Raw genomic sequence first — 144179 nt, 5'->3', positions numbered from 1 at the left:
CAATATATTAAGCTGATCTGCAAAATGTTCCTCTTTTACTGCATTAATCACATTTTGTTTTCACTTTCCAATTCTTGAAGAAGAAATTTGATATGGGTTCTGTTTCATCTCCAGTGTCTGCCTCCTGGGAATAAAAGTTCTAGCTATTATTACTAAGTATCAATAGATAAAAAATATTTAAATATTTTATTGGTGGACTGTAAGAAGGGATTAAATTATCATAATGAGGTATTACTTGTATAACTTGACCATTAATTTTTATGGTAGTATATTAGCTGAGCTGGAACGCTTGCCCAGTGGGTGGGGCATTTGCCTTGCATGTGGCCAACCCAGGTTCTATTGCTCTGTCCCTCTCGGAGAGGCCGGCAAGCTACTGAGAATATCCCGCCCACATGGCAGAACCTAACAAGCTCCCCGTGGCATATTTGATATGCCAAAAACAGTAACAAGTCTTACAGATGTTATTGGTGCCCACTTGAGCAAATCGATGAATAACTAGAGGACAGTGCTACAGTGCAGTGCTATATTAGCTGACTGATGCCATTCATACACTTATTTTCACTGTTTGAACAAACACTTATTATCTGCTGCCCTGTAGTATTTTAAGTGTTATTTTAGGTGTTAGAACAGAAAGATTTCTCTAAAATGAACTCTTCTATCAAAGTAGTTACCACAATTTTGTGGAGCATTAATGCAAGACAATAGAGATGATAGAGTTATCTGTGTGTAGCTCTCTTTCATGGATAATTGTTCCTAGCATTGTAGGAAATTCTGAAAGAAAAAAAATTCCAAGGGGACAGTGGGGTGTGGTCCCACCTTCATAATTATTTCATGGACAATTTACATTCAGTCCTGGAATCTTCTTTTCCTCAGCTAAGATATGCCAACATCTGCTTCTGATCTTGACCTTCTGTGATTCTGCATTACTTTACTGATTTATCTGTACTCTTGGAAGCAATTCCCCATCACTCTTCCTAACTGCCTCAACTCTTACATCACTTGGAGAGCTTGTGGGTAAATCTTGAAAGAGTTGCTCCCAACAGTTGTCAAGTTGTCAAATTTTAAGAAATGGTTACATGGAAAATGGGATATGCACCATATTGAACATCAATGTGGCTCAGACAATGGTGCATATACCATACATTTGATATTACAAAGACAGTTTCAATATTACAGTTATCAATAGAACAAAGAATACCCCAGTATTCAACATAGATAATATTTACTTTCCAATTAGCCCTACTGTGTTCTAGACAGTTGAAATTGCAATGGAGTAGAACAGCTCAGAAAAATAATTCCATTTCAGTTTTAATAGGTGATATAAATAATAGAAATATCTATATACAGTAATGATATGATGTAAATATAAATGATATGTATCATTTATATATATGCCTCTTGGAGAACTTGGCAAGATGCCAAGAGTATCCTGCCCGCATGGCAAGTTCCCCGTGGAGTATTCTATATGCAAAAACCAGTAACAATAATGGGTCTCATTCCCCTGGCCGTGAAAGAGCCTCCAAAACAGCAGCATTGGGAAAGACGAGTAAGGAGAGCCTACTGAAATCTCAGGGCTAGGATGAATGGAGATATTACTGGCACCCGCTCGAATAAATCCATGAACAATGGGATTACGGTGACAGTGACAGTGATATATCACTTATAGAAACAGAGGGACTTCTATTTTACATTGTAAATGGTTAAGAGGCTTTGGAGCTAAGATGTCTTTCTTTCAATTTGGTTCCATCCTTTACTCACAGGGTAACATAGGGTAAGTCACTTTTCTCTTCGAATTTCTCTAGATGAGAAAAGTTGTGGGGAATCATGAGAATTAAAGAAATAATTCAGTTAGCATGTTTCAGGTAATTAAATCAGGCAAATTTTTACAGTTGTCTGTCGTTCAAAAGCATCTCATGTTTGGTTCCCATTTCTCTAGGTTGCACCATTCTGGAAAAATATGAGCATATCTCATTTGATAAAGTTAAAAAGTATCTTAGTCTCGAAACCCAGCGGCTGTTGGCAGAAATGCGTACTCCAGACCCTGCAGTAGGTTACTGTCACTGGGCCACCCCAGGGGGTAAGGGTGTTGTCCCTCCGCCTGCTTCCCCTTGGTGGTTTGGTGGCTGTCATCCTCCAGAGGCCATTGGACAGTCAGGTCTGGGTCCACAGTGACGAAACTTGTTGGATAGGATGGGGGTGGAGCCGGTCCTGGTCTCCCCGTCCCAACGAGACCCCAAGTCATCGCCCACGAATGGCCTCTCTGGGTCCTGATCAAGCTGCTCAATGGCCATGATCCCAGAGACTCAGGAGAAAATCTCAAAACCCAGTGGCTTTTGGCAGAAATCCCTTCAGATTTAAGTGTTAAAATTTCAGAATTTCAAAATCACGTGGCCCTATGGCAGTCATGCAACATCATATGTTATTCAAAACCAGCAATAGAACACAAATTGTCTACTGTTGCCTTTTCAGCAGATCTGAGTGTTGGGATAAAATCTCAAATGATAATGGTGGGTCTGGTGATGAAATATTGAATGTGATCAAAGTAGAGAGAGAGAGTAATGTGGAAATCATCTGCCCCACAGGTAGAAGGAGGGTGTGGAATGGGGGTATACTGGGGTTTTTGGTGGTGGAGAACGGGCACTGGTGAAGGTACAGGTGTTTCATTATATGACCGAGACTTAGACCTGAAAGCTTTGTAACTACTCTCATGGTGATTCGATAAATAAAAAATCTCAGTTTGTTTGGTTTTATTGCATTTGGTGGCAATTCCTGGCTCTGTGCTCATGAGTGACCCTTTGTGTTCTTGGGGGAAAAATATGTGGTGCTGGAGATTGAACTGAGGTCAAATGAATGCAAGCTCTTTAACCCCATACTATCTCTCTAGTATTTGGATGATTGTTACTAATATTACTGAAACATTTGCCCAATCTGTATACATGTAGTCCCCGACTGGCTAGAGTAGTACTTACATATGTATGTGTGTGTGTTATGTGTGCTTGTATGTGTATATATAGATATATCTATATATATCTATATGTGTTATGTGTGCTTATATGTGTATATATATAGATATATCTACATATATCTATATATACACACACACATATATATATGCATACATATATATGGCAGCTGGCAAAGTAGATTTCCTTTTTATATATATATACTGATATATATATTCTGATATATTCCAATATGTGTGTATGTGTGTGGAGGCAGCTGGAAAATTAGATTTCCTTTATATATATAAAAATATATACTGATATATATATATATTCTGATATATTTTTATATGTGGGGGGGAGCAGCTGGAAAAGGAGGTTTCTTTTCACTACATTCCATCACACTTGTTGTTTTCAATCTTTTTGACATATGCTATTCTGACTGCTATGACTGATATCTCATTGCTGTTTTGATTTGCACATCCTAGCTAATAAGTGAAGAAGAGCATTTTGATTCATATACCCACTGGCCTTCCTCACGTCTTCTTCAGGGAAGCCATCTGTTCATCTCCTCTCCCCATTTCATGATGGGGTTGTGGTTTTATTGTTGTTAAGTTTTGTGAGTGCTCTATATATTTGGGGTATTAATCCTTTATTTCTGAGGCCAGAACAATTCAAGAGGGGGAGGAGAACCTCACAGAGGTCAGAGAATACTAGAATATTTCCTATTCTATCGGGGCCTCATAGAAATCTAAGCGACATTTAAGTGAGTGGTGCAAAGGAGGACAGCTGTGACTTTAGTATTCATGATCATATGCTCCTGTTCTTGGCTTCTCCCATCCCCAGGACCTTCCCTGAGCCACCTGCAGTCTCTGGGAAGTGTGGACAGGAGGTCTTGCTTAGACTCTAAATGGGGTTTCTGGAGGCCCAGGGACTTGCTCTTAATGATTTCCTTTTTCAGATGGGTAACTCATTCACGTGGTCCAAACAGGAACAGAAATAGAAGTGTCATGGGAATTTCTTTCCTCCCACCCTCCTCCTTCTTCCATAGGTAAACCTCTGATTTATGTCTTCGTTCACTTTTCCCACGGTTGCCTTCCAGGGCTCTTTTCGCAGCGTGCGGAATGAATGCACAGTCATGCAGGCAGTGTCTCAGGGGCTCTGCAGGATGTGCTTTAACCCTCTGTCATGTGGTCTTGAAATTCTTGATTTTTGAACTCTCATGTTTTATTCTTCATGGGGCCCTGCAAATGCTATTATCTGTTCTTTTTCCCCCCTTTTTTTTCATGTAACCATATGACACAGAGATAGTTTTATATTTATGCACAAAGAACTTTCTCATCATCATTATTATTGTATTATTATTCTTATTTGGGAGTCTGGGGCCACTCTCAGAGGTGCTCAAGGGCTATTCCACGCTAAGTGTTTGCTCCTGACAGTGTTTAGAGATCTGTGTAGTGCTGGGGATCCAAACTGGGTCTCCTGTATGCAAACAATGAGGTTCATCCTATTGAAATCTTTTGTTGGACTTCAGTTTTGGTGTTTTTTTTTTTTTGAGTGGGGGGTAATACCCAGTTGTGCTCAGGATTTATTCCTGACTCTTCTCAGGGATTATTCCTGGAAGTGAGTAGGGGACTGTATGGAGTGACAGGTGTGCAACACAAGCACCTACATCTGTGTTCTATTTATCCAGCCCCCGATATCATTATTATTGTAAACTACTGCTCAGATATCTATGCCGAACGGTCTAAAAACAATAGCTACAATAATAAAACAAACTAGCTATGTGGTTACTTTAGGAGTCCTAATTTTAAGGACCCCTGCATTCCAATGTTCCAGTCTTTTGATGCTCTGACACCTGAGAGAGAAAGAGAAAGACTGAGTATGAGAGGCTCCAGGAAGTGTGAGCTCAGACAGAGGAAACCCGCCTGCATGGTTTTAAAAATCTTCAGTAGTGACTCTCATGTTCTTTTCCAGCTCCCTGGAGGGTAGGGCACCCCCTCTTTGCCACTGCACTGCTCATCACCTCTCTACTGAAGGGCTTGACAGCGAACCTCCTGGGCTTGCCAGAAACAGCAAAAGCCTTGGTGCTATGTGGAGCCAACCCTGTGGCTGAGGCACACAGTGATCCAGAGCCCCACTACAACCTGCTTTCAGTTTTTATTTCCTACCAATCAGCATTTCTATCTTATATATAGATGCTTTGGGCTTTATTGGAGGGGGTAGTGCACCTGGCTGTGCCCAGGGCTTACTCTTAGTTCTGTGTTCAGGGATCACTCTGGGAGGGGCTCAGGGGAGCATATTGTGGTGCTGGGGATTGAATTCAGGTGGGTAATGAGCAAGTCAAGCGCCTTAACCTAATATTATCTCATTGTCCCCTGTCTAAATATTTTAATTTAATTTTTATTTTTCACTTTAGTCATTTATATTGAGGGACCTGAATTTACAAGACTGTTAATTATGCTTTTCATGCATGCATCATTCCAACACCACATCCATCACCAGTGTGCTTGCTTTTCTCCACCTTTGTCCCAAGGGCCTTTCTCGGCCACCCCTTTCAATGTGAGTTCTGATTACTTTGGCCTTAATATATATTTATGATATGTATAGTATATAATATAATATAATGTATAAATATATATTTCCCTTTTTGTTGTGGAAGTAGTAATACCTATGTAGGTATTCATTTATAGATGAATAAAGCTGAGCTCCCGAAATTTCACAAAATTGTGAATCAATTATATCAATAAATTGTTTTCATAAACTGCATGCTTTTAAACATATATATAATTTAAGAAGTAATAGTGTGAATAATTTTATGCTGATACATTTAAAATTTACATGAAAAAGATGAATCCCACAAATATGCAATTTAGTAAGAGAAGGGGAAATTGAAAACATTTTAAAGAAAATATGAACTTGGCCTATAAAAGTATGGTTTATCTTTAACTGGAAATATTGACTTTAGTTACAAAAGACCATATTAAGAGAATGCTTAAGTACCTGCATTAATAAGTATAAGATCATAATAGAAATCTCTAGAGATGTAAAAAGAAATCACCCAAATAGACATAGAGCACTCAATGTAAATGAAACATTAATTCATATTGAAAAAGTATAAAATCCGTTAGCAAGCTAGGAATAAACAGATCTTTCTTAATCTAGTAGAGGACAGCCTTGAGCACCATGAGTAAATGCTCAATAGCAAAGTGCGTGAAGTTTGTCTTTTTAAGAAGTTCCTTTAATGCTTATGACAAAACTGGTTTTAAGGCTATGAATCTCCGAAATTGTTGCCTGTCCATGAAGCTCTGTCTCATTCTTTCAAATCAGATTGAGAATCTAGCTGGATAGCGTCTTCACGGTGAGTGTTCATTTCATTGAGTTTTTGTACTCTGTCCCTCCATTCTCTTCTGGCTTGTCGAGTCTGATTTGATTGATTTGCTGTGAACCATATGGGCTTTCTCTGGTATGTAATTTCCTTTTATAATCTTGATACTTTCAATGTTTTGTCTCTGTCATTGTCTTTTGTCATTCTGACTATAATATATTTTGTAGATTTTCTATCTGAATCTATTTTCTTTGGATCCCTTGGATCTGAGTGCCTGTATTTCTTAACTTTGGGAAATTCTTAGCTATGATTCCTTTAGTGATTTTTCATCAAATTTATCAAATTTATTTTACTGTTCTTCAGGGACTCTGATGCTTCTTACATTGTTCCTCTGAAACTCTCCCATAGTTCTCTAATGTTTTTGTTTTACCTATCTTTTGTTGTTTTCTAGAGGTTTATTGCATCTTATCTTTGAGCCCACTTATTTTTTTTCCTCAGCTGTTGTAACTCTGATGCTCAGATCTTCTATTGAGCTTTTTCTAATCTGCTACCATACTCTTTTATTTGTCACTTCTCATTGTAGTTTTCTCATTTCCGCTCTCACACTTGCTTGTGCTTTGTGGATTACCTGTGTCATTGTTTCTTTGAGATCATCAAACAACCTCAGTATGATGCCATTAAAGTCATTCTCTGAGCATTTGCAGAGCTGGTTAGTACAGGTAAAGCCTTCTTATTAATTTCGCTCATTGTGCTTGTAGGGTTTCTGTGCATCTTTGCCATTGTGTTTGCTCTGGCTCTGCTGTGCTAAATCCAATCTTTGTAATTAGTCCCGTAGGAGTCTAAGGGATTAGGCTGGGTGTTCTCTCTTTTCTCTCTGCTTGTCTTCACCCAGTGACAGGAAGTATAATTGTGAGTTGTATGTGGTGAGATGAGGAGGTCATGCGGCTACTTGGTTCAGGAGAAGTGGGGATAAGCCTGCTGAGATGGAGGAGGTTGGGCACGGAGGCTGCTGGTACAGAGATGGGAGGGAAGGGAATCTGCTTCCAATTCCCAAAAAAAACTCAGGAATGGTAGCCAGAAGGTTAACCTCTTCTGGAAAAATGGAAGTGAAAACAGAGGGTCTCTGCATAAATGATTTTTATTGTTGGTGTTATTGTCACAGTGAGTGGGGCTTGCCCAAGCACCTGGCTGTGGTGTGGGCTAAAGATGGAATCATGGGCTGCAGTGCTCATCTAGGTATGCACTCCTTTAGTTTCATGCTTCAGAGGCATGTTCTGAGGTCTTGCTTCAGCTGAGGCACAAAAAGTAGTGCTTACCAGAGCTGCCCTCCTGGCTATAGCAGACTCCTGGCTGTAGCGGCAATCATTGGGGTCACACCCATTGTGGGGCTTGTATACACCTAGTTGAGGTGCCACTTGAAATTGCTTGTAATGCTGGGGATCACAGAGAGTAGACCTTCAGGGTTTGCACTGGATGTATACAGGACACTAGGGATTCAAACTCGTGCTTGCAAGGCTGCATTCTAGGTCCATGCTCTTCCTCTAGGCTCAGATCACTGTTATTGAGTAGCTCTATCGGCATTTCTCAACAAATTTCCTGCTTTTGAGAAAATAGTTTAGGCTATTTAATCTTCCTTTCAGGGGCAAAAGGGATAGCTTGATAAGAGCCATGAACCATTGGGCAGTTCATGGTTTCTCTTGTAGGAACCATCCTGCAAGATGGGCTCCTCCACCTCCCTCCTGACCTACCTCACTCTCTCTTCTTAGCCTTCCTTCCTAAGAAATCTTCCAACTGCTTGCAGACTCCAGCGAGATGTCCTGAGGCTTGTAATTCATTTTGAGTGTCAGTAGTTCTGGCTCCAACATTGACTTTTGCCCCCTCAAGATGGCTCACTCATTCAGGAAAATCCCCAAGAGGCTAGTTTAAGGGAGTGTCCATGAGCACATGTGGTGTCCAGGCACTAACCTAGCTGGCCCTGGGTTTGGGATCTTGGGTGCAAGATTACTGCCCTACATTTAGCTACACAGTGTAAGTGACTACATTCTGTACTGCCACATGACATGCTGGTAGCTGGAGGTACATCTGCACCAAGCCTTGATCCAGTCTTATCTATAAATGGATGACACACAATGGTCAGCAGTCATGGTGTCCAGAGTGGTATATATACAAAAGAGAGAGATGAGGCAGGCCAGGAAGGAGGAGGGAGCCCATCTTGCAGGATAGTTCCTACAAGAGAAACCATGAACTGTCCAATGGCTCATGGGTCTATGTTTCAATCAAGCTATCCCTGTTGCCCCTGAAAGGAAGATTAAATAGATGCTAAAACTGCATCTTTGCTGTCCAGTTCCACGTCCAGGGAAAGCTAGCAGGCACCTCAAAACTGCTCCCAGAGAAAATCAGACTACCACAGCAATTAAAGAAGCACCGTATGAAACACTTTGGTCTCATAATGCACTGCTTGTTTAGTTTACTTCAATATTTGATAAGAGAAGTGTTGGGGCAGCAAAAAATTAATTAAAAGACAGAGAATTATCATAAAAGAGAAGGCGGGGAGATGCTAAGAAGCCATAAATGGCTTCTTCCACACCTGCCTGTAATTAATCACTAATCCATTCATGATTTCCAACATAGGAATGTCTGTCTGCTAGAGGAAAAAAGTGATTATTTTTCAAAGTCTAATCAAAACACTCAAAAGACAATCTTTAAAATGGGTTTGGTGGAGGCCAGAGTGAGAGTATAGCGGACTGGGTGTTTTCCTTGCACACAGGCAACCTGGGTTCTGTCCTTGGCATCCTATATGGTTCTCCGAGCCAGCAAGGAGTAAATTTTGACTGCTAGAGTCAGAAGTTACCCCTGAGCATCGCTGGGTGTGACCCCAATACAAACATATAAATGAATGGGTTATTGGTGTTCATCACCACTGAAAAGGAGGTTGCTGAAATGCAGTCACAGGGCTTTCTGCAATTAAGGAACAGCTTAATACCCAACCTCAATGTCCAGCCTTGGAGTTTTGCTCCTGGTATGGGGCAAGGACAGGGTAGATGAAGATGGTAGCCAAAGGCATTGGTGACAGCCCTAGGGTTCAGTGAGGAACTAGAGCAGAGACACAAATGATTGGAGGAGGTGTCCCCCAGAAAGACACCTGAGGAGAGCAGCTTTCCTGGGCAGGACCTGGGGCTGCAGGTAGAACATTTATAGGAGCTTTATTGAGCTATAAGTGCAGGAGCTCCCCTGGGGCTGAAGACAGGGGGAGGGACAAACTTCACTGAGGATTTCTGTGCATCTTCATCCGGTTCATGGCTAAGGCCACATGCCTCATGCAAGGCAGAGCTGCTTCTGGCTATTACCACCTCAACTTCTCCAGTTGCCAAGACATCTTCCCCAGAGTGACTTGCCACTGCGTGTGTGGGGACTGGTCTGACACTGATGGAATCCTTATCCCTGGCCTGTGTCTTTCCTGGGGACACGTTTCCCCCTCCCCACCCAATCAATTAGTGCCCTGTTCTAGTTCCTTGATGAACCCTGGGGCTGCTACAGATGTCTTTGGCTGCCATCTTTGTCTGCCAGATGCCCTTCACTACTGGAAGAATAATTTTTTTTAAGTCAAAAAATCTTAATTTACAAAGTTATTAACAGTTGAGTTTTATGTATAAAATGTCCTAGCACCAATCCCGCCGCCAGTGTCAGTTTTCCTCCATTGGTTCCCCTGTTCCCTCTTGCCTGTATACCAGCCTGGAAAACTTTTTAAAATATGTACAGGGATACTGCTTGCTGGATGCTTGGTATGTATTCATGGGCTATAGATGCATTTGGGGAATTTGGTTTCTATGAGGCCACACTGGGGCCAGAGAGGAGGGTATTTCCCTGTATCAGCTGCTCAGAACCTGGCAGGAAGTCGAAGAGGTGGCAGCAGCAGCCTCGCCTCACCCACCCACACCCCATTAACTTGATGTCCTCTTAGAAGGCGCTGTGGTCTGCGAGTCGCACGCTACAGTGAAGCCTTAGGAGAAGCCATGCAAAGTACAGGGCGAATACAGACACCAGAGGGCAAAGATGCCCGAGGAACACAGGAATGGTCGTACAGGGAGGACATGAAAACATGTGCATGGGTCTCATGTGTGGAGTATGAAACAACATAACATGAGGCTGACACCTAAGGACAGTAGATACACAGGACAGATAAATTGCTCCATAGCTGGAAGCCTGCCTCATGAGCAAAGGGGAGAGGCAGCTGGAATAGAGAAGGGATCACTAAGAAAAAGGTGGCTGGAGGAATCGGTCGGGATGGGAGATGTGTGCAGAAAGTGGATAAAGGATCAAATATGATAACCTCTCAGGGTCTGGATTGCAAACCATAATGCCCAAAAGTAGAGAGATATTATGGGGAATCATGTCTACCATGGAGGCAGAGGGAGGGTGGGAAAGGGGGGGCGGTATACCGGGGATATTGGTGGTGGGGAATGTGCACTGGTGGAGGGATGGGTGTTTGATCATTGTGTGATTGTAATCCAAATATGAAAGTTTATAACTATCTCACGGTGATTCAATAAAATTAAAAAAAAAAAGAAAACATGTGATGGGTAGAATGAAAGAGGATGTCCGTGGAAGCCCTAAAGCAGTGACATTCATAGTTTGGGCTGTTTTGTAAAGGGGGAGGATGTGGCAGGGAGTGCAGAGACTGTCTTTACAATAGGGCTCAGACCTGATGGTTTTCCAATACTGGGAAGGTAGATTCTCAAGCTTCCAGGCTGCCTGGAGAAAGCCTCACAAAAAGGGAGCTTGTGTATAATATCCCCCCATCCCCTGGGGCTGGCTGGGCGCACCTCTCCACTATCAGAGGACATTTGCTTTGGCAATCCCACCTGGCCAGTCAGGAGTAAGGCTCCCAGAACAGGGGTCCCAGCAAAGGAGCCTGTGGCTTTCCAAAATTCCCTAGCAGGCAGAATCTGTTTGTCCTGGGGTTTTCTGGGCCCAGTCTGCCCTTGCATTTGACTTTCAAAGCAGACGCAGCCAGCTGGCCCCTAGGCCTGTGAATGACAGCTTCAAGGCTCAGAAATCCCCTTCAGGAAGAACTATTGACACAGCAGTTGGGCCAGTGGTGCAGTTGCCTCTCTGTGACCTTGCATTGTGGCCTGAGAGTCTGGAGCGTGGGAAGTGGTAATTGGAGAGATCAGAAAGGAAAATGGGAAAATGGCCACACGTGACACACAGAGAAGAGCAAGGACCCAAAGGTCACTTCATCTCTGACACCCTCTGGGCCACTCTCAAGTGGAGACTCTGTTCTGTCACCTGAGAATGGGTTGTGGGGCAGGGCGGCTTCTACTGCGGGCTGCAGCCCTCATCTTCTGTGTTCCATTGTCTCTAATATGGGTTCCTGCTGGCACCTTCCAGGTGGCTCTTGTGGATCTATCGGAGAGAAACCCCAGATGAAGCTGGGTACCCAGAGCAGTGAGACTTGGCATGGACACGCAGAAACTCCTGCCCCCAGAGTGGCCAGCATATTATTTTGTGGATAGTAAATGTCCTGGACTGTCATGACACATGGCTCTGAGGGTAGTGACCATAGCAGAAACATTTCATGGATCAGGCTAGTAGAAGCTGTATCATTTTGCCCTGACTGCCCCCTAGGACCCCCCTCCTTTTGGATGTGGAGAACTGAATTCACTTCCCCCACCTCTAAATGGTGCTCCCACCAGGCCACACAAATTGCAACAGTGCAGTGGCTGTGGGGACTGTGTGAAGGGGGAAGCACCCAGGACCTTCCATCTTGTTAATGTAACACTTCCTTGCATGATGGGATCTGAGAACAGCCTGCAATGAATTTCTCCTACGGTGATCATTCACCAGTGCATTGTGATCCGCCTGTTTTTTTGCTGCGCTACACATTTCCAGGCCTCTGTAGTGACTTGTCAGCACCTAGTAATAATGTATTGGATACAACCCATCTCTTCACGCGATGCCCTCTCCAGCTGCCTTTCGTCTTGGTTGGGAGAAGAGTAGGTGGGAGCACCTGGAACGGCTGTCATAGACTCGAGGGCCTGTGGTTTGATTCCAGGCCCATCTTGCAGGCTGATCTGCACAGGCGTGCCAAGTCTGTGGGCGTTCCTGTTGCACTGAGCCATGCTCGCAGGTCCAAATGATTCCAAAGTGGCCTTTGCTTTTTTTGCACCTGTTGTTCCTTGCTGCACAGCAAGCTGTGCAAGCATTTGCTCTCGGGGAGAAGACATGGGTGCCAATGGTGGTACAATTAGGCATCTGGGCCCCCCATGGGCTCTTAGCAACTCTGGTGTGAAGAGACATTGATGGTGAGGGACAAGGCCATCGCCTGAGTCACCATCTGCAACCATAATTTAAGTTAGGTGGTCAAACATCAGAGGGGTTTATAACCAGCTTTAACTGCATTTGTGAATCACGGTGATTAAAGAACAGATGGGAAACCCAACCAAGATTTTAAGTTTCCACCTCTTCAGAGAGTGCTGAGGGTCACCTCGTGACCTCTGTCAAGAGTGGAAACCATAATTATGGCAGTCCACCCCCGCCCTTCCTGCTTCCAGCCCTGATTTTCTGTTAATCTTGTCCAACTTCCTTATCAGAACTCCAACTACATTTTTGGTTTTGGAAAACTAGTCCCTGAATTATGGAAAGACTCTAGAAAGCCCATGGCAAAGAGAAAGCCCCTCAACTGACAGGTGTCAGATATATTACAGATAGAATATCACCACAATCTGAATTAGAACAAACTTGCAGTTTAGGTATGTGTCAAATATTACATGAGGCATATTCTTAAGGCAAGATGTATTGTTTTATTGTGATAAAATATACCTAAAAGTTATCGTTACAACTATTTAATTTTTTAAATTGAATTACTGTGAGATTACATAGTTACAAAGTTGTTCATGATTGGGTTTCAGCCGTATAATGTTCCAACACACATCCCTTCACATTTTTCACCACCAATGTCCCCAGTTCCCCTATCAAACTCTCCCCAACCACCACCCCTGCCTGCCTCTAAGGCAGGCTGTTCTCTCTCTCTCTCTCTCTCTCTCTCTCTCTCTCTCTCTCTCTCTCTCTCTCTCTCTCCCTCCCTCCCTCTCTCTCTCTTCCTCCTTCCCTCCCTCCCTCCTTTTGGGCATTAAGGTGGGCAATATTGGTACTGAAAGTCATATACTATCATGTATATGGCTTTACCTACTTTCAACACTCAATTCTTGTCCAGGGTGATCTTTTCTAACTATTATTGTCATACTAGTCCCTTCTCTATCCTAATTGCCTCATTGCAACCATTTTAAAAGGTTACAATTTAGAAGAATTAAGTTTAGCCTATAATGTTGTGAAATTATCATCACAATCCAATTCTAGAACTTTTTTATGGTCCCAAATTCTGTACCTGTTAAGCCGTATTTCCCCATTATTCCTCCTTACCCACCCTCTCTCCCCAATTCCCAGTCCCTGGTAACTGAATCTACTTCTTGTTTCTTTAAATTTGACTGTTTTAAGTATCTCATATTAGTGGTATCACACAACCTGTATCTTTTGCATTTGATGTCACTTCACATATTGTTTTCACGATATACTATAATGAGTGTCACTCATTTTTAAGCCCATGGTATGCACTTATACCATTTTGTTGATGCATTCATCTGTTGGAGGACATGTGGATTGTTCCCACCTTCGGACTATTGTGAAGAATGCTGCTGCGAAAGGAATACCACATGTGTGCAGAAGTATCTGCTCTGTGTCCTTGTTTTCCATTCTTTCATGTCTATGTATCTAAAAGTGGAATTGCTGGATCACATGGTAATTCTATGTTTAACATTTTGAGGAACTGCTGTGCAGTTTTTCACAGTGGCTGCATGGAATATTTTAATTTGTTAAATCTGGCAACCCTCCAAACTCCTCAACAATATTTTAATCTGAATATGATATTTAACCTAAATTACCATATTTAAACAGAAATGAACAGTGCCCATCTTCACATTGGCACTTGTGGGCATAATTTCTCTGCCTACTCTAGGAAACGTGATTCCACATTTTCTGCTATAGTGAAGCACAGGTGGCCACAGAACTAAAACCATTACCTTCAATCTGTACAGACTGGGCAGCTTGATGCCTTGCAGAAAGGGGAATTTGCACATGTCATTCATTCATTAATTCATTCAACAAAGATTTAGATGCTTTTACAGTAAGTGCTAGGTTGGGCTTCTTACTCAAAGGTGGCAGAGATGCTTCTCCTACTTTTGCTTGAGTCAAGTTCCTTCTTGCTTCTGAATCTGCACTTACTGGCCCTCTGTCTGACATGCTCTCCCTCCTCCCATTTCCACTCATCCAACCACCTTGAAGTTTCAGCTCCCACTGGAGGGGATGGTCCCCTCTCTGATACATTTGGCAGTCTATACATCAATTGATGATTTCTTCCCTGATAGACTTGTGTATAGATCTGATTCACCTATGCCTCTAGATTGTAAGCTCCCTGTATGCAGAAATCATGTATGTTTGACTGATCATTAGCTCCTAGCAAGGCAAATGGTCAGGCATTTATATTATAAAATATGTTCGCTAGATGAGAGAATGCATACTTAAATTCTTCTCTCAAGAGCTCCTGGGAGGTAGACAAGCCTGTCTGTTTTCATATCAACAGCTAAAAGCAAAGAACTTTGGGATAAAGAGTGATCCTGTTGCAAGGGAATTCAGGTTTGACACAGCTCCACAAGCTTCAAGTCCAAAGATGTGACCCCTGGCCTTCCTGCAAAGGGATACAGAGACAGGAGCATCTGCGGAATGTGACCCTTCCCACCTTGTACACACAATTGATAGTCAGCATTGTCCCTGCAGATCTTGTGGCTCAAAGTGACTCAGTCAAGATAGATATTCATGACCTTCCCAGGGTGCAACAGGCAGACCCAACTCCCCTGGTTTCCTGAGCTCTGGGTCCAGGGCTTTTATAGCCTCCTGGCCAAGTTCAAGGGAAAAGAGAAATCCTGGTGAGCCTTTACACCTCCTGAAGGTGTCTTTGAACTCCTGGAAGATTTTTAAAAATAGGTTTTCATATATTATAGGAAGGTGAATGCTCAAGGAGATGTGAGGCAAGATGAAAAGGTGAAGAGAGAAGGCTCAGGCAGCAGGGCTGCCCACCACGGCTGTGATGAGCTTCAGGGTCTGCCAGGAGTGATGCTTGGCAAGGCGGTGAGGCAGCCAGTGGGCTCCAAAAGGCTGTGCTTCAATTCCCAGCGGAGGCAGTCAAGGGTTTCAGGATGGAGATTTATTAGCAGAGCCACGCTCCAAACCACCACAACTTGGACGGCACACACTTTTGTGGGGCCTGAGGGGCTGCAGCCTGCATCTTAGAAGCAGCCATCCAGGTTTCCAGGAAAGGTTGTTTCAAGTGGGGAAGATGAGGGTCCATACGTGACTACAGCTCCCCAGACCGGGTGAGGGGACCAGAATGAAGCGCCCCAGCTTCCAGGCCTATTGAGGACTTTTCTGGATGTCTCCAGGCATGGCGTGCTGCCCATCCCTCTGGTTAATCTGTTGTTTGTTGTTTTGGGGAGGCACACCCTGTGGTTTCAGGGTTTCCTCCTGGCTCTGCACTCAGGGCTCACTGTTGGCAGGATTGGGGGACTGAACTTGGGTTAGTACGTGTGAGGCAAGAGTACCACCCACTGTACTATCCTTCAAACCCCTCCCCCAGTCTGGTAACATGGAGCCAGGGGCAGGAGGGAGAAAGGTGGGGATCACTGTGCCCAGGTGCAGTGTGGGCCCTCAGAGCTCTCACAGGCTGCTCCTGCACATGTGCAAACACACACACACTCACACACACACACACACTCACATACACACACGTCCTGTGGGGAGCACACAGGTCTCTTTCTCTGGAGAAGCCTCACAAATAGCCTGACTCACAGCTCTTTCAGACGTCTCACACTTCAGTCTTCTTCAGGAAAGCCACATCCTTCTACCAGGAGAACTCCAGGGTGATGGAACAAAGCAGAAGAATGAGGAAGTTCAGGCTTGGGGGGTGCCATGGGGAGCTCGGGAACTTGCAATGCAGGAATTCCAGGACAACGTGCCTTTGCTCCATCCTCAGGTGTCTTTTGCCTTTTTCCCGGGTGTCTTTGGGACTGTGTGTGAGCTGTAACAGGAGGCCTGGCTCTGGGGGGCCCATGCTGGCATTTCCTATCCTGATCCTTACCCCTTTATCTCCCCTCAGAGTCCCCAGGGAAACATCTTTCCATGCAATTTTGTAGAGCCCATCCTGGGAGGAGAGCCCAAAGCCCGTGAAAACTGGCAGTGAGTCAAACTTTCATTTCTTCTGCCGTAGCCTCTTCCGCCCATCACCAACCCCCAGAGTTACAGAGGCAAAGGCGGGTCTCAGCATCCAGATGGGGGCCTGTTTCCCTTAAGGATGGGCCTGTTCCAACTCCAATTCCTGGCCTCCCCTGAGGGTTGTATAAACATTTCCAGAAGGATTCAGATAAGAAGAAAAAGGTGGGAGGTGTGGGGAAGGGGGGCGGCGTAGAAGTGCCGTAAACATGAGATGGCGAGGGACCAGGAGTTATTCTTAGTTTATTAGAACTTTCATAATCCTTGGAAGCAAGAACTGGCTTTTGTTGGTCCCTCTGTTATGGTTGCTCGGGTCAGTGGCAGGACGGAATCAGCCTCTCTGGAGACTGTGATATTCGGAAGCTCACACCAGCAAAGAGGGAGGCACATTGGTGCTGGTGTGAAGTTTCTGTTAGCATGAACTGGACAAGGCCCCAACAGGCTAAGGTTGGACCAGCACTCCTTAGCCAGGGTGTATACGGACCTGTGAGTTCCCAGGACAAGGTCCAAGAGTGCTGGGTTAAGAACTTCTCAACCGGGGTGTATATGGTTCCAGGGATCTCCCAGTGAAAAAACAGGTACATGGGAGTCTGGGACCAGGCAACTGCTAGGACAAGGGTCCACAGGAAGGGATCAAGGGGATCAGAGGGATCCATGATGGGTAAAAGGTTGAGAAATGTCAAGTTTAAGCACCCTACTTCATGGGTCTGAGCAAGATTTTCAACCTTTGACATCTGTGAAGGAACCCTGGTCCCTGCCCAGAAGTAGAAAACTGCTGCCTTAAAGGGTCTCTCCTGGTTCCCAACAATGATTTCATCCTCCCCCAACGCCCAATCTCTCAATAATATTTATTTAATGTGGAAAGCTTTTCAGTTTTTTAGATCCGTTCCCTCAGAGAGGACTTCGAAGATCCCCCATTTAGAGGAAATTGAACCAAGTAATTTTCTTCTTAAATTTCCAAGAGATAGCTAATATACCAGAATCATTGTTTCATCCCAATTTGGGTGACTATAAAATCTGTAAGTTTAATTTGCCATAACTGACCAAGCTCTAGCACATCAATAAGAGCCATGTTCTGTAAATATGAAGCCAAGTTGGGGCTGGAGAAATAGTACAGAGGGTAGGGCACTTGCCTTCTAACCAAGTGACCGGGATCTCATCTCTGGCACCACATATGGTCCCTTGAGAACTTCCAAGCGTGATCCCTGATCACAAAGCCTGGAGTATGCCTTGACCACTTTCAAACATGGCTCCAAAATCGAACCAAACCAAAATTCTCCAAAGCCAGAAATTCAAGTAGCCCAAATAGCACACCTTTAATATTTGGTCATTTTCTATGAGAGACACTTATTCATTGTTTTCATTGCATTTATGGAAACTGGTCCTTAGCTTATGTGTTTATTCGCTTTCTGTCTCCTTCCCTGGAGGATAGACTCCAAGAGCTAACAAAATTAGGAAGTGCTTAAAAATATTTCTGGAATGAATGATTGAAGAAAATTTCCTTTCCAGGAGGAGAGGGCTGTGCAGACACCCTGGTGCTTGGCATGCTGTGGCTATGCTATACTTCTAAGATATTACTGGTCTGATTGTTAAAACTAAACAAATCATTTAAAATGTAAAATAATTTCCTTTCTGGGGCCAGATTCAGTTCCCATTCACAAGGAATAGGAATTCTGAATCCCCTCTGTGTGTGCATTATAATAGTTTCTCCTTGCCCCACCTCCTCCTCCTCCTCCTCCTTCTCACTGAAGAATGTATTGTCCTACTTAGAAGTGCCCTTGATCTCTGTTAGCTTGCCTTGGTCAAAGTCTAGTTTGTTTTGAGTCCAGTAACCAACAGGTGAAAACAATCATCACTTTTCAAGGCTAAGTTACTTCCCCCTCCCCCCCCCGCCCCGGCTCCTTACAGAGACTCAAAGACTTTATTATTATTATTATTATTATTATTATTGATTCATCCGCCCCTCTTGGAGAGCACGGCAAGCTACTGAGAGTATTCCGCCCACACGGCAAAGCCTGGCAAGCTACCCATAACATATTTGATATGCCAAAAACAGTAACAAGTCTCACAATAGAGACGTTACTGGTGCCTGATCGAGAAAATTGATGAACAATAGGAAGACAGTGCTATTATTATTATTTTGCTTTTTGGGCCACACCTGGCAATGCACAGGGGTTACTCCTGGCTTGGCACTCAGGAATTATACCTGGTGGTGCTCGGGGGACCATATGAGATGTTGGGGATCAAACCCGGGTCGGCCATGTGTAAGGCAAACACCCTACCTGCTGTGGTATCACTCCAGTCCTGAGGTTAGGTTACTTTGCCTTTCCCTAACTTGAAGGTGCACGAGAATCCTTTGAAGGGATTGTTAAAACACAGATTCCTGGGTCCTTTCCCCAGAGTTTATGGTTAAGAAAATCTTGGGTGGAATGCAAGCATGGTCGTCAAGTTTCTGAGAGTTGATAATATTGCCAGGCAGGGACGACACCTTGAAAAGCATGGGCCTTGCTCTCACCAGAGCAAGTGACAAGCAAGTATTTGAGCAGGAAGTTTCAAGTGGCAGAGGATGGGATGTCTTATCACTTAATCACTTAACTTCCCGTTAGTCGTCGATTTGCTCGAGCGGGCGCCAGTAACGTCTCCATTTGTCCCTGTCGCGTGCTAGTGTAGCCCAATGGCATCTCTTCGCTCCGGGAACATGGAGGGCCTCAAACCGATCGTTCATGACCTTGACAAAAAAGTCTGACCATCTGGTAGGTGGGCGGCCACGCGGTCTCTTGACATCCCGTGGAATCCAATCAGTAACAGCTCTAGTCCAACAGTCGTCTTTAAATCTCATTACGTGACCAGCCCATCTGATTTTCGACACCTTGGCAAATGAGACAGCGTCCCTGATCCTTGATCGTCGACGGATGTCAGAACTCCGGATTCGTTCTCTCATTTGAGTGAAACGTGATATTCCAAGCATAGCTCTTTCTATTCTTCTTTGGGAGACCTGAATGGCGTTCTCATCTTGTTTGCGTAAGGCCCAGGTCTCTGAGGCATATGTTAATGCAGGAAGAACAGTGGAATCAAAGAGATGTGCCCGGAGCCGGAGGTTCTTCGTCCTCTTAGCTATTTCTTCGACGTTCTTGAAGGCGTTCCAAGCCGCTCTCTTCCTCCTGCGCAGCTCGGGTGCCAGGTCATTTGTCATGTTGACCTCTCGACCTAGGTACACATAGCTGTTGCATTCGGAGATGGTCGTTCCATTGAGAGCGAATGGGGCGTCAGGAACAAGGCTGTTTCTCATAAACATTGTCTTCGTAAGATTCAGCTGTAGTCCTACCTTTCCACACTCACGGTCAAAGTCGGCCAGCATTTGTGCCGCTTGGCTGATGTTTGGTGTTATTAAAACAATGTCATCAGCAAAGCGGAGGTGGTGTAGTTGCCGACCATCTATCTTCACTCCCATTCCTTCCCATTCCAGTCGTCGCATGATGTTCTCGAGGGTGGCACTGAAGAGTTTTGGTGAAATGGTATCACCCTGCCGCACCCCTCTCTTGACATCAACGATCACTTCTTTGTAGAATGGTGAGATCCTGGTAGTGAATCCGCAATACAGCTCACGGAGGATCCTGATGTATTGGGCTTGAATGCCCTGATTGGCTAGGGCTTCAATGACTGCTTCCGTCTCAACAGAATCAAAGGCCTTCTTTAAATCAATGAACGTTAAGCAGAGCGGCATCTTGAACTCCCGAGAAACCTCAATGAGTTTGGTTATCGTGTGGATATGGTCGATGGTGCTGAATCCTTTGCGGAACCCTGCTTGCTCACATGGTTGTCCTTCATCTAGTGTTCTGCCAATCCTATTCAGGATGACTCGAGTGAACAACTTGTAGATGACAGACAATAGGCAGATCGGGCGATAGTTGCCAATGTCATGGATGTCTCCCTTCTTGAACAGTAGTACGGTCCTGCTGGTTTTCCATTGAGATGGAACCTTGCATTCAGACAGGTAGCAAGTGAAGAGCCGAGCCAGTGTATTGATGAGTACTGACGGCAGGTTCTTCAGGTGTTCAGGTCTGACCTTGTCTGGGCCGGGTGCTGTTTGCTTCTTTACTGACGAAATGGCGTGTCGGATTTCGGAAGGGAGAACGTTGGGAACGACATACCCATCCTGTGGAATTTGGTATGTCGTCAAGTGGACATGGCTATCGAAGAGATTTGAGTAGAAGTCATGGATAATCTTCTCCATTGCCGTTCTGGAGGATGTGATGGATCCATCAGGACGTCGGAGGGCAGTCATCTTGGTCTTATAGTTGGCGAAGGACAGGCGGGCGTTACGAATACTTTTCCCGGCTTCTGCCGCATCTACCAGTACTTCTGCTCTTCTCTCTTTGAGGTCTTCCTTGATCGCATCTCTGCACTGCTTTGCAAGCTCGGACGTTAGCTTGCGGTTGCCTGAGGCATGCGCCAAACCACGCTGGCGAATTAGCTCAAGAGTTTTCGAAGATAGGCGACTTTTTGTGGCTATCTCTCTCTTGGCGTTCCTCGCACATTCATGGAGGTGCTGAACCAGTCACTACCAGTCACACCAGACACTACTTCCACTACCCAGCCGTCGCCACACTCCAGGACGCTTTCCGGACCCGCGCGGCAGCTCCGGCCGAGACCCACGCACAACTGAAGACCCACAGAACAAGGTAAGCGGAACTCTCTGAGACCTTGGACTCCAGGCTCGGCGGACCCAGGGACAGAGCTTCTCTGCTTGCTCCCACCACCACAGGTGACAAAGGGATTCTAATCAGGAGCCCCACCCTACCCTGCCCTGTCTGCTTCCATCAACCACCCAGGGATCGAATTGTGCACAGGAGACCCACCCTACCCAGATAAATACCCCACTGGCAGACTTCCACTCTCGACACTACTTCCACTACCCAGCCGTCGCCACACTCCAGGACGCTTTCCGGACACATCATAAGACACTAAATACCCGTCTTCTGGAATTGTCATACCATATTTGATAGGGTTAAAATATGGTAACACCTACAAGGGTGATTAGAGGTCACCCCAAAAGCCTCTATACCTCTCGGAAAGACTGGCAAGCTACCGAGAGTATTCCGCCCGCATGGAAGAGCCTGGCAAGCTATCCGCTGTGTATTCGATATGCCAAAACCAGTAACTACAACTGGTCTCATTCACCTGACCCTGAAGGCTTCACCGACATGGCAGCACTGAGAAGGATGAGAAAGGAGAGGCCGACAAAATCTCAAGGCCGACCTAGGCTGCCACAACGAAGGAAGACAAAAATGATCGTCTGTACTTTCAATGCACGTACGCTAGCATCAGATGCATCCATCGAGGACCTGATGGTACAAGCGCGAATGATCAAGTACGACATCATTGGTCTGACCGAGACAAGAAGGCACGAATCTCACCATGCCGTTTTCGACACTGGAGATGGGATGTCTAGGGAGGAAATTTACCAAGCAAGACTTAAAAGTAATAACCTGGCCCGATGGTCGTGACTTATCTTGAGCACATTTCCAATTTCTAAAAAGTCAGCTGGTCAACCAACCTATTCAACCACATGAGTGTTGATGAACATCATCCCATGAGAATGAGTGGCCTTCTTGATTTGGAGGGACAAGGAGCTTTCAGGATAAAAACCTAGCATTGGTCACTTTCACCCCAGGTCTCTCAGTCTTCAATAAAAAGCACACTGGAAAACATTTATGGTATCATGTTTATTTAAATAGTAATCTTAAAAAGGCTTTATACAAATCATATAAACACAGTTTGACATTGTTGTTTATTTTTTACATTGAATCACAGTAATAGCTCTCAAGTTCCCGTGATCTGGCTTAGCCAGCAAATGGTCCAATACCTTTAACTGCAAATCCTGGAAAAGTTAACTTTCTGTGGGACAGTTGAACTTTTCCCCTTGTTTACTTGCCACTCAGGCTCATTCCCCGGACTCTCATCCCTGTCAGCACCCCAGCCCCGCCTAAGAGAGAAAGCAGCCCTGTGGCGGTAGAAGGCCTGGTCCAACCGGGAGATCGCGAGGTAATGTGTCATTCAGTACAAGGCAAAAAAAGGAGATCAATACTGCGAGCTAGGTTTCCCAAGGGGAATGATGCAAGGAGATGGGTCAGCAAGCCTACCTGCAGACAGAGACAACAGAGGCGCCCAGGGGCCTGCTGGCCAAGTTCTAACAGGGCCTCGCTGGCTGTCCTCCTGTCTTCAGACAGACAAGCCTCCAGTGTTGGTGAGGTATTTACATTCGAGCCCTGGGGAGCCGGCTTTGTTCAGCACTCAAGGCCTCAACTCAGCCAAAGGTGAGAAGGGACTGGTGGGCTGTTGAGTTTACTTAACTCTTCTGTGAACTGCAGGCCAAAGGCAGGGCTGGTCTTTGGGGAATTAACAAATGGACCACTGGGCCTGAGAGGGCCAGGAGCCCTAGAGTAGGCGTTTGAACTTCTCTTCTTTTGCAGGCTACGTCTGGGAATTCCTAGAACTTGCCAGCTTCCTGAACACTGAGCTCCATGGAAGGTGAAGAGGGGGGGTGGGCTAATTAAAAATTGGCTTCTGCCACAGGCCCAGCCCAGGGGAGCCGGAAGCCAAGCCCTTGGGCTTGAACGAGCTTTCACGTCTAACTACCACTGAGCCAATGAGTGCCGAGATCAATGAGGACACTTGGGCCCTAGGTCAAAGTCACAAAAACACCACTGAGTCCCACGTGACCATTCACATACACGGTAGATACAGAGAACTCAAAGGCCCGCAAAGACACACACACATATGAATAAATAGCTGTCGGCTTGATAGCTCCCTCTGCCTACAAAACACTGTGACATTACCAGTTGAACTAGCATTTCCATAAGTTAACATTGAGAGGAACCAGCCGTCCGATTCTTCCTACCCCTTTCACCTGGGTATGAGACAAATGAAATTGCGGGTGACCGTAGCAGCAGAAATGGTCTGACAGTTTAACCACTGATACACAATAGGGCTGGGCATACTGGTGGGGTTTCAAACGTATTTCCAGCACACAGGCAATGCTTAGGCGTTACTAAGAGATGCAGATTTTGATGAGGACAGTTGTATCCTTCACACAGTTTTGTTCTATTCCTGATGCCTCCCCTTCTAGAGGAGTTGAGAGTCACCGAGGGCTATGACTACCACTGGGGGGGTCATTCCATTAGTAGGATCAGCGGTGAGTTTTGGGAATTGGCAAAGGAGCCACTGGGGGTTGGGGAGGAGGAATGCCTTAACTTGGAGGATAATCACTGATTTCTACATAGAAATACACCTTTCTTCATGTTTTCAAGGCACTTAATAAAAACACAGAAACTGGTGTGTGTATGTGTAAGAAGCAGGTCTCTGATGGCGAACTGGTGTGTTAGTGTTTGGATTCAGAGTGTTCACAGACTTCTACAAGGACTCACATACATCCCAGCTGACACCCCTGAAAGGTTGTGACCCCGGGGAGAACTCCATGTGTACTGGTGGATTCAGCTTCATCTTTGCCATTACACGATCACAGTGGTTGGACATCTCTGCCCTTCTCCTCTATCCTCTGTATCTAGTTTACAGATAGAAAAAAACATACCCAGAGCTTTATTTCCACACCTAATCTCTGAGACTAGCAAACAAGGTAATTTCCTACCGAGCTTAGAGACCTGACAAATGTGCATATGTGTGTGTGTGTGTGTGTGTGTGTGTATGTGAGCATATGTGCATACGCATGACTGTGTGTATGTGTGCATCTGTATATTTGCATGCCTGTGGGTATGCAGGTGTGTGGATGGATGCATGTTTATCTACGTGCCTATGTGTACATGTACGCCTGTGTGTGTATGTATTTTAGAAGAATAAGGGGCAGGGAAAGAGCAAAAGAAAAACCAGACCAGAAGCCCCACACAGTAGCTGCACAGCCACAAATTCTGGGACTTGAGTTTGTGGATGGCTCCTATTCACAAAGCATGTTAAGGCTTGTCCTCTTCTGACATGGAGGTGCTTCTATGCGTTTTATTGTGACCTTTGACATCTGTCACAGATAAGAAAGAGCTGTTCGTGCTGACCCTAAAATGGCAATTTTCCCCTGGATAAAAAAAGTTAAAGGCAACAACATCCTACGTAAATGCTAGGACTGGAAGCGGCAGCTTGTAGGCTGGGCTGGCAGAGCCGAGGAAGAGGCGGTGGCGAGTGAGTCTCGTCTCTCCTCAGAAGATCAGAAGGCAGAGAACGGAATACACCGCGAGGCTTTTTTTTTTTTGTCTGTGTCTTGTTTTGTTTCAATGTTTTCATTGTTTAATCCAAAGATGAAAAGTCTGAAAAGACTCTTTTTTTTTCAAGTATTGATGAGAAAGAGAAAGTGGAGATGAACAGTCAGCGCTCTGCTTCTGTCCTGGAAATGACCTTCCCTTCTGCCTCTCTGAGTCGCTCACAGACGAAGAAATAAAAGATACAGTAACAACAGACTCACCAAGGAAATAGAACTGTGACTCCCAAAGAGATAAGCTCCCGCCTTTGTCCCAGTGATGACCTGGCCACTGTGGTTTGATTCCGACTGTGGAGGGCAGAAACCCTCTCCCCCACCCCCCCACGCGGTGGTCTCGTCCCTCCTCCCTCTGCTCACTTGCTGTCCTGTCCTCACCTGGGGTGATTCTGGATCCGTTTGATCGAGATTATGGCATTCAGTTTCCAAAGGAAAAGAAAGTGTAATCTTCACTAGCCCCTCTTGCTGGAATGAAACGTCAGATGTGATTTGAGTGTCATCTGTCAGGCTTCTGAGCAGCACTTCTGGTGGTTCATCTTGACCTTGTGCTTGAGGCCGTCGTAGAGCTCAAAGTTGTAGTTCTCCAGGGTGGTGCAGCTGCGGGAGCTGAGGCCCGAGTAGGAGCAGGTGCAGTAGAGCAGGAGCCCGGCACACGTGGCCCCCAACAGGACTCCCAGCGAGCTCATGGCGATGATGGTGATGAGGATGGGGTCCAGCGTGTAGAGCCAACTCTTCTCCTTGTCAGTGGAAGGGGCACCAGCTCCTGAAGTCGGGGCCGACGTGTTGCTCCAGTCTACCTCGTATTCAGCTAGGACACAAAGCACAAGGGAAGGGGTGGGTGTTAGGGTGATACTTCTCTGAGGCACTGAGTCCAAAGCAGTCCAGTGCAGGAGATCTCTGCAAAGTGGAGGGCAGGGTGCAGAGCTCTGGAAAGACAGTGCCTGCTAAAGCTTTGCTCAGCACCCTGGGGAAAATCGGTCCACCTCTTTGCCTGAGTTCTTGAATATGAGAAACAGGCATGCTAATAAAATCAAGTTCATGGATGGCAAGGAGTAGGCTACATGAATTTAGTATTTGTAAAATGCTTGATGTCAAGCAATATATATATTATATATAATATGTATATTATATATGTGTGTGTGTCTTACATTTTGTATTAGATATTTGATATTGAAATACTTTGGTTCATTGGGAATATAACAGTAAGACAATTTCTGGGAGCCTTTGGAGCACCGAAGGAGGTGCTGTGCTGCAGACACACCCTTTCTTGGATGCCTCATTCCGTTTCCAATTGCTTCGAGTTAAATCGAAAGCAAGGCTGGAACTATTTTCATGTGACCAACTTCTCAATTTAGCATCCTGCTCAACTAGCCAAGCAGCAGATGTTTCTGGATTCACCAGACTTCATTCTGTCCAGCTCTTGCCCTCACCATTAGGGTTGGAGGGTGCCCACCATCCAGCTCAACACTGCCCTGGATTTACATGCAGAAGCTCTGGTCCCCAGAGTGTTGGCATGGGGCTTTGTTTAGAGATAGGCTCTTTCCAGAAGGAATCAAGTTTGAATGAGGTCGATAGGGCAGGCCCTGAGCCAATAGGGCTGGTGTCCTTATGAAAGGGGAGCTTAGACAGACCCAGATGTTGCATGTCATGCGAACATGGAGATGGCCAAGGGGAGAGGCTTGCAACAGAGACTTTCTTCATTATCCTCGAAAGGAATCAAGCCTCTGATACTTTGGTCCTGGACTTTTAGCCTCCAGAATATTGAGCCAATTAATTTCTGTTGTTTAAGCCACCTCATTTATGGAACTTTGTTATGGCAACCAGAGTAAAATAATGGCATCTCTACTGTGGATTCAAAGCTGGATCATCTCTATAGCTCTTCTTCCCCCACCCACCCCCCTTCCACCTCCCCCTCCCCCCACATACTTTTTCCCTCTCTCATTTAAAAAAATTGGGAGGAGTTATTTTTTTTTGGCCACACCTACGATGCTCAGGGGTTACACCTGGGACTCAGGAAGCACACCTGGTGGAGCTTGGGAGACCACATTGGATATTGGAGATTGAATGCAGGTCAGCTGCATGCAAGGCAAGAACCCTGTGTACTATCATGACAACTGCTCATAGTTTTTAATATGGGAAGAAACAGGTTTAAAGAAATTAGGTGACCAGATAATCACTCAAGGTTCTAGAGTTCACCAGCAGTGAAGCCAGCGATAGGAATCAATCTTTGTGTATCCTCATCCCTTGCTATTTCTACTCCACATAGCACTTCTGTCATTTGATCTATTGCAGCTTTTCTGTGGAGGCCAGTAGTGCAGCTTTGCCCATAAAAGGAGCATTCGAGTGTGCTTTTCAGGGAGAGTCTGCATTCAGTTAACAAGGTGCTGTTTGGGTTAGTCACTCTGTTTCTATAATGACACTTGAAATGTTTGATTAAGATCGGGTTAAAAGCAGCTGCTCTATAAACGATTCTTCTTTACTCCATCAATCTTGGTTTAAAGCTGTTCTTTGAGCTGAACCTTGCTGTTGGGTCTCTCAGAGATCAACCCTGCCCCTTGGGAAGTCTAGAGAGACCTGTCCTGCTCTGAGGTCGGGGAAGAAATTACATCTGCCTGCTTGCTCAAGCAGCCCTCCAGTCAGGACTTTTGCGATGTCCTCTTAAAGTATGTGTATTTGTTTGATGTGGGAGAAGAGAAATTAGAACAAATATGCAAACATGAGATAGGCAGTGGGGAAAAGAAACCTAAGTCTTGCCCCAGCTTGGAGTCTTGGGTAGTGTGAGAAGATCTGCTGAGGCAGGGAACCACAGTGACCAAGGGAACTGGAAACCACAGCAGGCTTGGGAGAATATTGCCCTTGAGGTTCACTTGCTCAGGCTCTCTATGGAAGGAGGTCAACGGGGTTCAACTACATACAGAGGAACCCAACTGTCACTTCTAAAGGGCTTATCCAGATTTGAAGTCCATCAATGTTGAAAGCTGCTCAAATTGGGGAAACTGTTTCAGATTATAGGCAGAGGCAACTCAATAAGCTTTCTAAATCTCTAAATTTGACGCTAACAGAGCAGTTGGTGGTTACTCCCTTCCTCTCCGGATTCTTTGCATTTGTATTTCTCACTAGAGTTATAAATTTTGGCCTCCTAACGCACTGGGCATTCTTTTTTGTTGATGTCTTTATAACCCAACTTGAATTCCATGATTATTTGCTAAAATCATAGCAATACTCACCATCAATGTCATCGTCATAGCCCTCTCTCCCGTGTATTTCTGGGATGTCTACTGCAATGCAAAAGAAAAACAAATCTGAGTTATAAAAAATTGTATCACAATGGGGAAAATTCAGAGAGGTCACCTTTCTGAGGATGAGGTCCAAAACATGGTAGGAAGTTAAAACACCACATCAACTTCTGGATCATTTGGTGTATAGCTAAGTGGGTCCTTACTCCTTCAAATGATTTATCTCTACTTCCAACAACCAGGAGAACAGAAGCAGTAATAAAGGCCTTTAGCATCAAGTAAATCCTCACTTGGTTCTTCCTAGTGACTTGTTTATTACCAGCAGAGGCCAGAGTTTCACCTAACAAACATCAATGGCATCTTCAAACCATTCCCAGTTGCCATCACCATGATACTCAGTGTGATATACTGCTCCACATCCATATGCACACATCTATGTAGCACTGTAGCACTGTTGTCTGTTGTTCATCGATTTGCTCGAGTAGGCACCAGTAACGTCTCCATTGTGAAACTTGTTGTTACTGTTTTTGGCATATTGGATACGCCACACAGAGAGCTTACTATGCTCTACCATGCAGGTGGGAAACTCTTGGTAGCTTGCCAGGCTCTTCGAGAGGAACGAAGGAATCAAACCCAGGTCGGCCACATGCAAGGCAAATGTCCTACCCGCTGTGCTATCATTCCATCCCCACACATCTATGTACAAGAGTTATTTTTTCCCTTGGATTTCAAATAAATGGAAGTTTAGGAAAGTAATGTCTCATTAATGCATGTTTCAATGTAGAAACAGAAGTGGAAAGAGTGTCATAATGCCTGTCCACCTCCATGCATCTGTGCTCATATCACTTTTCCTTCTCTATTTTTCCTATTGGCTTTATACCAGTTAAGCTAATGCACTGGCAACCAATCTGACTAGCCCAGACTTGAACACAGCTAAGTTAATTTACTCTGAATTTTCTCTAGTATTATCATTGCCCACCTTTTTCTCTTTTTTATGATAATTTTGGGGAAAGGAAGATCTTGATTCACAATGCTGTCCATATTACAGATAGAAGAGCCAATGAAAATGACCTGTATATCTCAAATATGTGGTGAAGAGCAAAGTCTTATCATTTCTTCCTGTCTCACAAATTATTCCTCTCCTGACTTGCAGACAGCAAGATGGCACCAAAGAAGGTATGTAGCCTGTTAGGAATTTCATTCAATCCTGAACTCAGGTGAACAACTTTAACATCAGTGTCATAAATGGTATCCACAAATCAAGGCTGTAAACAAACTCCTCAAATTCCAAAGTGCTAAAATGTCAAACAAGAGTGAAAAAAAGAAACTAACTTTGGGTAGCCAGAACTTCTCCCTCATCAACACAACTTCTCAGGGAAGATGATGGACATCAACATGACCTAAATTAAAGATTGATCCAGCATGGCCACCCTTGAAATTCAGTTTCTTTTTCTAGAGGCAGTGATGTTAATCATGTTAGAAATCATCCTCATTCCCAGTCAAAATGCTTTTATTTATTTTAAATGTTGTTAAAGCACAATCATTTACAAAGTTATTCACAGCTGAGTTTTAGACATACAATGTCTCAGCACTGATCCCCTCCCATCCCCTTGGTCCCTGGGAAGGGATATACAAAACAAGTTGTCAAGTCACCCCTTCCTTGCCCCCTTGAAAGACTGATGTTAGCTTGAACGGATCCTCCTTAAATCCAGCCTTTTCTTGGCATGTTTATGACACAGCAAATGGTGCCTGCAGGCCATGCCAGTTCCTCCACATCAATGCCCCCACCTTGTATTATTCTCTAGGCCATACAAGGCAGGCTGCTGCCTTGGAAAGATGACAAGAATCCACAAAAGGCAGGTGGTGTCTGCTCTAGGGATCAGATTGAGCTTGGCAAAGTCAATGTAGAGCTTTAGTTTAACTTTATGAAAACAAACAAACAAACATGGAGAAAACTATGACGTTTCCAACAATTAATGGCTTTGATGGGATGCGCCTACGTCTTAACACCTTCATGGTTAAAAGATGCAGAACACTGGAAAAAGAATATGTGAGTCAGCGTAGGGTGAAAAGAGTGGGGCTTCCGCCAGTGGATTTGGAGCCAAATTCTGTTTTTGCTTTTAGGGATTCAGTTTCTGCCAAGAATGTGACAAATTCTTGGAGTTAGAATGCCATCTTGCTCCATCTTACACCCTTAGGGAAGAGCACTCAGACACTAGTGATCATGGCTGGAAAGGGGTGGATGTGGCATTGATCTTGAAAGGCAAAAAAAAAAAAAGGATGACAATGACAACAGGGACATTTTTGTCTCAGGAGGCAGGAGACTGGAATACAGTGACCTCGAAGAACTGATCCATTCTGAAGTTCTATGAAATTCATCACCCAGATGTGGCTGAAATTATAGCACCTGGAGAATCAAAGGCTCCTTATGGTGAAGATGCACACTTTAGAGCTTGGCTAGACTTTCTGTAGAATCCTGGCTCCCAGGAGTTGGGGTGAGTGGGAAGGATTTGAAAAAAAAGGAGAAGTTAATCAACATTTTCCAAAGTGCATCTGTTCACCAAGCCTTAAAAAAAAGAAAGGCACGCATACCAGGGAAAACCCAAAGGAAGGGAACACTTGCACAAAGAGTAATCTACTTTAGTAGCAATTTTCTCTGGCCTTCTGCTAATATTCTTGTTATCTGAGTCTAATTCAGAGTTTGCTTTTCCAAAAGAGCTGGTCCTTTGCAGGGCACTTTCCTTTCCTTTTTGGCCGGGCCTGTTAGCCCTGCATGAGCCTGTTTCCTGGAACACTGTCAGGAGGATGGGAGGTTCTCCCACCTGTAGTTCTAGCTAAGAGAAGTCAAAGGTGGCAGAGGAGCTATGACAGGGAGAAAGGAGGACTGAGTCAGCTTGTCCTAGGAAAGCGAAGCCAAAGTCACAACCTGGAGACCCAGCTGGAGAATCAAGGCAACAAGCAAAAGAAACGACGAATGGGGACTTGGAACTTTGGTTTTCATTTTGTTTTTCAATGAGGAAAATCTTGAAAGGGGGGCATTCCAGGACTCTGTGTCAGAGGGTGGAAGTGTTGGTAAAGGTGAGAGGGCTGAGGAGCAGGGAAGGAGCCATGCCTCTAGCACAGGTCAAGAACATCTCACAAGCTTTCCACGCCCAGCCTTTGTGCCCACATTCCCTCTGGGCCCCAGGTGGCCTTGCTCTCAAGCATTCTGATGGCAGAGCCTGAATCTGTCTCTCAGATTTCTCCCCAGCTGGACCAGCCAGAGGAGAGTTCATGGCCCCCAGACCCACTCCCTGGGAATAGAGGGGTTAAGTACTGCAACTTCCACCCCTACCGGCACTATCCCATTCTAGTAGAAAAAAGGGTGCCCTTGACTGGGGTCCTAGGGACCTGGATACACACTGTGGTTGCTTGCCAACAGGCAACAAACCTTCATGAGAGCTTTAAAGAACACATGAACATGAAGATGGGGCAATCTGAAATTTGAGGGCTTTGTATTTGCCATGGTAAGCCTGACCTCAAGAGTCGAAAGACTGATGTTGTCTGTTCGGTCACTGTCACTGTCCTCCTGTTGTTCATTGATTTGCTCGAGCGGGCCCAGTAACGTCTCCATCGTAAGACTTGTTGTTACTGTGTCTGGCATATTGAATATGTCACGGGTAGCTTGTCAGGCTTTGCCGTGTGGGCGAGATACTCTCAGTAGCTTGCCGGGCTCTCCGAGAGTGGAGGAGGAATCGAACTGGTTGGTTGCGTGCAAGGCAAATGCTCTACCCGCTGTGCTATGGCTCCAGCCCCTGTCTGTTCGGTACAGGATAAAATTCGTGAGCCAACTCACCCACTGATTGACCAAACTCCACTTAGGAAGATTTCTTGGGTGCCCAAAAATCATTCCAAGGGTGCTGTGAGGGGCCAGGGGACCATAATCAGAGTTTGGGAACCCTTCAGAGGTTGGGAAGACCCAAGCCAGAATGGTATGAAACCATGGTGGGGCATTGTAGGGGACACTCTGGGTTGGCAGATTCCAGGGATGTGGCAAAGGAAATGGGTCAGTGCCAAAAAGAGAGGAGCACGGGAGGACAAGAGCGGAGACTGACACAAGGTGTGTGTGTGTGTGTGTGTGTGTGTGTGTGTGTGTGTGTGTTTGGGGTGGGGGTAGTCCTAGCCTCTTTATCAATGTGACTGATACAAGTGCTTCCCAACAGGGAACCTCTTTCCGCAGACACTGATCTCTAGGTTTCACCTTGAATTCATTTTTTAATCAGCTCCACCAAGGAATTCATAGAGATTGCCTTGCCTCACCACAAATCTTCCCTACTTGAGCATCAGTCTTCACCAGCTGCTGCAGAGCCACAAATTGAGAGAGAGTAGCAGACACCCTGTGAGTTAAGAAGTTTGCAGCCTCCAAGGAGCAGAGAAGGCACTACTTAAAAAAAAAAATGCAGCAAACACCGCCTCTGCTCCCAAGTTCTGCAGAACCAGTTCGTGTTCAAGTAGAGGTTGAAGTCCCTGCTGGGTAGGGCGGGGCTCTCTGCCATTTCTCCCATGACCCTGATTCTGCAGAGCAGGAGCCCACTTAGAATCCCCTGGTTGGGGAGTTGTAGGAACTCCTACAGCCCTGCCCAGCCAAGCCCAGCTGCAGCCTGTCAGGGGCGGGGGGGGGGGGGGGGGGGGGCTTGCAACAGCATAGGGTGGTGTGGCCCGCACTATCGAACTCCCTCCAGGGAGCAGCAACTCCGGGGGTCTGGCACACTGCCTGGCGGGGTAAGACCACACATGCTCTGCAGGGAAACACCCTCTAATGCCCCACCTGCACCAGGAAATTCCCTGCTGAGCGGGGTTTAGGGCTCTCTCTCCTCCCCACCTCCCCCTTGCTCTCCCAAGCAGACAGGCTCTCCTTATCTCTCCTCTATCCCTTACCTTTCTCCTGCACCCTTGAAACACCCTTTGGGGTTAGTGTGCTTTCCTGCCCTTGCTCCCAGGGCTACGGTGACCTTCATTTTCCCCACTTCTGCTCCACGTGTGAGCATCAGCGGGACACTGCCCCGTTGACCCTGTAAAAGGAGCCTCAGAAGAAGCCTGCCCCACCACTGGCTACTTTTAAGAGAATGATTTACGCAGTCCCCCCCTCTCACCCCGCCCCCAGCCTGGGCTGTTTGCCCACAGATCATTTCAGGACACTGGTGGAGATGTTGCATGCCTATCTCTGAAGTCCCTTTTTGGCGAACTCTGACAGCAGAGCAAGAGGCTTGCTTGAAGCTGACAGTTGCTTTGCCAGCCAGCCTAGGTAGCAGAGAGTCTCAGGAAGAGTTGTTAGCTGTGTGCTAGAGTCGAAAAGAAGCAGTGCAAATATGAGGGAGAACTGGGCTGGGAGCCTGGGATAGGGAGCACTGCACTGGGAGCATTAGAGAGGAGCAGGTTGCTTGCTTCTCACATAAGTTCTGTTATACCTGCCAATTATTTTTTTATTTATTTGCTTTTTGGGTCACATCCAGCAATGCACAGGGGTTACTCCTGGTTCTGCACTCAGGAATTACTCCCGGTGGTGCTGGGGGACCATATGGAATGATGGGAATTGAACCCGGGTTGGCCACATGCAAGGCAAATGCCCTATCCACTGTGCTATTGCTCCAGCACCTACATCCCTTGGTTATGAGTCTGGATAAGCTGCTGAGCTGCTTGAGTCTCAGTTGCCGCTCTGCAAAGCAAATCACTCATCTTTGCTAAAGTTTTACACTTCTTAGGGGAAGAAACTCAGAAAACAATCAGGGTTCTAATGCGGGCTCTTAAGAGGACTGCTGGCTGAATTGGATAGAGCAGCATCTACAGAAAAGGACTCCATAGCCCCATTCTGACCTCTGACCTGTGCCCATCCAGGTCGGACCTGTCCCAAGAGTGCTCATGAATGAAAGGAGTTGGGGGATGAGGGTGTAGGAAGATATGGTGTGACCAGGACAGGGTATGGGGAGCCAGCCAGGGTCGTGTATCTGACACTTGCTGCTACGGCTTAGGGACCAGGCCTCTAAATGGCAATCCAGAGATTGACAAGAGGATAAATTGTGGTCCAGGTTTTAAGCCCTCAATTTAACGGCAGGGCTGATAACTTTTTTTTTTTTTGGTGGAGAGCCAACCTTAACATGTCCACTTAACGCACCAAACTGCAACCAGCCTTGAAAGCAAGAATCGAAGAGATAGGCTCACCCACAGGAAAGAATTGAAATCATTCATTTTCACAGGTGCCAGGTGTCATGACTTCAACTTTAAAGAGGAAGAAAACAAGGAAGGAGGGTAGGGAAATGCAGTCAGTGGTAGACCTAAAGGAAGTCTCTTGCGCGACACTCTAGGGCATTATGATTTATGGGCTGAAAGCATGTGGCCACCGAGAATCCTCGTTTAATTTGATTACAAGTTCCCAGCCCTCCAAGCCAGCTAAATCACTGGGTTGCTCAGATAGCGGCAACCTTCAGAAAGTTCTCTCAGCCATTTTGCCTTGATCCCTACAGAGACACACCCTGAGACCTAAGTGAATGAGAAAGAAAAAAAGAACTAAGATGGTTCTCCCGACCTTCAAGATGTCTCATCCATTTGACACTCAGTGTTAGCCTAAAGTTCCCCTTTCCCACAACACTAAGTTCCCCCAATTCAGTTGTTTCAACCCCAGTTCCTATTAGGAGTCAAAAGCTCAGAGGTGAACTTAAACTTCGCCAAAGTGCTTCCATTACAGAGTCACGCTACTTGAGAGCCTTTCCTCCCCTGCTGGGTTTGGTTTGCGCGTGGAAAAACCACCAGAAGCATCTTTACCATGGACTTTATCTTTTGGGCTACAGCCAAATCTGTAAAAATCATGGGAAAAATATTTGGGGGAGTTTCCAAATGCTTTCAACCTAGGAAAGAAAAGGGGGCTTGGTTTGAGATATTGAAAGAGTCTGGACTTGAATGCAGTCATTATTTCCTATTACTTTTGGCAGAATGACTAGGGAAAGTCACCAGCTAGCACTGGAAATGTCCACCATCAAGAAGAAGGCTGTTAAGTGACCAATAAATGCTTTCAAATGTGGAGACCAGTGAGCAGTTGAGGCTATGAGAAATGGGGTGAACAAAGGAGAACAGAGAAATATAGAGCCATGAATAAAGTCTCCATGACCACAGGTAAAACACAGTAATTCTGAGGGAAAAATATTCTGGATGCTCTTCTTTAATCTTGAAAAAAATTACGATTCTCCATCATTCTTTGTAGATATATGAATAAGAAGTCAACTCTTTTCTTAGTTATCTGCTCTTAGAGTGTTACAAAGTGGGAAAAACAAAACATTCAGGGAAAAGGTGTTTTCTACTACTCTGTATGTTTTTCTTTTTTCCCTGAGATGTTAGCAAAAAAAAAAAAAGCCTCCTGTTTTCACTTTAGGGCGCTCCTCTTTCAGTCATGAGAACCACAGATCACACAAATACCTGGTGAGCAGTTTGGAAATGTCCAGTCAAGTGAAAAAATAGAAGCAAAGACCCAGAATCTGGTCTGGTCATTTTATCCTGGGGAAAAAGTGTTGCCTTCCTTGGGAGTTCCCTTCACATATGTCCTTGAAGGAAAAATTCTGTATACAACAAGCCCTCAAAGAGCATCTTTTAGTTCAATGACATTTCCTTGTAACATTGATGAGAGAGAATCCCAATCCTGACCAATGCTGAGTGAAACCATGTTATCTGAGGGCCTGATTTACTTATATGTTGTTGCTTCCACTAAAGTGACATTTCCAAGAGCCTAGCATCACATGGACTACTTATTGCACATTCGTCTCACCAAGAGTGCTGGCTACCTGTAGAAGCTGATCTCTTCTGAACACAAGAATAAGTATGTGACAAGATTTTAGACTCTCCAAAATACCTGCTTTCTACCCATTTTAGAGAAAATTTTATCAGAAGCTTGCTGAGGAGATGGGGGTTGTTATTAGCCCATACTAGGATAATTCCACTGCTGCCAGGCTTGGTCTCAAAGAATGCAACTCCATGGAAGAAAGAACCAATGAAATGAATTCGTGTGTGAAGGAGGGGGACCCAAATTTTCTGGGAGATTTTAGTGGAGGAAGGATAGAGAAAGTATAAGAAATGCAGAGAAGACAAAAAGGGGCCACCAAGAGATGGGGAAGATGCATAAAAAGGTTAGAGGTTGGAGGTGAATCGTGCCTGGCACCAAAGCAGACAGGTGGGACCATGTCCTCTTTGGAGGCAGTGGCAGGAAGGAAGCCTGGCGGGAGGTGCAGGGCTGAAAGGTGCAGGGTGGGAAATAAGGGACTTAGGTTTCCCACAAATAACCATTGAGCTCACACTCTTGGTCTACAACTGAATGAGCTTATGGGGCACCCCCTTGGGCTCCTTTGACAATCCAGGTCATCTCTGTAATGACTACCTATGGGAACCACCCTACAGAAGCAGTGAAAAACCCCACAGCACCAAGAACCTGAAACTCCTTCTTCCAGCCCCTTGGCAGTAAGGGCACAAAGGAATGGCAGGTTTCTTTACCAGCCTGTGCTAGAGGGAAGTCTCCCAGCAGATTTGGTCAAGGACAATACCAGCTCAGACTTGCCTCATAATTGGAGCTGGCTGCTTCCTAACAAGTGACAGAGGACTCTGGTCCAGGCCTCCTTGTATTGTCCCTGCGGGGGTGGCTGGAGCCAAGACACAGTCTCTTCTCATCCCTACATGGTAAGGGCTTCCGCTCTCCTGGAGTAACTTTTAATGGCACAAAAAGGGTTCAACTGTTCACATGTACGTAGTGAAGATAAAACCAGGCATGTGTACATGTGTCAATATAGTTCTAGCTTCCCTAGATATCATACACAAGTTGCTTTCTTTCCCAAAAGTCATCTGAGTTCTCTTCCATGGCTGAGAGTTAGCAGGGCTGGAGTCTGGCAGGTCAGGGAAAACCCGCAGTCTGTATACAATCACGGACATGATTACGTTCACAGTCAAAGTGGCATTATCCAGGGCTCAGTGCTGAGCACCCAGTGGCAATCTGGGTCATGCTTGGAGAAGAGATTTGTTCTGAACAAATAGGCCCCTGGCTTCTCCTGCACTAGCCATTCATTGCTGGGACCATTTGGGCTAGTAGCTTGGGAAACATCTAAATGTCCCACCAGATATTGGTCACCCTACCTGGGCATTTCCCTCTGAATCTCCAGTGAAAGGGTCTGAGGAATGCCCTGCAGCCCGGAAAACCTGCTTTTTTGCAGGCCAGGTCTGGAGACTCAGGCCCCATGACTAGAAATTTCTGCAGCATGTGGACCTATGTGTGCCTGGGAGACTATTTTTGTCTGCAGCACGGAACTGAGCACTGACCTTAAAGGATGTTTTTCACATGAATTTTTTAGTAGAAAACATAAATAAATAACAGCAAGGAACAGCAAGGCACTCTTTGAAGAAACCAAGTGGAACTCATTAATCATGAAGAACAGGGATTTGCCCGCTGAACCCAGGTTGAGAATTCACTCTGGGCCTTTGCGGCCACAGTGCTCGTGAGAGGCTACCACAATGCAGGTCCAAACTCTTCAGAAATGGGCAGTTTAAAGAAAGTTCCCATAAAATTACTTTGAGCTAAAATTGCCCCAAATCTTCCCTTGCAAGTACCAGGCCCACTTTAGAGAGAAGGAGGTGGTAACAAGCGGGAGTGTAGGGCTGGAACCCTATTGCTGGGAGATAATCGAGGCGTCCACAGGGTGGCAGCCCTTTTAAAAGAGGGCAGGTTAACTTTAAAGGCAAATCTTGGCCATTTGAGGCATGGATTAAAAATCAAACAGAACAAACACCACTTAACTCCGACAGTGAAACAAGGCCCTTCCAGCAGGCATCATAGCAGCAAAGCAAAAGCAAACTCCAGCACCTACTAGTAGGGAAGCAGCTTCTTAATGACAGTGTTTAATCTGTCCATCGGGGAATGCTAGACACCAACAGAAAAAGTTGGGCCCTGTCTGCCAGCCAGCACCCAAGTAGCACAAGTAGAAAGAAGCAAGCTGGCCCAACATAGGAGCCAATGCCATGTTTGTTTGACGCAGAACAAACCAAACACCCCCAACCCATCACAAGCCAACACATGCATGGATGAATCTCTCCAAGCGGCAAACAAGGACTGCAAAGAGACACCTCAAACTCCTTCTCCTGCTGCCCGCCAAACCTGTCCTATGAGGTGAAAACTCTTGGCAATGAAATGGCCCACTTTTCTCCTCCATTGGTACTTTCTGAGAAAGTGCATCTCACATGTCAGTTGAAATTAAAAAAAAAAAAAGAAATGCAGCCAGTCACTATACTCAAGTATCCTCCAACCACTTCCTTCTGTCTCAGTGTCCCCCAGCTCATGTGCCACCAGGGAAAGGCACTTTGTAGCCACCCAGCCTCGCTTCCCCGCTGCGCACTTGCTTCTGGACATGCTAGGGGCATTTTCTCTATTCCTTGATCTGATGCTGGTGGGACTTTGGTTGGGAGGTGGATGGAATAAAGGTGGGGGGCTCTTGGAGCTCTCTCTGAGATCAATATTCCCAATGAATTTACCCACAGAAGGGAATGATTCTCTGTCCCCTGCAAATATGGTTTGACTGGCTGCCTCAATGCACCTTGACATTCTTTTCTCCCCAAGCACGAAAATAGAACTTTTCTCTTTGGCAAGTCCCCAAGTCCCCATAACTGATACCATGGTTTGGGGCCAAAGAGAATCCCACTACTCGGTTAGTGAAACCAGGGTGTTTCCTATAGGTGCAGTGGGCTATGAGGCCAACTGGCCTCTAGACAGACTGGAAGATGGGATCTAGGTTGGGTTTCATAAAATCCTGCACTCTTCCTAGCTTTCATTTCTTTCTATAAGGTGATTCTTTCTCCCGCCCAGGGTATGACCATCCACTATGGTTCCCCTCTTTCCTCCTTTGGCTCTAATTGGACTTGTGTTTTCTTTTAGGCATCAGTGAAGTAGATGAAAGGCAAATTAGGGCTGTGGCAGGCCCAGCACTGAGCACACTTCAGCAGACAAAGCCTGGCGCACCTCAGAGCTGCATCGTGGCTCAGCTACGGCGTCCACAGGCAGACAAATCAAACTGAAAGATGAAGCTCTTTTCATCAGAGATGACAGAATGGCCACAATGACTGAAGACAGCTGCAGAGTCGGGCAAGGGAGATGTACAAGACACACACGAGGCCCCAGCACACTGGCTGGACTTTGGCAATCCAGAAGAGGAGGATGGTTGGTATCTTGCTTTAACTGCAAAAATGCACATCCAAACCATCATAAAGGGGCAGGTAAGTGCCAGAGTAGAACATTCTGGGCCTTGACATCTGGTATTTATGATTCATGGAAACATGATGTTCGTAACGTTTATGCTAGGGTGAAGTCTGCAATATCACACTAACAACAGCACTGGGTCTCCCATCCCAGATTTGGGATCACACCATCTCTGCCCTGGTAGGAGGGGGAGAGTAATTCTTGGGACTTGAACCAAGGAAAGTAGTGAGAAAATTCTCAATGGTGCCTCCAAAGACAGGGATGCTAAGGACACATAAGGGATGACCTAATTAATTCAGCCAGGAAAATTTGGTACCAGGCCAGCTCAAGGCTAACCTGATGTTGATCAAGTCTAGGTTTTTGTTTGAAATGACCACTTTGAAGAAGCTTTCATTCCAAGCTTTACCAATGAGAACTCAAAGCTCTCAGGAAATTAGTTGTTGCTGTTTTGCTGCTCAGGAGTACTCCTTGTTCTGGATTCAGGAATCACCCTTGGTGGGCTTGGGGGACCATATGGGATGCCAGAGATAGAACCCGAGTTGGCTGAGTACAAGGCAAGTTCACTATTCCCTGTACCATCACCCTGGTCCCAGGGAATCTTATTTAGCAAGAGAAGTTGCAAAACATGCTCCCATCACATGCCCTATTTTCCTGCAGCGGGCGTTGTAGTCTGTTTTCCTGAAGAGGTCACTGCAGTCTATTCTACAGAGAGCCATAGTCTCTTCGATAGAGGGTGCTATAGTCTATTCTCCTGTAGAGGGCACTGAAGTCTATTCTCCTGCAGAGGGTGCTGCAGTCTATTCTGCAGAGGGCACTGCAGTCTGTTTTCCTGCAGAGGGCGCTGTAGTCTATCCTCCTGCAGAGGGCGCTGTAGTCAGTCTCCTGCAGAGGGCAGGCAGTCACACTTGTACTGAGCCATCTGTACCAACAGAGCGGCTTACAAGATCTGGTAATCAGAAGCCTGTTTCCTTTTAACACCACTTAGGCTTTATAGCTGATAAAACACTTCCTCCTGATGTAGGCTGAGAGAGGAACAAAAGTAGGAAAATGGAAAAAGTAGGGTCTTCTGTGTTCCTTTACTGGGGACCTTTAAAGTGAGTTCTTGGGGGGGGGGGGTTGGAGCAATAGCACAGCAAGTAGGGCATTTGCCCTGCACGCGGCCAACCCGGGTTCGATTCCCAGCATCCCATATTGTCCCCTGAGCATCGGCAGGGGTAATTCCTGAGCGCAGAGCCAGGAGGAACCCCTGTGCATTGCCGGGTGTGACCCAAAACGCCAATAAATAAATAAATAAAGTGAGTTCTTGGGCCCCTAAAGAAGGGCTTCTAAATTGGAGTATATTCCAAATACAACCCTGTTTCCTTCCCTCCTTACAAGAGGGATAATGGAAATTCCTTTCTCCACCTTTTCTTGGCCACCTTCTAGAAACACTGAACAGCAAGGAGGTCATATTTTTAAGATCATCCCCCACCCCCAACCTCCTCTAACGGGGCTATTTTAATGCAGCAAGATCACTAATTACCCAAAGGAAAATATTTGTCAGGCAAGATCTAGCTATTGAACACTCTTTCCCCAAGCTCCTCTGACTTCTACTCATCCTAGACTGTACCTATGTTCAGGTTCCCACTGATCAGGGAACTGTATTCATTATTTGCTCCAAAGCAGAGGACTATCTTTGAACTTGGGAAATCCTACAAGATCCCATTTTGTCTGAGAAAGCACTCATCCACTGGAGACCAGTGTCCCCATGGAAGTCATAATTTGATAGGCACGTGTGTGGTGCCATGTAGCGGCTGCTTCACCAAAGGAAGCTATCTGTCTCTGCAGAACTGAGTGAAGAATTCAGCTTCGCAGGTCCCCATCCCCCTCCACCTCCCCTCTGGGATTCTTTGAAAGTAGAGGCTCATCTCCCGGGACTTGCCATCAAGAGAAATTTTGTGGAATCACATTGAGCAATTTAGCACTTAGCAACTTTTGCAAAATCCCACACCAATCATAAAAGTTGGCTCAGCTGCACAAATTGGATGAAACTCCTAACAAGCAGTAATAAACGTAAGCAAAGGAAAAGCTGGCATTCCGCCTCAAGGAAAAAGCCCACCTTTCTTCCACAAAAATGTCCTGCAGCTCAGGGCATTGGGCAAACTCCAGAAACATCCATTTGGTCAATGCCCACATATCAACTTTGTTCTCAGAAGCCCGGGGTGGAAAAAAAGCCCAGATGTTTGTATAAAAATATCATCATTTTATTACATTCCACACAATACATTTTCAAATAATTTTCCAACGTCCACGAGTGATTTTGACACAGGCAACTGAGCAATGCAAGAGATGTCACAGTTACAGGGGGAGGGGATGAGGATAGGAAGATTGTGTTTTCTTGTGTCGTCGTTGTTCTTTGGTAATTTTTGGTGATTTCAATGTTTGCTTGCCTGTCAGCTTCATTGTGAAGACTTTTCTTAAAAGGTGGCATTCTCTGCCTCAGGATTGTTACTGGGTTTCCTATCCTATTCTGGATTTGATCCCCTAAATAGTGGGGCAAGGGAAAGCACGCTTACTTTCTTTTCAGTCTCCTGTTTGTCAGTAACAACAGTCCAATGCCCTCACCTTTTATTTTGCTGTCTGCACCAGCAATTTGGGAATAGTAGAATTAAGGAAGAGATTTTTTCACCCACCACTCCCTGACCCTGTAGGGTTTCCTTCCTGGCACGGTTGACATGAAACCTCTAACATGAAACCTCTAAGGCAAAAAGGTTACCAGCTGGAGTCAGACCTTCAATTCATCTGTTCATCCCTTCCTTCAGAGCTTATTAGTTGTGATCACCTCTTTGTCTTCTGAGAAGCAACCTATACACATGCATGCATGCATTCACCTGTCCTGTCTATTTTTTCCTAGCAGAGAGTGACCCCTCCCTCTCTACATGAAGTACAGAATTTTGCTTTTTAAAACTGCAAGGTATGACATTTTTCAGAAGAGCTGCCCTTTAAGCAGAGAACCTAAACAATACTATGAAAGTCACTGGGTTTGAAGGAGCAGAGAAGGAAGACAAGGGGAATCGGAGAGGACAGAGGAAAGGAGTGAGAGAAAGAAGAGATGTGAGGGAGAGGAGAGAGGAGAGACAGTGAAAGGAAGGGAGACAAGGAGAGGTTTATCCCTAGCTGAGATGCATGATGGGTTTCGCACAGAGTTGAGTAGTTGCGTATTGTCAGCTACAGCATATGCCGCACAGGGGGCCATCAGATAAAGATGCAGTACAATTACAAAGTCACTGTCATCTTTTCAAGAAGGAAATCCTCAAGGGTGTAAAGATAGCTCAGCCAGTTGCTACACTGCTACTAGCATCCTCAGGTGGGATTTCTGGGTAGGATGCCTCCCCGGGGCATCTACAATGATGTCAATCATTTTGAGGGAGCACAACAATGTATGGATAGTGGAGATAAAAAGCCCTTGGGGGAAGGCAGGTTTGCAAGTTATCCCCTACATTCCCTTGCCTCTCCTTGTTTCTCTATCTTTAGCTGGTAGGACCCCTTTTGAAATCATATTGTCTCGCTTTTCATCTTTTCTTTTCTTGGCGGGCCACTGTGGTGGGGACAGAACAGTTCTTTGAATGGGAGTAAGAGCGGAAGAGCACCATTCTTCCAGGAGATGAAACAAACCAGGTGCGTCCCAGAGTGTGTGTTGAGGAACTTGGGTGCATCTTCGGAAAGAACACTCTGTCTCTCTTCCCCATACAGCCAAGAAAAAAAAAAACCACATACTTTGTTCTCAGAAGGTACCTGGAGGTTTTCCTGCAGGCAACCATCTTTGGAGAGAATCTTATAACCTCCCCCAGGGGACTTAGAGCAGGAAGGTGAAAGGTAAACAGCACAAGGCTGAGCCCCAGGACACCCAGCCACTCGTTAAAAGACAAGTTTTCCATCAACAGAATTGACTTCAAGGATTGAATCTATCCTTTGGAGTATCGGGTGATTTATCGCCTACATCCCACTACTCCCTGCGTTGTTCACAGAGGACACTTGGGCAGCCATGGCTCCGTCTTCCTTCTGAAGATGCAGCAACATCTGGAGATGCCAGGCCAGCCTATGAGGGCATGTTCATCAGATGCCAAAAAATGCTTTGAGGGGTAGCACACTGGTACATTAACAAAAGATTCCTTTTATTCTCCCACAGGATGTCAATTGTTGGGTGGGCAGCCTTTCTACGGCCGGGGGTAGAGGTTTAGGCAAACACAGAAACACCGTAAAATGGAAACCGACGGTCCCCCCGCCACACACACATGTACAATGGAATCACAATGGCCAAGATGATACTGGAAGAATGTGGTTTTGAACCTTCTTATTCACGGAGGCACCATGAGTCCCTCCTTGGTGAGGAGACATATTTCCATCCTTCTTAACCCCTCCCCCCATTTCCTCCTCTCAACTTAAACAGGTGACTTGCCAAGGCTTCCATTCCTACATCCGATCCGTTATTCTTTATGACTTGTTCCAAGGTTGGACTTAACCGATAAAAGCTAAACATTCATAATGAGCTTCTCTTTTATAAGGCAACATGAGACAGATTAGTTTCAGGGTTCCAAGGAGACAGGGTCCCACAGGCACCCAATAGTTGTGATCTTGTCACCTCAAAGATAGCAGGAGACATGACAAGGGTTCAACATCGGAGTGCATGGGGGAACCTGCCTCTCAGGGCAGGGCATGGGGCAGGGGACAGGGCCAGGGCCAGGAGGGGCCACGTTACAGTTCATGTGGCCTCCACTTTTTTCGGTTCCTGGAGATGACAATGGTAGCCAAGAGAAACCCAGCCAGAGCTAGATAAGGCAACAAAAAGCATCAATCTCTTCTCCAAGTAAACAAAACTAGTACAGTATATTATTTTCTCATAAAATGTGCCCCCGGAGAAGTAACACAATAGTTAAAGGGGGCCTTCTCTGAACATACCCACACATTCCCCCCCGACAATGAACCAGTCTCTCTCTCCATCTATGCACAGGTGTGCATGCGCACACACACTCATTCACACACACACACACACACAATAACAATTCACACACGCAAATGTATACTATTTACAGACACACAGATCCACGTTTCCCCTCAAGTCTCCTGGCAGAGTGCCCACAGAGAGGGGGGACAGGGTAAGGCAAGGGGAGGAAACAGGGACCCGGGCTCGGGCAGGAAGCTTGGCGGGCCTTGCGCTGTGAAGGACTTAGGGATGGATCTCTTCTCATATTCCAAGATGCAGCATTAGAGTTGGGGGGTGTTGGTTTGGAATCAACAAAAGGTACAAAACAAACAAACAAACAAACAAACAAAAAAATGAACCCGGGGAGAATGGTGGGACTGGATAAGAGCGCACTGGGGTTGGGCCCCGAGGGAGAGAGAAAGAGAGAGGAGAGCGCGCTGTCTGCGAGTTCACAGAGACTAGGCGAGGAGAAAAAGTGCAAAATCGAGGCAACGTGTTTGCAGTCTTTCTTGTTTGGGTGCTGTCCGTGCTTCGGGCCTCAGCAGTGTGAGCTGCGGTCTTGCTCTAGTTTAATGGTTAGGGTGGGTTCCACGGCCAGAGGGGCCCCGTTGGTGTAGTGGGAAGTTTTGTAGGTGATGGAGTGATCGGTCTTCTTGGCCGCATAGCGGAACCGGTGGCAGTGGAGCACCAGGGCCAGGGCGACGGAGACCAGCACCAGCACGGCGCCCCCGGCGGCCATAACGTAATACCAGTAGGCTGGGATGGGCTGCACGGGCACCGTGTCCACTGTGGGCTCGGTCCCTGGTAGGAGGGTGCCCCCTGGTGGAGAGACACAGAAGAGTGTTGCTAGGCTGAGAGCATGCAAACTAATCAAAAAAAATTAATTAAGGAAAAAAAAAAACCACATACATGCTTTGGAGTATATAGGGAAGGGGGGAAGGGGGTATCAGACGGTACTGGGTATTTCGCCTGTGCCAAGCACCTTTAAATGATCTGTCTTCTGTCCTAGGCACCTTATGAGGTATGTACTTTCATACCCATTTTACAGATGAGGAAATAAGAGGCTCAGAGAGGTTAAATTCACAGTGATTATACAGTCGGTAAGTTGTAAGTATGGAATCCAACCAAGAGCTGTATGGTTATAGAGCTCTTGTCTTTTCTCTGTGAAAGCATGACTATTCTATAATATCCAGGAGCATCATAATTAGCATCCCTCCTAGCCACCCCCCACCCCCCACACACGCGCACACACAAGAATATACAGAAGTGATGCTGAGATGACTTCCGGGATTGCTGGTTCTCCAAATAGGTGGGAATACAATATTTGGTCTAGCTGGCCAGCATTCTCAAACAATGTACTGAGCAGGCTGGCGAGGTTTGAAGGTAAATTCCACTTTGGCTTGCCAAGGCTTCCTTGCCCATTGAAATCAGCCTGGTCTTGTCTAAACAGGTCAATTACCACTGTCAAGTCATGACTAACTCATCTTAATTTATTATTTTTTTTATTGGATGGAGGATTTAAGAAAGCAGATTCCGAGGGACATGGCAACCAAGAATGCGGGCGCAAGCTGAGAGAGGGGATGTGAGAGCAAGAGTGAGTGAAGGCAACGGGAGGAGGATCAGTCTTAATCACAGAAATGACGGGAGGGAAGAGAAGCGAGTCGAGGATTTAGAAGGCAGCCACGCTGACTGGCCGGCCTCTGGTTGCCATGGAGATGATGGAGTAGACTTAAGCCCAGCGTAACTCTGGGGGAAGACTGGCTGGAGTCCCACTTGATGCAAAACAGTGCTACAACTTGATTCTCCCCAAGATTTACATCTGATGAGAATCTGGCCCAGAATGGGACTGGGAGCTTCAGAGCTTGCCAAAACCAGACATGATCTTTACTTCTGAAAAAATGATGTATGCTTAACCCATGAAAAATTCCTCCCTTGCTGCTTACTTACAGCAACTGGCGGTGGCCAGAAAGAGGGATCTTTGCCATCTGTGGGCTACCCCAGCAGCAGAGCCACCATGGAGGGCCCACTGTCTTCTTCTCGGTCCCCTCGATGGGGGGCTCTTGACTGGACAGCCCGACAGGAGCCATTTATCCTTTTATGCCTTCCTCTGTGAAGCTAGCTGTTCCTCCAGTAGAACTCACTCTCATTTCAGTTTCTACCTAAGGTGCGCACGGAAAAGGCATGAGAGATGCCCGTGATGAGAAGCTGGCCCACCTGAATCTGAGTCAGTGTTTGTCCGTTGCCCTAACCAGAAGACCAACCAACCGAACCCGCTCTCTGACGTGGGCAACGGCTGCGGGGTGTTGGGGAAGCAATTCCAACACCATCTTCCTGGAAACACTCAGAGCTTGCCTGCCTTTCTAGCTCTCTGGGTCCTCTAGTTTCAGGGATCCCATTCTGCTAGGGGGCAAGCAAGGCCCCTTGGTGCCTCTTGAGCCACGAAAAACATCTCCCTGTATCCATGCTGGTAGTACGCCCCCTGGGGCTGGAGCTCAGAACCCCCGGGTCCCCACAAAGGCCCCCTTCCACATTCTTCTCATGATCACCTGGACAATTTGCCTACACCCCAACCCTCTCTATGCCCGCAGCTGAGAAAGCATCCCGCTCCTTCTTCTACGGGAGCAGAACAAAAACGCCTGCACAGAAACAGGGGAAGGAGAAGGCACGGCGCTGAAAACGGCTCCTGGAAATGGCCAGCTTGCGAGCTACTGTAAACTCATTATTCAGGTCACCCAGAGTATCGGCTGCCTGGCAACCACCCTGCTGTTTGGATTTTCTTGTGGGCTCACAAGTGTGTAAGAAACAACCCAACACCCCACCCCCACCCAACTTCAGGGTGAACTCAGGTTTGCCTCTTTTTCTCTGTGGGCTCCATGGGAGGCAGCGGCACCCCAGGGAGAGGAAAGGAAGGCTGTGACCTCACAGAGACACACTACACACTGCACTACCTGTTGGTGTCCAGCACACACTGACCTCATGGCCACGGACCGCCACAGCCCCGGCACAGTTCTGTGGTTTGTTTCCCATCACCAAAATTCTGGGGCGAGGGGCAGTGACTACATTCCCCAGGGCCGAATTGCCAGGGCTGTGGGGAGGCTGAGTGTAAAAGAGGAGATCTCTGTCTACCTTTGCCAGCTGCTGTGAACAGCCCTGCTTTTGGCTGGCTGGTCCATTGGACTTTTCTGATCAACATGGAGTTAACAATTGTTCATCATAAAATTCTGCCCCAGAGCTTAGGCTCACAGAGAGAGTAAGATAATGGACAATCACTGAGGAAGATAGCCAGAAAGACTCCAACCAGCCCGACCACTCTGTAGATTTCCTGTATAATTCTTGTCAACTGATAAGAAATGCAAAGGGCCTTTAAAAGAGCCCACATAAACCCTTACATTTAAACTTAATCCTATACTAATTCCCCCCTCCCCACACTTGGGAAGCTCCTTTTCTTTACTACTTTCCGATAAACTTTTCTACTTTCCATCTCTGAGTCTGAATATCTTTTTTTTTCTTTTTGGGTCACACCAGATGATGCACAGGGGTTACTCCTGGCTTTTGCACTCAGGAATTACTCCTGGCGGCGCTCGGAAACCATATAGGATGCTGGGAATTGAACCCGGGTCGGCTGCAAGCAAGGCAAACACCCTACCTGCTGTGCTATCACTCCAGCCCCTGAATATCTTTATATTATTCAGTACTTCCATTCTTGAAAATATTAAAGATCCTGGGAGTTGTAAAAGAACAGAAGACCTGCCACACTGTTTCTGCCTCACACCCTTGACGTTATTTCTAAAGTCTTCCTTCTTTATGTTATTTCTAAAGTCTTCCTTCTCATAGAGACACAGGTGGCTTTCCCTTACGCAATGCTGAGCCCCCGGAATCCTTAACCCCTGGTCTCACAGCACACTCTGCTCTGAAACCCTACTTTGGGGAGAAGACCCTCACCATCCCACCTCTTAGCAAAGCTCCCCCTCCAAAGGGCCAACCTGGGAAACATTTCCAGAGACCAAAGCTCTTTGGGAGACATAATAATGGCTCCTGAGACAACATCCGTAGGCATTTGCTTGTAGAAATGAGAAAACATACAACTTGAGATTGAGCTTCTACTGTGAGAAAAGAGAGCCTATAGTTGACAATAGCTCCCAAACCAACCATATCTAGGTGGCCTGCTATTGGAGGAGAGCTTCTCAGAGCATTCTCCCCTGCTTCTAGAAAAAGATGTAGCCCCCAAAGGTAACTCTCACAGGTGGGCGGTGGGGGGGTAGGGTGGGCAGGACTTCTGGGTTGGAATTGGACTCTATGGCAGCCTTCAAGGTGGGCTGCTGGAGAACAGAAGGTTCCTGATCCACAGAGTCAGCTAAAGCCCGTGCACAGAAGCTCTCCAGGAAGCGGCAGCAATCCTGAGAACAGCAGGTGGCTGGGGAGAGAACCATGGATGGACAGACAGACAGGTGGACTGCTGGATACATGGATGCATATTTAGACCTACATTCAGAGTTTCTGGAAAATGGCTGTGATGTAATACTACTTTGCCAAACACTTATTCTTGGGAATTTCTAGTTTTTACACCCCCCCCCCACCCCCATTGTATACCTTTCCTTTAAGTAAAACTGCAAAAAAGCAAAGAAAAGGAAAAGAGAAATGGTCCGTTTTGGGCAATGCTACCTGTACAATGTGTCCAGGTGGGTGAGTGGCTTTGTTTCACTTCCATTGTCCAGTGGGCCACAGGGGGGACGGGTTTGTGCTTTGTAATGAAAGATCTGGGCTAGGTGCCCCTAGTGTGTGGGAGGGGCAGGCACACTGTCCACCCCAGCTGTGGCACATCTGAAGTGTTCCTTTGGTGCCTCTGATTCCTACAATTTCCTCCTGAACCTTCCTTCTTTTCCACTGGAAAACACTTCCAACTCCTGAACTATTTTTCATTCATTTCCACCCCCTAATTCACCACCAAGTTTTTCTCATTGTGTGAGATAATGAGAAACAGATATTTAAATCGTCAGTAATTCCCAGTGTCTTTGCAAGACTGAGCAGCCTCCCGTCTGTAGAAGTTCGGAGCCCCCTGGAGAAAGGGGCAAGACGAAAGGGAGGAATTTGAATTCTGAGAATCAATTCTAGGAAGCCATGCATGGGAGGAAAACAAGGGGGGAAAAAAGGACAGAGTGGATAGCTTTCCTCCCACTGCTCTGAGGTGAACACGGTCACTGAGTTTTAATAAGCAATTTGGAAACATATCGCTTCCAGCATGTGGAGTACTGGATTCAGGGCATCCTGTAAATCCTCCTGTGTCATCCTCATGTCCCCCAGATGAAAGACCTGGGCACCTCACAGGATCAGTGAAGGGAGGAAATGAGAGGAGGAGGCAGCAGTTCACAGGGAAACAGTGGAGGCAGACCAGAACCTTCCAAAGGACATCCACAAGGTGGTGGGCTCAGCACCAGAAATGCACAGACCCGAGCCGTAACCGGGGACTCGAACCCAGCCGTCAGATAACCACATTTGGCTTCCAGTCCATTTTCCTACTTTCTGGAACGCAGTCAACCCTCAGGACATGTTTTTTGGGGCTTCAGTGGCAGAGCTGGGTGGTGGTATCATAGAGAGTCAGAAAGTCCCATGAATGGACAAGCCTGTACTGACCTTGGGCAGCCACCTGTGCTAACCAAGTCAAGAAGGATCTGGAAGAGCCACCATCTCCCTTTCGGCCTCCTGTTTCTGTCCTGACCTGTCTGAGGATTGTCTCTGTCCACTGAATCACTGACAGGAGAGTCTCCTGATTGTGGGGAGTCAGCCCTCCTGGTGTGCAAAAGGAGTGTTGGGAAAGACAGACGAGGGCCATTGCGACAATGCCTGTGCATCTCTGTAGTAAAGCTCACAACGGGGCTTCTTGCAGACCAGAGCTGGCCCGGGCCTGGCACGCCTGTCTGAGGACTCTCTCTAGCACAGGTTGAAAATGAAGTGCTAGTGAAGGGGTATTCCAGATAAAAAGGTTTATTTAATTTGTGAGATTAAACAAATAACTCCCCCCCTCATCCCTTGCCCAGCAAAAAAAGAAAAAAAAAAAGATTGGCCCCTATAGGAAAGTTTACATAAGATAGTGAAAGAATGTGAAAGAATCCACTGTTCTGTCTGAAAAAAAAAGAAGAAAAAGAAGAAGACTGTGAAGGACAAAACTCTCCCTGAGAAATGATTTTCTATGCAGCCTACCAGATGCAGAGGGTCAACGGAAGGCTGCTTGGCTGGCAGAAATGGTGCTGAACCCCACATCAATCTAAAGAGCTTCAAAATTCAGACTGGAAGGGTTGAGTCCCGGTCACCTCTCCTCTCTTCGCTAAGATCCTTTCTCCCTTTCGATTTCTTGGAGCAGGATAGGGGGCATAGCCAGCGATGATCACAGCTTACTCCTGCTCTGCACTCAGGGATCATTCCTGGTAGGATCAGGGGATCATCTGGGGTGTCAGGGGTCAAACCCGGAGCTGGCGGTGTGCAAGGCAAACACTCTGCCCACTGTGCTATCACGCTGGTCCCAACTTCTAACTCACATACCACCTTCCTGATCTCAGCATAAACGGTTTCCGTTTCCTTTAGAGAAAGGACCGGGGCAGCCGTTCAGATGAAGGGGGAGTTCTCAGGAGTTCTTAGAGGGGCAGTATCAGGTCACAGCGACAGGAGAGGCAGCATGCACAGAAGGATGTCACCAAGTCCATCTCCTGCATCCTCGCAGGCACGTGTTGGCAGCCCAGCAGCACCCCCAAACCCTTGTGTGCATATATCTGATCCCTATACCTTGAGCCTCAGTAACACCCCGACTTCATCTGGAGCAGGTCAGGGGAGAAGCAGCCTCTGGGGCAGTAACGTGTGTTTGTGCCTTTCGTCAGACAATTCCAGCCCAAACGCTCACCTTTCCCACCTTATAGAAGGGCTTCAAGAAGGAAACTGAGGGGAGTGGGGGGAAGTTGGGCAAGAAACAGGGAAGTTGGGGGCACACCCGCAGCCCTGAGGTCTGGGATGAGGACATTGTGAGATGGGAGACACAGGCCAGTGGGCACCCACTTGATCGAGCTGAGAAATGGGGCCGTAAGATCCAACCAGCTGGGTGACTGTCCCAACAGAGTTAGGCGCCTCTTTTAACACTGTTCCTCCTCTGCCCAGGAGTCAGCCTAGGATTCCTCTTCCCCCTACTTTTTCTCTGGCTGAAAATACCTTGGGGCTGCAGAAAGCGAAACCTGGGAGACAGGTTTGAGGCATGAAGCCGCGCTGGCAGCAGTGAACAGACGAGGTGGCCAGGGTGCCACTGGCAGTCATGGGGTGAGTGGGAGGCACTCACTAGCCTGAATGCCACCTCATGCCAGCTCCCAGGGCTCCCGGCCCCTAACCTGGGGCGCACCAGACCCCTCTGTCTCTGCTCCCCATCCCTTGTTCGAAGCCCACAGCCTCAAAACATGAACAAGAACCCACACTTCCACGGTAGGTGGCTAAACACAGCCACAGCGGCCACTAGCCATGGGACTCTGCTCAGGACCTTGCTATATTTTTACTGGCTTCTTTGTTTTCCTTCCGTTTTTCTTTTATTGGAAAAAAAAAGTATTGGTTAAGAGGAAATAATCCATCACCTTAATTACACCACTTTTCACTTTTTTTCCCCCTCTTTCCTTTCATGGTTTTTTCATTTCTTAAAGCTCAAATGCCAGAGAAAGAGACACGAAGGCACTCTGTTCATCGCTCTTGCTAGATAAATAAATGAATAAAAAGCGCAACTGGGCTACATTGTTTAAAACGTGACTCATACTGCAGCCGCTTTTCATGTTCCCTCTCTCCAGGCTACTCTAGTCCTCCTGGCTTGTTTCTCCGTATTCCTGACTCATACACCCTGGCACAGCAAGTCTGTATAACCAAGCAGAAAACACAAGGCAATTCGAATGAATAGAAAACATTTCATGGTGAGAAAGAGTTTGAGGCAGGAAATGAAAGACTTCAAAATACACAAGACCAAAACGCCCTAATAAGCTCCGGCCCAGAGACCCCACCTTGAGCCCTTCCTTCAAGATTTACCCCATCTGTCCTCACGCTGGACACGGCTCCTATCCCCTGGCTGATTAATACAGGAAAGGAAAGCAGCCCGAATTAAATCAAGGCACGTGGCTACTCTGAGTGGGGGGATTCACTGTCAGCGGCCCCTAGCCTGTCTGCCCCACCACTTGATTTCTCTTTTTTGAGTGAAAAGGCACAACTGAACCCCAAGGCACTCACACCCTGGCAAGAAAGGACAGTCCTTGCGCCAAGCATGAGAAGGGCACTAGTCAATCCCTGGGGCAAACGGTGTTCCTTTTTCCCAAACAGAGAGTTTGCTCTATTCAAAATGCAGTGCACTGTGCTAAGGCCAAATGGACTATAGCCTCCCTGGGCACCCCTAAGCGCATCTCATAACTGCCTTGTAATTCTACGACCAACCTGCCAACAGTATGGAAACGGACCCTCTCCGTTCCCTGACCAAAACTCTGTTCCTCCATGACCTGGTGTTTTCTCCTGCCAAAGATGCTCACACAATCAATCCCCCAAGACAGCAATCCCTGGGCCGGCCAGTCGGTGCCATTCAGCACTGCCTTTGCTTAACCCTTCACCCGGCCCCGCTGGGAGCACACTGGAAATTCTTACCTTCAAGTCACTAAGCCCTGTGTTTACTTTGGCTAAATGAACACTGCAGCTCTGATGATGTTTTATTTATATATTTCTTACATGAGAACATGACTGGACTGTGAAGTCTCACAGTAAACACAGCCTCAAGGAGAGCACATGTGCCCTGGTTTGTTTATTCTTTGACGGAAGCGAAGCACTTAGCCACTGGGCTTGTCAGTCTGGGCCCCGGTGCGCGTGCCCACACAACAGTCATCGGGAGCCTTTCACCAGCCTCGCTTGGGAGCCGGGTGGGGGAGGGATCTCAACCACCAGAGAACCAGGTGAGCCAACAGAAGCAACAGGCTTCTCTTTCCCGGCAGAAACATTACCTTGGGTCCTGAAGGCTAGGACTTGAATTTAATTGTAATCCCAGGCACTCAGTTCTCCTTCCAATACTCCAGATTCTCCATGAACATAAATTCCAATACCAGTGCACACTGACATGCATGCATACACACTTTGCTACTTTAAAATGGCCCTGGCCAGTGTGTCGAGGGCTTCAGAGAGCCAAGTCAGGGTGAGAAAGAAAGAAAAAAAAGATACTCAGTGTCCATCTGTCCTTCCCAAGGGGGACCTCTCTCTTCCTCAGCTCTGGTCTTAGTGCTGAGGGCAATGAGTAGCAAATGAGCTAAGATGATTTGGAAGCACAGAGGGCGTGGAGGTGGCAAAGCAGGAATTCATCTCCATCTAACTAGGGGCTGGACAGATTAACGAGAGTGAAGATCAGTCTAGATTTCAGAAATAAAAATGACTTCCCTTATCTCTGAAGTGCTGTCACCTATGGGGAGAAGGCCCACCGGTGCAAATAAGGCATGGATGGCTGTTCTCACAATGGGTAGCAGCCACGGGCATAGGAGAACTCCCTGTCACCTGTCACTGGGCAGGCACCAGTGTCTCTGAGTGCTCATGTCCACTCAGGCCAACTGGAGCAAAGTGCTCTGAGCAGCTCTGCATGGAGAACCTGGGTGGGCCATCTGGGGCCTCAACTGCTTGCACTGCAAAGAGCATAAAATGCAAGACCCAAGGGGATGCAGAGTAGAACACACCCTCAGCCAAGGCTGCAGGCCCCCCTGCCTAGCCCCTGCATGAAGCCACCCATCAGGCTCTTTTCTCTTAGCTCTGCCTTCTGGTTGGTTCTTCATGGGAGGGAATAAGTCCTCTGCTGCGACTCAGTTCTGGGTTTAATATTCTTGTTATAATTTTAACATTTGGGTTTTGGAGCCACACCCGGCAGCATGCTCGGCTTAGTGCTGGCTCTGTGCTCAGGGATGGATCATTCCTAGCAGTGTCTGGATTGGCCACGTACAAGACCAGTGCCTGACTCCACGGACTGTCTCTCCCGCCTTCAGTTCTGAATGGGAAGTGCATGAGTTGAGCCCTCAAATCTGCCTCCTGGTCTCTGGGTCAGACACCACCTCCCACTTTTCCTGCTTCGGAGGGTCCCTGTGATTCTTCAGTTTTCTTCCCTCACAAAAACTGCCTGCCTCTGTCCCTCACTGAGGGCTGACAGAGACTGCTGCCTTGGTACCCTGCAGCTGGAAAGAAACCATCTTCAGGCCAGAATAAATCATTGCCACCTCATTTCACTTTTAATTTACTAGTGAAAATTTTTGTTGGTGGTGGTGTTCAGTCTTCCCGCAGCCTCTCCTTTCTCACCACTCATGCATTTTCAGCCTCATTGCTCCCCGTTGGACAATGCAGGGCTGAAAGGTTTATCTGTACCCTATTTGTCTCTATTATAGGTTTCTAAACTTTAATTAAACAAGAGACTTGAGGATCTCCAGCCCAACTTTCTCCAGCCTCTGCTGTCTGCTGATGTTGTTGGTGCCATCTAGTGGCAGGAAGGGGTGGCGTAAAACCAACTCTTGCGACATTCATCCTGTCAGAGGTTCAGCCCCTCCACCAAATCACATCAATCACATGGGGGGAAGGAAAATGCATGCAAAAAATAGAGAAACATATATATATTTTTTACCTTTAAAATTCTCACCTGCAAAAGCTGAGATGGGTTCTGGAAAAGAAGAAATGAAAAAATTGAGTTAGATTCTAGGAAGCAAGAATCTGGCAATGAAGGGGTGATAAAGATGACTTCTGCACTTTTGGGGGGAGGGCAGGGGAGGTCATACTGAAAGTGTCTCACCCTCTCCACAGGCTCTAGACCATGTCTAACACATCGTCATTGTGGGAGCTGGTGGTTGGGAGACATTCTCCAAGTTGCTTTGGAACAAAAGATCCTTTATAGAGTAACGGGTCCCCAAAGCATTGTAATCAGTCATTTACCACTGATTACTTTCTCAGAGCTGGGATTACTTTGAGATGCCCGGGGCCAGAGAGTTGCCTGAAAGGGACTAGGGTGGTCCCAGATGCTTCTGACATCATCAGGCTCTGACACACACACACACACACACACACACACACACACACACACACACCCCCGGGATCCCACGCCAAAAAAAGCACTCACAGTTATTATGGTCCCTTGGCTGATGGAGACCAAGCCTTGCCCCTTCCTACACATTCCTGTTGCTTTGGGGAATGTGTATGAGCTGGTCTGGGTACCAAGAGAGTCACTGGGGCACCATGCATGCATCTTAGATGGGCTGACTTCTCAGAGCTTGTGTCTAAGTGAACAGGGATGGGTGTCCTCCCTTTCCTGTTCCCCTGGTAGGCAGGACTTTATCCAACTACTGCCCTAGGGTCTTGGGTATGAGAAGTGTTAGCTTTAAAGCTGTACTAAAATCCTGCCTCACACACCACTGGTCGCCCTACAATTCACTCATGGGAAAGAGCTAGTTGGGTTAATTGTGTGATCACTCCAATATAACTTATGCACTATTTTTGCTCACGAGTGAAGGGCTTCCATTAAATCCGCCCAGCTTTCCCAGCATGTAATTCTGACTGGCAGTTGCTCTCGTCCTCTGGCATTTTCTTTGCTTAAAAGCCGGAGTCAGCTGATGAGGCCCCAGCACCCCAACTCTTGATATATTTAGTTCACAGCCCTTGATGTCTTATTAATAGAGTCACAGAGAGACAGACATTCACGTACCCATACAGTTCTCCAGTGGGACGTCGGTGCTAATTCGAATGTCATCAATAGCAATTTCTCCCGAATGTCCTTTTCCAATAACGCCTTCAAATACAATCTAGAAGCCAAAAGCACAAGAGCGGTGGTTAACTGAGCTTCCTCAGACAGTGCAAAGATTTTTCCAACCTCCTATTAACTGTAGTTTCAAATGTGTGTGTATGTGTGTGAGTTACTATACACCTGGCACGCATCTGTTGGCCACATGGCTATGGCACTTGAGATCTTAATTTAAAAAGAGTTGGTTCCAATCAAATGCATATTTGAGGGGATAAATATGTATATAACAAGGTGATGGATATTGTTGTCCAGTAACGAGAATGTATTGATCAAAAGGACCACAATCAGGGTAAGTTTACGGGAAGGCTGAGATTTCCCTAGCAATTCTTGAGGCTGTTTTCTCATAAATCGTTCAAATGACCAAGGCAGGTATTTGAAATCTAGGTGAACACAGCAGGTGGGGGTGAGGTAAGCAGTATATAGTCCACAGGTTTGGAGGGTCCTGGATGGGAGTGGGGGTGAGAAGGCAATGAGGTCTTACTGGGGTATTCCAACCAGGAGGGGAAGTGATTTACCCTGAATAAAACCTGATAGGACAAGCCCCCATGGCTAGAGAAACTCACCACAGAGGGGGTGAGGCAAAAAAAGGCAAAGGAGAGTTTCCAATTGAAGGTACTCAGGTTTTAAATTGGGAATGCATGGCAGTTGGGGTCGAGGCGAGGTGCTGGGCGGGCGGTGCTCTCTGGTGTTCTTCCATCCTGGAGAGTGACCACAGTCACACACAGAGAGATCTTCGCTCTGTGGTCTCCAAGCATTCCTCACTCTTGCCCTTCCCAGGTTCTCTCTGCAAACTAGCACATGTCCTCTGGCAAGCGGAGCAAGCAGTTGGCTGCTGCCGCGGCCATCTGCCGCTGCTCCTCATCTGGGGAGGAGCAGGTTAATGCTTTGGCTGGTTCTCAGTCACCTCTTCCTTTGCATGTCTCCTTCTACCCAAGTTTCAGTCAACTGTGCATACCCATCTGCGCCTCAGTCTCTCTCGCGGTGGGGCAGAGATAAAAGAAACTCAACTTGCACAGGGCTGAAGGCAGAAGTGACGCATTTCCATCTCTCTGGTCTGCTGGTCACAGTGACCAGCACCTCCACGCCTGGCCTGGCTGTGTTCACATTTGCTAGAAAGGGTCTGGGCAGCAGTCCTCCCCTACCCGCTCCTCCTCCTGTGGTCTGAGGGGCTCTCCCCTAGTCTGTAAAGGGTTTGTTTATGTTCCTTCCCCTTAGCTTCTGTGTCCCTTTGTGAGCTTCCCTGATAGCAATCTAAACTCCAATGAAGAGAAGAAACATTTGTTGGAGAAGATTTCTACAATATAAAAGGCAATAGGAGGAACAAAGACCCAAGTCTGGGTGGAGAGATAGGCACATTCTGAATAACAAATAAGAGTGTCATTTAGTTGCCATGGCAACCTGTGGAAACACAATGAAAACAGCAGTGCTTAACCACGTTCTCTAATGATGAATGGGCATGGCCCTTTTGAAATACTGAAATGCGGGTGGGTAGGATGGCACCCACCGGGTACCTGAGGTGTGTGTGTTGGGGGGCGAGGTGGGGGTGGGGGAGGGGTGCATGGAATCTTCACACCATCATCACACCTGATACTCCATGTCATAGCTGGGCAGGGTGACCCGCCCATGTCTCCACTCGCTGCCCTGGTCCTCGCGGATCATCCAGAGAAGTTTGCTCTCCTGGCTGGCTTCGCGCACCACCTGCAGCGCCAGCCCGCGGCTGCCCGTGGCTTGGTACTGGAACTCCAGGCACACGGTGCTGCGGGGCAGGTGCACGGGCGGGCTGATGAGGCGTGCGTACTGGCCCTCTCTCCTGCTGTCACTCTGCAGCCGCAAGAAGTTCCGGTCATCTGGGTGGACACAAAGCCAAACAGGTTTCTGGTGAATACTTGCGGAAAGTCACCTGTAGGCAGTTGGGGTCAGAAATTGGACTTTTACCTCGTTCTTGTTCTTCAAAACCCTTTAGTGCCTGAATCCCAATGCTGGAAGCCTCATCTTTTATCTCTTCATCCTCTGTCTTCCTGCCTATTTCTCTGCCTCACTTATCTTAGCACCACTTATCCACAGGGTACTTGGTACCTTAAGTGTTGTTGGCTTGCATCTTCCAGGATTCTAGATAGAGGGTCAGACCCCAAGCTTATTCATCATGGCATACCCATAGCAGCAAGGCAGTCTAACAAACTGAAATCTAAGGGAGCAATTTCTAGATGTGAGACCCCATGACTTGATTGCCAGACTGGCCAAGTGGTTTATGTATGCTTCAAGCCTTTGTCATCTTGGCTGAACTCTGTCCAAATGAAGGGTATCTAAAACCCTCTCTCCTCTGAGATCATGAGAGGCCTGGACTCCGGTGACCACTACTCCAAAGTCCAGCATTGACTTCAAATAGAACCTGCATTGATGACTGAGCAGGAACGGTGCAGGCGGGTGACAGCCCTGTCTGGAGAGGATTAAACTTGGCTTTCTGCATAGAACCAGACCAACACAGCTAAAATGATAACAGGCATTGTTATCAGTGCCCATAATAACTATCTGTGTTATCATAGGCACATGCCTAGCAGAGAAGCTAGGCATGTTGGAAAATTATGGCTGTCCTCATCCAAAGGTTTGGGAATCGGCCTTCTGAATGAGATAAGGTGTGGAGGCCTATGTTCCTACTTGTTGGCAGACCCCAGGCCTTTCCCAGTGAGAACCTGCACCTGCAAATCCTACTGTGTGGGAGGAGGCTGGCCATGGGTGTGAGAAGAGGCATTTGTGAGGGAAATCTGTTTTTTTTTTTTTTTGGCCTTGAACCATCTTATGCAGAACATTTCTGCAAGATGGCAGAACATGTTGGCACCAAAGTCCTGGAAGCTTTTCTCCTTCTCCTTCTCCCCCTCCACTTCCCTCTTCTCTTCCTTTGTCTCCTTCTTCTCCTCCCCTTCTGTGTGTGTGTGGAGGGGTATGGGACCAACCTGGCAGTGTTCACAGGTTATTTCTTACTCTATTTTCAGTAGTTACTCCTGGTGGTGCTCAGGGGACAATGTGGGGTGCTGGGGATAGAACTGGGATCAGTCACATGTAATCCATGTGCCTTCCCTGTGTACTATCTCTCCAGACCCATCAGAGAGCTTTCTTATCCAAAGGCACTGTGAATAGTCTGGGCTTATCAGGGAAGGACAGAGGGCACTTGGGGCTTCTCTGGATCTGGACCATAGTTTGTTGATTCTTCTAATATCCTTCTAGTGAGTCTGAACCTAACCTCATCCTTTTTTCGGGGCCTAGAAATAGTTCCCTCCCTTCTCCCACCTTTATTTTCTTCTCTGTTTTTCAAGCCTCTTTGGAGGTAGGTTCTCCACCATGACTTCTCCAAAAGCTATGCCCACTGGTGTCAAACTAGACAGTATTAGGATATAGGGATGGGATCACAATCTGTGTCTCCTCAACATCCAAGCCAGGCTGTTCCCATATCCCACCACAGAGTCCTTTTCAAAGCCAAAGGAGACCAGATACCCAGGTCACTGTCTACCAGAGCATCTTAATGACGGTGACCTAGAAGGCAGAGACAGTGGTGTCACAATCAGACACTCAAAACGCTTCTAAACAGAAGATCCCCCCACCCCGGTCTTATTACTTCTACTATTAATGATGATAATCATGTCATAGTTGCATAGCGCTTTCTAAGTTAGAAAACACCTTGCAAGCATTATTTCACTCAAGTCTCACTGTATGCTTGTGATCTACGTCTCATTACTTGGTACATAAAGAAGAAACAGTGTCACTTCCAAGATGGGGAAGCAGAGCAGAGAGGCAATGGTTTCCTCCCTTTGCACAGTGACTTCTTCACTTTAACTGGGTCCCAAGTACCTTGCCCTATGCCCAAAGCAAACTGGCTGCCCCTGAGGTGTCCTGATCCCTTTTCTCCTACCTGTAATCCTGCTCTAGTCTCGTCTCAGCAATCCATCTCACTTGCTAGCTCTTCTCTTAACCGTTCTGACACATGCACCATTAATTTCCCTCTTCCCTGAGCCACTAGAGCATCTACTCTCTATACCACTGATTTGACCTTGTTTCTAAAAAAAAAACCTTGAGGCCATTTTTCATGCATGTCAGCAGGTTACCACCCACTGCCTTGCACTATCATTGAACTGTCTCACTGTTAGGAAGAGAGAGAGGGCAGGGAGGAGGTTCTGGTTTTACAAGTACAAGGGTTAATATTGCTTCTGCTGCTCCTAGATAGTATCACCTATACACTATTCTTCAGAAAATTTGGTTCCAGTGAATGAATAAATGAATGACAAATACAAGGGTCAGGGGTATTCCAAGGCTCCATATTGGAAACAAGGATAGATGGACAGTCAGTCAATTACAAATATCTCCTCAGAGGTCCTTCTCACCAACAAACCATTTCGGCGGTGAGGAAACCAAAGAATAACAGAGCACCTGGTGAGCCATCAGCCATGACCACCTCTATGACTGTCTGGCCCCCAACATGCAGGTTGTTCTGATCCCACGTGCCCATTATTTTTAAGTCCTTGCTTTTTCCTCCTTGTAGAGAAAGGAAATCGTATTTTTTAGGGATTAATATTCAGCCTTCTTCCTTCACAGTTTCACAAAAAAGACCCACTCGCTGCCTGAAAATTGCCTGGCAGAAATACTGTCACTTGTGTGAATTTACATTCTTAAGCAGCAGGGGAATCACAGCATCACGGTTAGAATTTAGTCAGTGAAATGTGTGTGGCGCTGTCAGGAGCTGGGTTGATTGGATTTGTATCTGGGTCTGTTCTGTTTACCCATCCTGTGACGAAAACTTTAGGCCCAAGGAGGCCCAAGGTTTCACCGACTGTCTCTCCGGGCTCCCAGACAGCTCCTCGCCTCTCCTTGAAGCTCCCTCCCTGGCCTTCCCCTCCCCCTCTCAATAAGATGATAATCACTAGGCATGATTTAAAGGTCCACTGGAAGACTGGGGAGTTAATGCCGGTGGCGTGCTAAGCACGAGCAGCTGAAGGATCATAATTCAGTGCTGACATCTGAGCTAATCCACTAGTTTGCAGAATCTCAAGACAAGCAGGCCTCTGCATTTCACTTAGTTAAATCATTTGTGCCCCACTTGTCTGGTAAGTGCTAGGAGCTCAAGGGAAGAAAGATGATATGTAAATTTAAGGAATTAGCAGTAGACATCAGTCAGGGGGAGATGCTGAGATGCAAGACTTGTCACTGAGTGTGGCCTGATTCAAAGCAGGACATCAGGAAGGTTCCTACCAGGAACAGCCCTGGGGCAAAGGAAAGGGGGAGATCCACTGTGTGCCAGGCATTGTGCTGGGGAGGCCTGGATGGGGGGACGAGGTGCCTTCTCCCAGGGTCTCTGTGAAATCTAGTTGTTAGGAAATAAGTGATTCTTTTCTTTCTTTAAAAACAAATTTTTTTTAATTGTCTGTTTTTTAGGCCATACCTGGCAGTGCTTTGGGCTTATTCCTGGCTCTGCACTCTAGAATCACTCCTGGCAGGCTTGGGGCATCACATGGGATGCGGGGATCGAACCTAGGTCAGCCACATGCAAGGCAAGCTCCCTACTCATTGTATTATCTTACCAACCCTGTTTTCCATTTTAAATCCCTAGAGATATAGAAGCTCCAAGAACTGAAGCAGTTTCAGAGACTGTTAGCAACAGAAGTAGTGTGTGGACAGAGCAAAATCGCTGATGCATGGCATTCCTCAGGGCTGGCACCCAGGCCCAGTGCTCCCTAACCTTACGTAGCTCGGTCTTTCCATCTGTAGGCTGGGTGCGATAAAGCAGGGCTGCCTCAGACCCATGGGGAGTAGGCAGGAGGAGAGGTGTAAAGCGATTCACATGGTAAAGAGGAGCCAGAAAACTCAAGAAAAGCCCGCAAGCATATGTGCTAGGCTGGTCACCAGACACAGTACCTCCAAAACTCACCTTTATAGTAACTGAGAAAAAAGCAAGGCAAAAAAAGCATCAATAGTCTGGGAAGGCCAGTCGGGGACTCCAAAGGAAGTAGGTACGGCTTGACCTCAGTGCAGTAACCACGTTTACCAGAGTAAGACAGTTCTCAGACTCATCCACACCTCAGAAACCAGGCAGCTCCCTGTTGTGCATGGGACCCTGCTTACCACATGTTTCCTGCCAATCTGCCGTGGAGGAAATAAAATAATGCCTGATCCCGGAATGCACGTGGGATCCCAGGAGACAGCCCTGAGCAGGGCAGCCCTGCTGCCCGGGAAGTGCAGGGAGAGCACGCGGTGAGAACAGCTGTCCACGCCTTGCTCTCAAGTCTCCAGAGAAGGGGCTTCCACAGGCCATGTCGGCCGTGTGTTTTCTGGGTCATAACCCTAACTGTCAGGAACATCTTAGAATGGGTTTTAAGTTTGTATGCTGTCATGTAGACACATGTCCTCCTCCTAGCCCTGATGGAGCACAGCCAGTTTCTGTCCTCTGACTGAGGAACGTTTTCAGTCATGAGGAATTAAGAGGCTCCATTCACTTCCTCAGGAAACACAACCCTTGCCCCTTGAAATGTGCACATTCCAGGCCTTGAAGGGGTTAGATCCCCACGAGTCCTTTTTCAAACTAAGAGCTTTAGGATTTTTTTCAGTCATGGCACCTGCATATGAGCTGAGAGTGAAACACCCGCTGTAAGTGAAGCTGATACTTCTGGAACATTGCAATTATGGCCCACCACTGCCAAGCAGAGGTAGTTTGAAGCACACAGCAACTGTTGATTACTCGACACAGCAAAGGGTTGCCACGGCATGGGGCTGGAAGTCAACTGATTTACCAAGACTTAAGGAAAAGTCTTCTGGATGGGCAAAGAAGTTGACAGAACATGACACCTGACCGGCTGAGCACCAACCCTGCCTTCTGGAGGCCATCTCTGCTTTCTTCAGCTGATGGTAGTGATGCTAGCAATGGACAGCTTCCAACAAAGAGAGTGGGAAAGGAAATATGCTCAGTTGCTGAAAGAGAACGAAGAAATGTGTACCAGAGATAGAATCCCCCTTCTCCCAGACCTGACATACTTGGGAGGCAGCCTGTTAGATCCTTGACTCAAAACAGCTGTTGTTGCCCATGATACAGGAAAAACAACCCCATGGGGATGGACAACAGGATTTCCAAAGAGCAGAGAGGAAGTGCAGAGGACAGGGTCACTCAGGCGTCTTAACTGGCTGTTGTTCCTAGAAAGGGTCTCCTGACATTTCACCTGGCGATTTACCACTGCATCCGGCTTCAGCTGTGTAAGGGCTAAGTGAACACGTGACAGTAGTTGGGGCAGCAGCAATGGAATCAACTCTGTCCACACCTTACCGAACCCTGAAATAAATCACCAGTTTGATCTTCTTGGCTAGTGCAAAGCCAAACACACCATCTGTCCAACACACACATCTCCAGGCTAGTATCTACCCTCCTACTACCATCTGAGAGAATGCTCAGAGCTGTAGGAGATAAGACTCATTGTATAGGTCATGATTAAAACATGAGTCAGCCTCTCCACCAGCCTCCCAAGGTCGTTGTTTCTATGTTAAGGTTCTCAAATGAACAATCAGTTAAGGGAAACGGTTGACTTTGGGTGTTTCAGCTGGATGTTTTCCAGGTTGATAATTGACCATTTTGGGGATATTGAGGTTGTGGATCTGCTCTCTGTAGGAGACTACTGAAAGCTGTTTCGAGGTATGTCAGTTTCCAAGCAGTTTTGCAATTGAGGCCATGTTGTTATCATCTTGCCCCTTTGTTATCAAGGACCTACCTCATGGCTGGTGAACTTGACAAATCATGACTATCAGGAAAATGAAAGCTAGGCTTTTCTCTCCTGTTGTCTTTTATTCTACAGTGCCACAGTCTTTTTCTTCTTTTCCTTAAAGAAGGACTTATCTTTTCCAATTGAATTGATGCCTTGAATATTAGTTTCCTTTTAGCCAGGCTGTTCTTGGTCTTTAATTATCTCACCGTCTAAGCTCCAGAGCTTCCTAACTTGGTGTTTACAATGGCTGCCAAGCCCCAGCCAAACCACAGCAACCTCTTTCTGAAGCTATTTAAGTGAATGCCAATCCAGTATCTCACCTATGGGGAAGGTCTTCTGAGTTCAGAGAGTTGCTTTGTATTCAGAGTCACTCCTTGTTCATCACCAAACATCAAGTCCATTGCAAGCAAGTTCATTCATCAATTATTTTCCTGGATTTCTCTGTAACCATCAACCCTGACCGGACTATCCCTATTTACCCTTCTTAAGTGTATGTCCCACAGAGATTCACAGCCCTAGTTCTCCCCCTTACTGGAGTGTATTCAATGCCCCAAATGGCATCACAGCAGTCTCAATGAGAAGTTAACAAGTGTATATTTCCATTTGATGAACAAGCTACTCTTTGTAAAATCTGAACATTTCAAAACTTTGGGATGCTTGACTTAACTCTATTTAAGCTTTATTTTGAAGCAAAGTAAAGGCTCTGATCTCTCAATCCAATAAATACATATATGTGAGGCCGACTTCTGCTCCATTGTCTCAGAAATGATGCAAACTTTCAATTTAGCTCTGTCTGTTTCCTTTATATCATTTCCATCATCTGAAGTTATTAAAATGAAGTTAAGTCTGTAATCACAGATCACAAGGTTGACAAATGTCTAAAGAGCACACATTTGGAGAGATCATACACTCAAGCATTCTGAAGTGGATCTGGTGTAATATCTTTGATCTCTAGTCTTCCTGTTTCATTCCTGAAAACAATTGGAATTTCTAGTATTTCTTTTTCATTCCTGACAATTTATTGGTATTTTTGTATTACTTGAGAAGTTCTTTTCTGACAGAATGAAAGAGCTCCTATACCACCGAATACTGAGTTATGTGCTTATTTTATTATGGTTGCTCATAGAGGCAGAAAGGCATATGACAAATCCGTCAGTCACTGAACATTCCCACCAAAGGACCAAGAGGAGTCATAATCTTCTGATGACTTGCTTCCTCTTTGGAACTGAACTAGGGAACATCGCAGCAGTAAGGGCCCCTGGAGGTAACTCACTCTCATGTTAATGTCATAAAGACCCTCAGCAGAGCTGACCAAACCAACAGTTTGTAATGATCACATGTCCATTATCTGTTTTCTCTAGCACTGGAAATGTGGCTAGTGTGATGGAGGAAGTGTAGTTTTAGTTGTACTTAATTTTATTGAATTAAATAAAAACCAAAAGCACTATATGACTTAGTAGCTGCCATATAAACCAATGCAGCTCTAAACAGCAGCCTCACGATATCACCTCAAAACAGGTTGGCTTTGTCCCTTATAGACCTGAATCTCCTCTTCAGAATAGTGTATGACTAACACACTTGATGATGTCTATTGAAAACACAGCAGCTCCCATTGGGGAGACACTTTTCCTTGTGTCATTGCCACTACAGAGAAAAGGCAAAGTGGCCTCTGGAACATGGGAGAGACTTCTCTGAGTCACAAGGGGTCACTGAGTTTTGAACAGGGTCCCCAGGGAGTGGGAAGAACACACGCCAGGCTTCTAAGCCATAAGCAAAGAGCTAAAAAAAGAAATTCTGAGTGGCTTGAAAGAACTAGCTTGAAAAACAAAAACAGTGGAATGAAACCAGTGGGTGTCTTGTCTGCCTTAAGCAACCAACACTGCTCGCCAAAAGAACACAACTAATTGCTTACTTAAAAGGAAAAGAAAAAACGAAAACACGAGAAGACAACTAAATCAGAAACTATCTCAGGAATGTATGTTGTTTCCACAGACACTTCAAATAGCCCTTGTGTGATATTTCAACACGGACGTTTCTTCTTCTTTCCTTCCTCCTTTCTCTCCCATCTCTCTACTCCCTCTCTACTTGACAGAGACACCTTCTCTTAAATTAATTAGCTCTGTTTGGTCTCCAATCAGAATGACAAGCAGATGGCACACTTCTGGCCCGGAGCAGACTGACCTCTGCTCTGTGGAGGGGCAAAGTGTAGGTGCCGCAGACAGCTCTCAGGTTGGGCCTGGAAGGTCCACTGACTGAACCATTAGCATTTGCCCTGCCCCTAAGCAAGCACAGCTGTTTCCTCTCTCCCAACTGCTCCCCACAGGGCCCCATTTTTTTTTTCTCCAAGAAAGGACCACCCGGAACAGAAAGGGCTTTCTATCCTCTCTCACTTAGAGCCTGGCATCCAGTCTTGGAGGAGAAGGGAATTGGGAAACAAGCAGATGATTTTTTAAATCATCTGAGAAGAGGGGAAGGGCACAGAGAACAATATTATGATTTTGCTTTCTCGAGGCAGGTTACAAGTGCCACTTTTCCCAACTTCAGGGACTCCTCTGGAAAAGGAAAATAATTATTTTCCTTCTCAATATCTTAAGGGAGAAGTAACATTAGATCGAGCAGTTCCTTATGGCCTTAATTTTCTTTCTGTCCCCATCCATTTAGCCAAAGGTTGGAATTGTGCCTGCTGTGTGAGCTGGCTCTGAAAGGCCCTCCCAAACCGCAGGGTGTAATGAATCAACTGGAATGAGGACAAGGACTAGAATTCCCAACCAGTAGCCAGGTCGCCTGGCAGGGCCTGCAGGTGAGGGCAGGAGGCGGGGGACGGGCGGTAACAAACACTGGGGTCCAGTGGAGAATAACATAAGTTCTCCTTGAAGATCACTTGCTAACTGGTGGCTCAGGAACAATTGTTTGGAAGAGTGGAAGGTGGGGGCAGGAGTTATTAGAAAGAACCAGAGGGAGATGCTGAATATGAGCCAGAAAAATCTTTAGATGCAGTGTTGTCTTTAATCCCCTGTCTCTGCTAAGCTGCCCCTGATTTACCACACACACACACACACACACACACACACACACACACACAATGAAGACACAAATCACACACACAGACTCAAGTCAAACATGCACAACCTACCCATAAGACCTACTTGTAAGCTGCATATCTGCGAACATATATACAGCTACACACATAGTAAAGCACACACAAAGAAACATGAACACCTTCAGAAAGAAACAAAAGCTCAGCAACGCACACACTCCTAGCCCATGATTCTATATAAGCACTCTGCATACATACATGAGCATATACCCCACAATCCTGCGTTATGTTCAGATTTTTTTAAAGGGAGGGGGCAAAACAACCAATTAATTGGGCCAAGTCTCAAAGGGGAGGAAATGAAATGAAAAATCCAGGCTGGGTTATAAAAATAAGTCTTTTTTTTTTCACCAACATGCAGGAGGCTCATTATATTAATTAAACATTATTGCAGTGAAGGAGAGGGGGGAGGGTGATTAAGGCTGGGATGAGGGTAAGTGTTCTCTCTTGTTGCCCGGGGCTGTGGTGATCTTCAGATATTAATCTCTCAGAGCACTCCAAAGCTGAAGAGATAAACACTTGAAATATGAAAATGTTTTTCTCCAGAGCAGACGCTGTGGCCCTCTGGGAAAGGACTCTGGGCTATGTGGGGAGGTCGGCCCTCAGCGCTCTCCAGGGGCCTGCCCATTACTGTCCCCTGGGTGGAGTGGCAGCAGAACCCCTGCAGAGGGGGTGGCCCCTCCCTTCTTTCATGCTGTCAGGAACACTTGATCTACTCATTCCCGGAATTAACCCTTTTCCTCTAAATCCTTCATCCAGGTCCACAGGTCTAGTGAGGGGGTGTGGGAAAACGGAAAGCTAATGAGTAGTGTGAGGGGGCCACTGGGTAACAATCTGTGAGAGGCAACTGCTAAATGTTCTGCAATTGTAGAAGCTAGTTGCTCCATGCCGTTATGATCAAAAATCAAGTTAGAGAAAGCAACGTGAAATAATTCCTATGAAAAACTCAAGGTGATAAAATCTCAGAAGTCCACACTTCCTCGCTATTTTAAGACATTTCCCTGGTATCCATGCTCAAGTTATTCATGGAGTGAAAAAAAACAACAACAACACTGAAAGTCATGTCACCACACTTCTCAGCGCTGCCCCAATGACGCCATGTCGGTATCTCAGACTCAGCCACAGTGAGTGTTTGCGCCACTGAAGTGGCAAATATTACCAAGCAGTTTTCAAAAAGATTCCCTAGAGAACTGCTTATTAAATACTCACCCCAGTGAAAGAATGTGACCATGGAGAGAACAAACAGTGCCCGCCTCTACCTGCTCGGAAGGGCCACCTGTTGACCCTCTGTGTCAACAATGCCCAGGACAAGCTTCTGAATCCGGCTCTCTGAAACCCAAAGGGGTGGCTTAACACTCCTGAAAGGGTGGGCAGTCCCCCTCTCCTGGAGGCCACTGGGCAGCCCTACTTGGCACTCGTGGGTGTGGTAGTCACTGTCTCCCTACTTGGCTGGCTACCACAGCCATGTTGGCCGCTGAGAAGGCTCAGAAGGGGGACTCTTGTATCCTCTCAAACCCCTTTAGGTCACTGCCCAGCTTGGCAGGGATGGAGACAGCCAGCGTTGTAGGGACACAGAGACAGTCTGAGCCCACCTCTTGGCAGCTCTCAGGGCCTCTTTCTCGCTCCTCTTTCTTTTCTCTTTTCTCCCTCTCCTCCTCACCGCTTCCAGACTGGACTGCCATTACGAGAAAAAAGGGCAGAAGATGACTTTGTGGTGAGAAGAAGGGAGGCTTGTGAGGGAACCGAGAAAACCTAAACACTTTCCCCTCGGAACCCAAAGCGGACTCACCTGGAAACGTCCTGTCGTTGGGGCTGGAGGGGCTGGTCGAGGTGCTCCGGAGCCACTTGGCGTGGTCATACATCCAACCGCAGGGCTCCTCCGGAAAGTCAAAGTTGCAGTTGAATCCTGAAGGCAGCTGCAAATCTTTGTCTGAAAAAAATGTAAAAGGGGGCAGGGAGGCAAAGGCAGGCACATGAAACAGGTTCCGAGAACAGCCGTCCTGTGCTCCCTTTCAATGGCTGGCAAGGCCTAAGCAGCAGGAGAGAAAGCAGTGACTCCCTCGCTTATTCACTGGACGCCTCTTGGCGGTGGCAGGCTCTCGGGTCAGCCTTTGGTCTCATCCTTCCCAGGCCCGAAAGCCAAGTCTGCCAGTGGTTCCCATAGTAAGCAATTATAAATGAGGCCACCAAATGGCTTCAGGCTCTCATCCGCCTCTCTGTCCACCTTGGAGAGCAGACAAATGGGAAAATGGCTGTTCCCTCAATGCCAGAGGAGAATGTCTCCCCACAGCCTCAGTGGAGGGCTGGCTCCTGCCAACCTAGCTCTCAGAAGGGATGGGACAACCCATTAGCATCCAGGGAGGCTGAAAGGCTGGGGAGGTGCCGGGCAGGGAGGACAAAGTGACCTCAGAAAACAAGGAAGACTTGTCTGCCACCCTTCACCTCTCTGGGAGAGCCTCTGGTTTGGAGCCTGCTCTGCTCAGCACCCCCATGAAGAGGCACCACCAGGCGGGTGATTTGGCATGTGAGGAGGAGACAAAGGTGCCAGACCAGCCGGCTGCTGAGCTCACTGCACAGGGAAGAAGAATAATTGCATATGGCTCTTCAGGCCAGAATCCCGGAATGCTTTTTTTTTCCCTTTCTGGAAATCTAACTGCTCAGTGGTTTGTTTCATCTGTGGGGCCATTTCACTGCATGGGCCAGAAGATGAAACCTCAAGTTTCTTTTGAGTTTCCACCCAGTTCTCAAAATTCAGTATGCATGGATGCCAAAGATGTGATGAGGGAATGAAGGTCGGGGTGCACATAAGGGATGGAAAAGAGAAGAAATGGGAGCCCAGATCTGGATGCTCCGTCAGCAGCGGGAACAACAGCAAAATGCTGGCTGATCCTGAGAGCAGAGAGGAAGTGGGGTCCTCGGGCTTCTCAGTTCCTTTCTCAGGGCTCTCTGAGAGAATTTCTGGAGGGGGGAAGCTCAGAACATAGTTCTGCCCATGAGGAAGTCAACAGGAAGCAGCAACCTAGTGGAAAACTAGATCAGGGGTGTGGATGAGGAGGGCTCCCCTCTTAGGGGAGGGCTCTGCTGGCCTTGGGGGCACATTACCACGAGGTGTTGTTTGTTGCCTCCCCTCCTTGGGAGAACGTATAATGTTTGCCCACTCTTGGCCAAAGTCAGCCTGAGCGGAGGAGAAACACATGGAATCTATTATAGAACCATCAACCTGTGGCTTGGATAAGTCCGCCCTTTGCCCTCACCATTCTCTGTTCCCGACAATTTCTGGATTTCTATTTTTCCATTGAAAAATATGGAGTAATTCAATAGGCCATAATTCCTCTCTAATGTTTACATGCGCACTGTATCTCAGGAACCAAAATCCACAAAGAGATCTTTTGCAAAGGAAAAAGAGAGAGAGAGAGAGAGAAAAAAAAGGGAGAAACCACCAAAGCAACCTCAAATGAAAGTCGCCCGCCACTATAAAAGGGGAAATGAGATGAAACTTCTGAATGTTTGCAGCAGAACCCTGAAATTTGCTTTTGGATGGCCTTTTAGTTCGAACGCCCCTCCTCCCGCCCTCCACCAAGCTAAGCCTACTAATCCAATACCGTATATTCATTCCCTATGCATTCCCCGTTTGGCTTTTGACTGCCTTAAACATATTTTGGAAGATTCCCCAAGTCTCTTTCTTTCATTAAAAAAAAAAAGAAAGAAACCCCCAAGTTCATTAAAATGTCAAATTCTGTATTCAACTAACCCTGACCAATAGTGTCCTCCCCCCACCCACACAATATACAAAAGCACATTCTTAAAAGCATGTGCGTTAAATTATCCTTTCGCGGCCCCACAACTTCAGCATTTCTTCTTGGCTCCCCTCCCGTACTTCTTTGTAGTGTGTTGTGGAGCCGCACGCCAGCGCACCCTTCTTCCCGCTGACAAGTGGCCGAGCCCAGGGCTTTGGGCCACTTCTCTAGAGACCCACTGACTTGCTGCTCCCACACTCTCTCCCCACCCTTCCCAAGTCTCTTTGCCAATCTTGCCTCATTTTGTTTAATGGACATTTAATAATGATCAGTAATTTACTGTAAATTGAGGCTGTCGAGCTTTAAGTTCTAGCCAAAAATGCCAGGTGTTCCCAAATTTGTGGTTTCTTCGTGAAAGGCCTCACACTCGGTAACCTCGGCAGTAGGAGTCTTACAAAAAATGTGATGGACTTTTAGGTTCTGCCAATGACTGCCGCTTATCTCACTTGGACATCTTTTCTTTCACTGGGATACGTTTAGAAGATGCAATGAAAGGAGAACAGATTTCCCCCAGGAGGAAACCCAACCCAAAGGAGGAGGGCCTGAATTTTGGGGCGCACAGTGGACAATGGGGATGGCAGAATGCTGGAAGACATGGGCATGGCAATGAAGCTGCCCACTTGTCCTGGTCCATGGACTAAGATATCGGGATGGGGATTCTGAGGATGAGCAGAGAGGCTAGAAAAGGAGGCTCTCAAAGGAGAAGTCCTTCTGGGCTAAGGACGGTTCTTATCTCAGCTGATCGGCCCCAACACGTTGATGCTTATATCAACAGTTGACGGTGGTTTCAACCCCAACAAGCTCTTGCCTGTTGGGGCTGGAATCTTAATTCCGATATCCCAGAAGCTTTCAAGTCTGGTTATAAACAATCACTGCCCAAACCCCTGATTGGTGCCTTTTCCCGAGCTCTAGACCCCCCAGGCCCCTAAGTCCTGCCACAGGCTGCCCTCCCCTCTGGGGCTCAGTACCCCCAGTCCTCCTGTATAAAAAATTTCACTGCCCTGGCCCCTCACCATCCTCGAAGCTGCAGTTCTCCCCACATTCTGTTGTCTCCTCGTCGATGGGGTAGAGAGTGGTGGTCTCCTCACTCTTCACGGTGGGTCCCAGCGTCTCCACAGTGGGCCTCGAATCTGTGTGAAGGAAAAGGGAGGGCCGTGAGGAAATTTTCTGAGTCTCTGAGAGGGAGCTCTGAGAGAAGGCAAAGAAGACCAAGATGGCCAGGCAAACACAGAGGCCATTGTGGCCAGTGATGGGATGGATGCTCGCCCATGCTCTGGGTATGGCGTTGCCCCACACCAAGTGAACAACACCCATCCGAATGGGCTGACAAGATCTCAGTGCATCCATTATGTTGAAAATGGCCCCCTGGGTGCGGTTCCTCCGGGGCTGGGCTTTTGGGCTCACCCCTGCTGCCACAGCTGGGTGCAAAGGCAAAGAAGGACAGTGAGCAAGCGTCCAGCTTCCTCTGAGGCTGATGGAATATTTGTGAACTAAGGCTCCCTGGCCTCGAGACACGCCTAGGAGAAAATCGTCAGCTTATGATGGCCAAGGCTCTAAACGAAGCCAGAGGACATGGGAGGGATGACCCAGACATGTAGGTTTGTGTGCGCATGCAAGTAAAGGAATGGAAGGGCCTGTGGACTCCAAAGGTCTTAGACTCCACCAGTGACAGAATTTAGGAGTGTGTGTTCGAGTCAGGGTGTGGCGAATTTAATGATCTCCGAGAGAACAGGAAAGTAGAGTTGGGTTTGGGAGGCATTCAGTGTGGGAGTGGAGGTGGCAGAAGGGATCTGGAACCCAGTCAGAGACCTCCGTGACTTGCAGCCCTCAGGGGACACAGCGCCAAGTGGCCAGGTGTTGCAAAAACAACTGCCTTCCCCCCGCCACCCCCCCCCCCATGCAGCCAAAAATCTCTCTAGTAAATCTGCAGACTTCTCTATGTAGTCAAAGTAATTTAGCAATTAGTACCCAACAAAACCTGGTGGGACCAAGGCCTGACTGCGGGCAGTCAGTTTTCCAGTGATTCATTCACCCATTCGTTTATTTGCTCATGCCAGTCATTCATTCGTTTATGAGATGAATGAAAGTGTGAGTCAGGCACTGGGTGAGGTCAGAGGAGTTCTGGTGTAACCAGTGTGTAAGTCCATGTGTGGTAGGGTGCGTCCTCCTCCCCGAGCTGCCTCTATGAGATGCTGAAAAAGCTTGAGCATTGTTCCTGCCATTTCTATACCTGTTCCTTGGTGCTATTATATGTGATTAGGCGCCTTTGTCAGGCTCCCTTCAGGATACCATTTAATAAAGCCAGGAGCTGAAGGAATCGCTAAATACACTGAATAGCTTCTCCACGCTCCACTTCCTGCCTTTCTGCTATTAAATACTACACACATAACCTTTCATACTTCCCTTTGCCGTGTCTGCCTCTTGCTCACAGTAAATTGCAAATAACCTCGAAGCGTCCTAATTTGTAAGTTCAAATTTGTCACTGTGTCACAGAGCCTCCAACTCAATTGTAAAACATACTCTGGGCGGCCAGGCAAGAAGGAATCATTTGGAACACAAACAAACAGGTGAAGCAGCCTCGTGGAATGATTTAAACTGCAGCCGTTCAACCGAATTTCTCCTGGTCTCCTTCTCGAGGAAGAAAGAAGACGTGAATTCAAGGATCTAGATGCAGAAACAAATGGGAACTGCAAAAAGCCAAAGAAGCCACACGGTCTATAAGAAGAGTTTCCAGAAATGTTAGAGAGCAGAATGAGCCAACCAGTGGGCGGAGGGAATGCTCCAGGCAGGGGCGTGGGGGGCCAGCAAGGCAGGGGGGAGGGGAGCAGGGCGTGTGAATGAGAGAGAGGAAACAGCAGCTGGCCTCCCTGTCCACTGTGCTTGGCCTGGACACTCAGAGGTAACTGCCCGTCAAACTGCCTTACTCGCCCTCAATTGAAACCAGATGTTGGAGACTTCAAAGAAAAGAGGGAAGAAGGCTGGGCAGAGGGGAACAAACCCCAATTTGGATCTTCCAAGCAATGACCAGGCAGGACTTTGAAATGAGAAACCTGCTGCTGGACATCACTGGTGCACTTTGGGCCAAGTAGGGCTGGGGCGGCCGTTGGGCTTTGGAAAAGGCCATCTAGAAGTCCGGGTCAGCACAGGAGATGGGACACCAGCGACCCAGGACAGAAGGGAGGGAGCAGTGGCCCCCAAGCACTTCCTCTCTCTGAGACTCAGTTTGCCCACTTGTGAAAAGGAGCTGGCTTAGAGCTGCGGTTTTTTCCCAAGCTTCCTGTCACACTCATAAGTAGTTTGAGGATTCAGTGTTATTGGGTCATGACTAGCATTTTTCCAAGAACCAGAGCATGCTCGGAGCACTGCTTTGGGAACTATTGGGGTTTTTTTCCCCATACACATTTATGTATGATAACTGGTTTCTTTGGAGTCAGTATAGTACTTTGGCTGCCTAGGTACTATATCTCTATTATTTCATCGGCTTATTTATAACAACCCCAGAGGATATAGCTAGGCTAATTTCTTCCCCCTTTTTCCAGCTAAGATACCTGAGAAGCTGAGGCGTTAAGCCTCATGTCTGAGGTTACACAGGAGCAGAATTTGCACTTGGCAATCTGTCCTCAGGGTGCAGGCACAAGTGGTACTACCCCATACATGTGTATGTGTGTGTGCGCGCACGTGCGTGTATGCGTGCGTGTTGAGTGTGTGCGCATGCTCACACATGTGCTTCTACATCATGTGGATGTGAACAAACTGCTTTAAAATTATAGATGACTGTCAAAAACTTCTGAAAGCTGGCCTGAAAGCTTTTGGGTGCCTACAGCAGCTCGAACCCTAGAGTCTGAGGAGGTCCTCAATTCAGCCAGCTTTGGGGGAAGGGTGCTGGAGCAGGGGCCGTTTTCCACTCGTAACGGTGCAGGAGACGCATCATCAGCAAGCAGCAGGAAAACGTTGCCTCGCCCTCTGTAATGGGATGTCGAGTGCCTTCCCACTAAAAGGTGATCATCAGGGCAGCCTCTAATCGGAGAGAGGCTAATTTGGGCCCAGCTCCCAGGCTGTGTGCCTCGACAGGCCTCCTTGGAGCCACCAGAGCCTGCACTGAGGCTGTATTTTTCTCCCCGGGAGCCCAGAGCATTTCCCCCGACATGCCCTTATTAATCCTTCACACCCTGCCGCTGGGTGAGCAGGTGAGGTAGGGCTCAGACAGGAAAATGGAGATACCTGGGGCGCTGGTAGTGAGGGCAGCCTACCTGCTGCTCCTCTGGGTCCTGCGGTGGCCACTCCTCAGCTCCTTTTGCAGGCAGCGGGGAGCCCCAGGGAGAGCTAGTGGCAGCTCTATAGGGATGGCTGGGGAAGAATGCTGTACTGGACCCACTTAGAAGCACTGGCCCTTTCTAAGACCAAGGAAGGCCCACCTGGCTTCCTGAGCTTAAATAGGCTGCCTGGGCTAGGGGTTCGCCTGCTCATGCCACCCATTGGGAGGAACCCTGTTGCCCTCAGTTCCCTCCCAACACCAGTGTCCCCCCACTAATCAGAGAGATGCTTTCTACAGATGTGCCTTCCACACAGAACTCGGGTCTCTTGGCCAGAGACATCTGGAGGCCAGATTCAGACACAAACCGATTACCGTATTATCATGAGTTTTTTTTCCCCCCTCTTCCCTAAATCAACAGCCACAGCCCTCTGGCCTGAAGACTCAGGGTCTAATTGAATTTGGGTGGGTGGTGTGTGGTTAGGATTTGTTTTTGAGAGGCTTGGGGCGGGGAACTGAAATGATCCCTAAAAAGAAAAAAAATAAAGATGAAATACAGAGCTTGACAAGAGGCCCTGAGTGCAGAGGCTGTAAGCATTTGGGGTCTGAGACTGGAGAAGAAGGTAAGAGGGGTTGGGGGGGTGACAAGATGCGTAGGGTGCTAAGGGAATAATGCATCACTGAAGGGACGGCTGCACCCCTGAGGTCTCCCCTTGGCTTTAGGGTCTGTCCTCTCGCCTCCCAGGCAGCCAGGGGGAGTAAGGAGATGGGGGTGAGGGAGAGAAGGTGAGCAGGAGGTCTTACCTGTCCAGTCACAGCCCAACACTTCCAGCCGCATTCCAATCCCTGCTGGCGACCACCTCTCCGGATACACTCTTACAAACTGGGCTGGGACAGGATCGAACCTCCGGATGTCAGGGGTGTCATAGTGCATGTTCCCTTCAAACAGCTGCAGAGACAGACCACTCAGTCCTTTCTGGGTGGGGGCACCCCAGCTCCCTTTCTCCCTCCTTCTCCTCTCAGCCCTGCTCATCCGACCAGAATGCAGCTCAGGGTCAACTCCGGGTTCCTGTCCATTATCATTCATGGCAGCTCCATGCTCAGGCAGTGGCTTTAAGGTATTTGGAAGATGACAAGGGGCCCTCAAACAGGGAAAATAAAGGTTGGGGTGGGTTGGGGGTGGGGAGAAAGAGGCCTTTGCCAGGTTCTATCTTCTATCCTGGGGCTGAAACTCAGGGCTTAGACACCAGGTCCCATATGAGTCCTCGGCAGGACTTGTCTAGAGAAGAGCCAGGAGGGCCAGTTCCCATCTAATGGAACACGGCCTACCCAAGAGGGAAGGAGCTTCATTCTGGTTGGGGGCCATATGCATCCTGTGTCTCCATGGGGAAGTCCCAGGTGGTCATCCCCTTCTCTAGGCTAATGTGTGTCTTCAGTGGCACACGTGAGTCTTCAGGCTACCTAGACATGGACAGTTGGGATGGCCATGGAGATCCCCAGAAATACAGGGTTACCCACAATGAGCCGCTAGCCAGATTGGCTGAGAATCAGCAAGAGGGTCCCCCAGATCTTTGGAGCACAGTTGGGAGATCCCACCTCTCAAAAACCAGAATCCTCCCCATGAATGTCCCAAATTCATCTCACTGAGAGCACCCCTGAGAACTACCTTTTTAGGGGACTGCTGGTGTGGGGGACAGTCGGACACCATGTGTGCCCAGCATCCAGGAAGGTTGTGAGAACAGCATGTTTGGCAGCAGGGCCTGAGCCTTGGTTCAAAAAGGGGAGTGCTGTCAGGAGATGCAAGCAGGCTAAATTCATCATCTGCCCAAGGGCCCTACAATGGGTCAGTCACCCACCCTCACCTCCCTGTCCTGGAGTCTGTGGTCCAACTTTCACCCCATTCACAGAAAGTGGAGTCACTGAGCTCAAGGGCACTCTAAGCTAGAATCACACTAATCACACCGTGGATTTGAGCATGGCTATTGCAAAAGTCTAACCCGCCTGCATGAGGAATGGGAATGTTTGCTCTGCAAAGGTGAGAAAACACAGACATGGCACCTGGTGGTGGGGGGCAGGGCAGCGGGGTGGGGGTGGAGTGGATCTTCCTGCCCAGGGTCCTGCTTCTCTGAGGTAATGGGCTGGGGGAGGAGGAGCAGAATGCCTACAGAGGGTCCGAGGCCAGCTGTTCCTTCCTGGGGCTCCTCCGCACCGTGGAAGACTGCCCCTCTCTCCTTTGATGTGCAGTGTGGTCTGCACTTGCCTGGAGTGAGTCTCCCCTGCCTCTGCACAACCAGCACGAGAGGCGGGACAGCTCTGTGCCAGCCAAGGTAGAAAAACATCAAGGAGTGTGGCCACATTTGGAAAACAGTATTGTTTTTGGAAGTCGTTCCTTAGTTTCTAGAGTTGAGCCTCTCACGCCCACATCCTCTTTGGATGCCCAGCCAATTTGTGAGGAGCAATTCTGAAAGAAGCTACAAAGGCCAGCAACCTCTTGAGAATGGCAAGTGGGGGCTACCATCTGGGTACTGGGGTCCCCTTCCATTTGATCTTGAACCCTGTTCCAACCATGCATCATCTCCTGTGGGACTCGCACTTTGGCATCTATGAAGTGGGAGTCAGAAAGGATAAGCCTTTGAGAGAGTGTAAGGGTCAAAATAATAAGGGTTTAAAGCAGGCACTGAGCGCAGCGCGGGCACATGGCCATCTCTCAATGTTGCTCTCTTGGACTTAGAGGACTTTGGGGCTGACTGTCTAGATGACAGGGAGACTGGCACCCCCTACCAAACCTTCCTGTGTGGGGGAAGGACCAGTCCTTCAGGGACAACCTACCTTTGGCTGCTGGGTCCTGGGGTCCTGGATGTATTCCCAGTCCTTGCCATTCAGGCTGTAGGCCACCTTGAACTTGCGTACAAACGCCCGGGCTTCCACGGCCGTGATGCTGTCTCCCCCACGGGCACCCTGGATGATGACCCCTTTCACGGTCTTGGGCGCTCCCAGGTCAACCTGCAGCCACTCCTCGCCTGGCTTGGCCTGTGGGATTCGTGGGAACCAGCCCGAGCGGCTGCTGACCAGGCGGGCAACGCTGGGGCTCCAAAGGTATTCGCGAGTAGATGAGGCAGAGATCTGGGAGTCCGCAATGAGGCCCGAGAGCATGCCCAGCATGTTGGAGCAGGGCGCGTCTGTGGAGAAGCAAGGCAGACAGCTGACACCCTACTCACAAGAAGACAGTCTCCCAACCCCGGGAGCTGAAACAGAACTAGCAGCTCTGATCTCTGTCTGTGCTGGAGTACATCCCCAGACGCAGACCATCTGCGTGGCATTTCTGCTGGAACACATGGCAACTGTTGGACCTACTGCCATAGATGAAGCTGCTCTATGCCTCAGTTTCCCCAGGTATCAAGGAGGTTAATAGCAGCCTATACCTTGTGGGGTTGCTGAGAGGAGTCCCTTGGGTGCTCTCATAGTGTCCGATTCATCTCAGACTACCATACGCCCATCATGGTCAGTGACACCAGTAGCCCCTGAAGCCCACCCTGAAAACAGTGTGGGCAGGGGGACTCAACTGAGTCCAGGAATGGACACTTTCTTGGGGGTCAGGGCTTTGCTCCCACCTGTTCTTCCCAAATTCTTCCTAGCCTGTGGTCTCCCCTACATACTATTCCTAGTTCCCCAGATACTCTTCCCTAGGTCCTCCCTGACATGAATCATTACTCACCACCCTCTCCTCAGGAAGGCTAGCCCCCAAGTTTGAACTAACCATCCATGGTCCATGGCTTTCCCTCAGTGCTACATCTTTTCTTGTGGACATACATCCTACTTTACCATCACCCAGCACTTGGGTTTGCATCATAGCATCTTGCCCATGATGCTGAAAAGTCTCACAGAGTCAGACTTGGTCTGCTGAGATGCTGTCTCCATGGCCAGAGGGGGGCCGAGCATCCAGCATACCCTCAAGAAGAGTTTGTGGAATGGAGAGGGCATGAAGAACAGTGCCCAGCAAGGCAGGACTGAGTCGGGAGTACAGATCCTAACCACCACCACCCCCTGCACCAAGCCCCCTACCCCGCCATTCAGGTGACCCCTCTTCTTTAAATCCACTGGCTCTCACCCTTCAGTCTTCTAAGCAATGAGTTTCAACCAAGTGCTCATTGATTAGCCTGTGTTAGCCTGGCAAGGAAATGGGGACCGAGAACAGTCCTCTCGGCAGGATGAGGACAGCCCCAGCCCCAGGTGGAGGCTGCTCTCTGTGCCAAGGTGACCAGAGCAGGGCATCAGTGCTAAGAAAATGTGGCTTCCATCCTCAGCTCTGCTACCTCTGGGCTGGGTGACTCTGGGCACGCTCCTTAGCCTCTCTGAGTCCTGATATCCTGCCCCACTCACCTCGGAGACTTGTGGGAGAGGAAAAGGAGGTGTGTACATGAAATGCATCCCTTGGGGCTGGAGCAATAGCACAATGAGTAGGGCGTTTGCCTTGCACGCAGATGACCTGGGTTCGATTCCCAGAATCCCATATGGTCCCCCAAGCACCGCCAGGATTAATTCCTGAGTGCAGAGCCAGGAGTAACCTGTGAGCCCTGAGCATCGCTGGGTATGAACCCCCCCTACAAAAAAAAAAAAGAAGAAAAGAAAAGAAAAGAAGTGCACCCCTTATCAGAGCTACTCAGATGATGAGCTAGGGGATCAGTGGGTGAAAAGACACTGAAGAACCATCCAGGCCCAAGAAGACATGCCTGTTCTCTGAGCTGAGCCCACAAAAGGGGGAAGAATAAAAAAGGAAATCTGTTCTGCAGACCTGTGCCAGGCTCTGCTACCATCATGTCTCATTCACTCCCCTGAACCTCCAGATGCGACCTGGCTGCTACAGTGGCCTGTCCCTCTCTCTTCCACATGGCACCCGTTGACTCAGCCCATGCACTTGGCCCACCCCCCTCACTTTCTCTTGGTCACTCTTGCCACTATTAAGCAAGCTGTCTGTTACCACTGCCTAGCGCCTGTTTCCTCCAGCTGTCACCGAGTAATGCCTGTCGGTTTATCTTCGCTCCACCATCACCTCCTCCAGGCAGTCCTCTCTGAGCTTCTCTACAGGGTTAGATCCTCCCTAATGTGTTCCTAAGCATTCCAAGCCTCTGTTCCAAGGTATTCATCAATTTGGATATGTCTATTCTATCATTATATTATATTATTTATTAATTCATTAGTTATTCATCATTATTTAATAATTAATATTAACCACTGATATAGGCCTGGAGTGATATAACACAGTGGGTAGGGTGTTTGCCTTGCATGCGGCCAACCTGGCCGACCCAATTTCGATTCCTCCGCCCCTCTCGGAGAGCCCAGCAAACTACTGAGGGTATCTCACCTGCATGGCAAAGCCTGGCAAGCTCCCCATGACGAATTCAATATGCCAAACACAGTAACAACAAGTCTCATGATGGAGATGTTACTGGTGCCCGCACGAGCAAATCGATGAACAATGGGAGGACAGTGCGACAGTGCTACAGTGCTAACCACTGATATGTATAAATATAAATAAATTTTACATTTATTGAGGAGCCTGTTGGCTTATTACGACTAGTTTGCCCAGATGCCCACACAGACAGGTCTGCTGCGCACATGTCTGGGCCCATCAGCGCCTGACATCGTGTGGCTCAGCAGCTGAATGCCCCCTGAGAGCAGGGCCTTTGAATTCAGACTGCTGAGAACAAAGCCCTGGCTCTCCACTTTGGGGCTGAGCGACCTTTGGTCTCTGTCTTAGTTTCCTCATCTGCAAAGCATGGAACAGAGTTCCCAGCTCCTGGAGTCCTTCTGAGAAAAAGGGCTCAGAGTGGCAGGTCGAGCGGGCAGTGGGGGTCAGCAAGACCACCAACCGATGGTTCCTAAATCTCGGTACAAGAAGGACAGGGTGGATGGATGAACAGCTCAAGTCAGGAAGGACATACATCCTAGCGCCAAGCTTTCCAAAAAAAAAATCCCACGGTGCAATGCTGTTTGCAGGGGACTGGAAAGGGGAACTGGAGGGTACAGTCAGCTCGCGCCTCCCCCCCACCCCACACCTCACCTGTGACACGGCAGCCATAGAGCTCCAGGCGGAGGGCGATGCCCGTGTGCCAGGTCTGGGGGCGGAGCCTGACGAACCTTGTCAGCAGCGGTGAATGCAGCTTGTTTATCACCACTTCCGTGGCATCAGTGTTGGCTTGGAATATCTGAAACACAAGTCAAGTTGACGTCACTGTTTGTAATCCCACCACCCATGCCATCTCTGAAGGGGGTGGGAAAGTGTTGGTGGGTTTTACTCCCCCCCCCCCCCCCCAGTGTGAGAATAATGAGTCGATTTGCAGTTTGGGCTTTTATTCAGAATGACCATGAAGAGCTACTTTACATTTCTCAGGCTGTTTTAGCTGGAGAACAATGTAGTCCTCACCAAAACTTTTAGAGGGAAGGAAAATTTTGCCTCTGGGCTGAGAGCAAGCAGCGGAAGACGCCTTGAAAAGAAAAACACTTTCAGAAGCTGGGAGAGAAAGAGGAAAAAATACAGACCATCCCTTCGAAATGGAGCGGAAATGTTGTCTTTTAGGGATTTCAGAGTGGGCTTCACTTACTAGCCCGAACTCGACTCTTAAGTACGGATGTAGAAATAATGGCAGGGAACTTTATCATTGCAAAGTGCTTTGCTGTTTTTGTTAGCTACTTGAGGTCTTCTTCCCCATGACCGGGTGGGTAAGAGGGTGAGGGGGCACCCGCTAACCTTCATGCCCTCATGTCAATCAACATGTTTTGGCTGTCTCTGGTCTTTGTAGGAGGGTGCAGACGCTCCAGCTTCCTTTCATTCTAGACCCAGTCTTGTAATGAAATCCATCCATCCCTGTCCCCATCTGACCAATGCATCTCTGAGGGGAGGAAAGGCTTTTTGGAGTAGCTTTAACCCTCCATGGTAGGAACAAGTCTGGCCTTACCAGATGGCCCAAATCAATAACTGCCATATGGACCTTATGCTTTTTTTAATTTTAATGCTCTCCATTAAAGAAAAAAAAAGTAGTTAGAGCAAGTAATCTGAATTTCTCTTGGTTTCCCTGGGTCAGGGAAAAATCAACTCACCAACCATCACTTTTGATTCATACTTATGGATCACAATGTAACCACCAAGTGACTATAAATGGACCCACAGCCAACTCTGCAAAACTAGTGGTTTCCCCTGAATGAGGGGACTTGATGTTTTTGTTCATGATACCTAAAACACGCAGGTGTCTGGGTCCTAATAGGACTGGGACAGGAGGAACGGAAAACTGGTATATCTGAATAACTTTCAGCAAGACTGTGTGAACACCATTATGCTTAAGACAACCTGGCAGTAAGCAACATTATTGTGAATCTATGGAGAAACTCATGTGGAGAAGACCTATCCAGACCCAAGAATGTATGTCTCTGCATCCAACTCCCTGGCCATGGTTTTGGACTAAGGCTGTTTGAGAAGGCTGTTCATGTTCTTAAGAAAACAATTGCAGTGTTTCTGCTGGTGGCTCAGAGTCATCAGCCTTCAGGTGATGGGCTTCATGGAGAAGAGGCCCCACTGAGCGATATCCAGATTCCCAGCAGCCAAACACTCAGACAGCAGCAAGAAAGAATGAATGCCCCAGACCTTCTTGTATAAGCACTGTGCTAAAATTGCAGAAACTAGGAATACATCTTGGTTTTTGCAATAATGCTAGCAGAGTACACACAAGAAGAAAAGTAACTACACTAGATTGTAAAGACTGGGGTGAACCTCTTTCTTAATGTCCAGTGTTCTTTGTCTTAAGATCTGGTGCAATATGTCATAATTCCAGAGTGAAATTCTGACCAAAAAAGCAAGATGGAAAAAGTTATAATAATCACAACATTCTTTGCAGTAGAAAAAAAAAAGAATGAATGACCCAGAATCTCAGAGCGAATCACCACGGAGGCCCTCTCATCACCATAAACCATAACAAGGACCCCACCATTTGGCACCCTTGAATCATCCTTATTTCCCACTTGCTGGGGTCCTAAGTTCGAGGCATCTCAGCGTGTGGGTACCACAGTTGGTGAGGATAGGGTTGGGGAGGGGCCGGTGGAATGGAAAAGACAATATACTTCCTGCAAGCAAATGAGGGGAAAGGGCTTGCTCAAGACAAAGGGAAGGAAAAAGAGATGTGTGCAGCCTTCCCGTCCTCAGTTTAAACCTCTTGTTTTATTCTAGAGGAACTCCCAGTCAATAAGGCCAGCGAGCTGCTCCCTCTCCTCCACCAGGGACCTCCTGCCCCATCCTAAGGCCATCAGGGCTTCCTCTGATGCCTTGCTGACCACAAAGGGGGAGAGGCTGACCACGACTCTCTCCCAGGCTCCATCAGGCTGCTTCCTGGGCAGGAATGGAGGATCAAGAGAAGCAGAGGCAAAGCAAGGATGGAGGAAGGCAGGTGGGAGATGTAGGAAAGGGGATGGAGACAGGCGCCAGAGCCCCTGGGATATGAATCTCCAAGCAGATAGTGGGAAGGAGAGAAGAAGAACCGGAGGCCTAGTTCTGCTCTGCCCTTTTCTTGGCTTCCGGGCTCACGGCTCCGAGGCAGGGATGGAGGAACTGGCTCCCAGGAAAAGCATTCATCAGTCTGCAGAGGAGTCAGCCTGAAGCGGAGGCTTTTTGTTTGTTTTCTGTTTTGTTTCCGTTTGGCAGGGAAGCTGCAAATGAAGCACTCTGCTCATTTCCACAGTGTGGGGAGCAGTGGGAGGGCTCCCACAGGCCTGTTCCCTGAGGATGGTGACGGGGGCTGTGTGTGGCCCTCTATCAGGATATGGGGGGTGGCCATGGGAAGGGGGCTGGGCTTACCATGTAAATCCCTAATTGGAGTGTTGAGTGGATCTGAACTTGAACACAGCTGCTAATCCACAGCACACACACCACGCTGGTACCGTTTAGAAACACAGCACGTCTTATGTGTTTTTAATATCCCATTTTATCTTATCTGACCCCTTCCTTTCTCAGCCTCGGCAGGCGACGCCACGAAACCTCTCTGTTCTCCCTGCTGTCTGACAGCGCCTGTGTCTCTGGACAGCCTTTGGGAGGCTGGTGGGGGGCGTGAGCATGGCCGTGTGTAGATCTGGGGGGTGCACAAGTATGTATGGACATGTTGGAGGAGGGGTCAGCCTTCCTATGATTGTGCGTGAACACATGCTTTGTGAACACAAGAATTGTGCCAACAGTGGCATCTGACCAAAAGGGGAAGCAACCCCCAGTCCCACCCACCATTTCCCCTACCCAGGATATCGACTTGGCAGTTCTGGACAGTTCAAATTGAACTTCATTCTGTCATTGCCATGTGCCCATTCTCCTCCCAGCCCTGGAAGCCCAGAATCACCTGGCCTGTGCTCTCTCTCTCTCTCTCTCTCTCTCTCTCTCTCTCTCTCTCTCTCTCTCTCTCTCTCTCCCCTTCGCTGGAAGAACACCATCTTTTTTTTTTTCTTTTTGGGTCACACCTGGCAATGTACAGGGGTTACTCCTGGCTCATGCACTCAGGAATTACTCCTGGCAATGCTCGGGGGACCATATGGATGCTGGAAATCGAACCCGGATCAGCCGTGTGCAAGGCAAACGCCCTACCTACTGAGCTTCCACTCCAGCCCTGGAATACCATCTTATTTTTCTTTCAACACGCCCCACCCAGTCTGAGTGGGGTGCAGTGTCGGGACTAAACCCAAACCCCACTGAGCCAGAAGCTGGCTCTTTCAAACCTCAGTGTGGACAAATACCTCCACCTCCGCTTCCTCCTGTGTTCAAGGAGGGGATACTTGAGTTGCTTTGTAAAGTCTCTTCTGGGGCCCAGAGTCTAGGGCCTTCTTGACCCATCTAGTGCGAGGACTGAATTGCTCTCAGAGAGGCCATTTTGTAATGGGGTGTTTGGGTTGCTCATTGCCCCAGCTTAAGTGCGTCGAGGGCCAGCAGCTGACCAGCAACTGCAAATGGGGCCCATTGGGGAGTGCCCCACTCCGAGGGAGACTCTATCTCGTAGATGTGTTGGCTCAATAACAGTTCAAATTATAAATAACACAGAGCAATGAATAACAACACCTCAGTCCTTACAGATTGTCTCTCTCGCCCAATGATATAAAAGTACAATTTATGAAAATCCATTTTTAATGAAATATTAAGCAGCTTCTATTTCTCTTGACCCGATGGATTTACAAGGTCTATAATTTTCTCTCCACCTCTCCCTATTTATAGCCGGTAAATGCTATCATATATTATACATCTTTATGACTTTCTCAATGCTTCTGTGGTTTTAGAATCACCCTTCATATGTTTTCTGATCAAATTCTCGGGGAGGGATTCTTGGCTTCCAATCTCGGCATTGCAAGGTAAGGGGTTATGTGCATGGGAAACGGTGCCAGGAAATTGGTTTTATTCCCTATTCCCTGCCGACTCACTGAATCACTGTAGGCAAATCAATAAACCTTAGATACCTTAGCTGGTTTCTTCTTCAGGAAAATAAAGTCAATAACAAGCGTGCAGATAAGACTCTAACGTCTACAAGGCCTCCCCGCCGGCTCCAACGTCTGCACAGCACCCAGGACAGATGTTAGAATGGAGGCAACACAATAAGTAACAAAGTAGCAAATGGGTCTTTGTTCAAATTTCTACTTTGTGCGTCTTTTACTTATTGGGGGTTCCCCCCTTCCACCCTCCCCCGCCCCCATGCCTGGGGGGATTCGGGAGACCATAGGTGGTTCCAGGGATGGAACTCTACCCAGGAAAGTTCTGAAAGCTACGAATCCCAGGTCTTGCCTCCAGGCCCCAAATCTTCAGACCTGAAAGAACGTCCTTCCCTGGTGAGGGGTCCACAATGCTGAGAAAACTTGGCTTGGCAGCGTATGGCACACCCAGACAGGCATACAGAAAACGTGATAATCACATTGTAACATCTGCTTTAAAAGCTGCTTGTCACAGAAAGTACACACTTCTGCTAATTTTAAAAGTAAAATGCTAACATGTTGTGTTACCACCCAAAGGAAGATCAGGAGTACATCCAAGGTGACCCTAACTTTCTTAAGAGTTGTTAACTAAGCTCTAATTGTATATGTGTGTGTGTGTGTACATATACATATATACACAAACATTGCTTTAGAAAAAAGTGATTTGTTTCAAGAAATATGCTATGATGAACATATAGATTTATTTAAGTGCATCTTTGTAAACCAAGACTAAAAACACAATTTCGGACACAAAGTAGTTTGGATAATCCATTTGGTACCTCACTGAATTCTGAACAAAACCCAACACTTTCCAATTGATTCTTGCGACCTCTGGTTTATTTTCAGTAAGACAGCAGCAGCACTCCATGGATTTCCTGATTTGCACGTCTCGGGGAGGGGTGGGGCATCTGCCAATAAAACTGGCTGCAATCCAACATACCAGTTTGGTGTCTATCTATCCCCCACACCCCACTGCCCAGGAAAAGACAAAAATATTTTGACCATGTCTGTGAGCCCCTAAGGCACAGACTGGAACATCCTTTGTCAAAGAAAAGGAAATAATAGATCTATCATCTAAGAAGAAAGAAACACCCAGCCAGGGAGCATCAACCATTGATGGCCTCTGGGACCATTTTTTTCTGCTGTGCTGCCCTTTTTGGGTCCAAGCTGCCTGCTGACCTGAAGTACCCTTTGTTTTATTTGGGGGGTGGGTGGGTGGGATTGGTCTAACCTTAACCCTTATCTCCTTGGCTGGCTCAATTGCAACCACCAAGGCGGTCCCTTGCCCATTGGCAGCTCCCTCTGCAAATGCCCATGTCTCTGCTTCTCTGTCTGAGGCGTGGGCAGGCGGGAAGTTAATGGGACACACCCAGCTATGCTCTGGGCTTACTCCTGGCTTTGTGCTCAGGGATCATTCCTGGAGCTGTTCGAGGACCATACGCAGGGCTCAAAATGGGACTGGCTGCTTGCAAGACAAGTGCCTTCACCTCTGTACTATCTCTCTGGTCTGAAGGCTCTGGGAAAAAAGTGCAGCAATGGGTGCTGCTGAGACCAGGCCAGCCAGACTGCCCAGCTTGGATGCGCCTAGGTAAGGGGACTTTCTGCCAACCCACTCTGCTCTGCTCAAGACCAATAACTTCTGCTATCAACACCAGGTGCCCGGGAAGTGTGCATTGCTCCAGGGCATCGGGCTCTGAGCTCTGAGTCAGGGAGGCATCCTGCAGACCCCAGGGTTGTCAGCTGTTTAACCTTCCCCCGAGGCAGCCCTGCTGTCAGCTCTCGCAGCCGCAGCCGCTATGCCGCTGGTTCTCAGCTTCTGATCTGCGTGGGGCTTCAGTATTCAGCCTGCGCTGGCCTGTCTCTTCATTACCTAGAGTGCGACCTACAGTTTATTTCTATTTTGCTGTAAATATCTGAACACGGCCAGCTCCAGGGACCGTGAAGCAAGCAAAGGCTGTTTCAAAGACAACACAGAGCTGGAGCCCTGAGGTAGAAAGTGTGCATGAAATGTGCTTTTCTTCTTCTTCTTCTTTTTTTTTTTATAAATAAATATTTCTCTCCACTAATAAATGTTTCATTGCATCCAAGGTTCTCCTTTTCAATCTACTTGGCACAGACACTCAGGGAGGAGGAGAACAAAGTAGGCAGAAAAGAAAGGTGGCAGGAACTGAGGGCAGAAACTGGAGAAGCCAGTAGCCCATTTTAAAAAATCTGTCTCGGAAACAATTGTACCGCCGCATCCCCACGGCAGAACCCGGCGGCTCTCCACCCGCTCCCGCCCGCTCCACCGGCATTTTCTCAAAAACCAGCCATTGGGGCAACACATAAAAATTAATTGTTAATCAATGCATGCTATCTTGTTTAATTAATTTGTTGCACCAAACAGGCAAAGGGAGGGATTGGCTTTGCACTAGGGAAAATGATGTTAAGGTAATGGACATTTTTTCCCCCCTGCTTGTAAATCATGGTCCTGGTATTTATTTCTCTCTTAAAACTCCTCCTCAAAGACCATAACATTTTTTTAAGCTGCTTTCATTCTACTGAATGTGGGAAGTTTGCCAGGGACAGAATAAGAAGGATCGTCTGTGTATGTATACGTGTATCTGTTTTATATATGTATGCACGGCTGTATCTACTGTCTAGCTAGATGATTGCATCATTACCTTTGAGTACATATATCTCTATGGATAAGTGTATCCTTATATAACTATATATAATAACCTACAATTCCAACTATATATAATAACATATATAATATAAAGGTGAGTAGGGATGAGGGCCAGGCAGAGATGGCTCCCTCCCCACCAAATGCTCCGTTTGGAGCACGCCTCCTCTGGTTCCAGGAGGCTGTTTTGATCATCAAGCAGTTCTGCAGACGTGGAGGAACAGGAGCATGTCACCAGCCCGGCTTCTTTTGGGGGTGAGAGGGATGCACTCCTCCCCATCTGTATGTGCCTTGTGGGGCTCCTTGGATTTACCGCAGGATTAGGTTACCCCCCAGAGGGACACAGAGCCCGGGAACACGGCATACTAACAGGATTAGGGTTTCAGGATCCAGGAAGGAAAGCATCAGGGAGGGGAGGAGAGGAGAACAGCTCAGGGATTTGGGGCTGCAGGAGAGAGACAGTGGGGAAGTGCAACATCAGAGTGAGGAAGGGCTGCAGAGGAAGGTCAAGTGCTGGTGAAGGCGGAGGGGGAAACCCAGGTCTTTGCATCTTTACTGAATGGACCCCACCCCACCCCCACCCCCTGCACCTTGCCACACAGATATGGAAGAGCTCCTAAGAGAAAGCATCACACTTTTTTGGTTGTTGTTATTTAATTTTTGGGTCACACCCAACGATGCTCAGGGCTTCCTCCTGGCTCTGTACTCAGGAAATTACTCGGGAGACCATTTGGGATGACGGGGGTCGAACCCGGGTCGGCCACGTGCAAAGCAAATGTCCTACCCAGACAGCATCACACTTTTTTTTTTGGCTTTTTGGGTCACACCAGGCGATGCACAGGTGTTACTCCTGGCTCTGCACTCAGGAATTACTCCTGGCAGTGCTCAGGGGACCATACGGGATGCTGGGAATTGAACCCGCCCTACCCGCTGTTCTATTGTTCCAGCCCCAGCATCACACTTTTAAAAGGAGGCACCATTAACAACTTGGTATGTGGCAGAGAGGACAGAGTGAGAGGGCAAGGGGAGCAAAGGCATCCACCACTGCTTTCCTCTCCTGCTGGAGCCTTGGGGAACCTGGAAAGCAAGGGTAGGGATGCTGATGGTTCACCTTCTGTAAGGGGCTGATGGTCACGCCTACCTCGGGGCTCTGGGCTTCCATGATGCTTAGCTTCCCCAGCAAAATCCTGCTGCCCTTTGCATTGCCCTCATCTGCTCTGTTCACAGGGCCACACCTACACACCTCTGTGACTTGGGGCATACAAGGAATTTAGCACCAAGACTCGAAGCCCCAGTGAGGTGGGGCCTCAGCTTTCAGAAACAATTCCACACCCATGGGAGTTGGGTGAAGTCAGCCCCGGGAGCCTGCTAGAGGAAAGGTTCCATGCTTAAGTATAATGAAATTTTCCCTGGAGCTTCCTAAGTGGAGAGGCTAAAGGTCTGAGCTCATCCCATAGCAAATGGATAAGGGATAAACCTAATTACCGAAGGCACTGGATTCTTCTTCGTTCTAAGTGAGGAGGGTATGCTGACCAGGGCACTGGAGTTTGGAAAGGTTACCAGGCCTCTCCTGATCTCACACAACCTCACCAAGATGATGCACTCCTAACACAATTTCTGGAGACTGGGGCCCATTACAAGCTAATGGTTTGAATCTTTGCCCTGATCTTCCAGACTATAAACAAAATGGTTACAACAAAAAGGCTGAGGGGAAGCCAGGCATTCACTGAGAGGGTAAAAAAATAAAAATAAACAATTTTTTTTTTACTCAGTTATTCATTGGAAGAAGAACCTCATCCCTAATAGAAGAAGGATGAGGGTAAGAGGAGAAATGTTTATCTGATGCAGTTCAAGTAAGGCCCATCAGATGAGGGAGAAGACTGGATGGCTTATCGCAGTCCCTTCCAGACCTATGATTTTAAAAGAGGCAGATAAATATCCCAGGGGGCCTTGTTACTTTTTAAATGGATAACTTGCTTCTGCTCAAGAAGCGCTCTGTGGGTCTAATACATTAATCACATTTGCAGAGAGCCTTCCATCTACACATCCCAAGATGCTTTGCCAACAAGATCTGGGGCACTCTTCCACTTGGACAGATGGAAACACGGTGGCAAAGGGTGGCTACGAATTGTCCGAGGTCACACAGGGCAACGACTCAGAAGACCTGAGAAGATGCACATGGAGTGAGTCCGGCTCCTGATTCCACTCTCCTCCGCCTTAGTTGCTGAGAGTGTCACAGCAGCTTTGAAGTTCTCGTGGCTTTTGAAACGCTGTGCTTCCATTTAGAAAATGAATCTGGGATAGCGGGGTTTTGAAGTGGGGTGTTTGTTTGTTAGGAAGGAATGCTTCCAAGTCAAACAAGTGGCAACAGCTTTCAACTCTGTCCTCGGGATTCTAGGCTGAGGCTCAAACTACAAAGGGACAAGTCCAGTGCTCAAAATGAGGCCGCATAAGAAACTGCAGGAATGGAAGTTCTCCAGGAAAACACAACCCTCTTGAGCTAGACAGAACTTCCAGCAAACTAATTTCCTCCTGGATACATAAGGTAAGCAAGGGGAGAAGGAGGGAGAGGGGAACAGATTGATGAACCAGAAATCTAAGTGAGGTGATCCAGGACTATCCTGGTATCTCTGGGGCAAATTTACTAAAGAGTTTGAAAGTTTCTTCTCCACTGTCTGGAAACAGTCAGTTCCGAACTGAAGAAGCCAGAGCCTAAGGTTTCTCTGAAGACCCCAAGGAGATTATCAAACATTACGGTGAGCTTTGTGCCTTTTTGCTCTTTTTCTATGGTGGGATTCTACAGATCCACTGGACCTCACCTCTGTCCTCATTCTTTCATCCTCAATCTGGTCACCAAGTTAGCAACCCTACAGACTCTTTTGGTGCCAACTTGTTCCAAAGGCCATCAGGAAAGTCTAGCACGGAAAGCAGAGGTATTCAGAGTTATGTCAACAGAGGAGAGGCCCACGAGCATTAAATAAAAAGTGGAGACAAGGGTTTTGTCTGGGCATCTCAGGGCAACGGCCTCAGTCCCGCCAGCCCTGATCCCAGTCACCATCTCATTTTCTCCAGGGAAGATTCCGAGAAAAAGCGGCCCAGGGGTGAGCGGGACGTGGGCCCAAAGCTCCTGCCTTCCAGTTCTTCCCAACTTTCTCTCCGCGCCTCCCTTAGTTGGGGGTTTGCGTAATTGCCTCTATAATTACACACACCCATGAAAGTTCGGCTGCTGTATTTACAACCCCACGTCACTGTCTGGGGTGTTATTAATGCAGCGGGTGAAACCAAAAGCAGTAGTTTCTGCTTGTGGTTTCTGAAGAAATATATGTGAGGCAATTTGTGTAATCTCAGGGAGCACCCGGGCTGGCTAGGGGCTCCATTAGGCAGATGAGCAGAGTCTATGCTTTGTGGTTAGGCCATAAATATGCATAAGGAGGGCCCGCCCTATAGGAAAATCCAAAGTCCCCTATTTGTGGTATGGGAAATTGGATAAAGATTTGGGGATGTGCTGTCCACGTGGCATGCATGAGAGGAGGCTGGCCCTCCCTGGCAACGGTGACATCACCTTCCTCCCAGGCAATTTCACTATAACCTGCAGGAGGGAAGGAGACAGGGATGGGGTGGGGGGTGGGGGGGAAGACTGCTCGCTGGTTGGGGAGGGGGATGACTGGAAAGTAACTTTCCCAGATTTCCCCAATTTGGACCCCCAGCCTGGGTATAAGTTGTAAGTAATGTTTTGGAAGGAAATAGCCCAGGCAAGACCCCACCATCCTGAGCACTCATTAATCTTATTTTTCTCCCATCTCCCCAAGTCCCTGGTCTCTGGTCACTGCTTGGGTGTTGACAGTGGCCTGGGAACTGAAATCACTGGGGGTGGGGGGTGAGGGTGGGGGACTCTGTCAGGTCCCCCTTCCTGGCCCTGCACCAAAGAGCAGGGTGCAACTTCCGCCTCTGTCCCTGCCTAGCTTTGCTTTGCTCATGGGTCCTGCTGTCTGACTTCTGCTTTCAAGCCCACCACTTAGCACCAGTTTGCTTGGCACAGTGCCCACCCTCCAGCAGTGACAAAGAGAAACTCAGTGATCACAGTGGCAGAGAAGAAGCTTCTCTCTCTCTCTCTCTCTCTCTCTCTCTCTCTCTCTCTCTCTCTCTCTCTCTGTCTCTGTCTCTCTCTCCCCCCCTCCTCTCCATTCTGCTCTCCCTGCTGCCCTCAAGTCCCCTCTTCGCCCCGTCTCCCCTTCATGGCATCAAATCATGCTGCAGCACACTTGACAAATCTATTTGGCACGGTTCACTCAACTATTTCAACCCCGACCATCCAGAGGGCTGCGCTGATGCATGGTGAGCCGTGTGGAATCTGTACTTTAAATGCAGACAACATCTGGGAGCAAGCGCTGCTAATGGACCAGCGGCCAAGATGGCCTGAGAGAGGAGCATGGGATGGGGCAGGACCCCCACTGCCTGTCACACCCATGGTGGTTCAAGGGAATCAGGTATGTGGGGGGGCAGGGGGAAGCACGAAATCAAGAGATGGCTCATTGACAAGTTTCCCTTCTCCCCATCTCCTCCCTCCTTCTAACTAGAAAGATGGATTTCTAATGGGGAGAGAAAGGGTTTTTCCCTTGGCCCCAGAGCCCTTTCTGCGGGCAGGAATAATTCATTGAAAACAATGAACAACCAAACCAAACCAAAAGACTTCATCGCCAACAAAACTAAATCCAAATTACCTTCTGGCTACTAGAAAGGGAGAGGAAATTTCATGAAACACCAGAAGGGATGGTCAGAGAGAAAGAGAGAGAGAGAGAGAGAAGACAAAGAGAGAGAATGACGTAGCTAATGTGAAAAAGTTGGGAAGGCTGACAGCAGAATTCAGTTCTCAGGAATATCTTCCTTGCAGTGAGTACCCGGGATAAAGCCAGGGAGAACAGCTTTCTATCAAATTGTGCAGTGCTAAGGTATTTCCAAAAGCAGATTTCCTACAAATGGTGTTTTAAATAGCATCCTGGTCCATCTGTGTGCTTTTAAAATCAGCTTATGCTACAGTATCCCTCCGGCAGGGGCTGCTTAGTCACTGAGCCTGGCCCAGGACACAGTCAGGTGGACATCCTCCTTCTCCCTCCGGACTCAGCCCTCCTGCTACTGCCCGCTTCTCACAGAAACACTGGGTGGGGAGGATGGCATGAGAGGAAAGGAACTGTGTGCGAGGAGGACTCAGCCCAGGATTCTCCTGGCACCCAATGCCAGCTCAGGCCGGTCTGTTCTCAGGAATGCTGGCGGAATGTGGAACAAAGTTGACGGGAGGTCAGGCCTGGTCCGACATATCAAGTCTTTCAATGGATAAGTACCTCACTTTCTCTATTTATAAAAGGAGAGGTCTGTGTGAGTATATGTGTGAGACCCGACGAATGGTGCCATGTTACTATGGTGATTTTAATTTGTAAAAGAAACAATTTTACTCCTTTAAGCCAGGATGTGACTCAAGTGGACGAGCACAGGCTTTGTGTGGTTAAGGCCTTGGGTTCAGACCCTGATGCTGCATGCCCCCTCCCCGAGGACTGCCAGAAATGTCCTGGTACCCCTCAAGTACTAGTGACACCACTTTCTCCAATAAAAATTGCAACAATAACAACAAGTATTTCTTTAAAAACTGAGGTTTCAAAGCTGGCGAGACAGCAGATATAAGGCACCTGCTTGCATGCAGACAACAGGAGTTTAATCCCCGGTACTACATATGGTCCCCAGAGCAATGTCGGGAGTGATTCCTGTGTGCAGAGCCTGGAGTAAGCCCTGAGCACTGCTGGTGTAGCTCACAAATAAACACCCCAGGTCTCCCCTGTGAAGTAATGTCAAAAATATAGTTCAGAATTTTGGGGGTCCATGGTTTCCAGTTGCACCAAAAAAAAGCAAACTTGGGCCAGTGAAGGAGATGAGGAGACTCCATTTGGAAAAAATACTTGGCTTCTCCAGTCTGGCCACACAGCTGAGATCTGGCCAGCTGTAGATCTAAAGAACAGATCTGGGGCAGGAGCGATAGCACAGCGGGTAGGGAGCTTGCCTTGCATGCGACAACCTGGGTTTGATTCCCAACATCCCATATGGTCCCCTGAGCACCACCAGGAGTAATTCCTGAGTGCATGAGCCAGGAGTAATCCCTGTATATTGCCGGGTGTGAGCCAAATATATATATATATATATATATATATATATATATGGAAACATATCTTTTTTCCTCCAAGCCCCATCCCTTCCACTGATGGAGAAGCAGCCTCCAGGCCATCAAATGCATCCAGAGCTAAGAGCCAGTCCAAAATCACCAGAGATCTCCCCTGCCCAGGTGAGACCATCAGCCTTTGCAATAAGATGCAACCCACCAGCACTAGCCCTCCATAGGCTGCCTGCACCATCCAATCCATGCCAGTGGCAAGCCTGTCCCTTTCCAGACCACAATGTGTCTTAACATGGAGTGGCAGACAGTCATCCACAATCACAGCCCAAGCCCCACATCACCCACAAGGACACCCCTCCAGGCGCAGCACACACGGGGCACGCATGGCAACAACCATTCAGTGCCTCTCAGCCAAGCATGGCTGCCAGTGGGAACCCCATCCCTGACAAACAGAACTTCTTCTCATTATTGATTGTTCTCTTTCTTCTCTGGGGCCTTGTGATTCCTTCTCGGGATTTGTGCCCCTTTCATTTCCAGACCTGGGGAACTCCTGAACTGCAAGTTTCCTGGGGTTTTGTGATTGTTTACCCAGCATGGAGAGGGGACTGGGGTCATAAATGCTCAATGAATCCTGGATGGGGAGGTACCAGTGGCTGGGAATGCATTTTCTCCTTCATTTGTAGTCAGGGAGCACTCTGCACGCACGCCGGCACTGAGCTCAGCTCTCTCCATCTCCATCCCTGTTTCCCTCCCACCTCACCATCTCCACAGTTCTGAAGGAGAAAAGATGTTTTCCCATCACTTTAGCATAAGAAAGACAAGATGACATTCTGAATCTCCAGCCTCAGGAAGTGATTGAAGCATTCCTTCCCTGAATAAGGCCTTCTCTCCAATACTGGGGTTAACTCCAATGCCTTGGGTCCTACCCTGCCCCCACCCCCCACCTTTGAAAAGGAGAAAGGAGTTTACCCTGTGGTTTTTGCCATGTCGGTACACCATCCAGTCTTCCCCGTTGGTGCTGACTTCCAGCTTGTAAGATTTGACAAAGTAGCCATTCTGGGTTTCTCTGGAAATGGCTCCCTGTGTTGCAATGGCTGTGAGCAATGTGAGAAAGCGGAGGTCCACCTATGGAAAAAAGGCCAAGAAGTCAGGTGCCTCGTGTCTGAAGAGTGGCTGGGTTTTATTTGTTTTTGATTCTCTTTTTTGTTTTGTTAACACACCCAGCGGTGCACAGGGGTGATTCCTGGCTTTGCACTGTGGGATCACTCCTGGCAGGGAGTCAGGGACCATATGGGATGCCACGAATCGAACTTGGGTAGCTGCATGCCAAGGCCAACTGCCCTACCTGCTGTACTAGTGCCCTAGCCCAGGTGGCTGGTTTTTAGCTCATTGAAGAAACTCAGCAGTCTGATTTACACCACGACTGGCAGGCTGGGATCCATTTAGACATATTGGTGATCATAGCCCTTTGCAATTCCACAGCACAGTTCAACTCACCTTGATTTCACTTAAGTTAGACACTTTTGAAATTGTAACCAGATAATTATTGTTTTATTCTCTTTCCTTTTTTGAAATGTTGAACAGGGTTAAGTTCACCTTAAAGGAATCAAGACAGCTAGGAGCTCTTCTGACTGAACTATGGCCTGCCTTAGAAAACGAAAACAGATATTTGTTTTGCTTTGTTATTTTTAGGGCCTGACCCTCTGTAGTATCTCTCCCTGCTCTGAAAACAGATGATGTTTTCAAGGAACAAAAGGTAAATCCAATCCAATCCACTTTCCCTCTGCTCCAGTCACTTCAATTCACTTCACTTAAGATGCTCTAGTTGCAAAAGTCTCAGTTTAAGGCAGTCTCTCCTCCCCTTAGCCCCACTCCATTGTGTATTTAGTGGCTCAGGTCATTGAGAGGTCAAAGGGCAAGCAGAGTCTGCCTAAGCAATTAGGCTTATGGACGGAGTGCTGACCTTTTGCTCTCGAAGGAGGATGGTCAACAGTTTGAGGGCCCCTCCCTTCCCATCACACCAAACCCATTTGGAAATTGCTGGATGCCATTCCTTTGCTGGCCACCTTGTTTCTTAATGGCAATCCCTGTGTGATCGAAATTTTGACAGCACATACTGGTGAAATTGGATTCAGCAAGCCATTATAGGCTATCCACTATGTGCCCAGCATAATGAAGTGTTCAAAAGAAATACGCAGTGCTGTCTATGTGGAAAGGAAACAGGTGCAGAGCCAAAAGAGGGGAGAAGTACAGGACTATGAACCCACACTAAGGAGGCTCATCATTGGCAAGCCGATTATAAAGGAGAACATTCTGGGAGCTTTTCAGGAGGACTTCTGGAGAGGCAGAGGGAGAAACTGACATGAACTTTGGGTTGCCAGAACCTTTGGGGAATCTCTGGGAATTTCTAAGCATTCTTTCTCCCACTCCTGTAGTCTGCTCTGCGAAGTCCTTCTCAGAACACAGACCACTATGTCAAAACAAGGACAGGCTTGCCAGAGGGTCGTAAAGTTGTCTGCCAAGTGTCATCAAAGCTACCAGCTTGTTCATCCCTGGAGATGAGAACGAGTACCAGGGAGGATCACTCAACCCTGCTGTGAGTCTTACTCAGAGGCAGGGCAAACAATAGCCTGAGTAGATGTTGCAGAGCATCTGGGCAATAAGAGTTTTACTCCCGGTAGTGACATTTCCCCATGTGCTCTTCTGCAAGCTATGTGCAAAACCTTCCTGGCAGGGTTCCCGCCGGATTGCAAAGATCAGGAAAAGATGTTGTGTTCAGCCAGCAACTCAACAAGGCTGCTCTGAGGAAAACAACGCCAGCCCTCCAATGTGGGATGCCTTCCTGGGTGAAGCGTAATGAAGGTTTATAGAACGGTCTTTCATAAACTGTAGTGATAGGCAAGCTGCAAGCTAGCCTGATGGCTTCTCCAGGACCTGGTAATCTTCCCAAGGGCAGGGGCAGTGTCGAGGGTTCTCATCACTTGGTCTAGCCCATCTATACGCGGTACCTGTTTGCTCAGGAAATGCTGTTTCCTCTATGTTCCTTCTCCACCTAACCCAGGAGCTACCTTCTCCCCCATCAGTATGTCCATGCTCACAGGCAATCTCATCTGAGTTAGTACCTGGAGATACTCTTTGTTGGAGTCCAAGTTGGGGGTCCAGCCATTGTCATCACCATGGAGTCGGCCTTGTTGAGGGGTCCACCTCCCATCCAGGTAGGTGGACGAGGCACTGATCTGCTCATTAGCAATCCGGCCAGACTCCATTCCTAGAGGGGCATTGCACTGAAAACCTGTGAAATGGGGAGAGTAAAAGGCAGTTAGGGCTCTCAACCTCAAGCCCCTGGGATCCCCCCCCCAAATGCCGCTCCCTGATATAGACAAGTCCATGCAGGCATGCCTTCATCTGAAAGATCTAATTATACAACCGTTTCTTAAAAACAACTACGTCAAGTCGTAGAGCCTGACAACCCCTCCGGGTCTGAAGGAAACTAAATTGGACCTGAAAGAAATCAGGCGATGGATAAATAAAACTCATCATACAAATTAAAAAGACAATCTAAAGTACAAGAACTGCTAGCTGGAGGACTCCAGAGGCACCAGTACTGAACTCTGAGTACATGTGTGGTAGAATCGCAGCAATCTGGGTGGGCTGATCTATCTTGGGAAGTCTTCTTTATTAATAAACACCTAGGAGGCACTTTCCTTTTTTCCCCCTCAACTCTCTCTTGAGTTCTGGCACAGAAGACAGACATTACAAAGCAATAAGTAGGCATCTTTGGGAGACTTCTCTAGAAACACACGCATGTCACTCCATTTTACCTGACACCGTCCATTTGAGCAAACAGACCCAGAAGTCACTTATTACCGACAATGTCAGCTTAATTGCCGTCCTTCCCCCAACACTGGCCAGTATCTTGTGTGCTTATGTCTGATAAGGGACAGCAATATTTTCCAGGTATCACATCTATTCATTTGCTCTATGGCTGTGCTGACCATTTACAGAACCTGGTACGTTTGTAATACTGCTTTTTTGGTCACTCAATCTTCAGGGCGTCTTTGATGAAAAAAGAAAAATGAAACCAAGAAGGAGCCTTGGTGGAAAGGCAGGACAGGTTTCCAAGCAGCCAACTCACTCTCCAGGGGCTCCTGGTGCACCAGGTAGTAGCGTGCAGAGAAGCCGTCCTTGGCCACTGCCATGTCTGTGTGGAAGGTCAGAGAGAGGATCCCGGTGGACGAACGCAGCTCAGAGGGGGTCTGGGCTCCACAGTACTTGCCGATCAGGGAGCCGACTGGACATGCAGGGCAAAGAGGGGGCAGCAGAAGTAGAAATGTCAAACTCCACTTCTAATATAGTTTTCCTTTCCACAATTGCATTCATTCAATGGAGCATCACTTCTTATGCCTTGGTGTAAAGTAACAACCAGAGACATGGTTTGAGAACAATGTCTAATAGTTTTCCTGCACCTTTAAAAGTACTTTCACTGACCTGGCCTCATTCTGTTCCAACAGCCCTGGTGGGCTGGAAAGCTATCATTATAAGGCCTGTTCTACAGAAGAAGAAATTGAGGTTTGAAGAGGTCACATGACTTTCCCTTGAAATAGCAGCGCTGGGACTTAAACCCAAGTTTCTGGTCTAAATCTTATGCTTTTCTTGGGAAACAAAATTGCTTAGCCATCAAATCTCCCTTGTAGTGGAAAATTCTTCAAATGACTATGAAAGTGGAAGATTGATTTCCTTTTTGAGACAGATTTTGTCTAAGGTCTATGTTGCTCTTTGCCTGAGAGTTGGCTTTCTTTTCTGCCTTGGGTGATATGCTGTTTTGATATCTAAGACTATATTAATTTTTAAGAATCACAAGGGTAATAGTGATCAGGAGACAGCAGCCCATTTCTATATATAAACTACTGATTGGCTAAGTAGCTCGCACTAGGCCACTGAAATGTTATAAGCAATGCCAGGAATCAAAGTTAGTCCAGCTGGCACTAAGATTCTATTTCAGCATAGCAGGTAGTCACCAAGTCACTGCTGGTGGAAAGGTTGACAGCTTGAAGCATAACTAAAAGTTTCCTCACCTTCAACTAAGTATCTACTCATATTCAGTATCTTCCCTCCCAGAAACATCTGCAAGGAAGGAAAGTACCTTCCTGCAATTTAGAAATCATCACTGGTGAAGGATAAAAGAGACAGCACTCAGTGGTCCTGAGGGAACCCAATGGGGCCTGGAAATCTTTGCTCCTTTTTTATTTTAACTGAAGCAATGAATAGGCACAAGTGAAGCTGAAGAGAGAAGCACTTCCTGACAGTGAAATTACTCACCGTGCGGGATTCCATCCCAGATGTCCAGCCAATCATACTTGCAGTCTCCCTCTCCCATCTGCAAGGGGTCATACTCTAGGTCAAAGGTCAAAAACTGCAGAATGATCTCCATCTTGGGTTTGGCTAGGATAGTAAAAGTGCAGTCCAAGTTGTGTGGGTACTTTTCAGGAAACCCGGGGGACTCAATGGTCCCATTGGGACTTGTGAAGTTTTTGGAGCAATCTTCAGAGCCTGTACATTAAAAAAATAATAAAGAAGAAGAAGAACCAGAGCATTAACCAAGTTTGGAGGGCAATGGCTTTCTTTGTCACCCCTGTCACATGGGTTATTTAAATGTTTGGTCCCAGATTCCCCACAAACCCCAGGCGGAGGGTGAGGGGTGGGTGTTTCCACTGGAGTGGCCCCTGAGCAACTGCTCACAGCCACATTTCCACCCCTACTTTAGGCCAGAAATTTCAGAGAGGAGTTGGCTGACACTACCTGTTAAGGGAAGAATTGAGAAAGTGGGGGGTGCAGGGGGGGATTAGAAAGAAGTTTGTGTGTAAGATGGGGGGTAGAGGGGAGAAACAGTCTTTTGGAGAGAAAGAGAGTGAGCGAGAGAGCGAGCGAGAGAGAGAGAGAGAGAGAGAGTCTTGGAGAGAGGAACAGAGTCTTCTTTCTCAATTACTCAGCTGCTTGCTCCAGAAATGTAAGTTATTTCAATCCTTAAGGAAGGCTTGCTGATTGCCAGCAGGGAAAACAATGTTACTCCTTATTTATTGCTGACCTCAACACTAGCCCCTATTGTACCAGAGCCAACTCGGTGCCCCCTTCTCCCTCCAAGATCCAAGGTGCCTCAGGGGAGGGGCAAAGGGGAGCTGGGGTCTCATTCATGTCATGACTATATTAAAACGAGCTGCTCTGTAGTAGCCAGACAATTAACAATCGGCATTTGTAGCGGGTGGATCACAGCGGGGCGCTTGGGGGATGTGAAAAGGGCCGCTGGAACGGCAAGTCTGGAAAAATGCGGCAGCGGATTGACATTTGGAAGCCTTCTGGTTCTTTTGTGGTGGGGATGGCTTGCTTCCCTCCGAAGCTCTGGGCTGCCTTCCTGGGACCCACGGAGGCGTTCTTAGTTCCATGCCGCCCACCCCTCGCGTGGTGGAGGCTGGGGAGGCAAGGATGCTCCAGAGAGTCCCAGCCACATTCTTTCTCCCGGCGGCCTCCAGGGGGCGTCCTAGGCGAGTGCACCCCCCAGGCCCAGCAGTGTGCAGACTAGCGCTCGGGTCTCCGCGCTCCAGGGCGCACACAACCCAGTAGCCACACACTTCTCCCGACCCTCCACAGCGAATGCATCCCGGCAGGACAATGAGAACTGATTCCACCACGACGCTTTGCCTGCTTTCAACAATCAGAGAGAGGTAGCCGGCTTTGTGTGGGATAATAGACACTCTACGCGGGAAGGGGGGGAAAAACGCTCAGAAATAGGTGATAAACCAGGTGTTTACTGGCAGGAAGTGTCCTCTGGGGATCGCACTGAAATAAAACTACGTGATGTCAATGCACTCATCTTGGCCCGCAGCGATGTCTCTATCCAGCGGCTGCAGAAGCAGTCCCCTCTGCGAGTCTCTTTATGGCAGGCGGCTTTCTGGAAAGCAGCGGGCGAATGTCTGACTTGGAAAAAGTGCCATGCAAATAAGCGGGGGAGGCAGGCGGGGCTGGGCTGCAACTCTGTTTAGCATCAGACAGGAAATTCCAATATCCTGATCCACGCATTCATCACCTCCATCCTTCTTCCCAGGGCTGCACTGAGCAGAGGAGAAGCCCACACACCTGGTGCAGAGAGAGCCTTTCCCGGGAATTTTGTGATTGCTCTCCTCCACGGGACCCTCGAGGGGGGTGGGAGGGGCACACACTCGCCAATCAAGGGCAAGGGATGAGCTTGGGTGGTGGTGGTGGGGTCTCCCACTTTGTTTGCCACCAGGCCTTCAATTCCTGAGGGCTTCTCCTTGGTGGAAGATGGAAGCAGTTTGGCAAAGCCCAGACAGCAGGCAGAGAGGAAATCTGCAAAGGTTAAAGCTTCTGGCTGCACTGAAACCCCATTCTTAGGAGCCACAGGCAGGAGGAAATTGATTCTATTCACCATTTGTACTCAGGGTCTGCAAGGCCTTCATACTTTCCTTTTTTAGGGCTTGCTTTACTGTCATTTCCCTTTCAGGCAAGGGGAATCCCTGCTCCCTACGAGGCTTTAAGGACGTCATGTCTGTCTTTGGTGGTTCTGTGCATGGGGGGTGGGTGCTTGGAGAATGGGACTCTAAAGAACCGGTAATTTCCAGAATCCTGAAGCCCTGCATTGCATGAAAGGGAAATTTTCACTTTGCAAACACAAGCCCCTTCCCTTGCTAGCACCACCACACACACACGCACACTGAAAGTAGGTACTTGGACACGTGAGTATGAATGGGTATGTCCTCATACTTTGAATGAGGTAGAAAAATGGCTTATCCTATGTGAAACAGAAAACCTGTCTATTCTAATCATACACCTGCTTGTCATCCGACCATCTCTTGGACTCTGGTCAGAATACAAAAAAAAAAAAAAAAACCCAAGCAGCTGCATATCAAATGAAGAGGTCTCAGAAAAGGGCTACCAGTCTTGGGATGCAAGTTGAGTTTTACTGATAGCTACCTAATTTAAGATCCCTTGGCAAGGGACTGAAAAGATTAAAAGTTCAAAAATATAGCTCAATCAACAAATACTCAAGTTCACTCAGTGCTAAGATTGACCAGAGAAACTAGTGATTTTTTTGCTGTAGTGAGTGATCTCATACCAAAGGCCTCTGGTATGAAAAATGCCCACTCTGTATTTTTCCACTGTGAATGTTATAATAACTCTACAAGCGGAAGAAGAATCTGTAGGCATAAAGCTCCTTAAAACATGATGGATTTATCCAGAGCTGGGCTTGGCGGGACCTCAGAAGGTGAATTCAGTCCTTCAAGTCAGGGAATTGGGAGTAAGGGGTTCATCAGATTTTCCCTGTCTGCGAATCACCCAAGAGATTTCAGTCTCCAAAATGTCACCAGACAACAGGAAAGGCATATTTGATCTTGAAGGTTGGTCAAACAAGCATCAAACAAAAACACAGAAACCCCCAACACATTTCCCCCCAGTGTTTTACTTCTAATGTTACTTTTAAGTTATTTTAAAATTCCTGTCTCTGAGCTGCTCCAGATTTGGTGATAGGAGATCTTTTAAGTTTCCAAGTTGTTTTGGTTTCCCCTTTTATACGTGGATGGTCTGGTAAGACATAGATTCTTTTATAAACCACTTCATTCAGGGCAGACACGAGCCCTCCAGCCACATCCCCCTGTCTGTACCCCAATTAAGGGCTGATGTCTGTGGGTAGAATTCTGCGCAGAGCCCTGCCAGGGCAACAGGCTCTCAAAGGCTTCCAGAAGCCTCTGGGCAGCATTTGTGGGTCTATGTTTACTGTTCCCCCTTCTTCCTTTTCATGAATCTCCCTAGCAAACATAGCTGTGTTTGTTTGGATTTCTTCAGCATGTTCACACATTTTTTTCATGTTCTGTGGATGACGCAAACTTTATATATTTCTCCCCCCCCACACACACACACCCCTGACTCTGAAAATGAAAATGTGGGTGCAGCAGGACATGGCACCTACAAGAATGCTCTACACCCCCCACTTTCTCAGTCGTGAATGTTGCACCCACACATATGTGTGTTTTCTGTATCACCCCTAGAGTTACTCTTTTGAGGGGCCTATGACAGGTGTGGCTGACCTCCGAGAAGTCCCCAGAGCTCTCCTTTGTCATGTGGCTCTTGTTGGCGGGGCCTTCGCCCGCTGCAGTAAACTCGTCCTTGCCCCCATGAGCAATGCCAGCTCTCAGAGTGGGTTGCCCCACTGCTCAGGCCCAAGCTGCCTCCTTGACAGGTACTAGTGTTCCCAGGCAGTCGACACGCCTGCCACCTTGTTCACACTACTCCGGTCTCATCTCAAAACAGCAATGCTGACTCATTACGTTACAATATGCTCTGTCTTCAAGCCAGCCAGAACTGGAAGCAGGAGATACCACTTAATGGCCAAAATCAGAAAAGATTTTAAAGGATGGAAGGGAAGTGAATGGGTAGGAAAGCTCCCATAGTATGTCTCCAGAGAAGGATTCCAGAGAAGGGCAGAAACCCTTTTCCTACAATACCTTTTAAAACTAGGAGCTGGGTGGACATTTTTCCTTGGACTTAAAGGAAACGAAAAGAGACCACAGGGGTGGGGAGAGCAGAAGAGAACAGATTATCTTCTGGTGGTCCAAGTTATCTGGCCTGTCCTTAAGACATTCCACCTTCACAAGCCTTATGATCTGGCCCCTGCCTCATTTCCCCTGCCCCTGTGTGTGGCACTGTCTGGTGGGTTTTATCATTCACTATCAACCCCTCTCACTTGCATGATGGAGTTCAGTTTCTCCTGTGACTTCCTGCAGACTTTCTTAATATCACATCCTTTGTGAGATACTAAATTGAATGATCCTCACCGCCCCCTCCCTCCCCCTCCCCCGCCCCTTTCTGACTTTCTTGCAGCAGCTCCTTGCTGGGCTCACTGTTCTCCTCTCCCCTCTACAGGGGGGTGGGGGTGGGGACAAATGACAGCATTAGAACCTGGAACTGTGCAGAACTGTGCAGAAAGTAGATTAAAGGACCAAACATGATGACCTCTTCAGGGTCTGTATTGAAAACCATATGCCCAAAATAGAGAGAGATTATGGGGAAGCATGTCTGCCATGGAGGCAGGGAGCGGGTCGGAAAGGGGGCGGTGGTATACCGGGGACATTGGTGGTGGGAAATATGCACTGGTGGAGGGATGGGTATTTGATCATTGTGTGATTGTAACCCAAACATGAAAGCTTGTAACTATCTCATGGTGATTCAATAAAATTAAACAAAACAAAAAAACCTGGAACTGTGCTCTCTAACAGGTTCCCTAGCATCCCCGCTGCCAAGGCATGACAGGGGTACCTTTCTTTAGCACTTACTCAAGCCACTTCAGACTAGTGTTCCTCTCTGTTTGCATACTTCATGCAACAACATCTACTGGGCCTGTGCTCTGTGCTGAGAATTTGCACCTCTGTCTCCCAGCCTACGTGGGGAAACACCCTAGTTTATTCCTTTCTTTTCTCCCCATCGTATCTCAGCAGCAAATGGTATCATCTTGTCCAGGACTCAAGGGACTATAGATCCAGCTCTTCATGAGCCTTAAGCCATCCTTGAGCCGCTGGACATGCAGATGGTCAGTCCCTGTGACCTCATGGAGTGAGGGCAGGATAAGGGAGCCAGGCAGACCTCCTGGGACTTGTGCCTAGTGACAGTCCAGGCTCCTGAGCTGGCTTAACAGTCCTTCGGTCCCAGCCCTTCATTGTGTTCTATGTTCCTGTGAACAGGCAGACAAATCCGGCAAATATTTAGACAGAGTAGATATAAAAAAAAGTGCTTTCAGCAGCTACCACTTCTTTTCAAGCACCGCTTAGTGAAAAGGAAAATATATGTGAATAGTTTCCCTCACACTGAACTCAAAAGGCGCCGGACTTGTGCCTCTTGATGACAAGGCTGTCAGCCACCCCTTTCACCACACTCCCTCCGCCAGTGGCAACTTCAGCTGCTGCAGAAGGGGACAGGGCCGCAGAGGGGCTGGGAGCCTCTGAGGCAGGGGAAGAGGCTGGGTGTGTGGGGGAGGAAGGGTATGGTGCTCCATGTGCTGAGAGCTACATGCCTGCCTGGTTACAGCCAGAAGACAGGCCCTGCATGTCAGGCCTGGAGCCAGGGTCACAGGCGGTCCAAGTGCAAAGTATGTAGCTGAGTTAGGAAGTGCAGCCTTCCCTGTCTTTCTCAGTGATCTTTTTATTGCTTTGTAAAAGGCCAAATACACCAGCATTTAGGAAGTGAGGCTGCAATGGCTAGAAGTGATAGTATGGATTGACAGGGAAAATTTCCAGGAAGCACTTGGAATTTAAAAGCTGCTGTGTGAGAGGCTGGAGAGAAAAGCTCAAAAGACGCTGAACTTGGGCCTCTTGATGACAAGGCTGACAGTCGCTCCTTTCAGCAGACTCCCTCCACCAGTGGCAAGGGCTTGCTCAGGGATGCATGTGTTTTATATGCAAGGGCCAGGATCTCTGACAGGACATATCTCCCTAAGTAACGATGGGTGTGGCCCTGGTAGCTTCTCAGGACCAATGCGTGTAGCCACGGGGACCTGAGCAGCACTGTCTCACTGGGTCTGAGCACTGAGAACCACCTGTTCAAAGTGACTGAGCATCAACAGAAGTGGACATCGGGTACCCTGGGCACTGGTTGCGAGGTCCTGTCAGGCATTTAAAAAAAAAAAAAAGGCAAGCTATTGCATGAATCCGCTTGGACTTGGGACAAGGTCAGGGTATAGTAAGTTTTTTAGAGGCTCCATACACTGAAACAAAATACAAAACCATGAAGCAATTCGGTGGAAGTTAAACCAAGTTTTGTTTATTTTTACAAAGATCACTGTGGTCTTTAAAACACACACACAAACACAAACACACACACACACGAATTGAATTTCACTCCTAGAGGTTCCCCCCCTCCCCCCCCCCCATTGATCACAAGGCCCTTCTCTTGGGGTGGGATGTATGGGGCCTGCCTGCACTGGAGCTAACCCTGAAAATCCCCTCTCATTGACAACAACTGAATGAGTTGCCACAGCAGGGTCCGAGCTCTCAACCCATCACCTGGCTCCACTGGATCAAACCATCACTCTTACTCCTGCCCCAGCGCTCTATCTGTGAGCACACAGTGTGCCACAGTAGCCTGCGCCAGGGTCAGACACAGACAGCTTCCACCTGCAACATCACCACCACACTGACCTGTCTTGAAGATCTCATAGCGCAGGGAGAAACCGGCCCCCTGCCGGGCGTAGTCAGATGTGAACTTGATGTAGAGCACAGAGCCCGAGGAGATGATGGTGGCCGGAGCGATGTTCCCACAGTGCTTTCCCAGTAGATCTGCGGACTCACTGTCCCCATCCCGGATCTCAATGAAGTCGTATCTAGGTGAGGGTGGCACAAAAAGACACAGAGGAGTAAAGATCAAGTCAAGACCAGGTCAAGGACTTGGTTTTGCTCCAGCTCACATGCTCTCCCTGCATTTCTAGACACTGAGATCGATCAGTTAGGGCACCAAGATCTGCATGTAGACCCTGCACACATAGATATGGGAACTTAGCATTGCTTTAATAAAACCCCAGAGAGCGAGCTGGTTTATGTGGATTTCAAAGCCTTCTTGCTCTTCTCTTGTACACGTAGGAGCAATAGCATCATTTTATCAACTGTCTCGCAGTTTTTGCCTTCCTTCCAGAGCACCACTGTTTTTTCATTGGCCACATCGAGTCCTTTCTTCCAAAGCTCAGTGCCAGTTACTTAACCCCTTAAGGCATTAAGGCAAAAATATCTAGCCCAGATGGGATGGTTGGATTGCAGATGGATTTTTTTTTTTAAAGAAAGAAAGGAAAAAGTACTAAACCAGGCAAAGAGGAGTTGATCCAGGGTTATTTATTTTCCTTCCCCCAACCCCTTTCCAATTTGAGTGATTTCCTGAGTGATTTCCTCTTATCTTCGTGAGTGATGCTTGCCTTTGTCCAAAGCCCTCTCTGCAATGACTCAGTAGAGTTTAGATCAGCAGGGTCTAGTCAACAACAAGTTTTTTTTTTTTTTTAAAGAAATCAGCATTGTCTTAGATAAGGCAATAAAAACCTTTCCCAACACAGGGGTGAATTCCCAGGGATGAAGCCTTGAAGTGCAGAACTATTAGCCTCAGAAAGAAACTGAGCCACTGCCCTCCCCAGTCTGAGGCCTGAGCTCTTTTCAGACAACAGAAATAGCCTGGGGTGGGGGTTTGGAGACACCTCAAAGACCCCCTAGACCAGGGATGGACCTGGGATGGTGCTTCTCTCTACAGATACACATTTCCAGCCTTGCAATAAATGTGCTCTGTGCTCTTCACTGGGTCCTGTGTGTGCTTTCTGGGCTCCAAGTTTAACTATCTTAGGCAGGTCTTGAGGTGAGAATCTTCCCCCACATCAGCTCCCCTCACTGAACCGTTATTAACTGAAATCCCTTCAGGCCCATGTACCTACTTTGCGTCAACCTGTTCAAACAACCTCTAAGACATCTCTTTCAGGCAAGGAGAAGGGCCTGAAAGGCTGCCTGCTGTGTACCCGCGGTCTCCCACCAACTGCCGCAGGCCTGGGAAAGAAGCAGAAGGAGCGGGCCTGGATGGGTTCACTCTCAGCACCCAGGAGGCTGACATCCTGCAGTGCAAAACATGGCAGAAGTTTGGAGAAGGCAGTGCCTGCCCTCAGGAGGTCTGGAGAGGGAGGCCTAGAGTCTGGCGTAAGGAGGGGGGAAGGTGGAGCCACGAAGCAGGCTGCTCAGGTCTGTGGTTTCAGTGTAATATGTTAGTTGATGTAGAAATAGAACTTTCACACTTAAAAAACCAAAGCGAAAAGTCTTAGATTTCCCCAACCTTCTGGAAATTCCCTCCTGGTTTCTATGCTGAAGCAATCACTGCCTAACAGCTACTCTTGTTAGAGTCCGGAGTCGACCAGACCTCCAAATGTTAGAGTCTGGAGCTGATCACCCCTCAAGGACAGAGAACAGAGCCGATAATGCAAGTCACATAGTGAGGTTTGTTGTTCCAGCTAGCTAGGGTCCAAGTATCCACCCAGCTCAGCAGGTTTCAACAAGGACCCCCCAGCACTAGGTTCAGCAAGTTCTTATACTTTTGTTTTGTCAAGTAAGCATTACTCAGCAGATTTCTATTACCTATAGTATATACATACTGTTTGTTGTTGTTGTTTTGGCCCGCAACATCCAGCCCACCCCCTAACAGTTACATTACAGGGACCTAATCTTAGTCGGGGGGGGGGGGGGGGGGGCATAATTTTTGACAACAGCATCTGTTTTTTCTGCTATTCTTGTTCCTGGGAGAGGCCTAAGCTATTCAGAGCCTGTTATGGCAGTTCTCTGGCTAAGTGGGTCCTAACACTCTTAAGTAACAGGGTTACCCCACAGGAGGGCATAGAAGCCCGGAAGTCCTACCCAAGACCCCATCAAGCAGGATGCAAGTCCCTGCTCATCTGGCATGGAGGATGCCAACCCCTGGGCTGAGGAAACCTCCTCCCCAAGCCCCAATCACGTAGACACTATTGGGTCTGGATTCCAGCTCAGCGGGTGTGCTTAGGCAAGGGATCCTTCCTATACTCAGAAGAGGTCGGTAAGAAAATAGAGGGAAAATGGGGGTCACAGAGACCTGAAAGGGTGACTATGAGAGGGGATGACGATCACCATTTATCCAAAATGTCTACTAGTGCATCCACAGCAATGTCTGCTACCCCTGCTGTCTCCTCACACCCATTTCAGAGGGGAAGAGGCATAGCCAGGGAGGAGATGCAACTTGCCCAAGAAAACAATAAGACAACGTGCAGATCTGTAGGATGGACAGCTGTTCAAATACATAGGGAGGCATCTTGGCAAAACGGGACCAAAGTTAATATGTACATACCCTTTAATCCAGCAGTCCCACGACTGGCTAAGAAAATAATCAGACAATTGTGCCAAGATATACATGCATCTTTGTATGTGTGTACATAAAAAAGCACACACAATGTGAAAAGATGCTTTGTTTATAAATAGCATGATGTCCAATAATGGAGTGCTAGCAAGCAATCTTTGTATATTTATAAAATGAAATACTCTGCTACTACAATCAATGGTAGTTCTAGATTTGGGAAGGGGAGGTTAGGTTTTTAAAAAAGTGTATTTTTTTGAAAGTGTCTTTTATAATATGTATGTGCTTATATATATGTGTATATATGTATATATATGTATATTATTCTCTTGCATATACAAACAAAAGAACCTCTGAAAGCCTATGTACCAAAATATTAGCAGGGGTGCTATATGGGAATAAGCTAATTAATAAGTTTTGCTGTTTTTGTTCCCTCCTAGGGTCTGAATTGGTTGTAGCAAGTCTACATATTTTAAGTGGCCAAAATATAAAAAGTGGAAGAGCTGAAAAAAGAACACAGCTCTCCACATTTAAGTTGATGAAAAAAGCCAGTGCCCTTGCCATCATTATCAACCATCTCACCAAATCTCAGGAGGACCAGGACACAGCCTGTTGACTATGCCAGGCACAAAGCCCACAATCCATAAATACTTAAAATGTTTTTTTGTTTGTTTCCTTTTGGGCTCCACCCCTCAGTGCTCAGCAGTGCCCCTGTGGGCACTGGGGGGGTTGAACCTGGGGCTCCAGCATCAAAGCATGCCCTCCAGCACTTTGAACCATTTCCCTGGCCCTTAAAATAGGTTTTTTTCTCCAAAGATCAAGAGATAGCTCCAGCCTTATGTTGGTAATTTATCTGGGAAGGACAAAGGGCCATCGGTGCTTGCTCCTGCAAAATGGGAGGGGTTTAGGTGGTCCCCAATGGAGTTTTTTCAGCCTTAGAAGAAGCAGTGTGAAGGAGATGCCCCAAAATGCCATAGCTCTACCCTTGCCTTGATTTTCCATATTTCTACACTTACCTTGATTTTCTCTCTGGATCCAGCACTCCAAATCCATGATTTGTAATTCAACCAGCTAGAAAAATATTCTTTGCTGGAAATAACTGCCTTATATAGCTATATAAGCAGCTAGTGAAGAGATTTATTGGTGGGGGGGTGGGGGGCACAACAGGGCATTACACACCCAGCATTACTCAAGGCTTACTCCTGGCTCAGAGATCACTCTTGCTGGTGCTGGGGGATCATAGGCAGTACCAGGGACTGGGACAGGGTTGACTATGTGCAAGGCAAGCACCTTAGCTCTCTTACTTTCCATCCCAGGAATGTGTTCTTTAAAAAAGGCTCACCTACAACATTTTCTCTCTGGTCTTATCATTTAAAGGACCCCTCTGGTGAATCCTTTTGTGAAGCAAATATTCAGCTCTTTGAACTTCTTAGAAAACTAGGAAGTCTTTAGCCCATTTGCTCCAGGGCAAAAGTGACCCAGTGCTCCCACTTGGAGACTCAAATTCCTTCTTTTCAGGCCAGACTCTCACTATACTCTGGGACCACCCCCAGAGACCCACCAGGCCCTCTGGCTGGGCCTTTTGTATAAAGGGCACACTGCAAAAGACATGCTGATTTCATGGAAGGTCTCGTTTACCTCCTGTGTGACAGACTTATTTGGGGGCATTTTTATTCTTAAGAGTTTGCTACAGCCCAAGGAACTCTCCTTAGAAATGTCAGCACCATTAAGTTCCTTGGCAAAGAGCTCACAGAGGCATGAGTTGGTGGCCCTGGAATAAAGGTGGCTTGTGGCTCACATCAATCAGCCAGCATCCAGTAGGGTAACCCCCCAAGCCTCTCTTCTTAAAAAACGTTTTTCATTTTCTGGAAGGAAACATAAACTAGCAAACAAACATAGTAACTATTGTGTTTGCATTTCATTATTGGTAATCTCTCTCAAATGAAAAAATTCCTTCCACAGTGTTAACCCGCCCTTTGATTATTTTATTTATTTTCCTAAGCTGCAGTAGCCGGCTCTGCTCCCTGTTCTTTTTTCTTTTCTTTTTTTTTTAAACTCCCTAAAATCATTTCCCACATGTCTTTTTACCTTTCTCCTCACAGATTCTGACTTCTGCACGGCAAGCATCTGTCTAGAGAATGCTTTCTGTAGTTTCTCGACTTCAAAGTCTTCATGTTTCTCCCCAAACCCACACTTGGGGCGTGGGAATCTTGCCGGTGGAATTAATTTTAAGAGTTCACGGGAGAGATATGAAAAAGCCACAGTCTCTCTTCTCAACACCAGGCAGACATGAAAAGTGGCTTTCGAACTGCCACACGTGCCACCCCCACCCTTGACAGTTTCTCTGTGGGACTCTGCAGGCTGGGGGAGCCCACCCCAACTGTGCTGGTGACACCCCAAATCCCAGCCCTTCTCGCAGGGCATAATCATGTCTTGCCCCTCCCAGAGCTGACCTTTGGGATGCTGCATGACCTGGCAGGGAATTATTTTCAATATCAGAGGCAGAACACTGGGGTGCTTGGGGAAGAACACCTGGCCTGCTGTATGGGATCTGAGTTTATAGGTAAGGGCAGCTGTGCCCATTCAGTCATGCAGGAAGAAACTCTGCCAAGCAAGCCCTGCTTCCTGCCATGCTACTTGTATCATAAGTGGTTAAAGCACCACATTTTGCACACAAAAATCTCCATCCAAACTTCTGATGGAGTTGCACCTGCTGTTCCTTCTACCTACAAGTCTCTTTCAGCCTTGCCCATGGTTGGCACCTCTCACTCTGCAGGTCCATGTGCCAACATCACCTCCTCAAGGATGCCCACCCAGAGCACCAGCTTTTAATATCTCCCCACCCACTTACTGCTCTAAACCCTTGATGGCCATCTGGAAAGGCTTGGTCCACTATTTCTTTGCTGAGTCTCTGGCCTGTCGGCACCTTGAAGGCAAGAGCCTCACTTTTCAAGGGGCTAAACTGACAGGATTTGCTGGAGCCTGGCACCCAGGAGGCATCTGTAACTGTTTGTTAAGTGACTAAAAGAACAGGGGTGTCAGAAGAAAACCCCGCATGGTCAAATGCACCCAGGAGAGCCAACGGTTTGGTCTGTTTTACACTCTTTGCCTTTGTGCCCAACACATTTTGCTGAGCTATTCTGGTTGTCTCTGGAAACCAGAATGTTGCCTTGTGACTCAAAAAAGAAAAAAACACAAAATATAACATTTTGAGTGGAAGAAACATCTCAAATCAGGCTGACAGCATTTTCACTATTAGCGGCAAACAAATCAACTATAATTAAAATGCTGTCAAAGTGATTTGAGATTTTTCTCACACTTTCAAAGTTCCATATTTCATGAGTAGATTATCCAGGCCAGAGAATTTATCACCTCCTGGAGCGCTTTCTTCCAGGAAGCTCAAAGACATCTATAGTGTCTTATTAATCCTTACATTAAAACCTGCAGTGAAACAGGAGGGAAAAACAACACTGCTCGGTGCTGCTTCCCAACAAAGATGATTCTGGGGCCACAAAGAGGCTGTGGGGAAGGTCTAAGGATGCTAATCTCTCTGATCAATTCAGCCCCAAGGCCAGGTTCTTGGGTTGCCATCAGTCTTTGTTGTTTTTTGTTTTCTTTTGCTTTGTTTTGTTTTGTTTTGGACTTGGGTCACACCCAGAGTGCTCAGGGGCTACTTCTGAAAAGGTGTTTGGGAGTTGCTCCAGGCATTGCTTGCGGGACCTAACACAGACTTGTCACTAAGGCTAAGGATGCAATCTGGACCTTTGAGCTATCTAGCTGGTCTGCCATCCCATCTTAAGGAGATATAAGCTCATTGGTGGGGCTGGGGGGTGGGGTGGGCTGTTTGAGGGGGAACAGCCTGTGTTGCTTAGAGCCTATTCTTGGCTCTGTACTCAGGAATGACCCCTGGCAGTTCTTGGTGCCAAGGATTTGAACCAAGATTGGAGGGATGGTAACCCCTGTACCATCTTTCTGGCTCCCCTAGGTAAGGTTTTCTAAGGAACAGTTATTTTTTCCTTGAATTCCTCCTGTACTTTAGTGTTGCCCCTTAATAACAAACAGGTAAGCCAAGGGGGGGAAGGGTCACCTCTGCTGAGCATTATTAGGAGGGACTAGGCCCTTGGCTTGGATAAGGTGATGGCATTCAGCCTTTCTTTATGCCCATCAAGCCCTATTGCAATCACCATTCATTTGCAGACACAGAACCCATCTCAGAGATGAAGTGACTGCCCAAAGTCATAGGATAAGGAAAGACAGAGGCCTGGACAGTCTCACCCAAGGTCACACAAACCTGTCTTTCACCCTTTGCCCTCTGGCTGAATGAAGATCTTAGAGCAAGATGAATATGAGATGGCCAGGACAAGATAATAGAACCAGGTATAAAGAAACTGCCTGGTCTCCCTCCCTCAGAGCTTAACAGAAATCTTGCTTTTTTGTCTCATTGTTTGTTGGAAAAAAAAACCTATACGACTTGCCAAAATTAATAGACAAGCCACCAAAAGAAGCATTGAGCACATTTGGAATTCGTGGTTGCAAAATACCCCATAGAAATCAAGCTTGGAAGTGTTCAGATGGGATAACATATTAATTTTTGAAAGTAGAGTATTTTTATAAGCGCGTAATCATCCATATGTGAACATATGGCCATTGAGTGAAAAAACAGTATCCTGAGTATTTATGAGCTCTTACAGTATCATCTAGAGTACAAATTCATAAGCATATGCATTTCCAGAGTCCACAGATTAGTTTTAGTGGGTTGGAGAACCCAATAATCCTACACAGAAATTTTGTGTGTATGGACATTTTCCACACAGGCAAAAGGAAAGGGCCAGTGACATACAACCAAAACTTAATCTACTGTTAAATATGTGTACGCTAGATAGAATACATGTCCTAGCTGGCAAGGCACATCTAATTCATGCTCTTGATGGCAGCTCTGGATAGTAACATGGTAAAGCATTCATCTTTCCTGAGTCTCAATTTTGCCCTCTATAAAATGGGAATAAAACTAGTCCCCAGACATTGGAAAGACTGCAAAGATGCAGACTACACACACACACACACACACACACACACACACACACACAGTGCTGGCTGCTTTACAACATTCCTGGGTGCCTTGGCTTCTATTCATGTTCTCTGTGCTCCACAAGTCAGGATGGGAGACTTGATGGCAGACTAGACGGAGAGAAGTGACAGACACACTGCATTCAGGAAACTGAACCCATGACAATGAAATGGAAAGGGACACAGTGGAAGGTGTCCCCACAGTCTCACTGTCTCAGTGCTAGGGAGGGTAGCACTGTAGCACTGTCCTCCCGTTGTTCATCACTCAAGCGGGCACCAGTAACATCTCCATTGTGAGACTTGTTACTATTTTTGGCATATCGAATACACCACAGGAAGCTTGCCAGGCTCTGCCATGAGGGCAGGATACTCTCGGTAGCTTGACGGGCTCTCTGAGAGGGACAGAGGAATCCGAGAGGGAGGAATTGAACCCCGGTTGGCTGCGTGCAAGGCAAATGCCCTACCTTCTGTGCTATATTGCTCCAGCCCAGCCAGCACAGGGAGGGAGCACGGGAGGGTGGGTTTTAAAATTCCTCTACTACAAAGCCCTTACAGTGCTGCACTTTAGTGACCTCAGTTTTGCAGACTTCATTTCAATCTGGTGGATCTCAAGCCAGGGCTCTGTAAGCAGCCTGGCAGGCTGTGTGCACAACCACCCCTCTGTGCTTCTGAGGGGTATGATCTGCTAGATACTCACCTTTTCTTTCCTGGGTCAGTAAACAGACATCCACGCATAGCCCAGTGCCTGACAGGTAGTAAGTGCTCAGTAAACAAATGTCATCATTCGCTGCCCACGGTACTATTATCTTCACTGTTCTTTGCTGTTATCCAGTTCCCCGGACTCAAACGGCCAAGACTACATTTGTTTGTGTATTGATTCTGGGCCCGGGTGCCTGTCTTTCTAACAGTGGCTGTTTACAGTTTGCTGTTTTTCTCCCTTCATTTCTTCCCACCACAGATCGCTGGCATATTGAGTTTATTTGCAATCCCCTCACCGCCAGGGTCACCGGGGCACTTTCGAAGGGAAGGGAGGAACTCTGACCACCCAGCAAAGGAAGTATGCAAAGAGAATAACCCAAAACAAACCAAAGGAAGAATTCCAGAAAACCTTGAAGGCAAGAAAATGGGAATACAAATAACATCTATTTATACTTGCTCGTTCTTCCACAGAAGCCCCGGGCTGAGGGAGAGGGCTCCCAGCCTTATTGTTCCCCACAAGCAGGCTGCCAAGAACGGCTGGCGAGGAGAGGAAGGCAGCCGCTCCCGACAGCGTGTCTGATAAGTCACGCTGCACACTGTGCTCCCAGAGCACAGGGGGCACCCGTGTCTCCCCTCAACCTCCGATGGTACACGGCTTCCTCCCATCCTCCACCACCCCCCCCCCCCCCCCCATCCCCGTGAGGCACATTCCTGAGGTGGAACAGCCATGCATCTGTCTGCTCTGGGCCCAGCGACGACTTGAAAGCTCCAAAGTAGATGGAACGTGTGTGTGTTTGTGGAAGGAAAGATCCTCTGGACCATGATGCCAGGGGGAGTTGAAAGCACAAGGCAGGCTGCATTTGGCTCAACCCTGTGCCTATCAAGTCCTCACTCTCTGCAGCCAGGGGAAAGGGCCCCTTGGTGGTCTGCTGGAGGGACAGAGAAGGAAGGAGCTAAAAGGAAACCAGAATGGACACTCATTCAGCAGTGGCTCCCGCAGGGCACAGACTCGGGAGTCATAACCCGTTGGCAGAGTGAATAAAGTTCCCGTGCCTAAGTTGTTAGCTGCACCTCCTCCCTGGGTCCAGGGCCTGTTGTGTACTCCACAGAGGTGATTGGACTCCACAGAGGGGGCATCAGCCAGCACCACCCTGAGTCCAGTGTGCTGGCAGCATCACTGCACTTGGCTGGGTTGAGTGGCTCCCTCCGGGACAGGCACTCGTGAACCCGGGACTCCCAGAGGGTGTCATTGTGAGAGCAAATCATAACTTCCCCATCTGTCCCCAAAACGGGAGCCCGCTGGGAATGAGGTGTTCTGGGCCTCAGGGAATTGATCGCTGCCTCAGGAAAGCCCTTGGTGGTTTTTCCCCCCTCCTCCTGGGAATGAGGCTTCCCAATCATTTTTTTCCCCCACTTTCTCCCTTTTGCGGGCACCCAATCTTCAGAGCAAAACTCAAATGGGGAGACTGGTCTTAGAAACACACCAGGCAAAAAAGACAGCCAGGGGACTGTGACAGAGCAGGTGGCAGGTGGGGACGTCCCTGTGCTTGGATTTCATTCATTCACAGCTTCAGGTTACAGAGCTGGGAGCTTCTCTCTGGCTCCAGGGGCAAGCTCGGCACCGGTGGAAATGCTGGGCCCCAGCAGGAAGGGACTGCCGCCACGCCAGGGTGGAGATTCTGAATATAGCACTTGGTGTCCAGTCAGCTGGAGCTGTTTCCGCCTGCCAGAGCCATTTGGTCACAGCACCTAACTCCACAGCCGCCTTCCTTCCCAAGCCAGCGGCAACGCAGTCCAGTCCTCACAATGCACAGAGAAGCACTTGCCTGTCACAGGAATGCCCCTTCTTTTCTGAAGGAATTGGTCAGAGTTGGTGGGGTGAGGAATGTTCCAGAATGTTAGAGGCTGTTGGTGGGGGGTGAGGAAACAGAGAATGTTCCAGAATGTTGGGGGGCTCTTGGCTGGAAGATCACAAGACCAGGAAGAAATATGTGCGGCAAGGACACCCGCTTCTCCAAGAAAGGGAACCAGCTTGCAGGAAGTCTTCTAGCAGGATGGAGCGGTGTGAGTCACACCCTGAAGGACCTTTATTCATCCTCCAGCCAGAGCAGCCCATCTGCTCCAGCAGGCGCTGCTGGCTGGCGGGTTATTGCAGTGGAGTAGCCAGCAGGACCAGGGATGAGCTGGGGGGGCGGGGGGCATATCAACCTAAGGAACCTGGGGGGCGGTGGACACCCTCAGATGAAGAGTCCGTACTCCCAACTATTGACCCAGTGGCGGGACTTGAGTTTAGACTGAATTCTCTCTCTGCTTGGACTTGAAGTTTCCAGGGGCTAACACACACACACACACACACACACACACACACACACACACACAATCACTAATCACTAATACTTTCTTACCCTCCTCCCACTCTCCTAGGGATGACACATAGATAAATCACTTTGAACTTTCAGATGAAAGGTGCTCTATAAACCTCAGGTCTCATCAACTGTAATTGTTACGGTAATTATTTTAATGATAATAATGATGATAATGGGAGAAAGGAGGTGGGGTGGGGAAGAAACAGCCTACCTGGAGACAAAGAAAAGCTCTTCCCCTCAAACCTGCACCACCTTCAGCTCCCCGCTCTTGACCATTTCTTTCAAACTGCCAATCTCTGTGCTGAAATATTATTTACTCTTTTCCTTTCCAATAAAACAATTATTTGTCCCAGCATTGTTTGCCCCCGCTCACTCCCTGGCTGGGGTTTTCTGCTGGGCCCTGACAGCTCAGCCATGGACTGTTTACACGTCTTGTCTCCCTCACCCTGCCGCACTCGGGGGGGTTCAGCTCCACTGACACTAAAGGCAAGAGAATTCGCTCTGTGTGAGGAATCAATTACTTCTGCTGACACTCTATTACTAGCCCTCACATCTTTGGATTCCAGATGGAGAGTGAGGTGGGGTGCGGGGGAGGGGCAGGGCGTTTGACGAGGGGACCCTGGGAGTACGAGGTGGATGACAGGGAGGCAGACAGAGACTATTGACTAAGAATCAGACCTCTAGCTTGTAGTTAAAGACACAGAAAGAAAGAGCTCTCTCCTTGACTGCCTGGCTGGCATCCGGAGGTGACCATATCGCAGGAAGAGGCAAAGAAAAGGAATGAAAAGAGAAAAGAAACAGACAAGGCTTGTCAGGGATATCTAAAGAAATCAGAGTGCCACCCCCCCCCCCCCCAAATACCTAGCACTGGGACAGCAGATGGGATTTGAGACCTGTCGGGCCAGGGATGGATGATGGACTTCTGGGTGGTCAGCTTCCATCTAGCCCTTCCTGACTCTGTAGTCTTCCAGGGCCTCAGTGTTTTAGCTGTTAAATGGCAATAACAGTCCAAAACCCCGAGTTCTTTCGTGGGAATAAAACATAAAAAGTTCTTGATGTAGTAGTACCTGGCACTTGTCAAGAACTCAATAGAATACTTGCTGCTAATGACTCCAGGCTGTCCCTCCACACCATCTACAATCATGCAATCACTGTCCTGTCATTGTCCTCCCATTGTTCATCGATTTGCTCAAGCAGGCCCAGTAAAGTCTCCATTGTGAGACTTGTTGTTACTATATTTTGGCATATCAAATACGTCATGAGGAGCTTGCCAGGCTTTGCCGTGCGGGCGGGATACTCTTAGTAGCTTGCCGGGCTCTCGGAGAGGGGCAGAGGAATTGAACCCGGCTCAGCTGGGCTGGCCGCGTGCAAGGCAAACGTCTTACCTGCTGTGCTATAACTCCAGCCCCCCCACAATCATGCAATAGAGTCCCTAAAGGGAAATAGCAGAAAAATATATAGGGAGTGCTCAGTTACAAAGCAAGGCATATGTGAAAAACTCATGTGGATTTCCCTTTATAGATGCCCTTCAGTACCTAAGCCTAATTCACTTTTCTTCATCCTATTTCTTTAAAGAATTTTTTATTTTGACCCACTTAACATTTTTTCAGGGATTTTTCGTCTAGAATTTTTTTGATTATGTAAATGAAATACAACCATCTACTCTGCAATCAACTGAGATGAGTTATGAGGCGCTAGGTCTCATAATGAAAGATGATTATGGAAGCTTTTTCCTGGAAGAAAAGGACAACTCACATTTTACACATATGTGTGTATCATATATAAAATATATATTCTATATGTATAGATATATTAACATGTATGGGATTTGTCCCATGCACATTAATAGATATTATATATTTTACATATACTATATACACACATTTATATCCCACGCACATTATATATAGTGGGATATATAATGAGATATATAATGGGATATATACATATATACATACATATACATATATATCTCCAGGAAGAAGATATATATATAATGGGAAATATAAATAATGCGATATACATATGTATATGTGTGCATACATATATACAGGAAGAAAAAATATAAATATGTATATTTATAAAATGGGATATATATAATGATATATATATATAAAATGAGATATATATGTATACACACACACACATATATATATTAAGAAAGAAGTAGAAGAATGGAATGGAATTATATGCTGAGTTTCTTAACCCAAAGGTTTCAGTCTCTCTGCCATGGTAAGGACAAAACAAATGTGGCAGGGGAGTTTTCTTTATACGGGACTCCCCGGAAAACACAGGTTTCAAACCCCTCTTGGAAAAATCTCATTTCTCTACTTACTCTAATTCCTTCTCTTCATCCCCTCCACACCTGGAGTGCCACTGAATTTTTGAAGAAAGACTCTCACTCAGTGTAATTAGATGGGAGAATTACATGGAGTTACATGGGTGAGATGCTGCCCTCTGGGAGTGCTGGGTTCAGAGAAGGTGCCAGGGTGGAGAGGCAGAACAAGTGGGATTGTGTATTAGAAAATCTCCAGTGATTTTCTCAATCAGCAGATAAAATGCATTGTTAAGAGGCCATCCACAGTGAAGCTTGCATTCGGAGGGTTGGGATTGCAACATCACATATTTAAAAACAAACTGCCAAAAATAACCGTTGTCCTGACTGCTCTTTAACCTTGGTGGGAGGAGCAGGGGAACGAACAATCTGCGGTTGTTTTTCCCCATTTCTCAGGGCAAGTTATGCTGCCGGGTGGAGTCTGGGGTCAAGGCTGGCTAGCCAGGGGTCGGCTGCCAGCTGGACCACGGGGTGCTGGAGTTTATTGCACCACCTACCTGGGGGGTTGGGGAGGGTGTTTCTGTTTCTGTTTCATTAGCATGGTTGTTGCAATACAGAAGGGGATTGCTGTGCAGGGATTCCTTGGGGGAGTCCAAATATTTCTGTGGTGGGGTGGGTCCTGAATCTGGAAAAATGGCACAAGTCATTGATGTGAGGGTCTTTCCCAAATACAAGAAGAAACTCGTGAATCACGGAGAACAGTCACACTATGTGACTGAAACCACAAGCCCAGCTGGGGAAACCTGACCTTCTGCCCTCAGTTTTAAGGAAGACACAGGAGTTCAGTGTAAGTCCTGTGGATGTGAATGACATCTCTCCCGTACATGCTAACATGTGAGCTTAAACCAGAGTGCTCCCGGGGTTTCCCCAGGCAGGCCCCTAACCATGTGCTCAGAGACTGAAGAGACCCTGGTGGGGTGGAGCCTCAGAGAGTCCCCAGATATCCCACTTTTTCCTGAGCTTCATTTAATTGGGGTAGGGGGGAAATTATGGTCCATATCCAGTATTATCTCAGAGCTTACTCCTGGCTCTGTGCTTAAGGGTTACTCCAGGAGGGGGCTGGAGGACCATAACAGTGCCAGGGATCAAACCAGGGTCAACCATATTCGAGGCAAGTGCCTTAACTCTGGTATTATTCCTTCAGCTCCTTTCTAACATTCTGACTATGGCTGCCGCTTCCTAAAGGGACAGTTGTCTGGCTAGGAGATAAAATGAAATAGCGTTGCCCAGGTATACCTGTTTCCTGAGAAATCTGGGTCTGGATCAGCGAGTCACAGGTTGGCTTATACTGACTGTGCTGAAGGTTTCACTTTCTCTCCCCTTCTTGACTTTGGCACGTTGCTCTAGATCACCTGCCACACACATTCCCCCTTTGCCTGGATCCGAATAGGCTTTCCCTCCTCCTGGGAGCCTTCCCTGATCTCCACAGTCTAAGCTGCATCCTGGTGTGCTGAGCTCCCAGAATGTCCCGGTGCAGCATACACATTCTTGGCAGCGGCTGCAGAACACCAAGAACACCACAGGCTGCAAGGTAGGACATTGTAGTTCAATTCCCTTCTCTGCTGCATCCAAGAATGTGACCTCGGGACAGTTGATTAAACTTCTTGGAGCTTAAGTTTCTTCATCTGAGGAAAATAACAACAACCTCATGGGCATTTTGCAGAGATCTGATGAGACAGTACGACATACGTGAAGTCCTGAGCCACATGCAGGGCACATGAGAGATACTCCACATGTGGTCCCTTGAAAGTAACTTGATCATCAATAACCATTTTACTATTTTTTAAAAATTTGCTTCCTGCTTTCAAAGGCTAAGTCCCGTGAAGGCAAGGAGTATGCTTGCCTCACATCGTGGCAAACACCAGCGCCTTAAAGACTCTTTCTGAATGAATGCTCATTATTATTCTTGGAGAAAGACCAGACCGTGGGGGCAGGGAGATAGAGACCAAGAGAGAGCACCTTTCATCCACCTTGCCTTGTCCTTCTGCTGTCATCATGTCGCTTCACAAGACGAGTGGCTAGACAGCTCGAGCTGCTTTACAACCCAGGTCCTGGCCACGCTAGCTTATGTCCTGGCATGGCAGGCATAAAACCATTCCTGTGACACCATCTGTGAGCAGCTGCTTATTACGCCCCGGGCCTGGGGGGGGCACAGAGGCAGAGAAATGACAGTAGCCTGTGTCCTTGGAGAACTGACATACTCGCTACACGAGAGGATCACATGCCAGCAAATTGAGGGGAGCCACACTGCTCTAGAAGTTGGGAGTCAGGGCCCAGGACAGAGTCTTGGAGGAAACAAGGAAAACTGAGTGGATGGGGAAGAGAGAAAAGAGCTGGGGGCCATGGAAGGGGAAGGAAGTAGGGCTTGACCACCAGGCACTTCCAGGGGCTCACATAGATGTGAGATTGCCTTTGGTGGCTTGGCTGGAATCAAGGATGCTTCATAAATGCAGGTAATTTTTGAGCGCTTGGGAGCAATGTAGGGCAGCAGGGGGCTGAGGCCTGGTTTGCTCTCTAAATTTACCTGAGTCAGTTGATTCACCAGGGAAACTGCTCCCTTTCTGAAAGAGCCTCTATTGAGAAAAATAGCCACATCATTTAAGACCTAAAATCTCCTCTGTTCTAAAGTGATATTAAGAGCCCTTTGTCCTAGCAGCCAAATACCCCCAAATGTCAAGCAGAACCACTAGCAGGAACCCAGAGGGGAGGCAGGTGTCAGAAAAGGCTCTGAGGTCAGTGAAAGCCCCGGACTCCAGGTGCTGGTGCTCAAACCCAGTCCCTAGGAGAGCACCCCCAGCTCAGTCTGTAGGGAGCGTGGCGTACTGAAGCGGGTGTTGGAATCACACTGGCTTTAAACTCCCCAATGGGCAGCAAGACCTAATGAAGCAAAAGTCAGACCTCAAATCGTAAATCCGAAGAGGAAGCCTAGAGGTAGGCTTTAGGGTGGTGTGGGAATGGGAGAGTGGCTACCCATAATAGGAGGGAGGGCTAGTAAGAATATTGATTCCTAAGTGCCTATGAGCAAGATCAGACATACTGACACGGGGTCAGAGATAAAGAGTACAGGGGTTAAGGTACTTGCCCGCATGCGGCTGACTCCTACTCAAATCTCTGTCACCACATCTGGTCCTCCGAGTACTTCCAGGAGTGATCCCTGAGCACTGCTGGGTGTGTCCGCCCCCATGCCACCCTCTACACACAAAAATACCTCCAAACAATAAGAAACTGACACAGCAGCTAATTTTTTGCACAACTCTATCCACAAGACAGCAGCGTTGCAAAGAAGGTTATAATTATCACAGTTTTGTAGGTAAGGAAGCAGTCTTTGCCAATGCCAAAAAGTCAACAAGAATTCAAATCTATCTGATTCAAACCGGACATGACCCAGCCTCCATGGCAGAGTTTAGACAGAGAAGCCTGAATCATCAAGAAAAATCTGGCTCTCCTTAGCATCGAGTTTGCTGAAAACAACGGGGAAGTGTGGCTCATGAGTCAGCAAAAGCTTTATCAGAAGAAATCCCTTTTTTAGGGCGGACGGTGTCCGTCCAAGGAGTGCTCAGGAAGCCAGGGTGGGAGGCAGGGGCACTTCTGATTCCCAGCCAACTGGGTCAAGGGCACAAGCATGGAAGCTGCTAGTTACCTGCAGTGCAGGGGACTCCAGAGCCATAGTGAGTGGTACTCAGGGGACCATGAGGTGCTGGGAGTGGAACTTGGGTCAGGCTGTATCCCGGGGTAGCCACTGTACTATCACTATGCCCCAGAAATCCTTTTTTTAAAAAATGACTTTGAAATTTTAGAGGCGATGCTTTAGCACTGGCAAATCTCACTGAGTTATAGAATAATTCTTCAGGGCTACACCAGACATGAGGTATCATCCGGCTGAACTCACACATAAACTTGATGCTTTTCAGCCTCCCCCATGGGTTTCTGTAGCCAAAGAAATGTTCTTTCAAGTCTTCCGAGTGGTTTTTGCACTTCGTGAAACATGTCTGTCGAGATACCCATCTGGAAAAGGCCAAGTCTTGAAAGGACCCAGATTCCTGATGTTTGGTTTTATTTGGTGGTGCCTCTGGGCGGGGGTGGGGTGCCAGGCCCTGGAATAACTGTGTTCCGTGGGCAAGTGGGTGTTTTTTAAGAATGCATACATTTTCAATTTCAGAAAAGGGAAGAATAGCCAACATCGTGTGTGTGTGTTTCCAAAACCCGAACAGGCAGCTGCTGGCTGATGACTCAAGCGAAAGGCAGCAGTAGCTTCTTCACCAGCACAGGGAACAAAGGCACTGCTCCCTGCTTGCCCAGATGGCCCGAGGGCCTGCCCTTCTGTCCCTGGACTATACCCACATGGCAGTGAAATGGGGGCGTGCCCAAAGCAGCCTCCAGATCCTGGGGGGTTTGGGATTCTTGCAGTCGGTCAAAGGTTGGAAGACCAAGAGCCCCCTCCAGATGGGAGCTTTGGGTCTTACTGACTCAGACAAAGCTGAGGTTGCTGAGTGAAAGTTTCCAAGCAAAACACAAGTTCAAATGGAACAAAATTAACAAGCAATAAAGGTTAGAGGAAAATGTCTGTCTGGGTTTTCTTCGGCAATGACCTTGAGCTTTGGGATGCTTCCTGCTAAGGAATGAGGGTCTCTGCTCACAAGAACCATCCTCTATCTCAGTCCCTTTCCCAGATCAGGGGGAAAGCCTGGTCAGGAACCCCGCACCCAGGAGAAAGAGGTAAAGCCAGCTGACCACAGCCCCTTCTCCATCCTCTCTGGGGATGACTTTCATTAATTTTTCACTTTCTCGCTTTTGGTTTTTTTTGAAGGGGTGTTGCTGCCGTGTTTGATCCTCAGGACAGTTTAGGTAATTTTCTCAGATCCACCCTATGGGCCTGGAGGGCCAAATCAACTCAAAACATGCACGCAAATTCAAAGGAGAAAGGAAGCTGATTTCCTTTGATATTAAGCGCTTTCCAAACCCAGGAGCTGCCTTGGAAGGAAAATGAGAGAGGGCAAGAGAGGAGGAATGAGACAGAACTTCCAGGACCTTCAATTAGATTAATTGTTTCTTTCACAAGAAAGGGAAGGGAGGTGGTAGGGGAAGAGGAGCCGCAGACCCTTATTCTGAGTGCAAATGGTCAGGGTTGGCGGGGGCGGGATTGTGAAAAATACCTTGCAGACAGTTGGAGAGAACCAGATATGTCTTTCTAAATAGAAAAAAAAAAAAAGAAAAAAGAAACTAATGTGAGAGGAGATAAACGGGGAGGAGAGGGAACTAAGGATGAGGTTAAGTAGTTGAGTCTTGATCGCAAGAGAGCAAGAGAGCTTTTTTGACAAGTTGGAACTAGGGGAAAGAGACTTTAGAAAGAGGTGCTTTCCCCTGACCTTCCTGACTTCTGCAGCATGGAATGAAGGAAGCAGGAGAGAGACAGGGAGCGCCTTAGGAAGGAGCCAGAAGATAACCTGTAAAAGTTTCCAAGCAAAACACAAGTTCTGGCTCTCCCTGCTCCAATTCCCTGCAAGAGGCAAGTCTCTGTCCTTCTTACTGCCAAGGTCTGGCACCCCCATCTTTGGAGCTGAGTCCCGTGAGGGGACATGGTCCCCAGCAGCCCCTCGCAGGGCAGGAACATGCTTTTCTGGCCTTTCTTACTTCCCAACAGGTTTGGAGACATGTTCACGAATTCCCAAGTCTTCCCTGCCAAGAGCTCTGCCTTCTCTCTCTGCCGCGATGAATATACATAACATGACCTCTTAGCAACTTCGCTGGGAGATGCTGGCATAAGCAGAACAGAATTTGGCCCTCAGTCCAGAGAGGTGCTTAGTCAAATTTCTCAGAGCTCAGACAGACCCAAGCTCTCTGTATATCACGCTGTAGTTGGTGCCAACCTTCTCCAGCCCAGCCAGAGGCACAAAAACACCTTATAAAGAAACTAGCTATCTTAACAGAAATTCTTGTCCTCACAGAAGCTCACAGAGGGGAACAGGAAGGATGAGAGGCTAGGGTGTGTGTAGAACACGACAAAGAGGAACTTGGAGTCTTCCACTGGGTCTGGAGAGAGCTGGGATGACAAAGTCTGTCTTATGACTCCGTGTCATATGAGGGAACCTTTAGGAACGCTCCAGTTTCCCATAAACTAGTCTTGCTAGGAAAAAACTGTTCTCTGAGTGCAAAGAAAGGAGACCCAAGAGGACCCCAGGGCATGGATTTACTAAGCCTTCTAGTTCAGCAAGGGTGTGAGAGGCTGCACTTTCCATGAGACTCACTTGCTCCTTCAAACCTCTGCCCACTGGCCGATGATGCTCAGACTGTTTATTGATGAACCCTAAGGGCACATAAAGATGGGAGCCCTGGCACCTTGCAGGTGCTCATTTGCAAGAAGCCATGACTGTAGGCACACTCTTTCCTGCACTGAAACTTTCTTTTGTTTCTTTTTCTTTTTTTTCTTTTTGGGTCACAACCAGCAATGCCCAGGGGTTACTCCTAGCTCTGCACTCAGGAATTACTCCTGGTGGTTCTCAGGGCACCATATGGGATGCCAGGGATCTAATCTGGGTCAGTTGTGTTCAAGGCAAACACCCTACCCGCTGTACTATCTCTCTGGCCCTTTCTTTTGCTTCTGTGAAGAATGACTTTGGATCCCACTAGAATAAAGAGAGCTCACAATCTGGAGCTCCCATGATACTGTCTTTTCCTCCACTTATACTCCCAGGCACTCTGGGATGACCTGCTCTTTCCCATGCATGCCCAAATGTCTAGATGCCCAAATGGTATCTTCTGAGCCAGATATTTCCAAGGTGTCAAAAAGTGCTCTTTCGAGACCAGCCCAGTCACTGGGGATGGGAGGCAGCAGAGATTTAACATCTCTGTTTAATTTTTCTCAAAGGCAATATGGAAGTCCAAGTGGCACCAACTTCCCAGGGCCATGATGAGAATAAAATGGATTTTTTTTTCTTTTTGGGTCACACCCAGCAATGCTCAGGGGTTACTCCTGGCTCTGCACTCTGGAGTTAATTCTGGCGTTGCTTAGGGGTCTATATGGGATGCTGGGAATAGAACCCGGATTGGCTGCATGCAAGGCAAACGCTCTACCCGCTGTGCTATCGCTTCAGCCCCCTCCCCTCATTTCTTTTTTTGCTTTTTTGGGTCACACCCGGCGATACTCAGGGGTTACTCCTGCTTTGCACTTATGAAATACTACTGGCACTGCTCAGGGGACCATATGGGATGCTGGGAATAGAACTTGGGTCGACCACATGCAAGGCAAATGCCCTCCCGGCTGTGCTATTGCTCCAGCCCCAAACTGGAAGAGCGTTTGTCGACTAAATCCACCACACTTAGTTTTTCCCCCCTCTTGCTTGTCTGGGGCAGAAACCAAGAACAAGGGCGAACTGTAGATGTAAAAGCCTAGAGATTCAGACTTTCAACTCTTCCTGAAAGGAAACCAACTGCCACTTTGTAAAAGAACAGGCTGATCCTGCATGGCTGGACATACGGGAAGCCTGGACTAGGGGATCTGGCTACTGCTTAATGAACCACACTGATGGACTTCCAATGGATGTGTGGGAGCAGCACCGGATATGGGGAGACGTCCCAGTCAAGAGATGGGGTTCTGGGGTACTCATGACCAGTTTATGAAAAAAAAGAGAATGCTATTCTTTTATTTTATCCCACAGGGCAGAGAGTCAAATTTGGGGGCCATACCTTGCTGGGCTCAGAGTTTACTCTTGCCTCCACACTCAGAAATCACTCTTGGAGGCTCCATGGACCATGTGGAGTGCTGGGAGCTGCTCCTGGGTCAGCTGTGTGCCAGGCAAGCTCCCTACCTGCTGTACTTTCAGTCACCTCACCCCACCCAACACCCCTTACAACCTCCACCCCTCCTGCTGCAGGCTGTTTTTTCTTTACACTCTCCCCTGGAAGGCTCCTTCCTCTGATCTTTGGGGATCAACTGGGCCTTTCCTTCCCCTGAAAGAGAATGTTCTTTTGAAGTTCTCCTCTGGGGCCTGCATCACCATGGTTTCTTTCAGAGGACCCGGGGGCCAAAGTTGCCATGAAGGGTGAGGTGTGTGTGGAGGGAGGTGAGGGTCAGTGGGGGTCACTCCAATGCAGGGTAACACGTAACACAGGATAGCGCTTACTTGCAGTCATGCTTTTCAATTTCGAAGTGAGGGTTGAAATTGAGGACGATCTTCTGGTTGGGTTCAGGAGCATAGACGATCCACTCGCAGTTCTGATGGGACGGGTAATCCTGGGGGTACCCTGGGGAGGTGATATAGCCAGCATCTTTGGAATTCAAGCGACCTCCGCAGGGTTGGTCTGAAAGAGAAGCAACAACCCCAAGAACTTCAAATATGTTTCTAGTCATTTCCCCCTCTTATCCTCGTTTCTGTTTCTATCAGTGGCTGATTAAAACTGTGTCCCAGACCTTTTATGGCAGTCCAGGAGACTAACCTCCTTACTCATTCAGTGGAAGAGATTATTTTAGCTCATCCCCCAGCCCCCACTTACTCAACTAAACACACACACACACACACACACACACACACACACACCCTAAATGAAAATATTCCAGAAGACGGTCATAAATATTCCCAATTACATGCTTTGAGGTTAAAAAAAAAAATGAAGTCAGTACTAGCCTAGGCCTCCTGCCTTCCTCCTCCTCCTCCTCCTCCTCCTCCTCTTCCTTCCTTCCCCCCCCCCCCCCACCTCCTCCTCCTCCAAACCTTCATCTCTAGTTTGATCTCATAAATCCTGTGTGTGATTTGGTGTCTCGGAGCCCAGCCCAGCGGTGCAGCAGCCAGCAGCCAATGCTCCGGGAACTGACAATAGTGGTTTTGTGGTGCCGACCCACAAGAGAGGCTGGTAACAATTACAAACCATGCTGCAGAGGGAGCTCTTTTCAGCTTTGGATCGGAACAGACCCTAGAGGGTGATTACAGCTATTTTTTTTTTTAAAGAAAGAAAAAACAAAACCTCCAAACACTTAATTCCACATACACCACAAATTTGATTTATTATTTCGTTATACACCGAGTGGAAAAATCTGCGTTGAAGATTCCACTGGCTCTGACCTCAGAGTTTTGACAAAAGTGCTTTGTGCTGAGTGGACGCCTGTGATCCATACCCCCACCCCCACCCCAGTCACTTTTGCCAGGCTAACACCACCAGAGTGTGCTGCTGCTGCTTCTGATGGCCAACCAGCCTGGAAAGATGCTGTCAGAGGAGCAACAGCAGCCCATCCCCCACGCCCCCTTCCCAGGATTGCTCGGCTGGAGGTAAACAGCTTCTTATGGGCCAGGAGGGAGAGGGATTTTTGTTTTAAGGCAGAAAAGGTGGGTGATGACATTTGAAGAATCATCTATAGTTGAGTGTGCAGCTCTGCAAACCCCAGAAGAAGTTCCTGTGAAATGTTAGGGTGCTGGGCCAGTGTGTGTGTGTGTGTGTGTGTGTGTGTGTGTGTGTGTGTGTGTATACCTCTGTGGAACCAAGATGGGAGGGCACAAGAGACCTGGAAATATTCAGAAGCCTTTCGCAGTGTGCCTCTCTTAGCATCAATCACGGTTTAATACCGCCATCTGCATAGAGCAGCACGGGCCCGTGAATTATGGATGATGCCTCAGCAGCCACCTTCCAGTACCAGGGACTTGCTCCCAGGTCCCTCTTTGAGGGAAACGGATCCTGCCTTTTTTCTTCTGACTCTACAGGTGCACTCTACTGGGCCCCTGTCTGCTGGAGGGCCGCCCATCTCCCGGACTTCTGCTTTACATGACTGGCCTGGCAGACTGAAATGCAAAAGCTGGGCAGGCTGCACCTCAGCAGTTGAGCCACACAAATCCACGCCAGTAGCCTTTCAGGCGGCGAGCCTCCAAGAGCTCAAACTGTGCCTGTGTTGAACGGCCCAGAATCTAATGGATTCAGGTTCCATTTCCTACTGGGTGGAAAACAAAGGCAGGCCATTTCCTCTGGCTCGAAGAGCTCACATCATCCTCTAACTAATGACCCCCGCACCGTCCACATCCAGGAGCACAATGAGCCCCTGGCCTGCTGCTAGAGGATCCTCAGGCCCCTGAAGTGGGCTGTAACCCATCCGACTGCCCCCTCCCCACCATGATTCTTGGGGGGCACCACCCATCCATGCTGGGCACATCTGCCAACAAAACCAAATTGCAGGCCCTTGATCTTGGCTCCTATTTGTGAAACTGGACTTGTAGGGGGGAGTTTCTGCGGGATAGGCATGGAGTGGGGGTGGGGTTACTGGACACTTGCAGCTGCTCTTTCCAAGCCAGCAGGACAGGCACGTTTCTAAGCAGGTCCAGCTACTGGGCCAGTGTTTTTACTGAAAACCACAGCCCCCTGTCAGCAACTCACCTCATCCACATTCAACCACACTTGTCACTTCAGAGATCATCAAAGGGCCTCTGAGGTGGGCTTCGGCACAGGGTGACCTGACAGTTTGTGCTCTGAGTATCCCTCCCACCACCACCCCCCCCCCCCCAATTACTCTTGGGGAAATAACCTATCACCCTCAACTCCCTAGCCCCTCAAGTTCAAGCTTCTAGTAATTAGAACAGTACACATAATCAGCAGAAAAAAAAATACGGAAGCTTCCTTGGAGGAAGGTTGAATTTCTCATTCATACCAGGAGTAATCATTTCCTCACTTACGAAAAAGAAAATCAAAACACAAAGACAAAATCTATGTATCTATCCCCTAGCTGAAGGACAGCTATATGTGTTTTCTGCATTTAAAGATGTATTTAACCAACCAAACACACAGGCGTAACACATCTGTTTTGCCTGTTCTTTCTTCATCTAAAGAAAATCAAGCTATTTATTATAACATCTGGGGATTCATTAAAATATTGGCTTTCGTTGAAGGTGGATAACCTTTCCAATATCCAAACATTTATAGACTCACATTCCCGTTTGGCTGGCACTCACACTCAGAAACACATACAAACATAGACATGGAACATACATCAAGTACATATACATATTAGAAATTCGCACTTTTGTCCTTTCCCATTTTCACACCCTCTCATAAAACATCACACATCATTTGTACAGACACATATCCACCAAGAAAAAAAAATACTAGAATCTCTGTCCCTATTTTTCTTGGAGAGAAGCAAATACTTGAAATGCATCAGTAAAAATTCTAAAGCAAACACATTTAATCCTTCGACACCTCTTCTTGATAATTGCTCTTCCATTTCCGGATTTGGGGATCATTTATTTCTTAAATACAAACACGCCTCCTACAGAAACTAGCTTAGACTTTCTGCTGAAGAGCTATCCCATCCATTACTCTGGAGGTCTCTATTCAATTCCCAAAGTAAGGAAATACTCTCTGTCCTTTCAGAGGGAGTCCGGGGCCTCCTCAAAGAAGAGTTGAACTCAAGGGCAAATGCCTTTAGGCCACATCTCCTAGGAAGGGAAGTTGTCTCCGTTGAAGTTTGAGCTGAGCCAGTTTGGTGAGTTGACAAGGGACTTTTTTTATATGCAGCACTTGAATTCATACCTTTCCTTTCAACTGGGGCAAAGTGGGCAAAGCAAACCCAGGTGGTTCCAATGGTGCTCCTTCATCTGGGGCGTGGGATGGGGGGTAGAAACCTGAGCGATGGGCCAGTTCAGGCCAGATCAATACCAGATAGACCCAAAGATGGGATTCCAGCCTTACCTCCAAAGCCATGATTTGACCTAAGAGGAACACTCAGTTCTAAAGTCACTCATTTCTGATCCCACGCCCCACTCCCCAACAACTATTTAGATATGATGATTCGAAAAATAAAACAATCCATTATCTAAAACCCTTGCCCTGCCTCTGGCTTTAATTTGGGGGTTTTATTGTATCCTCCCCTCCTAACACCCCCCACCACGTGCCTGGGCTCTGCTGGTGGCCCCAACACTACCGCCTGGGGGACAGCTGGCTTGAGATCAGGCACAGGGATTTAGTCTCCATCCACGTGTAGTTTTAAGGCGTTCTGCCAACTCCAGAAAGACACACCCTGCCACATAACCCTAATATGGCACATCACTGTTCCTCGGTCAGATTTGATTTTTAGGAAGTATTGAGAAATAATTTTGGGGAAAAATTCTGGTTTGCCTTCAAAGGAAATTCAACTGGGAGTTATTTTAAAGGAACAGCATGCGTATGATTTGAACTTGAAGACAGTATTTGCTAAATACTAGCCTAGCCATAGTGATGATGGTGGAAGGTTGTGGGGGCTTCCCCAGCAGTGTTCAGGGGGCCCAGGTGTCACTCCCAGTAACACTCACATGCGCAGACCAGAGGTTTGATGCCAGGGCCTGGTGATGCAAAGATGCTCAGCCCAGAGGGGCACCTGGCCTCAGTCTTGGTTCTGGGGAGAGAAAGGGCATCTGGTACAGAGGACAAACTCCAGCTCTCGGACTCCGAGCAATCTTCCCATCCCCAGTAAAGGTTTTGTTTGTTTATGGGTCACACCTAGTGGTTCTCAGTGCTTACTCCTGGCTCCTTGCTCAGAGATCATTCTTGATGATGCCAGGGATTAAACTCAAGTTAACTGTGTGCAGGGCAAACATCTTACCAATAAAGTACTATCTCTTCAGCCCCCAGTCAAGATTATTTTAAGTTTCTATAGCAAATGGTTTTTAAAGAATCAGACTGACAATCACTTACTTCACAAAGGACAGAGAGACTCCAGGAGCCCCAGGCAATAGCCTGTTGGCAGTCTGTGGTAAAAGAACAGATTGTCCAGTTTAGATGAACTGAAGGAAAAAGTCCCTGGTAAAAAACCAGGGACATTGAGGGCTGGCTTAATGTGAGAGGTGGCTAACAAAAGTCGGCCGTGGGTAACCAACCTGTTTAGGAGGAGGAGGGTGAAGTGGAGGTGAGGAAGTAAGAGTTGACCTTAGAAAGAGTGGGGTGGGAGTGCAGGGGTTGGAGAGGTGGTGCAGGAGGAAAGACACTTGCCTTGCCTGTGACTGCAAAAGATGAGACCTAGGGGAAATCCGCAGTAATGCATAAGGTCCCCCTAGCACCACTAGGGATCACTTCTGAGCCAGGAATTGCATTACCAGGTGTGCCCTCCTCACCCTCCAAAAAGAAGTGCGGATGTGTCACCTGGATTCTTAACCTGGAATCACCTTGCTTTCTAGACTGCAATTCAATGAGAGGAATGAAGTATGTGTGCAGTTTTCAAAATTCCTTTTTGAAGTGTTTGTTTTCCCCTTGACCATCCTTTCCCCAGAACTCCAGATAAGAGGCTGGCAGATAAGAGTGGTGCTCTCCTTGGGTGCAAGGAGAGAAGATGTCTTGACTATGTAGATTCAGGCTACAAAGACCTTCCATTCCCTCCTAGAGAATACTTTGGAAATAGGTTTGAGCTCCCCGGAACTGTAAAATGCGATGGAAAGGAGAAAGTAGGAGTAGAAGACATCTAGCTTTCATTCACACCTGCGGGCACCTAGTAGAGAGAACCAGACTCATTTCTCATGAAAATCACCCACTGTATTTACTTTACAATGTATCCTTAATCCACAACATAATTCCATCTGAAATTTCTATGGCATTGTTTCCATTCATTAGTAACAAGGCAAAGAAGAAGCACTTTCTGCAGCTTAAAAAGAGAAGGTTTTCACCTTGCATTTCTAGGCAGCTCTGTGTTCAGTCCAACCCCACAGCAAGCTGTGAGATCTTGAGTTTTAATTTTTCCTTTATGCAAGAAAGTAGTGATAAAGGTCAGTCCCTCCAAGTTCTAAAATTTAAAGCTTGTATAATGTGGGGTGGCTATTACCATTTATTAAACCCCCAATTAAAAAGATTCTCTTGGGGTTGGAGAGATCAAACAGTTGGTAAAGCACTTGCCTTGCATGAAGTCAACCTGGCACCACATAAGCTCCCACCAGGAGTGATCCCTGAGCACACTGCCAGGAGTAAGCCCTGAGCACCAACAGATCCAACCCCAAACCAACCAACCAACCAAACAACCAACCAAACAACCAACCAAAAGCAAAACCGAAAAACTGAAGATGCCCTACCCTCCTAAACGTTCATTCAAGGTGTTACTCCTGCTTCATTTCATGGGTGTACCAGAACCAAGAACTCAGGGACTCTTTGGTTGAACATGTCTGTCTTGCATTATGAAGAGTTCAAATGTCTCTTTTAATCACATTAGCTCTACTGACGTTAGTTTCTTTTCTTAACTCAGTCTGTGGCTGCGTATTTATAAATATTATGGACACACAGTTCTGCATGTGAGCATGTCAACAGCATCAATGCCTGAAAAGGAAGACCAAAAGAAGTTTCTTCCAAAAATCCTTCACCCACACCAGCTAAGTTCTTTGCTCCATGTTTTAACTAAATTTTGCTCACGCACCCTGGTTAAGCTGCTTTTAAAGAGTTATTTCTGTGAGCTGAGGCTGGATTTTGTTTTATTCAAAGCGACTTCAGCCTGTCACAAGACAGTCTCATAAAGTCTGCATCTTGGCTTAGACTGGGAAGAAATGAGCCAATCCATCAGCGCAGGAATGCAGCTGTTTGACCACTTCCTAAGGCAACTGGGAAGGGTTGCAATCTATTCAATTTATGGGGCTGGGTGGCAGTGAAAGATGCACTCCTGAAGGCAGAGCAAATGGAAATCCCTGTGAACTTTTGCAAAGATAAAGTTCAAAATCAGAAATGGGGAGCCACTGGGGAGGGCAGGCTGAAGCGACTCAGCAGGAGGGGACTGGAAAAAAGAAAAAAGAGTTTTTGGCAAGAAGTAGACTCCCTCTTCTGAACCCCCGCTCCACCCCCATGAGTTTGCCCCAGAGAGCACTGGACATGGGGTCTGCAAATGGGGCCTTTGGAGAAACTCTTTCCTTGAATCGGGATTCTAAAAACAAACCATCATTGAATGGTTAAAATGCAACTTTGATGCGATTACCTCTCCTGACCTCGAATCCTGCCACCTGTGGTAACCTTGTTATTTGTCATCTTATATCATAAACAAATGCAATTCCAATAGGGCAGCCAATATAATATCATTAGTTTATATTTATGTCCGCTCTTTTCCAGCCCTCATTGCAAATGCAATTTTGATGCCATTGATGAGAGATCTGGGATTACAATTCCTGACCGTTTCAGCAGACATTTGGGGGAGGAAATAGAAGAAGAATTCTGAGGTCTTCAAAAATCAAAGGAGGAAAAAAAGGTAATGTAATATATTTTTTCATTTATTTTGATTAACTGAAAGCCTAGGTTGCGACATCAATGGCTCCCCATTGGCTAGTAAATGAAATCCAAACCCCTTGGCCTAGCAATTTAGGCCTTGCATTGAGTCCAAGCTATTCTTTCCCACCTTATTTGCCTCCTCACATCCTAAGCTGCTGCTTCTGACTGTTCCCCAAGCCCGTGTATTTCTCTGTCTTCTCCTCTCCTGGCCTGGCTTCCCTGGTCTCCCACAGCAGGAATAGGCTTTCCTGCCCACTGAGGCTGAAGTTCTTCAGCATCTCCTACATCTTTTAATGTGTGTAAGGGTCCAGGACAATCCAATCAACTCTGCTGGATCATCTGCTATGAGATGCTCATGAGTCCTGTTTGATTCCCCCTTGGAGAATCTTAAAGGAGCAAAGCCAGAATCTCCCAAAAGTGAGACCCAGCGAGGTTTGAGGAATGAGTGGCTTAACAAGAGACTGAGTGATAGACCACAGAATCCAAGAGAGACTTTGCTGCTTTTCCAGCTCTCTCCCTTCCTTCCCAACCATAGCTGTTAGTGAATGCAAATATTTTTTAGTGATGAACTGAGAGTGTTAATAACTAGTCTGGGATAACAGCTGGTGAGAGGTCAAAGGAAAGCTAGTAGGGATGAGGTGTCATAGGACTTCCCAGCCTCAGAGAGGGTATTTACATTTTAATTTTAACAATGGTAAACTGACTTCATCTAGGGGGTTTCTTGTCCCCTCCCTCTACCCACTCTTTCTAACTGCCCCCCCCCCCCTGCAAATTCTTGCCTTTTATTTTCAGTAGCTCCAGGAAAGTACATATTATGACTGCATCACTAAACCATTTACTGGTTCCAGATTGTCTCTTACTGGGTTTCAGCTCACTTGTCTCTACTCATCCCTCCCTACTCCACTTCCCCTAGGTCTCCATATGCCTTTTGGGCACATCTGTTTTATTTTTCACCCTTATCATGCAATTATTCTTACCACTCGGTTCAGTAATTTGCAATTCCCTTTATCTTCTTCGCTGAAAGATGGACCAGAAGCTGGATCTCTGGTTATCACTGGATCTCTGGAGGCCGTGAGCATGGTAACTGAGGATGGGTGCATTAAAGCAGGCTGGAATTCCTGCCACTGAACACTACAGGGAGAGCTATCCTTCTGTGACTCCTAGTCCCCATCCACCTTCCCCCTCACTCCTAGATTAGATCATGGCTCTTTTATGAAGATCCAGAGGGAAAGGGCATTATTAAGTGTCTTGCTGGGTAAAAGTTATTTTGTCTTTATAATCACTTTTTTTTTTTTTTGCAGTCAGCTACTAAGGGGTTATAATGCTACAGCAGAAGTTATCAGAGGTTGGGGGAAGGACACCAGTAATAGTGTTCCCCCTGAGGACACCTTCAGGGATAAAGGATGGAAGAGGAGGAAAGAAGAGGTTTTTTTTTTTCTTTCTTTTTTTTTTTAATGAAGTAATTCCAAACAAGAACACTGAATGAAAGTGGAAGAACAAGGGGGAGGAAGATGCCAAAAGGAACCATAAATCTAGGTGAGAATTCAGCAGGTTCTCTGAGGGACAGCACAGAAAGGGCTACTCTGACACTTCTCAGCTATAGGTTCAGTTGGGTAGATGAAAATGAATAATTACTTATTCCAAAGCCTCATAAAATCACATAAACTTACCACAAAGGTTATGATCATGAGAAACAGTTAACCCCACGACAGCTGTTTTCAAGATTCAGTGACTTTGGGACCAGCTTAAAAGGTACAAAGAAGCAGTATTTGAAGTCATCTGACTGAGAGAGTGCTATTATTAACAACTGTATTTGAAAATAAGGAAACTGAGGTACAGAGAACCAGAAGGATTCTGGATAACAAGGGCAAGTGGTGGAGCTGGATTTCAATCCAGCCATCTGGTCTAATGCTTTCAAAGCTAAGAAGTTCTATGATGGTCTCCCCCTCACCCTCACCCCCCTAAAAAAAATAACCCCAAAACTTTTCAGTGACTAACTTATTTACTGACATTTCGGGAAAGACAAATACCGGGATGCTTTGAAAACTCCTTTTTCTCTGCCCATGCCAGTAATCTGTCTACGTGAACAATGAAAGACGTGTGCAGGGCTGGGGTGTGAGCGGGCTGGAAGCACTTAACACCTCCTCTGCACACACATGCTACTCTGCTTCCCTGCCATCCTGCGCCTGCCCCCCCCCCCCCCCCCCATGTCCTGGGTACTTGAAAACCTGGATGTAAGCTGGGAAGGGGGCAGATGCTCAGGTCTAAAACCATGTGTCTTTGCATTGCGGGATTTTTTTTTTTTTTATTGCTGACAACTCCCATGGCTCTCCTTTTCCTCAAACCCCACCCCCTTCCCCCATCCTAAATGCCACGTTGTTATTGTTCTACTGGGTAGGAGCAGCATTTTCAGAAATGGGGGATTTATTTTTATAGCACAGCTGGTCTGCCAAAGGTCACATAATTTGGCAATGTTCCCAGTGGTTAAAAATTAATTTCTCCTTATTAATACAACCAAGGTCCCTTAGGATTGGAGCTCAGCCTTATCTAAACTTGACAGCTTCCTAAACCTTTAGAAGATGCTTTCTCCTGGAGGACCAGCCACACTACAAGGCCATGGTGTCCTGGAATCTGATTCTAGGTAATGAAATTTAAGCCCCTTGGCCATTTCTCATCAAGGAACATAAATCTGTGACACAGCACTACAGGATCTCAGAAAGGACAAATTTCCTCACTACCTTCCAGGAATGGGTTAACTTTTTAAAGAGGAGCAAATTCCTTACCTAGAAGGAAGAGTACAAAGACTAACTTATGAGGATCAAACATAAATACCTCTGCCACCCAAGGAGGGTGCCTCAAAGATCATCATAGTTAACAATGGTCAGATGATAGAATGCTTCAAACAGGTTAGTGAAAATATCAATTAATGTCTGGTGGAAACTTTCAAAAATTCCACTCTAGTTAGACATGAAAATAGTAGTAACACTCCATTCTTTTCAAGTTTTTTAAAAAGTAAAATCTCATCATTATTTCTTAAGGCCTTTCCAAAGGGATGCTTGGGAAACAGATTCTGAAATTCTTTACCAATGAACCTGTCAACTTCGAACTGTCTCACATTTGGGCCAAAGTCTGCTCATGCTTGAGATTGCTTTAATGAGCAGTGGCTTGAGATGGAAAACACCAGGCAAGGTCCTCAGCATCGGCTAGTCCTTGGTATCTTCTCCTGGGATCACTAACTCTAGGCCCTCAGAAACTCCCCCCAAGATTTCCTTGCATGAATCTCACTGGGCAAAAAAAATCATCATTGAGCTCCTAGCTTTTTCATTACCACCAAGACAGGAAGCAGCCTTTCTGGAGAAGATTGTGGCCCTTCCACTCAACAGCAGGGAAGGAGATCCATTTGGTTGACAGCAGGAGTCCTGTCTGGATCACTATGAGATCCTTCCAATCACCTTATTTTGCCAGTTGGGTGCTCTGGGCTTAATTTGAGGTCACAAAATGATATCAAAGTCCCAACCTGCCCTGTTGCTTAGATATTCACAGTCCCACCAGGCACATCTGGGGCAAGAAGGGGCTTGCCCTTGAGCCCTCCTGGGTGGCTCTCTTCTTTCCACCGCGTTGCACTGTGTGTTCTGTTGGCAACTGGTAGCGGCTTTACTAGGTTGCTTATGGGGCAAAGTTTACTGGGCACCAAATGAATGCAGGCAGGAGTGCCAACCCCAGAGGCAGGTAGTCTGTGTAAAAAACCAGGAGTATCCAGTTTTGCTTGCAAATCATTTTGCCTGCCTGCTTTCTAAAGCGACATGCTAAAAGTGAAACCCTTGCTCCCGCCCTTGCCTGCACCCTCCCCTAGCTTCTCATTCAGGATTAGTCTGAACCCAGACCTGTCTCCTACAGCCAATTTACACCTCTTATCTGATCACCCAGTCACAAGAGACACAAGGTTAAATCGACCCCGTCTGCTCCTGTCCATGGCAATGGTGTTAAAATCCAAGTACAGGATCAAAGGTGTGTGTGTGTGTGTGTGTGTGTAGGGGTAAAGTGTGGGCTCTGGTTAGAGTGTTCTAGAGTTCTTTTGGCTCTAAACGATGTGTCTGGGAGGTGGGGCCATTTGGGCTGGGAGTTGTCACCAGTTAAAGAAATCTATTGTCAGGGCCTGAATAATTTCCTGAGTAAAATCCAGTCCCCGTGCGCGGACCAAGGTTAACTCTAGCAAACCCGAGTTCCTCGGCAGGCGCAGCTGAGGAAGGGCTAGCGCCAGGGGGCTCTGCTCTCCGCTAGAAAACGAAAGGAAGGGCGGGAGCTGGAGGGAGGAGGCAAGCAGTGAGCACCAGCCAATAATCCTGAGAGTCAATTCGCCTTCCCCCAGAAATTCAACAGGAGCCGCAGGAACCGCGGAGCGGTCGGGCCAGACCCCTCTGAACTCAACCGGGAAAACAGCTTCCCACCCCACCCCATGATTCCCGGAGGGGAGGTCGGTTTACTGCATCCCTTGCCCCGCCTGTTCCAGGATTTTGGCTCTGCGGGTACACCCCCCTTTACCCATCCAATCCGGCCTTCGCCCCGCAGCCGCTGGGGACCTCGGGGGTTACACTGCGGCAGTCAGCCCCGGGCTAAGGGTGGAGGGCGGCCGCTTCTGCACAGCTCCAAGGGTCTCCGTTTACTTGCGTTGATATTAAAAAGAAATCAATCAGTGAGAATTCTTTTGGCTCGTGTGGAAATTTAAAAAAAAAAAAAAAAAGCAAAGAGCAAGGGGCGGCGGGGCATTGGAAGGGAGGCGGCACTCGCCCGCGACTCTGGAGGTTCACTGGGCGGAGAGAAGCGCAGCTGCGGCGACTTAACTTTCGGGCACCGGGTGGCCGGGCCGAGAGCTGCTCCCGTGGGGTGTCCTGTAGCCCGGGCAAGGCTGGATGACTCAGAAGCGGCCAAGGAGGATCAGGCTTGCGCCGTGTGTGTGATATGTATATGTGTGTGTGTGTGTGTGTGTGTGCGCGCGCGCGCGCGCGCGCGCCTAATACAGTGCCTTTGGATATCTCAGCTCACTTTCAGCTGCGTAGCCTAAATAAATCGATGCGGCGTTAGAGACGGGGTTAGGGAGCGTTGTGGGTAGTAGGCACCATGGCGCAAAGCGTCCCCGCCTCTCGTGGATGGCCCCCGCGTCGATGCGTGCTCTTCACCTGTTGGGGTTCCGTGGCGGCGTTCGGGCGCGCCACCAGACAGCCCAAGTTGCGTGCATTCCCGCAGTTCCCACCAGTGACTTTTTCCCTCTCTCTCTCTGCGCCCGCACCCCGGAACACCCACCCAGGCTACCACATCCTCAGCGCTTCTGAGCCGGCTCTCCCGGGGACCGTGGGGCAATGCAAACGCTGCGCAGAGTGGAGCGCAAACGGCAGGAGGAGGGGGGCGCTCCGGGCAGCCCACCCCCACCCCGCCCCGGCGCCCACCGCAAAGCTGCCCAGAAGTCCGAGCTGCAATGTGAGGGGCGCGGCGGCGGGTGGGGGTTTCGGCGTGACGGGCAGAGTGGGGCGCCCAGCATGGACGCACACGCGGCCACGCGCCAAGGCCGCCAATTAATCGCTCCGGTGCTCCCCCGCATGCACCTTCCGCCCTCCCTTTACCGAACCCTGTCCGGGAAAGGGTTTCCCGTCGCCGCCGCGGGCTGGCCCTGGCCCCGGGCGCACATCAGGGTGAGTCAGAACGTCTACTGGGCCTCGCCCTTTGCCACCCTCTGCCAGTTCCCTGGGTGCCAGTCGGCTGCTGCAACGTAGAAGTCGAGCGGCCCGCGGCGCCTTGCGAGCGGTCGCCTTTGGCGGGGTGTGGGCGGATAGGGCGAGCTGAAGTGCAGCCATTCTGGGCAGGTCCCAGCCTTGCAGCCCACCCAGCGACACTCAGCCGGGCTCTGAGGCTGCCCGGGATCTCACTGCGGTGGGTGGCCAGTCCCTGGCGCCCTGCGTCTCCTGAAGGAGTGACGCAGCGCGGCCCGGGGGCTCCGGTGAAGAGGGGGCTCTGCAGAGAGCGCGGGAGGCAGGTGGCAGAGCCGGAGAGGGTCCGAGCAGCGGGTGTCCTACACACTCCGCGCAGAGCTCGGGGACAGATGTGCGAACATCTGGGTAGGAGATGGTCCCGAGTCTTAGCGATCCCGCCCGCTTCTCGCAGCACACAGAAGCTGAAGTTGCATGCGTGTGTGTGTGTGTGCACGCGCCCGCGCGGGGAAGGGGGGTGCGCTCGTGTGCACGCGCTCGTGTGCCAGGGCCTACTAGAGTCCTGAAGACAGAATAGACCGTGGGCATCCTTACCGCGCTCTGCGCCCCTGCGCACATACAGACACACACAGCGAATCACACAAACATGCATAATTTATGCAGCATCCAGTTCTGTGGGAGGTAATTTAATTTCACTTCAAGCTGGGAACTTAGAATTAAGGCAAGAGGTAATAGGGAGATGCTGGAAGCCTCCCCAGGTGGGTCCTGCGCCCATGGCTTTAGACCCTTAGTAGCTGCCCCAAGACCAGCTAGAGCCTAGAAGGCACCACCAGTCTGTGGATGGGGGGAGCAAGGGCATTCCTATCTCTTTCCTACCAAGCAAATAAACAGCTAAGCTGGGAGGGGGTGTGGGGTGGGACTGGTGGATGGGTTGAGGGGTGAGAACCAGAACAGTAGGAGCAAAGCTGCCCCTTTAGTCAAACCAGGCTCCCCCTGCTCCACTAGCCCGCTGCAGTGCGGGAGAGGCCCCCAGGAGGCTGCCAGGAATGAGCCCTACCAATGTGGCCATAGCTCCACAGCTCCACCGTTGTTTAAGGGTGTCGGAAAAGGACAGCCACTCCAGAAAGCCTGGTCTCCTCTCTTCCCCTTATTCGCCCTCATGGAGTTTCCCCAGTCTCCATCACCTGTAGCAGCTTCTCAGTCAGAGCTAGAACATTCCACTCAGACACTGTTCTGTGCGGGGAGATAAGCTGGCTCTGGAGGATGGTGTGGGGAACGACAAGACAAGCCTCACTGGAAACGGAGATCCCATGTCAGGGAGTGTACCCCTTGCCAGCTCAATCCCCCAGCCAATATTGGTCCCAAACTGTTTTGGGCCTTTTGGTGCTTTTATCTCTGCAGTCTGTCCACACACCCGTTTTGGCAGTATGTTGAGAACAAATTCCTCTCAAAAGTTTCTAACCACTTCACAAGAGTGAGTGACCTCTGAGGGCTACACAGTTTAGTTTATCTAATATTATTTTTGAAAAGAACACTTAATTTTTATTCCCAGAAACACACGAGTTTGGAAGACACCAGGGCACAACCAACCAACCACCTTAGTTGCCAGCAGCGCCCAGCCTCAAGCCCCTAGCTCATCTACCAGCCAACTTGCTCTCTGAGGCTGAGCCCTATGATTCTGAAGTGTATTCACATTCTGCAAAGACTCCACAGCACTGGAAAATCCAAACTAGCCTCTGTCTTTCCCAAGCCCTTCAGTTAACATTGCTCAAGATAGCTAAGTGGAGGGAATGCAAATGATTTATATTTTGCTGGCTAGGTTGAAGAAACTCAAGGGAGATGTGTTCTGCTTCAAGACAGGAAAAAAATTTCCCAAAAAACTGTAATGCAAAGGCTTTGTAGTATTTTTAAACCTTTGATTCAGTCCATATGTGACATCTGAACACCGCCAAAATCTATGTTTCAAAACACACACACACACACACACACACACACAGAGCAGGAGAGAAAAGTTGGGGTTTAGCGGTAGTGGTGTTGTAGTAGGGCAGGTTAGGGGTTCTCTTTAAATTATTCAGTATTGAGGGAGTCTCTGTCTATGCCATTCTGGGGCGCCCCCCTTCATTAGCAGTCACTTTTACAGGGAAAAGCATGTTGAAACGAAGAGAAAAAATAAAAACCAACTTTCAGGACTTACCTGCTTGGCCTTCCACTTGGTGTCCCGAAAAGTGGAGAGCTAAGAAAACCCAGGTGAGCGCAAACATATCCATGTTGGAGAAGGTTTTTCCGAGAGAAGGATTTGTAGGTTTCTTGTAGTAGAATTATAAAGTCTTTGTATTTTTCTCTCGCTTACGTTCTTCCTGACAGTGTCTTCAGTTAAGGATACTAATAGCGAGGGTTTCCCTCCGGAGGGTCCTGGTTGCCCGTCCACACCTTTATTCTCGCTGGCTCCCCACCTCACCAGGAGGAGGGCAGCGCTGGGAAAGCGGCAGAGAGGGAGCGAGCCGCGCGACCAGGGCACGGGTTTCCTCTCTTAAAAACAAAACGCCTGTATGTCCTCTCCAGTTCCTCAAAGTCTTTCCTTTATCCTACAACATCACGCATGTTTTCCGAAAGCCAACTGGGGGGAGGGAAAAAAGAACACCACGTAGGAATAATAAAAGGAAGAAGAAGAAGAAAAATCAAAGTCAAGACTTGCCTGGGGCATCACACGGCCCCCAGGCAGCTGTGTGATCTCAGAGGCGTAAACGGACGCACATCCCCGGGCAGAAGGGACGACTCGCGGGCGGAGGCACCGACCGCCGGACACACGCCCCGAAGTGGAGGCAGCCGCGCGGCTCTCACCCTCGCCGGGTTCCCCGCGCGGGAGCCTCCCCCCAGCTCAGCCCCGCTCGGCCAGCCTCACGAGGGGAATCTGAGGAAGGAAGCCGCCTCCTGCGCGGCTGCTCGCGGCTGCTGCTGCTGCTGCTGCTGCTGCCGCTGCCGCTGCGGCCGCCGGTGCTGCTGCTGCCGCTGCCGCCGCTGCTGCTGCGGGTGCGGCGGGGACGGCCCGCGAGGGAGCGAGCGAGCCCCTCTCCGAGTTCGCCGGCGCCCGCGCGCTCACCTCCACCTCGGCCCGCGCCTGGCCGCGGCTCTGCGCGTCGGAGGCAGCGCGGGGGGCGGCGGGCGGACGGGTGCCTGGCTCGCCGTCTCTGCTTCCCCTCCGGCTCCCCCCCTGCCTTTTCAGGCCGAGCAGCATGTGGATGTCAGAGCCGCGGCACAGCTATCCGATTACGCGCCGGCTCAGGGCCCGCCCCTTCTGTGTTCCTGATTAAAGAGGCAGCCGCGGAGACGCGCGGCGCACAGGCGAGAGCCGCGGCACCGGGCGGGGCGGCGGCGGCGGCAGCGGCGGCTGGACGCTCCCCCCCGTACCCACCCCTCGAGCCCCCTCCATCCGCACCCCCCCCCGACGCTGGCCCTCGGAGAGGGAGTGGGAGTGGGGATCAAAGTTCGAGCCGCCCCCACCTTCGCCTCCCGCGCCCAGCCCGCACCTCCAGCCCGCCCCGGGCACCCGCGACGGGCGGCTGGCGCGTTCCGGCCCCGGCACCTCCGGGGCGCGCTGTCCTTGGCCGCGCGCCCCCCGCCCGAGAAGGACCCT

At 47.9% G+C, this 144179-nt stretch overlaps 1 protein-coding gene and 1 non-coding gene across 2 annotated transcripts; one reads left to right on the top strand and one right to left on the bottom strand.

Moving 5' to 3' along the window:
* Positions 1 to 24966: 24966 nt before the first annotated feature.
* NRP2 (neuropilin 2) lies at positions 24967 to 143007 on the bottom strand. Its single transcript, XM_056111614.1, has 17 exons — positions 142740 to 143007; positions 127784 to 127961; positions 106496 to 106677; positions 99615 to 99845; positions 98431 to 98586; positions 97418 to 97587; positions 95265 to 95420; positions 81050 to 81194; positions 77818 to 78167; positions 75793 to 75937; positions 71750 to 71866; positions 68729 to 68869; positions 57697 to 57959; positions 56017 to 56113; positions 54961 to 54981; positions 28078 to 28128; positions 24967 to 25658 (listed from the first exon to the last, which is right to left on the bottom strand). Exons 1-17 carry the CDS (start codon positions 142810 to 142812, stop codon positions 25354 to 25356), a joined length of 2781 nt encoding a protein of 926 aa, XP_055967589.1. The 5' UTR covers positions 142813 to 143007; the 3' UTR covers positions 24967 to 25353.
* LOC130021222 (small nucleolar RNA SNORA81) lies at positions 82626 to 82803 on the top strand. The gene has a single exon (XR_008792119.1). It is a non-coding gene; the product is annotated as a small nucleolar RNA SNORA81 (small nucleolar RNA).
* Positions 143008 to 144179: the final 1172 nt, after the last annotated feature.

The sequence above is a fragment of the Sorex fumeus genome, unplaced genomic scaffold (genome assembly GCF_029834395.1).
Source record: "Sorex fumeus unplaced genomic scaffold, SorFum_2.1 ptg000014l, whole genome shotgun sequence".
In the NCBI taxonomy this organism is placed as follows: Eukaryota; Metazoa; Chordata; class Mammalia; order Eulipotyphla; family Soricidae; genus Sorex; species Sorex fumeus.
Note: the sequence above shows the minus strand (reverse complement) of the source record. Positions and strands in the feature narration are given on the sequence as shown.

Excerpts from the sequence above, each read along its gene's own strand:
- NRP2 (XM_056111614.1), bottom strand. The coding sequence starts at position 142,812 with ATGGATATGTTTGCGCTCACCTGGGTTTTCTTAGCTCTCCACTTTTCG. Across the intron at positions 97,588-98,430 it reads GCACCAGGAGCCCCTGGAGA|GTTTTCAGTGCAATGCCCCT; the intron begins GTGAGTTGGCTG and ends CCCATTTCACAG. Across the intron at positions 81,195-95,264 it reads GACATGGCAAAAACCACAGG|ATATTCCAAGCCAACACTGA; the intron begins GTAAACTCCTTT and ends CTTGTGTTTCAG.